At 42.2% G+C, this 122,388-nt stretch overlaps 1 protein-coding gene across 1 annotated transcript; it reads left to right on the forward strand.

Annotated features, from left to right (window-relative positions):
• Positions 1–2,833: 2,833 nt before the first annotated feature.
• LOC132821947 (erythroferrone-like) lies at positions 2,834–91,735 on the forward strand. The gene is made up of 8 exons (XM_060834962.1): positions 2,834–3,731; positions 38,173–38,283; positions 40,749–40,851; positions 44,428–44,630; positions 46,611–46,719; positions 51,731–51,821; positions 59,040–59,118; positions 90,375–91,735. Exons 1-8 carry the CDS (start codon positions 3,567–3,569, stop codon positions 90,471–90,473), a joined length of 960 nt encoding a protein of 319 aa, XP_060690945.1. The 5' UTR covers positions 2,834–3,566; the 3' UTR covers positions 90,474–91,735.
• Positions 91,736–122,388: the final 30,653 nt, after the last annotated feature.

Genomic DNA, 122,388 nt, shown 5'->3' on the forward strand with positions numbered 1-122,388 from the left:
TCCACCTAATCTGCAGTCCTTTGGACTGTGGGAGGAAACCCATGGGAGAACATGCAAACACCACACAGACAGTCCAAGACTGGAATTGAACCCAGGTCCCTGACGCTGTGAGGCAGCAATGCTAACTCCAACCCATTTATACAGAGGAGAAATAATAGAGTCAAGATAGGAAGAAATAAGCTGTGTGAGTTAGGAACAAGCTAAATATTGGGTCTACCAATATTTAGCTTGTTCCCTGGATGCTGCCTGAACTGCTGTGCTTTTCCAGCACCACTCTAATCTAGAATCTACCAAGACAGTTCTGTTTGTGGATTTTGATGAGGAGACAGAAGTGAGATGCTTGGGGTTGGAGGGATTATGAGGTGGGAAGATCTCCGGGTGGGGGGGGTGGAGAGGAAGTCAATGAATGTCTTGCAAACAGCAGCTTGAAGTTCTGTCCAATAAGAGGTAGTGGCTGAGAGTTGGTGCTCAGCCTCTGCAAGGTAGGGGTTGGTATACCAACAGATGCCAACAGAGCTGTCCTAATCAGGAGGTTTGATCACAAAGTCATGGTGCAGCCCAAGAGAACAGAGTGCAACAAGCTCAAAGGATGACAGGTCAGAGAGATTGAGGAAAGCAGATAAATGAAGCCAGAGGGAGGGAGTCAAGAAAAACTATGAGAGAGGAGGTCACCCCTCCAACATTGTGAACATGGAATTGGGAGGTAGTGGAAGAGGAGCTGAAAGCTGAGGTTGAGAATTATTGAGGTGGGGACATAAGGGGATGAAACATCAGGGAGGAGAGTGATTTAAATACATGGGAAGAGTTGGGGTCCGACGAACGGATGGGAGTCAGAGAGATGCAGCTTGGAAGAAAGATTGGCAGTAACCATGATTCTTTAACAACTGAGAGGAAGAGAAAATGAGTTTTGTCAATACATCAGAAAGAGAGAGAGAGAGATTTCAAACAAAACTGTTTGTTAAAATAACATTCATTCTCCCTCTGGCCAAATGCTTTGTTTCTTTGCAACAACCTTTCTCACTTTCCTCTCCTACTGTTCCACGACATCTTTGTCATTCAATCTTTCTTGTCTTGTACCTAACCCAGCCTTTAGCCTTTGGTTCTTCCTTTAACCCCCTTTGTCAACAACATCAAATCAATCACACTTCTATCTCCCTTCAAGTGCGGAGGAACAGTCATCTTCAACTCAAAATGTTGGCTCTATTTCTTTCTCCACAAAAGCTGCCAAGTCTGCTGAGTATTTCCAGTGCTTTATGATCATTCACTGGTATCTCCTTGATGGCATTCTTCAGTATTAACCCTTTCAGAACCATTGACAACAGTTATCACAATGGTTATGCTGCAGGTACTAGTGATTGAATAAGATTAAATGCCCATCCTGTCCAACATTCTGCCTTCCTCTCAGTAAGAAAATGAATGGCAGACAATCAATCCTTTCCCGGGACAGAAGGAGATCAAAGTTAGAAAGAAATTGGAGGGCAAGAGGAAGGGTGATGGATTCAGGGAGTGAGGAAAACGCCAATGGAAAATGGCTAATTGATAGGAGAAATTTTAGTATTTAGATGTTAAGATAAGTGTTAATCGTTAACCCAAACTGATTTAAATTAAGTTAATTTAATAAAATTTAATGATGTATTGTCACTTGTACTCTGGGCAACAGGGTGAAACACAGTGAAAAAATTTAACTGTGGCCGCAATCTGGTGTCATTCTTCAAGAATTAAAAGATATACCTGAAATAAAGTCCAACTTCCCTCCATCGCCTTCATTGTAAGTCCTGGGCCCTGAACTAGCTGACCTACAATACCTATGCCAGATCTACCAAAGTTGGAATCACCGATGTTCAGGCACCAATTCTTTGCCACTGGACCCACCTCGCCGACGGGCTGCTGATGCCACGTACTGAACTGGACCCCCACTCACTCTGCAACTAAGAGCCTCACCTCGCAGACAAACAGGAGACCCTACCACACAACCAAGAGCTGCCGCCACCACCTCGCCAATACCTGAAGTCCCTGTTCTGGGCCTGAGCGTAACCAGGAGTCCCTGACTTCGCGACCTGGCCAATACCTGGAGTCCCTGGTCCGGGCCTTAGCATAACCAGGAGTCCCTGACTTCGCCACCTGGCCAAGCCGCTGTCTCGCCAAGAGTCCCCTCCGGCTGCTCCCCTCCTCAATGTCACCCCCTCCATCTCTGCCGACAGGAAGAAGGCAAAGAGAAAGATGTAGGAAGAATACAAAAGGGTTAAGAAAAGAAGGGGGAAGCAGCTGCCTGGAGTGGATGGGTCCAGGAGCCCGAACATTACCTACCTTGCTGGACCCACCAGGATAGGATAAAGCACTTGGGGTTGGAGTGGGGCTAAGATGATAGTTAAGTTCCATTGTACTAATGAATGGAATATGCCATCAGTGATGATTGCTGATGTGAGACAGTTAGACCCAGACTGAGCTAGCAGAATGTTCTCTGCTACCTATTTATGTTAATACTTTAAATAGCTAATAAATGTTGCTGTTTTTCAGCTCAAAGACACACTCACCACTTTATCTCCAACCTCAACAGAATTCCACAACATACAAGTATAGGAGCTAACACTGACACACATTTTAAACTCTACAGTGTTTGTTAGACAGCATTGAATCATTCTTTTTAACTCAGTGACTGCAAATATTCTGGAACTGAACCCAAGATGCCTTCAGGACTGAATGAAAGCGAAGTGCTCCTTTATTCCTTGTGTGTGAAAAATGACAAGGAATGGTAATTGGTGAGTACTGCGGCTGCTACAGAGTTAAGTTCTGTAACTTGAAGTAGGTGTGGAAAGAGAAGCAGCCCTGTTGTTGTCTGGCAGAGCTGAGGCGGGAACCTGAGCATCAGCCTGACAGAAGGTCAGATATTTACACAGGGAAAAGCTACAAGAGGCAGAGAGAGAGAGAGAGAGAGAGAGAGAGGCAGAGAGAAACCTTTACATGTTCAGTGAAAGGAGATGCGAGTCAGAAAAGGCCAGAACAGCCCTGTCACCTGACGCTAAGAGATCAGGCAATTATCAGCGGGACTTGCCATCACCTAAGAAAGAAGGCTGATTCTCAAAGCAAGGTTTCATTGTTAGTATAATGATGAGGAAAGTGTTCACTTGCCTGGACTGAGTTTGCAACCAGAGTGTCTTTCTAAAGCTCTTCTTTCAGACAGTGGCCAATCAGGTGTCTCTGATATTTTATCTAAAACACAGCCAGACCAGGCCCATGGATAGTGAGTGAGGCACAACTGACCGTGCTTGCTCGGGATTAGGAACCTTCCAAGAAAGGTCCTTGGAAGATAATTGCATTCTTCCTTTCTCGAGTTCATTCAAGGATTATTAATAACAGCATGTAGAGAAAAACATCTGCATGGGAGGCTTCAATCGAAAGTGAATATTCTGTCTAAGAATCTGCAGAAGCCCAGAGCAAACCCAAACCAAACCCTCCAATTCAGAAGCGGTGAGACAAATCAAATCTGTACATTGGAAGCAAGAGAATATTGAAATTTGCGACATTTTATTGATGCTTATATTTGACAATAACATACACGGAGACAGATGGCAGCCTCACTCGCAGTACTCCTGACTGTGACATTGTGGGTCGATTTTGTGCTGTTTAAGCTGGTGCAGACTGACCGGAGTGTTGTGAAAACCATGGGGAGAAAAGCTTTACCAGTGGAAGAGGATTTGGACCGCATAATAAATGTGCCTGACAGTCAACAGGTAAGTGAACCGGCAGGTAAGCAAGTCAGTGGGTGCACCAGCACAAGTAGGGAGATGGTGCAAGTGAGTCAGTGCAAGGTGGGTGAGTGAGTGTGTGAGTGGGTGAGGGACAGAGAGTGTGTGCAAGTGAATCAATGCAAATTGGCAAGTGTGTAAGTAGTCAAGCATGCTACGTGTGTGTGTAAGGGAGTCATTGCAAGGTGTGATCAGGCAAACACTCTGTGGAAAAAGCATGCAAGTCCCGACGTTCTGAATCAGGAGCAGTTCTACCTTCCAGCCTTTTTAAGAGATTTGGATTTTCTTTTTGGAATCTTAATGGCTTAAGAGAATTGTATTCCCAAGGATTGAGTTACAGTCTACAGTGTAATTGAAGTATTCAGATTGTTTATAGGTGCAATAACAGACACCCAGGGAGTTAAGTTACAACTGGAAATGAACAAGGAGTGTGTATGGTTTATATATAGACTAATGGATATCGAGAATGAGGGACAGGGTGGAATCGAATTGAGGGCTTCAGATGGTTTACATATAAAATAACCAGAGAGTCTGGCAATGAGTTACAGGATGGAATTTAATCAAGGGGTTCCTATGGTTTATGTATAAAATAACAGACACCAAGGGAGTCAGTTTGAAGGAATCTAATCAAATGTTTCATATGGTTTGAATGCAGAATAATAGACACCCTTCAAATGAGTGGCAAGTTGGACTTAAATCAAGATGTTTGAATGCTTTGTATGTAGAATAATGGATAACCAGACCAAGGTTATATACAAGAGTTAAATCAATGGGTTCAGGTGGTTCATAAATGGAATAATAGATATCCAGAAATAATGTGCCCACCATTTTTATTCATTATATACTGTGCGGGAGTTTTTTGAAGTGCATGAGTCCTTTAAATTTATGCAGCTACACATAATGCGGCAATATAAAGAGGCCAAGTCGTGCAGGAGTTTGTGAGTTCCTGTGTAGTTGTGTAGGTTAGAAGGAGCATTGTTCAGGACTAAGTTGCAGGCTGGAATATGGTCAAGGAGTCTGAATGGTTTATATATAGAATAATGGATATCCAGAAGTGTGCTACAGCCTGCGTCTAATTGAGGAGTTTGGGTGGTTTATATACAAAATATTGGATACCCAGGGGTGAGTTACAGACTGGAATCTAATTCAGGACTCCAGATGGTTTATGCATAGAATAAGGAAAAATTGGGAATAAGTTCCAAACTGCGACCTAATCAAGGGGTTTGGATGGTATATAGTATATGGAATAATGGATATTCAGGAATGGGTTACAAATTGGATGCTTGTCCAAAGGTTCCTAAGCCATTAATACCTTTCTATTTTCCCTGCAGCCTTTGCGTTTCTTTGCCCCACTCTTTCATTTGTTCATGTTCTCATTTCACTTTCTTTAAATGTGGCTTTCTCCTTTTTCCACAGGCTGTGTTTTACCCTGTAATTGTTTGATTCCTCCTTGGGTTTTCTATCAGCTGCTTTCTTGCTGGCTTGCTTAGTTTGCCTTTTGCTCTGAGTGTCGGGACATGACATGGGGGTCATGACCGGGTGCTGGGGGGAAGCAGGAGGGATGGTGGATGTGGCACTTGGGCGGGAAATAGCATCATGGACGATGGGGAGAGAAGGGAATTTCAAAATCAAGACTGGAGGAAGGTACATCTTCTCAGGAGCTGCCGAAATGAAAATTACTTTGAAACAATGTGGCAGCAGATTGGAAGGGGCAAGGAGATGAGAAGTAACTTACTGCTGCAGTAGAATGTGTTTATTTTGGGTGGGGCACAACAAGAATGAGTGAAAATACAATTTGTGAGGGAGCCAGGTTATAACTAGGTGGAGCATGAAGTCTGTGACCAAAGCCATGGGATGTGTGAAGTCCCATATTGAGCCTGATCCTCTCTAGAGATACAAGACTACTTGCCAACTCTATATACAATATAATGTACACCCAACGGTGCATTACAGGGTCAGGATAAACAACTTGGATGACTTATGTGCTGTACAACTCTATGACTCTACTTAATTAACCATGAAGAGCTTTGAGATTGCCAATGGTTGTGAAAGGTGCTCTGTAAAATCTAGATTCACAATTTGTCTAGCAATGGCCACATTTTATATAGCACCTTGTACAGCCATTGGAAATCTCAAAGCTCTTTGTGGCTCTTTAGACTCACAGAGTTTACAACACAGAAGTCAGCCAATCCCATCATCTCGACTCTATAATGCACTTATGGGTTTACATTCCAATGTTTATTAGTTGACAAATAGTCATAAGAATAGGATACCTGGCAGTGAGTTACAGTCTGGGATCTAATCAGTGGGAAGCAAGAAAGAAACAATGAAGATGAGGAGTCTGAGACATAAAGTCACTGATGTTTGTAAAGTGGTGAGCTGTTTTGTCTAGTAACCTCACGGAAATCTGCGAAAGATCTTAGCCCACGCCTGTCAGAGATGGGATTGTCCAGCCCTGGGCGTTAGTGATAGCTTTGTGTGCCAAGAAAGCTGAGTGATGATGAGCATGATACCAAGCTTTGATTTGATATCACTTGATAGCCACAGCACGCGATACATTCCAGAATATTCAAATGGAAGCCACTGTCTATTTAAAGGGACAGTGCAAAGCTGTGGCACATGATGCATACCTGAAACATCAAAAGACACCACCGTTTATACCAATGGAAGTGCTTTAAGATAGAATGGAAGCTAAGAAGATAGAGGTTAATGAACAAATGAAAAAAGTACAGAAGGAGAGGAGCACTTTCAGGACCAGGCAAAATGTTTCTATTTGAGTGTGAACATATTAGTCTGGAAATCAAAAGCAGTAAAGGAAAATACTGGGAGTGAGGTTGGAGACTGAATGAAAATTTTGCTTCAGAACGCAAAAGCTGAAGGTGCTGGCAGTAAAACTTTCAGGAAAGGTAGAGACGGAATAAAAGGATTAGATTAGATTAGATTAGAGTAGATGCCTTACAGTGTGGAAACAGGCCCTTCGGCCCAACCAGTCCACACCGACCCTCCGAAGAGTAACCCACCCAGACCCATTTCTCTCTGATGAATGTACCTAACACTATGGGCAATTTAACATGGCCAAATCACCTGACCCGCACATCTTTGGACTGTGGGAGGAAACTGGACTTGAGTAATTTTACCAACTGAAAAGATGGATGCAGCTTAAGGAAGGGACGTTCTTATTGGTGCTGATGATCAAGCAGCATTTGACTTGTGTTGAGAAATAATTAGGGAGTTTTGTCTCCATTGGGAGTACTCCATGACACTGAATAGTTGGAAAGGAAATGAGGATAAGATTTGAAGGAAGTAAGATGCTCTTAACAATGACAGACATGTAATCATGGGGGATGTGAATTATCCTAAAGCAAAATATGATTATACAAATGTTGGCCAAATAGAGATGCATAGAATAAATTACTTAGAAATGTTTCCTTCATTATGCTGTAATCCAGTCAAGGAAGGAGATAGCATTGCAAATGCTCTGAGCAGAGGTAGAGCAATAGTTGACTGAAAAATGACTGAATATTGATTTTATGATGACAGAAACCTGATAAGTTTCATATTAAAAAGATACCAAAATGGAATTCAAGGCACTGTAACTGAGCTAACTTTAGTGAATCTAGATTTTATACAGCACCTTTCACAACTACTGGAGGCCTCAAAGCTCCTGAAGGCTAATGAAATAGAGCCATGGAATCACAGACTTGTACAACATGGAAACAGACCCTTCAGTTCAACTCGTCTATGCCGAACAGATATCCGAAACTGATCTAGTCTCATTTGCCAGCATTTGGCCCATATCTGTCTAAACCCTTCCTAGTCACATAACCATCCAGATGTTTTTAAACATTGTAATTGTACCAGCCTCCACCACTTCCTATGAAAGTTCATTCCATCCACACACCACTGCCTGTGTGAAAAAAATGCCCCCCAGGTTCTCTTTAAATCTTTCCCCTCTCACCATAAACCTACACCCTCTAGTTTTGGACGTCCCTAGCCTGGGAAAACGATGTTGGCTGTTCATCCTATCCATGTCGCGTATAATTTTATAATCCTCTGTACTTTTGAAGGACAGTCACGTTCTTAATAATGGAAAGGCGGCAGCCAATTTGCTTAAAACAAACTCCCACAAATGGCAAAGTGAAAAAGACCAGATACTTGTTTCTTTGTGATGTTGACTGAAAGTTATATAGGCCAGGGCACAAGAGATAATTGCCCTGGTGTTCTACACAGTTGTGTCGCAGGTCTTTTTTTTTAATCTCCTCCCACATAGGTGATGGAGCTTTAGTTTAATGTCCAATCTGAAAGATAGCACCTCTAACTTTGCAGAATACCCTCAATACAGTGCTTGAAGGTCAGACTGGACTTTTGTGCTGAAGCCCTGGTGTGGGATTTGAACCCATGACTCAGAAATGTGAGTGCTGCCAACTGATTAACAACAGACTAGCTATAAGAAATGTATAAGATGGGTAAGATGCTTTCTGACTGGAGAGTAAGTAGTTTCATAGGTCAGTTTAGGACTTGGAGAAAACTCATTTTTAGTTGGGTCTTAAAAATGAGCCATGTGATAAATATACTGGGAGAATCAAGAAATATAAAGTCATAGCAGAGAAACAAATGAGAGATCGTAAATATTAATTTAGGCTCATTAAATGTGTGAATTCTTAAATAGACTAAGGATTTTTGAAAGACAGACACTGACTGATAAATTGAATACCAGTTTTCAACAAAGTCACAGACCATGGAGTAAAAAAAGACACGGTGAAGGATGTAAACATGGATTTCCGTAAGTCGTATCATATACACCATGCAAAGAAGTTATTACAAAACTGATACCTGGCTGTGAATATAGTCACATGGATAGGGAGATGGTGAGAGGAGGTGTAGCTCCATTAACTTCTCTCAGTATGCAATAGAATGATCATCACTGAATCCCCCAGTGTTGACATCTTAACCCCACTGTTGACCGAAATGGAAGTGGACTATCCAAATCAACATATTGAATATAGAGGTAATGTACTTCCTGAGAAATGGTTTTATTGAAAGTATTCAACCAACAAGACTGAGACCTGGACTATGATGGAATTTTCAGCTCTTAACATATTGTCTCTACTGTGAAGAATGCATGTGATACAGATAGAGTCATAGAGATGTACAGCACGGAAACAGACCCTTCAGTCCAACTTGTCCATGCCGACCAGATATCCCAACCTAATCTAGTCTCATTTGGCAGCAGTTGACTCATATCCTTCTAAACCCTTCCTAGTCATATAACCATCCAGATGCCTTTTAAATGTTGTAATTTTACTAATATCCACTACTTCCTCTGGCAGCTCATTCCATACATGCACCACCCTCCATGTGAAAACCCCTTAGGTCCCTTTTAAATTTTTCCCCTCTCAACTTAAACATACGCCCTCTAGTTCTGGACCCTCTCACTTCAGGGAAAAGACCTTGCCTATTTCCCCTGTCCATGCGACTCATGATTTTATGAACCTCTATAGGGTCACCCCTCAGCCTCCGACACCCTAGCGAAAACAGTCCCAGCCTATCCAGCCTCTCCCTTATAGTTCAACTCCTCCAACTCTGGCAGTATCCTTGTAAATCTTTTCTGAAGGCCATTATGCCAAGTCAATTGGTGGAGTTCAGGTTTTGTTGAATGTGTGAAACCCACTGATCAGTATAAAATTGAGGTAAGGTGAAGGTAATTCAGCCTATCAAGCCTGTTCATTCCACAGGGCAAAATAGAACATGCTCTCTCATGAATGTTTAAATAATTTTGTGTAAAATTCGATGTACCAGAAGTTCCACTCTCAGGTCAAGTGCAAGACCAGTCTGTTTGAGAATAAAGGTTTCTCAGATGCTCTTCCAGATCAGATGCAACATGGGCTTTGGTGCCGAGTCAATCTCTCTGTACATTCTCCCCATCAAAAACTCCCTGTGTAGATACAGAGGAACATTTCTCTCCACACCACTACCATCGAGTACTCCCAGGACAAGTATAGTATGGGGTTAGAGGAGAGTAAAGCTTCCTCTGTACTCCTGCTAATAACGCTCTTGAGGAAGATATGGCAAGGTTAGATATAGAGCAAAGCTTTCTCTACATAGTCTGATCAAACTCTTAATGACAAGTTAGAGACGCAGTGTTGTTCCCCAAGACAGACTATTCCAGCATCTTCTGATTCAGCATCTACTCACATCTTAGAAAGTAACATAGCTGAAAAAGAAACAAATGCATCAGGCAGTTAGTGTAGGGATTTGAAATTTGTGATGTTGCTCTGATGAAATAAATATTTTTGAACATTCCGCTAATTGAATGTTATTTTTTTGCGAGTCTCCTTTTTGAGCTCTGCTCCCCTTGACACCCTAACTCATGAAGAAGCTGAGGCAGAAGAGCATGAGCCATTCTGCTAACTGCCAGTAGAGGGCACACTTCTTTCTATGCTAGATCATGGAGCAGAAGCTGAACCTCAGCAACCCTCCCTGGAACCCCTTGTGAAAGCTTCTGTTAAAAGCCACACGTACATTCTCTCAGTAATAACACATTCTGATTCATCCAGGCATGTCTGCTGACTCGCTCAACATCGGTATTCTGAACCTTAGCCCTTCACCATAATAACCTCCTATATGTCAATGTTCAGTCCTCCTGTACTCATTCCCATTTCACATGAGGTTTTTAATAAATGCTTTCAAAGGATGTGGACATTTGTGGATTGGCCAACATATCTTGACTATCCAAAAACACATTTGAAACTGGCATGCCGGGGTGGGACAGCCTCGTTTAACTGTTATGGTCAAGGCATAACAACAGAAGGCATTCCAGGTTTAACCTAGTAACAGTGGGGGGGGTAACACAAAAACTAATTTGAAACAGTGATCACTCGAGAATAGCAGTGTGTGCAGGGCTTGAGCTACCCTGATTGTTATGAGTGCTGGTGATAGTGGGGAGCTGTTCCTGTTGAAATTATGAAGTCAGTTTTGGTATACACAATCATCCCAATGAAACGCCAGAGGATTTCTTGATTTTTTTTCATTGCCAACTAAAGCTCCCAGTGACTGACAAGTTAGGTGCAACACCACAGAACAAGCTCTGAGATCAGGATCGATATAAACAAGAAGTCAGGTTTATCAGTAATGTAGAGGATTGTCAATGAGTTAAGATGAAGGAATTTCAAAGTGATTTTAAGGCTATGTTTTGGGATAGCAGCAGTTAATCTGACAGCTTCTACCTTAACCTAAACATTACGCATTAGAACTGAAAACTAATGAAAACTGAGGCTGTCCATTGGATCTAACTATTTTCTTCAAACAAACTCTAATCAGAAGCTCGTTCAATTGCTTCTTGAAATCATCTGTGACATTTCTTTCAATATATTTTATGTCTCACACCCTAGCTGAGAAGTAATTTGACTTGCTCCAAACTTGCAAACAATATTTCTTATGTTTCATACCTCTATTATTGCCAATTGTATCAATCTCAAACAGCTTTGAATACTGTGAAATTATTTTAGAGTGAACTTTATTCAAAATGTACATTTTAAAAGTATCTTAGTATTAAAGTCTGCTACGATTGCAGTCACAGTCCGCAGTACTGACAGAGCAGAACTTCTCACTTCTATTATATGATAGGACCATTTACGGCACTTCATACTTCAGGCTGAAATCTAATCCAGTGCTGCAGGATAATGGTTAACATTTTGTGCCAACAATTTAAACTAGTACTTAAAGTAAATCGGAGAGAATGCATCTCCTTCGAATCTGTCTACTTATCCAGTGAGTAGAATATGTGTCACAGGACTTGCAGTCCTTCTTACCTGATGTATATCACTTTGGGTATGCAGGAATAAACTATGTCAAGCTGTCACTTTCAAATTAAGCTCACCGAGGTTTGTTTAATCACAAAGAAGTGAAAAGAAGGTAATGAACAAAAGATAATAAAAATGCCATAAGACATTGAAACATCTTCAGAACAGATCCTGCTGTATGACAGAATTTAGGGAAAGAGCAATCTATTATCTTATTTATTTATTTATTCAATGTGAATATGACTGGCCAGGTTACCATTGTCCTTTGTCCAAAGCGTGACTTCAACCGGTTGAGAGATTCCTCCCAAATTTCCATTGACTTCAATTTTTTTTTGACGCTTGGTCCCTTGATGCCACACTTGGTCCAGATGTGGTCTTGTCGCTAAGGCCAGACTCTGTCACCTCACCCGCTCCATCACTGTAACATAATCAGTAGACTATTGGACTGGCAATTGGCTGGATCGGATTTGTCTTACTTTTTATGAACAGGACATACCTGGGCAATTTTCCACCTTCACAATGAAAACAAAAGTTGCTAGAAAAGCTCAGCAGGCCTGGCAGCATCTATGGAGAGAAATCAAGAGTTAACATTTCGGGTCAAGTGGCCATTTCACAGAACTTCTGTTCTGTTCAGGACTATTCTGAGGAAAGGTCACTCGACCCGAAACGTTAACTCCGATTTCTTTCCACAGATGCTGCCAGGTCTGTTGAGCTTTTCCAGCAACTTCTGTTTTTGTTTCTGATTTACAGCATCTGCAGTTATTTCTTTTTCTTTTCCAAATTGTTGGGTAGGTTCAAGGTTGTAACTGTACTAAAACCTCTTGGCTAGGGGCACCACTCATTCTGGAGGTCACAACTACCATGATGTAGTCAGCACCTAAAGATTTTGTTATTACCAATGTCTAAAGCCATTTCATAATTCCATACATTCATAGAACAGAATCCCTCCAGTGTGGGAACAGACCCTTCGACCCAACAAGTCCACACCGACACTCCGAAGAGTAACCCACCCAGACCCACTCCCCTACCCTCTATTTACCCCTGACTAATGCACCTAGCCAACGCATCCCTGAACACTGTGGATAATTTAGCATGGCCAGTTCACCTGACCTGCACATGTTTGGATTGTGGGAGGAAACCGGAGCACCCAGAGGAAACCCACGCTGACACGGGGAGCATGTGCAAATGCCTCACAGACAGTCACCCGAGGCCGGAATCGAACTCAGATCCTTGCTGCTGTGAGGCAGCAGTGCTAACCACTGAGCCATCATGTAGAGTGAATTGAATTGCCTGGAGATTGGTAACTGTGGAGTTGAAGGCCTTAAGAGGAGGCTGATCACCCATTCACCTCTTCCAGCTGAAAATACTTCACCATTGTCCTTGGCATTGACATGTTGGATTCACATCCTCATTGTGAATGGAGAGTGTTCTAGCCACGCATGTGTTTGGCAATGACCATTTCCAACAAGAGAAAATCTAACTATTGCCCCTTGTCGCTTAATAGCATTACCATTGCTGAATCACCCACTGTTAACATCCTGGAGATCACTGCTGATCAGAAACTGAGCTCAACTGGCCATATAAATAGAATGGTTTCAAAAACAAACCAGAAGTGAGGCATTCTCCAAAATGTAGCTCACCTGCTTTTCCAGGTAGATGTCATCTAACATCTGCAAGGTGCTTATCATGATGGTGATGGAACACTTCCCACTTTCCTGATGGGTTCAGCACCAGCTACAGTCATGAAGCTCAGCACCATCCAGGACAAAGCAACTTGCTTGGTTGTCACCATATCCACAGGCTTCAACATACATTTTCTCCAATGCAACACACTGTGGTTCCTCTTACAAAGCTGTGACCTCTCCTATCTAGAAAGATAAGGGCATCAGATGCAGAGGAACACAAGTTCCCCTCCAAGCCGTGTATCATCCTGACTTGAAAGTACATCACCAGTCCTTCGATGTTACTGGGTCAAAATCTGGGAAACCCTTCCTGGTGGCACTGTAGGTAGCTATATCCCAGAGACTGCAGCTGGTGAAGAACATAGCTCACTATCACCTTTTCTAGAGCATCCAGGAATGGACAATAAATGCTGGCCGAGCCAGCAATGCCTATATCCCACGAATGAATTCTTTTTTAAAATTGGCTTTGCCCATTTGAGTTTAGATAACTGAGAATTGATCTTATTGAAACATACAAGATTCTGAGGGGCGTTTGACAAGGTGGGTGTTGAATCCATGTTTCCTGTAATGGAGGAGTTGAGAACTATGGGATTCATATTAAGGATCGCCAATTTAAAATGGTGTTCAGGAGAAATCTTTCGCTCAGAAAGTTGTCAGTCTGTGGAATCTCTTCTCCAGAAAGCAGTGGAAGCAGGGTCATTGAATACATTTAAGGCTGAGTTCATTCAATGTTTGATTGACAAGGGAATCAAGGATAATGGCAGTGGGGAGCAGATAGGAAAATGGTTGAGTTGAGATCACAAACAGATCAGTCATGATCTTATTGAATGGCTGAATGAGTTTGAGAGAGCCAAAAGTCTACTCTTTTTCCAAAAGCACATGTTCTTTCCCAAATGCGGCTGGACTGCAGAAATTTGATCTCATCCACTTGCATCTTTATGAATCCATATTGCTGTGCCCATCTGATGCTGCTTCTACAGTTTAGCAAGTGTGTATGGTTTGTTGTTGCTTCACCAGGTTGATACCTCATTTTCAGGTATTCATGGTGCTCCGTCTGCATGCTCCCTTGCACTCCTCATTGAACCAGGATTGATCTCGTGCCTTGATAGCAATGCTGCAATATGTCAGGCCTCAAGATTACAGATTGTGTTAGAACACAAAGCTGCTGCTGCTGATGGCTCACTGTATCTAATGGATGCCAGGTATGGAGCTCACCAATGTGATTTAAACATAATCTTCTGTTCCCTGAACCAATTGTTGCATGACAGCTAAACTAGGAGAAAGTGAGGACTGCAGATGCTGGAGATCAGAGTTGAGAGTGTGGTGCTGGAAAAGCACAGCAGGTCAGGCAGCATCTGAGGAGCAGGAGAATCGACGTTTCGGGCCAAGAATGAAGGGCTCTGGCCCCAAACATCGATTCTCCTGCTCCTTGGATGCTGCCTGACCTGCTGTGCTTTTCCAGCAACATGCTCTCGACTCTGATCACCAAACCAAGCTAGGGTGGGCGCTATGAATGGCTCAGTGATGTTAAAGGAGTGGAGAACTCGGTCAAGTTTCCTAGTTAAACTGCTGCCGAGTAATTTCCGAAGGGAAAAGCCAAAAGCGGTCATTAGATTCAGGTTTTGTGGCAATTTTCCTCCAGCCTAAAATATTGACCAACATTCAATGTCAAAGGTCACTGGCATTAAAGGCCTTGGGCACCCAACAAACTGAGCCTCAGTATAATAGCACTATCAGAGGGGGGAGGAAGAAGCAGAAAAAAAAGGTGGAAAATAAAGAAAGGGGCGTAGTGAAGACGTGACTGGTAGATAGAGGAGTTTGCTGATTCTTGCACTGATTATGGCACTGGGCTTGACTTCAATAATGGCTGATGTTCTCCAACTGGCTCCTGCAATGACAGGTATTCGACCCCTGATTAATCTAATGACCCGTCTCTTGTATCTGATTCTTGCAAAAACTGATCTGTGCTGCCTGGCGCTATCCACATCCCTATGCTGAGTGACGTCCTGTAATTGCTACGCTGACTGACAGATTGAATTGCAGTCATTACCAAACCTCTTGTATCCAATTGCTGCAATGACTGATCAGCAGCACAGACATGCCAATTCAGATTCCTGTCAGGAGGCCCAGTCATCTCTCTACATCAGTGTAAGGAGAAGTCCTCTGTAACTGAAAAATGAATAGCTCAGTCCCCAGTATCTAGTCGTCCAATGTATCGGATCAACTAATGACCTGATTCCCTAAATGTAAATGATTAATGAATGGTTGTCCCCCAGTAGCTGACTGATTAATAAATAGGTTGGTTCCTCTAGCTGATTAATGAAAAGGATGATCCCATGTCACCACTTAATGAATGGCCTGAGACCCAGTAACAGATTAATGACCAGGTCTTGTCCCCTATTGATAAGTGAATGGTGTGGGTCCCAGTAACTGGATCATGAACAGACCTGATTAACCAGTGGGACGGATATTCTGCGCTTGTATCAAATGTGTGATATTTCAGTCTGAGAATGATTTCAGGGCTGTGTTGTAAGGCCACCTTGATAGTGTGATTATAGACTTCACTTAAACATGAACATTCCTTTGTTGGAAATAATTGTTAGGGTATATTCTGTTATGATTATGGCTGAAGGCTGTACTCTACATTTAAACTGGACACCTAAGAAATGAGACAATGGCTATGATTTTTTTGTCTTGTAAAAACAGTCAAGGGAAATTTCCAGACAGCAGTCCCATTATTTTTATTGCATGCTTATGGTGTACAAGATATCTTGCTCTGAGCAAAGGATCAGAAAATCTGTTCTTACATGCGGGTGAATACACTACGTGCAGTTCTGTGCACCCGCCCTTCAAATAGACACTGATAGATGAGAGAAGGTTCAGTAAAGAAAAATAAAAGAATTCTGGGGCCAGATTTGTCAACGAAGTGGGTTGGATGACAGATTGAAACTGGGGGGAAAAAAAAACGAGTGCTGACAGTCAACGTGATCCAGGACTTTGCAAAACTGAGGGACACAGAAGACGTAAGTGGATCATTGGAGAAAAAAAAACTACGGTCACAATACGACAAATTGTTCCTGAAGAGTTGGCTATTGTGCTGCAGATCTGCACAATTAAACGAGCCACTTCTGAAGCCAGCCTCCTGCAGTGTAGCTAGGGCAGTCAGAAGATTGTCCAGGGTCTGTCTTAGTCCAAAAATAAACAGATGAATATCACCTGGCCAATTGTCCTCCACGTACTCATTTGAAGAGAGCTGATTCCACTGATTCTAAACCTTTAGCAACCTTGAATCAGACCTGGACACCGAAAATGAATACCAGGAGCGAAGTGAGACCAGTTGCTTTCCATATTCCGCAATGAATTATAGCATCAAGTAGCAGAGCAAAACTGAGGTCATTTCATGGCAAAGAACAAGTCCTTTGGAGGCTTATTCCTGACACAATGTACTCGGGCTTAACAGAGATCAGCTTTCTGAGCTCTGGAACATCATTGGAGCAGTTTTCAAGTGAAACATTCTCAGCTCCACCACCTTCAACTGGTTTATCAATGACCTTCCCTCAGGTCAGGCTTGTGCCTGATAATTTCACATTGTTTGGCAGGACCCATCATATAGCAAACCAGCTGAGTCTAGGGTGGCATGCTGGCTCAGTGGTTAACACTGCTGCCTCACAGCATCAGGGTCCCAGGTTCGATTCCAACCTCGGCCGGCTGGTTAGTGTGGAGTTTGCACCTTCTCCCCATGTCTACATGTGCTTCCTCCGGGTGTTCCAGCTCCTCCCACAGTCCAAAGATGTACAGGTTAGGTGAATTGGCCATGCTAAGTTGCCCATAGTGTCCAGGGATATGTAGGTTAGGGACATTAGTCAACATAAATATGGGGTAGGGGAATGGGTCGGAGTGGGCTACTCTTTGGAGGGTTGACGTGGACTTGTTGGGCTGAATGGCCTGTTCCCATAATGTAGGGATTGTGAGACCTGCTGGCTTAGACTAACCATTGGCCCCAACTAGTACCAAATTCAAAACCATTAGCGTTTCAGGGGAGGCCACTGCTGATCAGATGATTTGCTGGGCCCACCATATCAACAGCAAGCTTATAAGACCACCACAGAGTTTGAACAAACTACAATGAGTGGCTCACCTCCAGCATCCAGCAAATCTATACTGATGTTTGTAGGTACATTAACACACAAAGTGCTTACATAGAATCCCCTACAGCGTGGAAGCTGACTATTCAGCCCATCATGTTCACACTGACCCTCCGAAGAGAAACCCATCCCGACCCACCCTCTCTACCCTATCCCTGTAACCCTGCATATTCCATGGCTAATCCACTTAGCCTGCATATTCCTGGACACTATGGAAATTTAGTATATGAGTTGAAAAGCGTGGCGATGGAAAAGTGCAGCATCTGAGGAGCAGGAGAGTCTATGTTTTGGGCATAAGCCCTTCATCAGAAATGTGGAAGGGGAGGGGGGAATGAGAGATAAATAAGGAGGTGGGGGAAGGTAGCTGGGAAGGCAATAGATGGGTGAGGGTGAGGGGTAATTGTGACAAGTCAATGGGGAGGGTGGAGTGGACAGGTGGGAAAGAAGGTGGACAGGTAGGACAGGTCAAGAGGGCAGTGCCAAGTTGGAGGGTTGGATCTGGGATGAAGTTGGGGAAGGGGAAATTTGGAAACTAGTGAAGTCAACGTTGATGCCATGTAGTTGAAGGGTGGAAGATGGGGCATTCTTCCTCCAGTTGTCGGGTGGCTTTAATTTGGCAGTGGAGGAGGCCCAAGACTTGCATGTCCTTTGGGGAGTGGGAGGGGGAGTTGAAGTGATGGCCAATCCACCTAACCTGCACATCTTTGAACTGTGGGAGGAAATCGGAGCACCCGGAGGAAACTCACACAGACGCGGGGAGAATTTGCAAACTCCACACAGACAGTCACCTGAGGCTGGAATCAAACCGGGGTCCCTGGTGCTGTGAGGCAGCAGTACTAACCACTGAGACACCATGCCACCATTATCCAGAGCACAGCCGTTCACTTATTTGTTTCCATGGCTGCTTGATTGCTATGCTCTACTACTGCAGACATTATATTATGACTACAATATATAAAAGCTACAGGATGTACCACAGCACATCATGAACATTACTTTGAAAGGTTCCCCTTCCCCTGTAACCTCTATCCCTAAGAAGGACAGAAGCAGCAAATCAACAAAGGTTACATTGCTTCATCATTGCTGGATCAAACTCTTGTGACTTCCTGCTTAACAGCATTATGGGAGCAGCCTCACCATAAGGCCAGCAGCACTTTAAGGGGATGGCCCAATTCTCTTTCCAACCAGAGATGAGCAATGGTTGCAGCCTTGCCTGCATTACCCTCATCGTCCTTGTGCAGCCTGCACTACACTTCAACTCATTCTTTCGTTTAAATGGCAGGCGGCAGAATGTCTCAGGTAATCCTACACCAGTATCTCCAATGAGGATCTCTTGCCTCTTGCCGAAACATTTGAGCTGTCAAGAGCGGGCAGATTAGTTTGTTTAAAAGCAGCTGGACAAATATCAAACTGAGAACAGGAATTGTTGCTGCCAAGGTTTGATTGACACAAAGGTGGTTGAGTATGTTGATGAACACTTGGGTTCGTGTCTCTCACTGGGAATGTTGGAGTGTCATGTGAAGAGTGTACCTGGCTCTTGGATTGAGTCAACCCTGCACCTGAAGAGCTGTAACCTCCTAGCTGTGCACCAGCTAGACGGGTTTAGAACAGCCGGCTAGTTTATTCAGCCAGTGTAGACCAGATGGAATGTGTGGGCTCTTCCTGTGCTATAACTTTTCTTGGGTTCTATGGAATCAGCCAGTTTGTGATGCTGGGACAAAACCTGTGAATTTCTGGCAATTCTCTGCATAACCAATGGCACAAACAACATTTCTGCCGTGGTATTGCAAATCGTCTAAGATGGTCAAAGGGTGCATGATCTCATGAGAGGGGTAAGATGGTTGGGCCTATGGTCAGTTCTCAGTACATACTGCAGCTGTCTCAAGATACATAGTTACATAAATATTGTTGCACTGATGCAGTAACCTGCTTATTACAGTATTAGTTACCAGAATTCCATCACATGTACCAGGAATAATTCCAGTAAATTTTCCAATTTAATTGTGGTTTAAAGATTCCTGAATCTTGGCATTCTCTGCCATTCAATCTTACTCGCCTGAGAATGTTACCAGTCAGTATAATATTAGTATCAATCCAAAAAAGGCATCCAGTTTATTTAGGATGATAAAGTGCTGATGAAGATAATAAAATGTTGGTGTTCCCAATTGCTGTAAATTCTCACAAAGAAATATCGAGACATATGCAACTGGGGAAGTGATAACAACACACACATGTATGAGGACACACTTTATTGGGACTGACATAGAGGCAAAGTCACCATTGTCCTACCAGACCATAGGGTTGTCCTTTTATTAGAGAAAGGTAATAGCGGTGGTTTAACCTGAGGGTTAGGCAAGGGAAGAGATTGAGAAGGAGTGTCCTTCATGGTAGCTACACATAATTATTGGGAATGTTTCATAGAGTCATATTGAGTCATAGAGATGTACAACATGAAAACAGACCCTTTGGTCCATCGAGGGAGTTTTATTCTGTATCAAAACCTGTGTTACACCTGGTCTGAGAGTATCTGATGGGAGATTGTAGCTAGAGATTTGAACTTGATCTAATCAAAACTGTAAATGGCCTGGAGAAGTTTGATGGGGAAATATTGGGTTATTCTATATCCTTGGGTAATTGAGGCTGAAGTGTTAGACAAAGCTTTACACCATTTCAATTAAGGACCTTTTCCTATCCTAACTTGTGAGTGCAGAATGGGACAGTATAGAAACAACTTGAAGACATCTTGTGGTGGTAATCCAGGAGGCTTGAGTTCAAGTCCCAACTGCTCCAAAGGTGTATAACAGAACCTCTGACTAGATTGATTAAAAATATTGGGAAACGGCTTCACTCTATTTCTAACCCATACTGGTACATGAGAAATGTTTGATTAGACAGTATAGGGAGGACATTACTCTGAATCTACCAAATAACCTACCTGAACCAGGAGTGTGTTTCTCATGGATTTCACAGTCAGTAGCTTCAACACTGAATTGGAGAATTGTTTTCATTGTGTTCAATATTTATCAAGAAGTGGGGATTAAATTGATGTGATGGCGCCCCTGCTTTCTCCCTTAGCCTCCACCCTATGTCCCAGGTAAACTGCAGATTGAAAACATGCTGTGGCAGATTGAGATCAAAGGAATTATTCTTCTGAACCAAAGCTACCTTGAAGACTCACTATCATACATAAGATTAGATGTTGTGATATGTACGGCGATCTTTGTTCCTCACTTCAGAAAGTGTGTGCGAATGCTGCACAACGCTATTTCAGGCAGATTGCAGACCACTTTCTAGAAACCTCATTCTATGCGAGTTCTCAGGCATTTATTCCATTTAATTTTAAACGGAATGCTGGAGGATCATCCACGTTTGTGGGAATCTCACATATAAATGTAGCATGAGAGAGGGCACATTTGGCTGATAAATGTTGGCAAGACCAATAATTTCAGAGGGCTTCATGGAAATGCAGTGGATAAAATGATAAAATGGATTACACTGTGGATTATTATAGAGTAACAGCAACAGGGGAACAGGATAAAGTCTTCAGCTGCTTAAACCTGATCTGGAACTCAGCTAGATCGCAGTTACATTCTACGTTAAATTAACAACCTCACTTTTGAAATGCTCAATTGACCAATAGCCTCAACAGCTTCTTATGGGAAAAAGTTACATATTTCCTCGACCGTTCAAATGAAAAAGTGTTTTCTGACATTACCCTAAATGCCCCATGTGGTCACGTTTCTTTCTTGGGGCTAGCTCCACCACAGGAAATAATTTATCCCCAGGAATACTGTTAAATCCTTTGATGGTGTTAAACTCTTCAATTAAATCACCTTTAGTCTTCTATACTTAAGGTCATACAAACTTAATGTGTGCAACCTGTCCTTGTAATTTAACAATTTTGGATCTTGTATCATTCTGATGAATCAGCTCCTCCAAGGCCAATATATGCTTCATGAGATACAGTTCCCAGATGAAATCCAACCGAAAGTTTAAACCAAATCAAAGTAACGTAACAAAAGTTCCATCCCTTCGCATGCCAATCAGCCTTTTAATTTTTTTTTGGTACATGTTCGCTAGTTTTTAAGGATTTCTGCATTTGGGCCAAAATCGTGTGGATTTGAGCCTTCCATCTTTCTTAGGTCTTCCTTAAGTAGGTTGGCATAATCTAACCTTATATCTGTATAACATTTTGCCCCAGCTGCATTATCTATATACCTCCAAATGTAACGTCATCAGCAAACATGGACAAATGACATTGTGTTTCCCTTGAGTAAGAGATGACATGAAAGATAAGCACTACGGTTGGACTTGCTGCCCATAAGGGCAACAGGGTGTTGTAGATGGATCAGCTGGTTACCTTGGTGGGACGCAAGATGTTCAGGTTCAAATAAGACTGACCACAAACGGAATGAGAGCAATAGCTTGTGGAATGAAATAGGAAGCAGGAGTGATTTGTTCCCTTTTTATCCAGTGGGTGCTGCAGGAGCTGGTCCTGAGACACACATTCGTGAATATCCCTGTACAGTGTATGACTAATTCCTTTTTATGTATATTTTATGCACTGGTAGTGGCCATAGAACAGCCTCCCCACTTTAACAGAATGTATGTGCACTGGCTTTCCTGCATCTATCCTCCTCACTTTGAGGGACTACCCTGTACATTTCACGTACAGAAGCTGACACTGCAACACGCCCAAACTATTCAGCACTGTAAAGGAGTAAATTGTTCCTTATTATCCAGCATCACCCACGTATGTTATTCATACAGGATTTGACATTGCTCAGTCTGCTACTGAAAAGTCAAACACAAAGCCAGCTTCATTAAATTAAAATTGCATCATTTTGGATATACATTGTGTATCATATTTATGGCATTCTGATACTTTTCACTTATTTCAACCTAAGGAACATGTACATTTATCTTTCTTAAGTTTGCTAGACTTTGGAAAATTTCATCCGAAATATACGTTAGCTCTTTCTGCTCTGCCTATAATAATTTTTGCCAGTGGTCTAATTTATTACATTTATAAAATGAAATGGAATATTTTACTTTCGACATTTCCATTGGAGGATTACATTGCTTTTATTGTATTCAGTGAATCGGTGCCCCTCGGCCATGGCGCCAGTCTGTTTACCTAACCGCATAGCTCGGATAGCACTGCAGGGGAAAATAAGATTACACTCGTCTGAAGCAAAATAAGTTATTCACACATCAGAAAATCAGCAGTTTCCATTAACCCCCTCTAAAGTTGGCAATGCTGGTTTCCAACAATACATACCCAGGATGGTATTGACTCAAATTGGCAATGCCAATCAAAGGTATGCTCCTGATCTCTTTTTAGGAGATTGTAAGGTCAGATCATCCAGAGACATGAAATACAAGATGTAGGGAGCACCTTTAGATTCTTTCTCCCTAAAGAAAATCTGAAGGATGACCTAGTGATGGAACCAATGCAGGTCCTTGTCCAAATGGTGTGGAGGTGCCTGTGTTGGACTGGGGTGGACAAAGTCACAAGTCACATGACACCAGGTTATAGTCCAACAGGTTTATTTAAATCACAAGCTTTCAGAGCACTGCTCCCTCATGAAGTGAAGTCTTCACCTAACGAAGGGTCAGTGCTCCGAAAGCTTGTGATTTTAAATGAGCCTGTTGGACTTTCACCTGGTGTTGCAAGACGATGACTTTTCTCAATGAGTCTCAGGACCTAAGCAGTTGGGTGAAATTAGTCAGTGAATCCTCCTGCATTAAAGCTGTAAACATTTGGTCTTTTGACAACATTTTTAATGATGAAACACAGCATTCACATTTTAGAAAGTTTGGTAACCTGCAGGTAGATGATCATAATCATCTAAGGGACATTGAGACCATGTTGCAAGAAGATTGAGTATAAACATAGAAAGATCTTGCTAAACATACAGGATATTGGTGAGACTGCACATAGAACCTTGCATTAGAAAGGGGAAGCTTTGTAAGTAGTTCAGAGAATACTCACTAAATTGATTCTTGGGATTAAGGATTATCTTTTGAGGAAGGTTGGACCAATACTCATGGGATTGGAAGAACAAGACCTGATTATTACTGAAACATAAATTTTTGAGGCAAGTTGAGAGGGTAGATATTGAGAGGATTTAACCTTCATTGGGGTTCCAGAACTGGTTGGGCACAGTTTCAGAAATAAAAAGGCTTACATTCAGATGATTCTAGGATTGGGAACATTTGATTGAGTTTTTTTGATGAAGTGACCAAGAGGACAGAACGGTGGATGTTGTCTATATGGACTTCAGTAAGGCGTTCAACAAGGTTCCACATGATAGACTGGTTAACAAGGGTAGATCATAGGGAATACAGCAATAACTAGTCATTTGGATGCAAAATTGGCTAGAAGGTAGAGACAGAGGGTGGTGGTGCAGGGTTGCTTTTCAAACTGGAGGTTTGTGACCAGCGGTGTGCCTCAGGGATACACTGGGTCCACTGTTTTTTGTCATCTATGTACATGATTTGGATTCTCGAGCATCAGAGGCTAAGGGATGATCTTTCAGAGGTTTATAAAATCATGATGGGTGTGGATAGAGTGAATTGCCAAGGTTTTTTCCCCAGGGTGGCGAAGTCCAAAACCCGAGGGCATATGGTTAATGTGAGCAGGTAAAATTTAAAAGGACCTAGGGGACAATTTATTTTACGTAGAGGGTGGTATGTGTATGGAATGAGCTGCCAGAGGAAGTGGTGGAGGCTGGTACAATTACAGCATTTAAAAGGCATTTGGATGGGTACATGAATAAGAAAGAGGAAGTGAGGACTTCAGATGGTGGAGGTCAGAGTTGAGAGCATGATGCTGGAAAAGCACAGCAGGTCAGGCAGCATCTGAGGAGCAGGAAAATAAATGTTTCAGGCATAGGCCTTCATCAGGAAATGAGCCCTTCCTGATGAAAGGCTTATGCCCGAAATGTCGATTATCTTACTCCTCGGATGCTGCCATATAAATAAGAAAGGTTTAGAGGGATTAGACCAAGTGCTGGTAAATGGGGTGAGATTAATTTAGGAATTGTGTTTGGCAAGGACTGAAGGGTCTGTTTCCATGCTGTACATCTCTATGACTCTATGACTCTATTTAACGTGGAGATAAAGAAGAATTTCTCCTCTTATAAAGGATTTGTAAACTTTAGCAAACTCTATCTCGGGGTCATTAGATATATTCAAGACTGAATTGGATCGACCTTTGATCTATAAAGGAATCGGGAGTTATGGGTGAACGGAGGAGGGAAAGTGGGAATGAAGCAGCAATCAGATCATTGATGATCTTATTGGACGGGTCAAGTGGACTGCTCCTGCTCTGATTTCTTATGTCCTGACATATCTCAAGTGTAGTAGTGTCTTATGGTCTGCAACCATATTACACACGTTACACATTTTTCAAAACAGTTTCAAAAGGTGTGGTACTGTTTTGGGATTTGTTGGAACATGAAAGTTTGGAAGAGTAGCTAAGGCAGCTACCATGGTATCTTTTAAGGTAAAATCAGAGCATTTGAAGTTGAAGATCTGACAGGGCTCCGGGAAGAAAGCAGGGCAGCGAGATTACATTTGGGTTACTCTAACAAATCATGATAATCATACCCCTTCTTTGTTTAAAGCTCCACATTCCTATCATTTTAGGATCTGTATTTCTGAATGCCTTGTTGTCTATAGTTTGATGTTTCTTTTGTTCCATACTGCATAGTTATATGCTTATGTTCCTAAATTGCATGTTTCTGTGATTCTATGTTAAAAAAAATCTAGGCTCCATGTTTCTTGCTTTTTTTTTCTGTGTCATTATAAAGCTTACATTAATGGAAACTATATTTTCTTGCAAATTTGATATTCAATATGTATCTGGTTTGTGTGACTCAGCACATTTACACAATGAGTCATTAGGGAAGCAACCAGTTCATTGTTCGACATCGTTATCACAATTGTGACTTTCTGGAGACAGAAAGGATTTTCTTTGGATTTTTGTCCCAAGGCAGTCTTCTGTGCTGGCACTTCTGTTATGGAGGGACAGAGACAGCAATTAAGGTCAAATCTCCTCCATTACTGCTCCAACCTGCAGCAGAATCAGGATAAAGGTTAAGAAAGGGCGGCACGGTGGCACAGTGGTTAGCACTGCTGCCTCACAGCGCCTGTAGACCTGGGTTCAATTCCCGACTCAGGCGACTGACTGTGTGGAGTTTGCACGTTCTCCCCGTGTCTGCGTGGGTTTCCTCCAGGTGCTCCGGTTTCCTCCCACAGTCACAAAGATGTGCGGGTCAGGTGAATTGGCCAAGCTAAATTGCCCGTAGTGTTAGGTAAGGGGTAAAAGGGGTGTATGGGTGGGTTGCGCTTTGGCGGGTCGGTGTGGACTTGTTGGGCCGAAGAGCCTGTTTCCACACTGTAAGTCTAATCTAATCTAAAAAAAAGGAATATTGCCTCTCACTATAGTGAAAGCATGACAACAATTGTTGTATTCCTCTCATCAGTCCTGGTGAGATTAACCAACTGGGCAATGACCGAACACAGAATCTGGGTTATCTCTTGTGAGTTTCTGCCTTCTGAGGCAGGTTTGAGGAAGGGTCACCAGACCTGAACTAAGAGCTCTGTGCCCCATCAGTTCAGACCTCTTGTGAATTCCAATATTTTTGTTCCATCATTGGTGGCCATGCCTTCAACTGTCTTATATCCAAATACTGGAATTCTCTCTCTCAAGGTCCCCACTTCACTCACTCTGTCTTCTCCTTTAAGTCAGACCTTAAAAACCATCTCTTTGGCCTAGTGTTTGGAAATCTCCCCTATTATCTGCTTCTGTGCCTTAGCACCGAATTTGTCTGATTGCTCCCATGAGATGCCTGGGGATGCAGTGTAATGTTAAATACAATTCATTTGGTGTTGAGAATTTGAAAGGATTTGATTCTATATCCATGGAGCCTTGACAGAAAGATTCTGAGTCATGCTAACATGTGTCAACATATCACACCAGGCTGGAATTTAAAGCGAAAAGTTTACTTTGATTTCTCTTGCAGCTCCACTGCCTGTACATTAATGAGCTCCCATTCTATGCTGGGTCATCAGCATGAGTTGCTATACACGGAACACATTCTTCTCCAGGCTAGTTTCTGGAGGTTACATCACATTACCACGTGCTTCTAACTGCTACTCCCAACTCTTCCCCTCCCTGCCATAATCCTATCTTGCTCTCTGTGTTCACCTTTGTTCTGCGCCATTGCTCCATTTGGAAATGGACAACTCCCACTGTAGCCAATCGTTTTCTTCTTTATTCATTCACAGGGTGAGGGTGTCGTTGGCTAGGCATCATTTATCATCCATCCCTAATTGCTCAGAGGGCAGTTAGAAGCCAACCACATTGCTGTGGGTCTGGAGTCACATGTAAAGACCGGCGGTTTCCTTCCCTAAAGCTCCTTAGTGAACTAGATAGGTTTTTCCAACAATCCACAATCATTTCATGGTTATCATTAGACTTTTAATCCCAGACTCCTTTTTATTGAATTTAAACTCCACGGTGAGATTCGAATCTGAATCCCTAGAATATTATCTGGGTCTCTGGATTAACAGTCCAGTGATAATACCTCTAGGCCATCACTTCGCCAAGGATAATCCTTGACTCTCAGTCAAACTGCCTTTCCTGATCATCAACAATAGTTCTATTAATGAAAACAAAAGATGTACTATGCTTAAAGGAAACACCGTCTCCAAGCTTATTCTCTATGGTTACTCACTACAATGTGCTGGGGATTAATCACTCATACATGGAGACACTTGGCTATTTCTAGACAGATGGCAATCCCATTGTGGCTTGAGAAATAGTCAGCAGTCTTGTTACCTGAAAAATGTTACGTAAAGAGATCAAGAAAGGGAAAACTGAATAAACAACCTGATTAAGATAATGTCTCAGAAACTGCTTAGGGTTGGACATTGCAGTGGCAAAAATAATCATTTCTTGTGGTAATATTTGTAGAGATAAGTCTTCAGATCTAGGGGGGAGCAATAGGATAGGAACATCAGGAGTACCATGTTCCTCACTCATCACCACTCAGCCCCAGTATTAAGAATATAGGGCTTATCTGATTATTGTTCACAGGCTTTCCACCTGATAGGCAGCCTGATAGATTGACGTGGCTAACAGGGAGGCTGTGACACAAGGCAGGGGTGGGTGGATTTGGTGAAGGTGTAGGAAGGTGAGCAATGGTGATGTTTAAAAGGAGTGATCATGACGAGAGTGAGAGGCTGGTGAAGATTGGCAATCAGAGATTGTGAAGGTGAAGGTTGGACAGATCGCGGCAAGGCAAGTGAATCATGCTGAGGGTGATCATTGAGATGGAGACAACGTTTCTCATGTCGGGCATAGTTAAAACACCTCTACTGACCTCAGCCCAAAAGCAGGGCCATAAATGCTTATGATCAACCTTTCTCACATTCCCTTTCCTATCAGGTTTCCTATGACTAAGGAAAGTCTACCTGACAGGAATTAAATAAAAAACTCATTAAAATGGAGATAAAATGCTTCCTGGGAGAGTTTCAATGATGCACCCATCTCCCTTCAGTGACTGGGTTAGCTTTTACTTGCCCCACCTCTGTTAAAGCTAGAATTAGGTAGATTCATGGTGGTTTGGGATCAGAATTGAAAGTATTCAATGTTAAGTCTCACTTAAACTAAACTACCCAAATTTGAGAGTTAAAAGTGTCCCCACTAGTGTTGATCATAGAGCAGCAGGGATGGAGTGTTGGGAAATCTGAAAGAATTAACCATCCCACCCAAACATACAATGAGGCTTGTTTGAAAGCAGAGGATTTGCTGCAGCAAGTTAATGAAGAGCAAACGTGCAGGGAAAAACAAAACAAAAATAGTTTCAACAGTTCAGCTAATGTATTGGGCAAGGCACCAAGTTGAAGAAATCCATAAACACTGCTGTAAACTCAACTGTGGTTACTGAGGATAGCCCAGAGATGACTCATGGGTAGAGGGGTGTCTGATGGACAAGATATCTCATACTGGTATGTTGCGGTAAATGAAATGTAAAGATGCTGTGAGTTTACAGTTGGATAAACACATGAAATACTTCTTTGAGCCAATAATATGACTAGCACATGGACTATGAGGTATTCATAAATGTATGTCAATTACACATCAGGTAGCTCTTCAGTCAATTTCCAAATACAGGCATTGATGTGTTTCCCGAACAAAAATGGCTGGAAATACTATATGCTGTATTTCGCAACCTTTCGGCACCCTAAAATACTTTACAGCCATTGAAGTGTGTTTTTTGGAAGAATATTCACTACTGTAATGTCTTTAAATTTGAGTTGTACATGGCAAGCTCACACAAACAACAATGGGACAAAGACTAGATAGGCTGCCGTATGATGCTGGTTGAGGGGTAACTGCTGGTCATGAGCACTGGGGAATGTCCATTCACTTCTTTAAACAGGTTTCTACACATCTGGAAGGGCAGGCTTAACATTAACATAATATTGGAAAAACCGCACATATAACAGTGACTCATCCCCATTGTGCAACACTGAAATGTCAGCTTAGATTATGTACTCAGGTCTCCAGAATAAGCCTTTGATTCAGAGGAAAAAATGTTACAAATAAATACAGAATTACCTGTGGCAAGACAACATATGGCTACAATCATTTGACAACATATTGTTGTGAAGTTGTCGAATACATCCATTTTAAAATGGTTCATGTGAGTTCTAATGCCTTGCATTTCCACAGCAGTTTACCCATTTCAAAGCACTTTACACCGAAAGGTTGCTTCTAAGAGTTGACTTGGAGACAAATATAGTATATTATGAACATTGGATTTTACAAATCAGTTATGCTTTAAAATTACTTAAGCATTATAACAATTAGATATTCCATTTCGGCAAATGAACACAACAGGAAAAGTAGCCCAACCACGGCTAACAAGATAAACTAAGGACAGAAATTCGATCATATAAAATTGCCTGAAAAAGGAGCAAGTCTGAGGACAAGGAGTAAAACAAGAACAAGAGATTGATTGAGGGGAATATTAGAGATGAGTGTAAACTTGCAAGGTCCATTAAAACAGATTATAAAAGCATTAATAACTATGTGTAAAGAAGAGGATTAGTGCAGAAAAATATAGGCCCCTTTACATCTGAAATAGAACAATTGATAATAGTGAACAAGGAAATGGCAGAACATTTAAACAGCTACTTTAGTTCAGTCTTTATATAAGAAGCCACAAATAACCAACTAGAAATGCCAAGGAAACAAGTACTTACTCCAATCAAGCATTTGCAGGAGATTGGTATAAATAAAAAAAAAGTGCTGAAAACGTTAAAGAAACTGAAAGTAGATAAAATTCCAGGGCTGATAATTTACATGCCAGGTGGTACGGAAATAGTGAATGTGTTGACTGTTACCTTCCAAAATTGTATAAGTTCAGGAACAGTTCCAGCAGATTGGAGGGTGGTAAATAAATCCCACAATTTAGGAAAGAAAGGAGGGAGAAATCTGAGAGTTATGGACCTAACATCAGTTATAGGAAAAAATGCTGAAATCTGTTATAAAAGCTTCATAATAGGAAATTTAAACAACATAAATGGCATTACGCAAATTCAATACGAATTTATGGAAGGAAGATTGTGTTTGTCAAACCTACTAGAGTCTTTTGAGGATGTAGCTACTAGAATAGATGAAAGCGGACCAATGGTTGTGGTATATTTGGATTTTCAGAAAGCTTTTTGCCAAAGGCCCATTATCAGAGCATACCGAATTGGTGGTAATGTAGAGGCATGTCTTGAGAATTGACAAGCAGACATAAAACAGCGTAGGAATAAATTCATTTCTGAAGTGAAACGTGGTGACAAATTGATACCATAAGAACTAGTGCTTGGGCCCCAGCTGTGCACTATATATATACATCAACAATTTGGATGACAGATTCAAATGTAATATTTTTAAATTTGCGGATGACAAAAGCAGTAGGTGGAATTATAAGTTGTGTGGAGGATGTGAAGAGGCTTTCAGGCAATTTAGGTAAGTTGGGTGAGTGGGCAAATATGTGTCAGATACAATATAACACGGATAAGTGTGAAGCTGCCCACTTTGGCAGGAAAATCAGGTTTGGCAGAATATTATGTAAACGGTGATAGATTGGGAAATATTGATGTAGAAAGGGACCTGAACCCTCGTGCCTAGTCATTGAAAGCAAGTGCACCAGTGCAGGAAGGCAAATGACATGTTGGCCTTTAGTGCAAGAGGGTTTGAGTACAGAAGCAAGGAAGTCTTGCTGCAGATGTATAGACCACACCAGAAGTATTACATACAGTTTTAGCCTCCTTATCTAAGAAAATGTGTGCTTCCCATAGAAAGAGGGCAGCAAAGCTCAACCACACTGATTCCTGGATGGCAGGTTTGTTGTATGAAGGGAGATTGTGTCAACTCCGTTTATATTCACTGGAGTTTAGAAGAATAAGAGGGAATCTCATTGAAACATATAGATTCTAACAGGACTGGAAAGACAGAATGCAGGGATGATGTTTCGCTAGGCCAGAGAGTTCAGAACAAGATCTCTGGATACATGGTAGACTGTGTTGGAGTGAGATGTTAACCTATTTCTTCACTCAGTGGATGGTATACCTGTGGCAGTCTGAACCGTAAAATGCAGTGGAAGACAAGTTACTGAATATAGTTAAAAAATAAATAAATGGGTTTCTAGAGGCCAAATGTATAAATGGGCATGCAGAGACTATGACATCGATATAGAGATTGAACCATGATCGTGATCAATATTGGAGCATGCTCATTGGGCTAAATGGCCTTCTCACATTCTGGGTTCTCTGGGATGAATCTTCTCAGGTCCTAAACGATGTGAATTTTGGCACGAAATTTGGGATAAGTGGGTGAGATATTGAGCAAAACACTTCTCAAGTCAAGAGGAAAATGTCATATTTTCCAACCAAGCCCTGGACATCAAGATGAGATTCAATGAATGGAGATAATTGCTAATGAACACTGTAATTACTGAGCCCACTTCACTAATATGAAGGCTCCCATTCTCCCACCCACCAATAATTGCTGATATGGAAGTCAGTGACAATACCTGGTGAGTCTGGCTCGCCACTTGTTCCTCCAAACTCCATCTTGCACAGCAGCACCAATATCTCAATGTAGTTCAATGGGCAGCATCTGAATACATTCGTGTCCACAGACATTGGCATCTGATATGTAATAACCTCACTATTTCATTACAGCACATTACCAATCCATTTATGGTACACTTTTGCATTTCGATGTTGCACTTTGGAGTGCACGGCATCTTTTATTGCATATCTTCTGCAAGAACACTGTGCAGGGCTAGGCTGAGCCAGGCTTCATCTAAGGGCTGCTTGCTCACTCTCAGTGTCCTTCCACTTAATACCCTCCTGGGTGGTCAGAGCACTTCTAGCTTCTCTTGCCTCCCCTTGCCTCCATGTGTTGGGCTCCTCAGCCGACCTTAAAGGCTAACAGTACTATTGGGCTCCCTTGTCTTTTAGCACAACACAAAGCCAGGCAGCTTGTTATTGAAACATAGCAATATAGAAACATAGAAGATAGGAGCAGGAGGAGGCCATTTGGCTCTTCGAACCTGTTCCGCCATTCACCACGATCATGGTTGATCGTTCAACTCAATAACCTAATCCTGCTTTCTCCCCATAACCTTCGATCCCATTTGCCCCAAATGCTTTATTTAGCTGCTTCTTGAAAACATTGAAAGTTTTGGCACTAATTACTTCCCATGATAATGAATTCCAAAGGCTCACCATTCTTTGGGTGAAGAAATGTTTCCTCATCTCCATCCTAAATGGTCCACCCCGAATCCTCAGACTGTGACCCCTGGTTCCGGAGGCACCAACCATGGGGAACATTCTCCCTGCATCTACCGTGTCTAGTCCTGTTAGAATTTTATAAATCTCTGAGATTCCCCCCTCACACATATGAACTCCAGAGAAAACAATCCTAACCTAGTCAATCTCTCCTCTTGTCCCTCCGTCCTTGGAATCAACCAGGTAAACCTTCACTGCACTCCCTTGAGAACAAGAACATCCTTCCACAGAAAAGGAGACCAAAATTGCATACAATATTCTAGGTATGGCCTCACCAAGGCCCTGTAGAATTGCAACAAAACATCCCTGCTCCTGTACTCAAAACTTCTCGCAATGAAGGCCAAAATACCATTTGCCTTCTTTATTGCCTGCTGCACCTGCATATCTATCTTCAGCGACTGGTACTCAAGCACACCCAGGTCCCACTGCATACTCCCTTTTCCCAACTTACAGCCATTCAGGAAGATGTCAGCACTTATCAGTGTAGCTGATGTTCCAGCACCCTACACAGTAAACATATGTGCATGTGCATCAACTAGTGGCTATGTTTCAAAGCCGAAAGTGAGTAATCGTCAGTTAACTCGGCGGTTGGGTGAGGCAAGGGTCCCTCTATCAGTCAGAGATCCTGATCCAGTCAGTCAAGGGTAGTGTCTGTTCAATGTCCAGGGCTTTGGGGGTAGTCAATTATCCACACGGGGCTGTCAGGGACAGGATCTCCATCTCTCTATAGTCCATGGGGTGGGTCCCGTTCTGTGTGAGAAATCTGGGGATTTGTAGATCATTAGTCAAGGATCTGGAGTGGTATCAAGCGACACGATTGGGGTAGGGAAGTGGGTTGGGTGGGGGGGCTGGAGTTTGCTGGGGAGTCAAATGCTAGGGATTAGAGGTAGCAATCTTGGGAAACTAAAGGGGCGAGGGTTGTGAAGATGGGAAAAGGTGACATCTGAGGGTGAGCTGGTAGTGTGTTGAGGGCATGGTAGGCTGTGACAGGGGAATGATGGGAACAGCTAAACTGATGCTTTCACCTTGATGCCAAATCCTCTGGATGAGCGAGACATAGTGTCCCCACAGGCAGAGGATGACCAGGGATATTGACACTGAACAATATCACCTGATGGAGTAGGACCCGTGACCTGAAGGGGGTGACTGGTCATCCTATCCCAGCAGTCATCAAGATGGCAACTGCATTGAACTTTTATGTGACTGATTACTGCCAAGGTATCACTGGAGTCCTGCCTGAAATTCTCAATTGACCATCCACAAATATATTAAGGCTGCTATTAATGCCATTTGTGCCCGATCATGCCAATTCACCTCAATTTGCTAAGATAAGGCCAGTGCTACAGCCTGACAGGAGGCTTAGTCAATGTGACTGGCATCCCCAAGGATCAGGGTGCTATAGAATGGGCACACATTGTCTTGAGAGGACCATACCATAATGAAGTTGGTTCATCAACAGAAAAGGTGTCCATTCTATCAATGTGTAATTCATCTGTGACCATCAGTACTGCATCTTAGAAGTCTGCACCTTGTTCCCTGGGAGCTACCAAAATGTCTATATTCTTAAGAACTCTCACATTCCTGTTGAGGACCCAGAAACCTGACAAGGATGGTTACTGGGAGAAAAGGTAGACAGGTAGATCTGAAACTTCAACTTCTCCACCTTCTGATATTGCCTGGCCTGCTGTGTTCTTCCAGCCTGCTGCCTGTCTATTTTGGATTCTAGCATCTGCAGTTTTTTTTATTCTACTGGGAGACAAGGGCTACCCTATGTGACCATGGCTGATGACTACATTGTGCCTCTCACTGACTAAGGCTAAGTGCAGATTCTTCAAATTCTTCGAATAAGGTCATCACAGAGTAGACAATAGACCTCCTGAAGGTGAGGTTCCAATGCTTCGATTGTTCTGGGGCCCTTGCAGTCCACCCCAGACAGATGGTGCCACCCAATCCTAGTCTGTCATTCTCTGCACAACTGGAGCAGGCAGAGAGGGAAAGTGACAGAAACTAAGGAACTGGGACAGCATGACCAGTCTTCTGAGGAGAATGAGGATGAGAACATTGAGCGGGAGGGATATCATTTTTAGAATGATCAAGCCAAGCAGTGTTGGACACTACAGCCATACTGATGTTAATTGACAGCCAGTTCAAGTAGATGAGAGCTGGGTATAGTAATGATTCATTGATTATAAAAAGTTGCTAGTACTTGGCACAGAAAAAGCTTGTTTCTGCTGTAAGTGGCAAAGGAGGCGTGTGTTTGATTTTTGTTTGCTTCTGTTGTTAAAAAATAAAAATGAATGTTTTGAATTGTTTAAAGTCTTTACTATATGTGATCTACAATGATAAGATGCTCAGCTACAGTAGGTATTAGGGAAAATAATAACAGTTACGTAAAGGGATATACGAAGTAATTTAGCTAAGGACAGATAAGCTGTGTGTATCAGAGTAGGACGGTGCACTTGGATGTGCAAGTAAGCATCATGGTTGGCAGAGATGTGGTAGGATGAAATGTTCTATGTTTTATTTGAAGACTTAAAGAAAAAGGAGTCAGCAAGATGGACCTTGTTGCGGTTTTCAGATCTGAGGACTCAGATCGACTTTTGCACAATATTGTAACCTTTGCCATAACAGAACAGGGAGAAGTGAGCTTGCTGGATGGACCTTCTCTGGTAATGCTAAGCATTTGCCTAAAGTGTGATACTTGGCAAAAGAAGTTCTGCCTCCATTGTCTACTATGGTTCTGAGGAAGGGTCTCTGACCCTGAAACACTAGCTCTGATATATCTCCACAGATGCTGCCAGACTGACTGAGCCTTTCAAGCAATTTCTGTTTTTGGTTTTGATTTCCAGCATCCACAGTTGTTTCGATTTTGTATCTCAATGGTATTAGTTAAGGCAAATGTACCATCTCTCTGCTTGAGTGCGTTAATTGCCTGTGAAGTAGTGTTTGATCTATGCTGATGTTAGTTCGTTTGTTACAGCAAATGTCTTAAAAATATGGAATCTGGTTCCTTGTTAATATATCTTTTTTGTCACTGGAAAATTTAACTTTTGGAATAGCTATTACTCACCACAAGGATCATAACAAGCGGCCAATTGTGCAAAGCAAAGTCCCATATAAAAGCACCTAACCTGTTTTATTTGAGATTTTCAGACAGAGAAGAATGTTGAAGCAAGATACCAGGAGAACTAACAGGATCCATGCACCTGATAGGTGACATGAGCTGACATTATTATTATTGTTAAGCAGAAGAGCTAAAGTATTATCATTCACTTAATATAGCCACAAAGAATTTGGACTTCGTGACCTCACTAATTATCTTGTCAAAATCAAGATTTTAAGCACTTTCTGAATAAATGCAGTCCTTTCAACAACAATAATCTCCATTTATACAGTATCTCGCACAACATATCTGAAAGATGGATTGACAGATACTGAGTTGGAGTATCAGGAAGATATTTGGGGTGGTGGGGGTGGGGAGGGACGCTGGTAGTAGAAGAGAGAAATTCCACAGTAGACACCTACTTAGAAGGGCGCCTGTTTGGGACAGAAGAATAACATATTCAGACTCTGGAGTGTAGATGATTTCATTTCATACATAACAGTGATCCTCAAGTTAAGAACTGAAAAAGAGTATTGTATGAAAGCTGCAGTGAAAGTGATATGTGAAAGAGTTAGTGTAAGCAAACATCCAAACGGTTCCAAAAGTGCATGCCAATTTACAAACCCACCCTCGATGCATCATGCCCATACTGTATTTGCAGTATTGAGCTCTTGGCCTTGCCCAGATAGACATATTCCAGCTGTTTCAGAATGAGTGGCAACTTTGCGGACGTTCCATTTTCCATAAAGTGTCAGCAATTCTTAATAAGTCTCCCTGTGCTTTTCTCGCGCTCTTTCGAAAATGATTTATTATTTTTCAGAGATGGCTGAAATATTAGCAGAAAATAAGGACAAATATAAACATAACGCTTATTCATTCATAGGGCAAATAAAGTCAGTGCTGTGATGGGCAAAGAACAATGTTGCAATGTGTAGGGTGAAGCTAACACCTTTCACTGTCCAGTCACCTCCTCCCTTATTGAAACTTCCCACCTGTGCTCAATAAAATTCATCCACAATTATACGATGAGTTCCAGGAAAGGTAGAATTTAACAACTATTTGTGGCTCAAGCAGGCGTGGTGGATCAGGGATAAAAACAGCTTCTCTCGATGGTAACCTTAAAATTGTCAATCTTTAAAATCTGAGGAGAGGGACCTGCTGGATCAGACACTGTCCTTTCGTACTCTGGGACTGACTGAGACAGTGGGTCAGACACTGTCCTTCCACACTCTGGGACTGACTGGGACAGTGGGCCAGGCACTGTCCTTCCACACTCTGGGACTGACTGGGACGGTGGGCCAGACACTGTCCTTTCACATTCTGGGACTGACTGGGACAGAGAGTCAGACATTGTCCTTTTACACTCTGGAACTGACTGGGACAGTGGGTCAGACATTGGCCCTTCACACTCTGGGACTGACTGGGACAATGGGTGAGACACTGTCCTTTCACACTCTGGGACTGGCTGGGACAGTGGGTCAGACACTGTCCTTTCACACTCTGGGACTGACTGGGACAGTGGGTCAGACACTGTCCTTTCACACTCTAGTATTGACTGGGACAGTGGGCCAGACACTGTCCTTTCACACTCTGGGACTGACTGGAAAAGTGGGTCAGACACTGTCCTTTTACACTCTGTTATTGAGTGGGCCAGTGGGCCAGACACTGTCCTTTCACACTCTGGGACTGGCTGGAACAATGGTCAGACACTATCCCTTCATACCCTGGGACTGACTGGGACTGTGGAAAGGTAGAATTTAACAATTATTTGTGGCTCAAGCAGACATGGTGGATAAGGGATAAAAACAGCTTCTCTCGATGGTAACCTTATTATTGTCAACCTTTAAAATCTAAGGAGAGGGACCTGCTGGATCAGACACTGTCCTTTCACACTCTGGGACTGGCTGGGACAGTGGGTCAGACACTGTCCTTTCACACTCTGGGACTGACTGGGACAGTGGGTCAGACACTGTCCTTTCACACTCTAGTATTGACTGGGACAGTGGGTCAGACACTGTCCTTTCACACTCTGGGACTGGCTGGGACAGTGGGTCAGACACTGTCCTTTCACACTCTGGGACTGACTGGACAGTGGGCCAGACACTGTCCTTTCACACTCTGGGACTGACTGGGACAGTGGGTCAGACACTATCCTTTCACACTCTGGGACTGACTGGGACAGTGGGTCAGACACTATCCTTTCACACTCTGGGAGTGGGTACAACAGTGGGTAGCCTGCCAGTGTTTTATCTGGAATTACATAGCATAGTGGGTCAGATGTAGTCTTTTACGAGACAGTTTAATGTCAGTTCTATCCTGGATTTAGGGAGCAAAAGCCTACAATATTTGCTGCAGTTACATATGAGCCATTCTAGTTATCTAGATCCAAATTTTCAGTCTTTGCAAGTACTTGGCATTGATTATAGACATACAGTATTCTGTGGATCAAGGACAGAATTTTCTGCATCCAAGTTATATCAAGCCTTACAAGTCCCTTGATGGACTTCACTCATTAACTAACTTGCCAGATGATAAGGGTGAGATCCCTCTAACTCTGTGTTTTACTCGTATTGTACCTAGCCTGGGTATGCTTGATTGTGACATTGAATGTGAGTAGTTAATATTGATCCAGTTTCTCGAGTTAATGTCTTATAGGAATAAAACTCAAGTTCTACTGGGAACACTGCCCAATGTTACCTGAATTAGATCATTCTCAGCTCATTTAAAGCTTTTGCCATCCAATGCCAAATGATGACAATGTTCCATAACTCAGTTCCTTTCTCAGGATTTGGATGCCTGCCTTATTTTTCACCTTTTCTCTGGCAGCTACCAGATACGCCAGTGGACCCACATGACAGCTGGCTCTTGTTTGTAGAACACTCTGAGAAGGGGGTCAACGACAGGAAGAAGAACAAAGGAAGAGGTCGAAAATCACAGGTAATTGTTGGGTGCTGATGGATGAGGTGGGGAAATGACTTTGTGCTAGGCACACTTTTCTTCCAGAAATTAGTGTGAGAACAACTTGTTTGAAATTTTAAAAAAAGTTAACAGTTCCGTTGACAATTTAATATGAACTGAACCCAGAACATTAACAGAAGATGGATTGGGTACCACAATCAGAGTGGGTGGATTGGCTGATGTACGTGGGAAGGAGACCTCACTGCTGGTCAAGGAAAGGTTTGCTTGCTTTTGAAGGATAACATCAAAGTAAACATATGAGAGGATGCTTTAAATGGCACAAATTTAGCATAGTCAAACAAAGAAATCTGGTACATCAAGCAGCTCAGGCAGACTGCCTAACCTGAGTAATTTTCACCACAATATCTGTATATCTACACCCAGTGAACTGATGTATCTGCACTCCTTGACCTATGTATCTATACCTCTGTATCTATGTACCTCCTTTCCTCAACTTGTGTGTCTGATAACTTGCACTAATAAAGCTCTTTGACTATAAAAGTAATGTATTGAGGTGCTGAAATGTCATTAACAAATCAGGAGTACCAGACAGTGTGATGTTGAGATTCTTACAGCTCCTTACTCAACCCAGCATTAGATTCTATTGGATAACACTCCAGTAACACACTATGTGATGCTTTCCAATGTTAAAAGGTACACATTCTTGGCATTGTTACAATGGTAGACAGCATTGAAACAGCTATGGAAGTCTGTCAATATGTTACCAGAATAACTAGAGATTGCCATAAGAAGATGTCTGATGTGAAGTATAAATGTAAGTAAACTGTATAAATGTGAAACGACATATGCGAACATGTAATCAAGCAACAGGAGTAGAATACTGCTCTATTATTCACACATTCTTAGAAAGTATATGTTGCCACAGCAACTCAGACTTCTTGGGGGTTCTAGTTGACTGGACGGTTGGTGTGAATCAAACTGGTGCCATAAGGAGCCAAGAGTTTAATCCATGCTCCCACTGGAGTGGATTTGGAATCTGCCTCCATACTCTAATCATCATGGAGATTGTGGCACAGTGGAATGGATCTGCCTTTGGACAGAGATTAGAAGAATTAATGAAGAAGATAGAGAGCAATATATCTAAGTTTGCCAACAATACAAAGCTAGATGGGAATGTAAGTTGTGAGGAGGACGCAAAGAGGCTGCAACATGTTATAGACAGCTTCAGTGTGTGGCAGATGAAGTATAATGTGGGCATGTGTGAGGTTATTCACTTTAGTAACAATAATAGAAAAACATATTTTTTTAAAAAGGCATGAATTTCTAAATGTTGATGTTCAGAGACCTTAGACGTTCTCATACCAGGAAGACAGAAACATTCGCTGATAGGTACAAGCTTTATGGCATGTTAAGCTTTCTTACAGAGAGATTGAGGTGCTAAAATAAGGAAGTCTTACTCCTATGTTATAGGGCTTTGGTAGGGCCACAATGAAGTATTGTATCCACATCTGCTTGCCTGCCCGGCAATGCATCAAAGGTTTCCAGAGAATTTCTTGAAATAAAAGGCTGGCCTGTGATGAGAGGCTCAGTAAATTGGGTCGATACTCTCTGGTGGTTAGAATAATGAGGAGGTCTCATTGAAATATAGAAAATTTCGAAGGGACTTGACAGGGTAGATACAGGGAGATTAATTCCCTTGCCTGTAGAATCTAGAACAACACGGGATGATCAATTAGAACTGAAATGAGGAGGCATTTCTTCAAATGTTAGGCTCTGGATCATTGGACTTGTCAACCCCAGAGGTTTGTAGATGCTCCATTGTTGAGGATACTCAGTGTTGCAATAGGCCATTGGTGTCTCAGGGATGTGGAAAATGAGTGAAGAAATAGAGTTATGGCAAAAGATCAGCCACAAACTTAATGAATGGTGGAGTAGAAGTGCAAATCTGTACATCCATTTTCTGCTCCTGTTCCTGCCTTTTTTCATGTTCTTATGTCCTGCATAAGCCATCCATGTAAGAGCTGAGCTGGTGGAGAAGGTCATAGAATCATAGAACCCTGACAGTGTGGAAAAGGGCCATTAGGCCCAACAAGTCCACACCAACCCTCTGAAGAGTATCCTATCCACATCCATTCTCCTACCCTATGACTTTACACTTACCCCTGACTAATGCACCTAACCGACACATCCATGAACACCATGGGCAATTTAGCATGGCCAATCCACCTAACCTGCACACCTTTGAATTTGGGAGGAAACCGGAGCACCTGGAGGGAAACCCTGATAGACACAGGGAGAATGTGCAAAGTTCACACAATCGCCCGAGGCTGGAATCGAACCCAGGTTCCTGGCACTGTGAGGCAGCAGTGCTATCCACTGAGCCACCGTGCAGCTGCAAGATGCTGCACAGTGACTGAAGAGCCAATGTTTCAATCCATACAGCATGGACTGAGGACCAATTGTTTTTCCTTTTTGTTCTGCAGCATGGTCTTCCCGGGCCACCAGGCCCGCCTGGACCCCAAGGCCCTCCTGGAGCTGTTGTCACACAGGAAGTGCTACTGAAAGAGTTCAAAGAAATGCTGAAAGGTAAAGTCATGTGATGGTTCAATAATTACAATCAGAATAAACAATCATATCTCACACAAGTGAGACTGTTGTATGTTCCCACACATTCTCCATCAACAAACAGTGAGGATTTCCAATTCCAGTGTGATAGGAATGTTTATAAGATATTTAGACAGACATGAACAGATAGAGAAGGGATGGGGGTGGTGGATATGGACTATGAACATGTAGATGAGATTCTATTAGAATGATATCATGTCTAGCACAGACCAGGTGGACCAAAGGATCTGTTCCTGCGCTGCACTTTTCTATCTTCTATTTATCCATTACTCCTTTACCTCAGCTTATCTACTTCTAAAATCTCATTCATGCCTTGTTGCAGCTAGACATGACAATTCTAGTGCATTTGTGACCAGCCTAGAACACTCTTAAAACCTAGGCTCACCAAAACTCCACGGGCAATGGCCGAACATAAATCATCCCGTTCATTCATTGCTCCTGCATCCATTGACCTACATTGGCTCCTGTTCCAACAACACCTCAACTTCAAGATTGTGTTTTGAAATCTTTCATTGTTCTCAATCCTTGAAAGATCTGAAATCTCGGCCAGTACTACTACCCTTCAAGATTTCTCCAATTCTGGACATCAACAATTTTCATTGCTCCACCAGTTGTAGCTTTTAGCTGCCCTGACCCTAAACTCGTGACCCGTGGGGCGGCACGGTGGCACAGTGGTTAGCACTGCTGCCTCACAGCACCAGAGACCCGGGTTCAATTCCCGACTCAGGCGACTGACTGTGTGGAGTTTGCACGTTCTCCCCGTGTCTGCGTGGGTTTCCTCCGGGTGCTCCGGTTTCCTCCCACAGTCCAAAGATGTGCGGGTCAGGTGAATTGGCCATGCTAAATTGCCCGTAGTGTTAGGTAAGGGGTAAATGTAGGGGTATGGGTGGGTGGCGGGTCGGTGTGGACTTGTTGGGCCGAAGGGCCTGTTTCCACACTGTAAGTAATCTAATCTAATCTAAACTCCGGAATTCTTTCCTGAAACCTCTCCAGAATTCTATCTCTCCCTCCCTTCCTTAAAGCCTACCTCAAAATTTTAGTCACCAATCCTCCTATTTCCTTAGATGTCTCAGCATCAAATTTTGTTGATAAATCTGCGAAGCAACTTGGAATGTTTAATTGTTCAAAATCACAATGTAAATGCAAATTGGTTTGTTATAATTGACAATGGGGAGTTAACAATGAACATAAATGGGATGATAAAAAATCACATTGAGACATAACACCTGAAATATAAAAGGATTTCCACAGACTTCATATATAAAATAATAGGAGCTACATTAGCCATTGAAGACAATCATTAACATTAATGGGACTGTCATAGAAATTGTAAGAGGTACTGACAGAATATTTAAAGTTTATCAGATTTGCATACTGTTGAGAGAGGTAACTAAGAATTGAAAGGAGATTGAAACATATATTAAAATTAATGGGATGGCAATGGAGACTGAGTGCAATAATACAGAAGAAGCTGTATTAAAAATTGAAGCAAGTACAATGAATGGAGCTGTACATAATCATCAGCACTGTCTTAATTTTTAATTCACTATCCATGTATATTAAACCCAAATCTTCTTTGCCATTTCAAAGCCTTTATTTACCTACTTTTAAAAATGTATACCCCTGAAATAATGTTTTGATACCTCAGTTTCTGTGAGTATTAAAGATCAATATCCCCTTACCGTGTGTTTACCACTGGTTTTTGTTTTTCATTCGGTACTGTGATTTTTAAAATTCATGTAGGGGATGTGGACATGATTGGCTAAGCCAGCAGTAATTACCTGTATCTAGTTCCCCTTGAGAAGGTGATGGTGAGCTGCCATCTTGAACCACTGCAGTCTATGTGCTGAGGGTAGACCCATAATGTCGTTAGGGAGGGAGTCCCAGGATTTTAATTCTTCTGAGTATTTACAACTCTTGATCTGTGTCTCTAAACCTCTAGAGCTGTGCATCTTCATTTCTAGATGTGCATTCCCCATCTTCTTGTTCTGTAGAATGTACCTTTCATCTCTGTATCATTGCATATTGTCAGTCTTAGATCTCTATTCCTGTGCCCCTTATTCCAAGTGTTCTGCTTGATCAATATATCTATGCTCTAGATATTACTCACAACACTGTATACATTTTCATTTCTATCCTCTATTGCAAATGGGCTTCATGTTAATCACTTCCAATCAGAAATGTTAAGTTGTCCTACAATCTCCATTAACACTGTCTGATCTGCTGAATGCTATCAGAACTTACTAAAATAGTAATCCTAAGGGCAAGGCTAATCTCTCGTGATATGGGTTGCAAAGTAGCAGTAAAGTCCAAATCATAAAATCTGGAATAATAAAAATCCATCCAGTTTACTAATTACTTTTCAGGAAGGAAATGCGCCATCCTTGCCCAGTCTGGTCTCCATGTGACTGAGATCCACGCAATGTGTTTGATTCTGAAATGGTCAACAGGCCAATCAGTTCATGGGAGATTAGGGATGAGAAATAAATCCTTGCCTTCTAATGATGCCAGCATCTAAGAAAATAATCATTTTTAAAAAGCAACTGTTGACATCATAAACCTATCTATTTTCTGCAACTTTTTTGCCTTTGTCCTCAATACCTGATACTTTCCAGTTTGGCCTCACCAGTTTATTTTAATGTTCTGTCCTGTATGTCCATGGCCAAATTATGTGGCTATGTGGAACAGTTATAATCCAGATCTCCTACCCACTGTTCTTGCTAGGCAAGCTGCTTATCATAGAACATAGAACAGTACAGCACAGAAACAGGATGTTTAGCCCACTGACCATGGTGCCATTCAAAACTAATCTCACCTGCCTGCATATAGCTTGTATACTTCTGCTCTCTGCCTGTCCATGTGTCTGTCCAAACGGCCCTTAAATACATTTCCACTCTCAGCCTAGAGTATCTCCACTGTGTTCCCTTAGCAGCCAGAACAGCCTTCCTCAGATATGGAAAACAAAACTGCACGCATTATTCCAGATTGCATCTTACCAAGGTCCTGACTAGCTGCAGCAAGTCTTCTTTGCCCCTGCACTAAAGTCATCTTGCAATGAAGGACAACTTACCATGCAGCTTCCTGACTATTTGCAGCACCTGATTCTAATGATTGGTACATTAGGACATCCAGGTCCCTTCCCAAGCTATCACCAGTTTTTAAGGCAAGACTCTTCCATTCTATTCTTTCAGCCCAAGTGGATAACTTCATAATAAACTGCCACACATTTGCCCTCTCACATACCTTCTCAAAATCACCCTGAACCTTCTTTTCTGCTCCTCACTGCTCTCCATTTCTCCTAGTTTCTGTCGTCATCAATTTTGAAATAATGCATTAAATGCCCACATCTAAATCATCGCCATATTCTGTGAACAGCTAGCATCGAAGCACTGATCCTTGTGGTACACCACTGGTCAAAGAACACTAATAGCTCAACTTAAACATTACAAGAAAATTCTCAACGTTATTCAGATTAATCTTGAATGAACAGATACATTGACCTCCTGTGTTCAACTGAAGTTGATTTTTCTTCTGCAGAAGTGGTTGAAGAAAGAAATAGGATCACATTGCAGGAAAAGTGCCAGGAATGTCCAGGAATCCAGGGTGGTCTGGCGTTTCCCCCGCTGTTACCCAGGGAGATGAGCCCGTATCATAGGCTGGAGGCAGCCTTTTACTGCAAACTAAAGGATGACCTTGTGATGAACAGAAAGAGTTTGAGGGAGCTGAAGAATTTTCATATTGTGAGTGGTTTTTCAACCTGCATGACCACATAGCTTAACTCCTACACTAATATTATTGAGCAGTAAGAATGTACATACATAAATAGAAATAATGTATTGCATTAATATATGAGGCAATCATTTATGAGGGAGAATCGGATGGTTCCATAACCTCTTAATTTAACACTAGGCCATAGCAAAAGGAAATGCACCAATCTTTCTCACCCAGTCTCATCCAGGTCCATTATTCTAGGTTAGAGGTCACACATGAGAGGCTGACACTCATGAGAGATAGATTCTCATTCTATGCATCTTGGAAATTCTTGCTTTGTTGCAGTGGACCTGCTTTGCAACAGCATACAAGGAGCTCTAAATCCAATTCCGTGGATGTAGATCACCAAAGAAGAACATGGCTAAGCTTTCTGTAGGCCTTAGTGAAGCTGAGAACCACATTGTAGGTATTTGATGTCGAAGTAGAGAGAAAGGAGGCCCACAGTACTGCCATTCCCCATTTATGTCAACAACTTGAACTGGGAAATTAGAAGTATAGTTTCAAATTTGTGGATGATACCAAGACAGGGATTATAATCAATTCTGAGCAAGACAGTGTAAAAAAAATACATAAAGGTGACAACCAACCCGCAGAATGAGCATGTTCTTGGTGAATGAAGTTCAACAAGAAGTGTAAGGTAGTTCATTGAGATTGGAAAATTAAGGAGGATACATGCCCCGTGGAAAGAAGAACTTAAATAGTGTAAAGATGCAAAGGGATCTAAAATTACAGATTCATAAATCATTTAAAGTAGCAGCATTGTTTAATAAATGTATAAACATGGAGCAATATCCACAAGTCCATTCCGGAAAAGAATTCAATAAGAGATGTAGCTTGGAGTCTAGTCAAGTACGGTGGGGTTGTGTGAACTGTAACATATGAGGTTTTATAAGAGAAGGGCACAGAGAACTGAAGAAGGTGCAAAAGGGATTTACACTTGTGATACCAGACCTTAGAGAATATAACTATCAAGGAATTGCTAAATGGGTTGGCATATTTCTCTTTAATAAAGTGAAGACTTAGAGGCAATCTAATAGGCATCTTTAAAATTATAAAGGGCTGCAACAGAGTAGACATAACAACCTATTTTCACTTGTAGGAGAGACTAAAACCAGGGTCCATAAATATAGGATGTCCCTAATAAATCCATTTGGCAAATAAAGAGAAACCTATTTACTCAGAGAGAAGATAGAATGTGGAACTCATTATCTACAAGTAATAGTTGCAGCAAATAGCATAGATGTATTCATGAGGAACTAAGTACATGCAGGAGGGAGAGAGGAATAGAAAGTTATGCTGAGAGAGTTAGATGAAGAAGGAAGCTCATGTAGAGCATTAACAGCAGGATGGCCTCATTGGGCCGAATGGCCTGATTCTGTAAATAGTGTAATAGAATTCTTTGATATTTTCCATCCCAGTTGGAAGATTGCCTGGCTATCCCCTTGGAATTACTAGCATACGATATCAGGCAAGAATCGGAGGGACAATATTCTCAGCTCCTCACTGATGTGTGGGGAATGGAGTTCGGTGGTCCTGCTGGATGGAAAGAGTGAAGCTATGATGGAAACGTTGTGACTGACTTCACCACCTGATTCCTTTCCAGTTTTTCCTGATGACCCAACTCACTTGACCTGCACGTGCGAGGGTCTAATCTCAGTCCAATCCAGATAGATGGATCAGAGGTCCCTTTCGAATTGCTGTAAGAATATAACGTGAGGCCGGCCAGATTGCATTTGATCCACAATCTCCATTCATGATATAATAGGTACTTAACACCTCAGCCTATATTCCATGGATTAACATCAGTTTGCCCCATTGTTTTGAAGCAGTCTAATGCCTTTGTAAAAAATGCATGCAGTTAGAGGACTCTGCTGGTTCTTAAGATCTTAATGTTTAATGTTTGCTGAGTTGGATGCACCTTGTTATTTAATGTGTCTGCTTCCTTTCAGCCTGAGCAGGATGGTGTGTTCCTGCGAGGGATCGGCCTGAATCTGACTACTGGCCAATACGTAGCCCCAATGGCAGGATTCTACCAGTTCTCAGCCAATCTACATATTGGTAAGAAGATCAGGAAAGCAATTAATTGTGTGAGAGTGAATAGACAACTGGATGCCTGTCTGTAAGGGATGTTTATTCAAGAAATATTGCTTTGCTTACGCGTCTTATTCAAAGCTCACACAGCTCTGATAAGAACAGTCAAAATGTCTCCAGCTGCGATAGATAAGATTTTACCTTCTCTTTGAAATTACTCATTTCTGCGGAAACGAATATGGAGCTGGTTTGCTGCCATAGTAGAATTTGTGCTTCTTTTCAAACCATGTTATATCTTCAACTCACAGCAAACAAATGGCATTCATGTTCAGGATCGCCAAAGGAAAGGCAACTCACCCTCTAAAGTAATGGGAAAACACACAAAACAAATGATGTTCTCTGGATTCTATGAAAGAATAGAAAATAAGAGTTGCTTTCCAGGCAGTAATTCTATGTCAGTTTGATGCCTGATGCTGAAATTCTCTTGAGGCTTGGTGTATGTGTAGTGAAATATCTTTGTCCTGTCAGTGTTTTGGGTTTGATGGTTTTGATTATGCATCGCTTGGATGGTGCATGATTGAACTATTTTAGATAACAATTTGACACACATTGGTTTGGGGCGTGTCTTGTGCATTGTCCTCTCCTTTGTTTATTTTCCATGTTCCTCCTTATTTCCTATTTACCGTGTGGAATCTTATTGCAATGATGAGTATCGACCAGTCTTATTCTGAACTTTAAGCTCATTTTAATTTTGAAAATTGGACATTAAGAGGCTGTAAAAGAAGGCTGCCTGCAGATAGCATGACTTATTTTATGGACTATACTAAGCGTGTCGTTTAAAGTTCATCTGATGTAGCAATCAGTCTCTTCACTAAAGAATGAAAAGAAAGCTGACAACTTGTGGTCACCCTTCACTTTACCAGATCCTCACTTCAATTTCAAATTGTTGAATTTATTCAAATACCACAGTCCATCCATGTGGGAGACTGGAGATCACAAATCAGACACTGAGTTAATATAGTGTGTGTGTGTGTGTGTGTGTGTGTGTGTGTGTGTGTGTGTGTGTGTGTGTGTGTGTGTGTGTGTGTGTGTGTGTGTGTGTGTGTGTGTGTGTGTGAGTTAGAGAGAGAGAGAGAGAGAGAGCAAGAATTGAGAGTATGTGGTGTGCTTAATCAGTGCAGGTGTGTGAGAAACATCTAAATTAAACCAAAAACTGGAATTATTTGATTGGAATACACATTTCTAGGGGTAAGAAACACCCTGTTCTTATCATTAAAAATATCCCGATCACAGTCAGTATCAGAACACCTACATTCTCACCTTGACAAGCTAAAGCAGTGACCAGGGGGGCAATAGTTTACAAAAAGCAGGAGAGAAGAAGGGCTTCTTCATTCTTGAAGAAGGGCTCATGCCCGAAATGTCGATTCTCCTGCTCTTTGGATGCTGCCTGACCTGCTGCGCTTTTCCAGCAACACATTTTCGGCAATAGTTTACAAAAGGACTGGAATGTGACTAGTATAAGACAATGTGAGAAGTTATATTTCAATTGCTAAACAGGTGAAAAGATAGCAAGTAACCCGAATGGTATCAATTCTACTACATTGGACTCCAACCAATTACACATCTTGCCCCACCCCAACCACCTTTGGCTGTAACTTACCCTCTGGGCTGATGAGAAGAGCATTTTGGACTGTGTAGAGTAGTTTGAATCATGCAGCTACTATCACAGTGTTGGAAATGCTATCCACTGATCCAAAGGATCTATTCTCTTTAGATGAAGTACCTCCACTTAAAAGGGAACAGAAAGGTTCATTAAGTGACAATGAAAGTGTTGAAAACACACAGCAGGTGAGGCAGTTTGATGGAGAAGGGAAGTAAGTTAAGATTTTCAAGTCAATGATCTTTCATCAGAACTGGGGAAGGAGAAGAATGTGAGTGTTTTGCACCTGTAGAAGGGAGGAGGGACATGATATGTAATGGTGGCATTGCTGTCCACAGCACCAGGGATCTATGTTCAACTCCAGCCTTGGCCACTGTGTGTGGAGTTTGCACATTCACGCCATGTCAGCGTGGGTTTCCTCAGGGTGCTATGGTTTCCACCCACAGTCCAAAGGTGTGCAGTTTAGGTGGATTGGCCTTGCTAAATTGTCCTGCAGTGTCCACAGATGTGCGGGTTAGCTGGGTTAGCCTTGGGAAATGCAGGGTTAAAGGGATAGGGTGGCCAGTGGCTCTGGGTGGGATGCTCTTCGGAGGGTTGGTGCAGACTCGATGGGCCAAACTGACTTCTTTCTACATCGCAGGATTTCTATAGTTTTTTGATGGATGGCTCAGGAGTCGAAATGACAACAGGTTTCATGATATGATAGCCAAGAATCAGTGGAACTGAATATCATAAAGACATTAAAGCTGTATCCAGATGGAGTGTGAATGGCTGTACAACAGCTGTCCAAATGTAACATTAAGGGATAAAGAACCATGACAAATCCAAACCAGCAACAATAAGACATGGAACAAGATGGAGGCAAATACTTTGATCTAAGATTGTTGGCTCAGTTTTGAGCCCAGTGATCTGTAGGTGCTGTGCAAAAAGATAAGACGCTGTGACTCAGTGTTGTGTTGAGTGCCCAGGGAACACTGTATAAGGTCAAAGACAAAAATGTCAAAGTGGGAGGAAGGTGGGGAATTAAAATGACAAGTAACTAAAAGCTTGGGGTTATCCTTGTAGACCAAATGCCATTCTGCAAATGATAAATGTATTTAAACTGAATTCAACCCACACTTTTATGTGAGATTTTTATTTCAATCAGCCACATTCCATAAAACTCATTCGCCACTGATTACAAGCTCCCATATTTATACAGCCAATTTACACTCCAATCAACTCTTCCTTAATATGTCCGTCATGTACTCCTTCATTCCATTATGTCTCAGGCATTTCTGAGATCATACTGGATGGCAACACTGAGTGCATGTGTTTCACAAAGTCTAACTAGTCTACCTTCAGATTCCCCAATACAAAGGAGACTTGTGGTGAATACATAAGGCTTGATTGTAAGAGGAACATGTCAACGCTTGTTTCTCCTGGAAGGAGTGTTTGGGGTCTTGGTCAGTGAGGAGGGAGGAGGTAAACGAACAAGCAATGCATCTCCTTTGCTTGTCTGCAGAGGAAGCCATAGAAAAGTAAGGGGTGATTGAGGCATGGACCAGTGTGACCAGTTCCTATCGAATGCTGAGAGGAAAGGTCAAGGGAAGATGTGCATGATGTCTCGCTGGAGATGGGAGAAATGGCAGAAGATGATCCGTCACGTTGAGTAACATCTGTTTTTACAGTACAGAGTTTCTAGGCAGTCATAAAAACCAAAATGTAGTGACTCTGTCAGCTTCTCTCTGCAGAGGAAGTGGTAGTTGCAGGTACAGTTACAACATTTAAAAGGCATTTGGACAGATAAAAAAAAGAGGGATATGGGCCAAACACAAACAATGGGACCAGTTGGGAAACCTAGTCAGGATGGAGGAGTTGGACCAAAGGGTCTGTTTCCATGCTGTATGGCGCTATGACTCTATCCAGAAATCAGAAAAGAAGCCTTTCGAAGGTCAACCTGACAGTTACTAAGCAGAGTTTTTCCTACATGAAGTGAAAAAAAGACTTCCAGGTTCAGCTTCTGAAAGAAATTTGGGTGTAATTACAGCTCGATGCAATAGCCTGGATATTTTCTGAAAATCTTGAAGAAGCCTCTTGAGGAGGAGCAACTTCCATATTCCAGGCAATATTTTTGTCTATCACCTCCCTCACCACTACCCACAAAAGCAATGGCTAGCTTTCCAAGCAGCAGCTGTGGTTTATACTCTGACATTCCTAAGATATGAGCCAATTACACTTCAGATTAAATAATCTTGTGTCAACAGTTTTCTGATTACTGCTAAGTTACTATTAGTGAATACAGTCCAAGACTAAGCACACGCATTCAGTTGTCTTTCTGTCATCACATACGAAGGTAAAGTCACCGTAGCCCTACTCTCTCATTAGAGACAGATGACTGGTGGGTGTCTTACTGTGAGGGTCACCAAATATCAGCCAAGGAGAAAGATTGAGAAAGTGAGTCTTTCATGGTAACCTCAGCTGGTATAGGAATTAAACCCATGCTGTTGCCAACACTCTGCATCACAAACCAGCCATCCAGCCAACTGAACTAACTAACTGACCAATCCCTGTGTAGGACATAATGGGCTGAGACATCATTCTCTTTCTGATTTCGGAAGTCATTACCATGCGTAGACCTTGAGGCTCACACAGCCAGATAAAGCAAAATTGTGCAAACACTAACTAATGATTCAGCAGAGGATCAACATTTATCATTTACCATGTCATTTGTCTTATTCATATGTGTCTTATTTCAAATCAATGAACAGGAGTTGGTCATTCAGCCCATCAAGCCTATTCTATTCGATCATGGCTGGTCATTTACCTCAACGTCACCTTCCAAAGCTATTCCCTTATTCCTCAAGGCCATCAACAAACTCCTAATGTCACTGCGCTGACAGATTATAAGGCCTCCTGCTAATTCCAGGCAGCACAGTTAGTACCTGTCAAGGCAAGGTGAGTTTGATTGATTGATTTTGAAGTACATAACCAGTGAAGCAGTGCACTCTTTGTTGTGAACAATTCTGTACCAAAACGGCATAAAGAGTAGGCGAGTAGAAGAACCTAGTGGGAAGTGATATTCGGGATGAATCCACATCAACACGAGTGCCCAAGCCTCACTTGGAAGGAGTGGATGGCAGACACAGAAATGCACACACTGTTTTGCTGATTTTCAGCCAGACTCCTTTAAGGCAGAGCATTCAGGAAGTTAATTTCCCACATTGTGTACGGCCATGGTGGCATTGGCAGCTGAGCAAGAGATGGAAAGGGCCAATCCAATTCTAGCTCAGACCCTACAGCTCTGCTGTGGGCGGGCACTTCACTGGAACTCCCTCATTGGAACTGAAAATCTTTTTGTTTTCGCTGATATCAATGTGTTTTCTCTTTGTTTTTCAGAGCACAGAGAGCACCAGAGAAGAAGGCACAGTAGACCACATGATAACATCCGAATCCTCATCTGCATTGAATCTCTCTGTCAGCATAATGCGTAAGTGATGATAATCCACTGTTGCCAAGGGACCATCAAACACAATTCTGCAGCGGAACAATAAGCAAATCCAATGAGATCTAGATCTCAGATTTAACACAAAGCGACCAGCAAAATTGTGAAGTGAATTAACAAAACATTCCTGATCACATTGGTAAATAGGCAAGGGACAGAAATAGTATTGTAGGATATGAAGAGAGGAGTAATTGATCCCTAGATTAAAAAGGGTCCTGTTAGCTTCATTTGTTTTTTTTCTCTTATACAATCTTAGATTGTGTTTGGTTCTGACTTTCTTGTCCAGAGTTCCCAGAGAGTTGGATTTGAGAGGGGATGAGGATGGTGATGGTGACAGTGCTTGACAATGCCATCTCAGTGATTGATAGCACAAGCAGCCATATAACCGAGCCCAATGTTTTGTTCTGTTGGCATGATTGGAAAAGAGCATTGGACTGCTGTAAAATATGGAACTGATTTGCTATCTCCCAGTTTTGCATTGTCATCCACAATCTTTTTCACCTCCAAGATATCATCTGGTGCAGGGCAACTCCATCTCAATGCAGAGTTGATGCATTTTGGTAAGAAGACTACTCAAAGGCAATACAAAATAAGCAGTGAAATAACTCTTCAGAGGCTGGCATTTTATTATCAATAGACTTTGACAATAGCACTGTATCACACTGAATCAGGCATGCTGGATCTCAACATCCCTGATATTTATCATTTTAGTCAGCTCACATACTCACACAGACCCTCTCTCATAGCCACATACACTCTCTCACACACACACACTTGCACTCTCTCACAGGCATATACTATCGCACACTCACACACACTCTCTCTCAAGCACAACACACTCTCTCCTGCTCTCACCCTCCCTCCCCACCCCCACCCTCTCACAGGTACATTCTATTTTGTTCAAAAAGCACATAATCTGGAGACAGTCAGTCAATGTAGCATCTAAGTTCTTGCTTTGGAAATAAAACCAGTCTGGCTCCAATATGAGATACAAACTGACTTGAAACAGGGCCTCACACCTAAAATGCATTGTCTGATCTAAAGTGTCACCTTCATTCTGATGTGGAGGAGCCGATGTTGGACTGGGTGGATACAGTTAAAATTCACACAACACCAGATTATAGTCCAGCAGGTTTATTTGGAAGCACTCGCTTTCAGAAGTTTTGGACTATGATCTGGTGTTGTGTGGTTTTTACCATAATTCCTATAAAATTTGAAGTTATCCTGGTGCAGAGATTTACATATTAATCAGGCAAAAGTTGCACCTCCATTCTGACTGACTAAAGACCTAATAGCCATCTAGGTTTGTTTAGTACATTCACATAAGTTGTATGACCCTTTGATCTTTTGCTATAAATTCTGTGCCAGATGTATTCTTTCTCACTAGTGGCCTGAAGAAGGAGTGGGGCTCTGAAAGCTTATGGTTTCAAGTAAACTTGTTAGACTATAACCTGGTGTTATGTGATTTTTGACTTTGCTGTCCCCAGTCTAACACTGGCTCCTTCGCATCATGACTGGATAAGATTAACAGCCCCAATCAGGGAACTCACATTCTATGAGGATCAAGCTAGTTGACTTTGTTGCAACCATCACAGGGGATACAATTCTAAATAGGGAGCAGGCATACAGGAACCTGAGTGTATACATGCACAGATTGTTGAAGGTGGCAGGACAAATGAAGAGAACAATAAGTAAAGCACATGGTTCACTCAGCTTTATTGATAATAGAAGGGAGTACAAGAGTGGAGAGATGATGATGAACATGTATACAACACTTGTTAGTTCTTAGCTGGAGTGTTGCGTACTATTGTGGGTGCCACACCATATGAAAGATGTGAACGCATTGGAGAGAGTCCAGTAATGATTTACAAGCATACTTCCAGGACTGAGAAACTTCAGTAATGAGGATGAATTGAAGAAATTGAGACTGTCCTCCTTGGAGTGAAGAGAAGAGATTTAATAAAGGTTTTCAAATTCACAAGTGGGATGGACAGAGTAGATGGGGAGAAGCTGTTCCTCCTTGATAAAGGAACAAGAACAAGAGGGCATGGCATTAAAGTGATGTGCAGAAGAAGCAAGGGTGAAGTGAGAAATAACTTTTTCACACCATGAGTAGTTAGGGTCTGGAATGCTCTACCTGCAAGTGTGATGGAGGCAGCTTCAACTGAGGCATTCAAGGGAGCATTGGGTGGTTATTTGGATAGAAATAGTGTACAGGGATATGGGGAAAGGGAAGGAGATTGACACTCAGTAATGAAGAGCCAGAGCAAGCACAATGGATTGAATGGCCTCTTTCTGCACAATAGCAATTCTGTGCTACTGCGATTCCTCATTTATCTCAGTCACACATTCCATAAATTAGTAAATACTAAATATAAAGTGGAGTTTAGTGGCAGAACATCAGCAATGCATCAATCTTAAATTGTATTGCACTGACAGGCTGTCCAATTAGGATATATATCACGAGTTGGGCACTTGCAGTTGACATTAACATTGATTCCAGCCAACAGCTAACCAAACACTTCAAACCTGTCTTGTTCAATTCATAGACAGAATTAAGCCAAATACATGCTTGAAACAGAACTCTCTTAACATATTATTAACAGAGTCTGAAGATAGAAAAGGCACAGAATGATTGCAGTATTGTACTGAACCTACTATTTCTTGATTAGTTTTAGTTTCTACTTGGTCAGCATAGACAAGATTGTAAAAAAGGAATCATTTTCAAGACCCGTGAGAATTCTGCGTTTTTCCCTTTTCCCCATCCAAACACTTTCCTGTCCCAGCCCTCTCTCCAAATGGTGGAGTTCTGATCAGCTTACTCACTCTAACCAAACCCTAAGTGCTGCCCAATGTCTAACAAGTCTACTCTTATTACTCCAGCTCTGCGCTCACCCTTACTATATTTTTATATTTAAACTCTTTTCTACTGCTGTCCAATATTAAGACCCATGTTTCTCTTCAGGGCTCTGGGAGGGGAGGGGGAAGATTGATTCCTGAAAATAGAAAGATCTTCCAACTTTTCTCTTTTGTCTACTGTTCTTGATATCATAGGCTGTGTTCAGTTCTGGCCCCATTATGCATATTTCAGGAGTGTTGGATTTAAGGATGTTTGGATGGGATGAGGGTCTGGAGGAGATGAAATTGACCTGAAATCCCAACTGAATTGTCAAAAAGTAGCAGTATTTTTGATGCAGTTGTGGACAACTCTTCCACTGGACAGTTCAAGCAAATCCAAGAGATGGGTGCATTGTGAATGGTGGAGAGATTCTACACTTTTACGGAGGCTCAGCTTGATTCAGAATGAGCTGGGGAACAGACGTGCAATCTGGAGGTGGGAATGGGACATGGAACTCGGGTGAGGGAAGGAATGGAGCTGCAATTATAAGAGTTGCCCTCATGGGGGCAACACACCCAATGTTGGAACACCAAAAGGTGAGGCAAAACTGAGAAGATAATTTAGAATGTGAGGTCTCACTTGAGTGAAGAAGCAGCCTAGGAAAGATATGGACAAAGTAGTTAAAATGTCAAAAGTGTGAGTAAGTGAAGAGGCAATTTGGAAATCTTAACCAGTTAAAGAAGCATGGGAGATCCTTTCTTTCAGTGACCTAATAGTTAATGTAGTGAATAGTAATTGTATCAAGAGACATTTAAGATTCTTAGGGGACTTGAGAGAACAAATGCAGATGGTTAATTTCTCCTTGTGGGAGAGTCTTGAACCAGAAGGCATATTTTAACAATTAGAAGTTGTACATTTAAGACAGAGATGTGGAGGAATTTCATCTCTTAGGGGGTAGTGAATTTGTAGAACTTTTTAACCCCAGTCGGCTGTACAGGCTGGGTCATTAGGGCTGAGAGAGACAGACTTTAATCAGGGAGGGAATCAAGCGTAATGGGGAAAGGCAGGAAAGTGGAGTTGAGGATTAGCAGATCACACCAAGTGGAGCAGACTCAACAGGGTGAATTGCCTATATCTGCTCCCTACATCTTGTAATCTTATAGTTTCATAGTATTAATGATCAAAACCATTCCCAAATACAATATTACCACTGTGTATCATTTATACATAATGGAATACTCAACAGAGATAATGCTTCATGTCTAATAGGACTCTTGTTTAGAATGTTATTGGATACCTACTGAAGGTTCATTATTGACATTAGCAATATTCTTACATTCAACTAGTTTGATACTGTAGTGACAATTTTATTTTGTATCTAACTGAAAATACTGTTAGAATATTGTGTGCAGTTCTGGTCTCCTTCCTATTGGAAAGATGTTGTGAAATTTGAAAGGGTTCAGACAAGATTTACAAGGATGTTGCCAGGGTTGGAGGACTTGAGCTATAGGGAGAGGTTGAATAGGCTAGGGCTGTTTTCCCTGGAGCATCGGAGGCTGACGGGTGACCTTAGAGAGGTTTATAAAATCATGATGGTCATGGATAGGATAAATAGACAAAATCTTTTCCCTGGGGTGGGTGAGTGCAGAACTAGAGGGCATAGGTTTAGGGTGAGAGGGAAAGATAGAAAAGAGACCTAAGAGGCAACCTTTTCACTCAGAGGGTGGTATGTGGATGGAAAGAGTTACCAGAGGAAGTGGTGGAGGCTAGTACAATTGCAACATTTAAAAGGCATCTGGATGGGTATTTGAATAGGAAGGGTTTGGAGGGATATGGGCCAGGTGCTGGCAGGAGGGACTAGATTGGGTTGGCATGGAAGAGTTGAACCAAAGGGTCTGTTTCTGTGCTGTACATCTCTATGACTGTATGACTCTATTTAATGGGATAGTGTAGAGATACCCTTACTTAGCAATAGTGCGTTTGCTTTGCCTTCAGAGCTTTAGTCTGTATCCAATCTGTCTTGTGTTTTACTCTGAATCGAGTTGATGCTGCTGTTGATGTGATAGTGCTGGAAAAGACAGTGTGAACGTATATTTGTCCTAGCGCTGCTTAATCTGTGTTGTGCTCGATTTGAGAGGGATTAATGCACAAACTGGATGAGATGAAACAGAAAGAATTTCAGCCCCGCCAGCCCTGATTTTGCTTACCTGACTGCACATGGTATTTACAGAAAGAGTGAGAAATGTTCTGTCTTACAGCAGCTTTTCTGAAGCTGGCAGGAAGAGCAACCCACATTCCCTGCGCCTGTGCTTAAATTATTTGAATGAGATCTATTTACAGGATCTGCAGTTACTGTGGACAGATTATAATCTCTGTATCTTCCTCTCATCCGTTCACTGTCTGCAACAAAGATTCAAACAAAGCTCTGTCCTGTCTGAGTGTAAAAACAGAGCCTCTTTCACTGGTAGCGATTGGTCCTGCAGTCTTTTGCAGCTCTTGTCCCTGATGCACACCATCGATGTTGTTCTGTCTGGACAAGCAGCAACAACCAAAAGGGAAAGAATGAGTTGTGAAACAGACTCTTGCCTAATGCTAATTAAAACATATTTCTTTGTATATACAGCACACCCTCTGATATCCAGGTTATGGCTGACAATACAGTCTGGGTCTGTACAGCTTGCAAATATCACCTCTCACCTCACTGTGACTTGAGCACACCATTTGAGTTGTGAGTTCAAGACCACAACCAGAACGCTGCAACAGTAGCTTGTATTTCAAAAATCCATTTAATCAGACCTAACAGGGGTTAAATAACATTTGATACCAAGCCATATAAGGAAACAACACAATAACTTTTGAAAAAAAGGTTTGGTCAGAAAGATTGTTTTTACGGATGTTAAAGGAGGAGAAAAGGTAGAGTTTTAGCGGGGAATTACAACCATACAACATTGTTATAATACAGACAATGTTACTGTTATACAACCCTGCCACTATTGTGACATTGCAGATGTTTCTGTACAGCATTCAGTATTGCAACCATTCATAGGTAGTCATGATTTGGAGATGCCGGTGTTGGACTGGGGTGTACAAAGTAACAAATCTCACAACACCAGGTTAAGGTCCAACGGGTTTAATTGGAAGCACTAGTTTTCGGAGCGCTGCTCCTTCATCAGGTGGTTGTGGGGTGCACAATTGTAAGACACAGAATTTATAGTCTGGCTATATTTCAAGAATACAATGGTGCTATATTATAACCACATTGTTATATTAAAATTATACACCATATTAGGGCCATCAAATATTATTTTGTTGTAGTTATAATTTGCTTTTCTACTATGAAACAAATTCATTACATTATTGTAAACATTAAAGATAAATATAGTATTACCACATAGAGATTGTGTCTCACAACTGTAAACCGTACAGTGCAAATGGAGTAAATGGACAGGATTCACTACTGTCTGTTATTGTATAAGTTGTGTGCATTTTAGTACTAGCTCCTGTACAGACTGCATAAGGCATAATGTTCTCCCATTGCAAACAGAAAGTGAGGAAGTTTATAGTTCCAGAAAGAAACAAAGAGAATGTTTGATAGATTTTACTCTGAGGTTTATAAAGATGGAGCAGGAAGAATTGGAAAGAATGCAGGGAAAAGGATTAGAGCTAAAGGGCTGGTGTTGGCATATCTGCAATGGGAAAATGCTCTCCTTCTGGAATGTGAGTTATAGTTATAGGTTGCTGTTAAACAGTCAGTCACTACAAGGAATTTTGCCAGTTGCGGTGCAGAAGGCAGGACTGGGGTACATGGAGCAGTGGAACATATACAATAGCACTCACCCTAATTGCTCAGTCGCCTATCTCACAGGAGGGCAAATTGGAGGAAGTCGATTTGACTCAAATTGATTCCCTGCAGTATGGATCAGGCCCTTCAGCCCAACCAGTCCATACCAACTCTCCGAAGAGTAACCTGCCCAGACTCGTTTCCCTCTGACTAACACACCTAACAGTACGGGCAACTTAGCCAGGCCAATTCACCTGACCTGCACACCTTTGGACTGTGGGAGGAAACCCATGCAGACACGATGGGGAATGTGCAAACTCCACACAGACAGTCACCCGAGGCTGGAATCAAACCTGGGACCCTGGTGCTGTGAGGCAGCAGTGCTAACCACTGAGCCGCCCCAAACAAAGGAGGGAGGACTCAAGCAATCCTGCTTTTTGCCAAAGCCCAGGATCGAACTGGGGACCTTTCGTCTAATGCTCTTTTGACTGAGCTATTTCTGAACAGGATGAGGAATAGGCTGAACTAACTGTTTAAAACTAATCATGATAAATAACTAGAACACTTTCTTCATTCCCCACAGCTCACTGGAAACAGTTTATGGTCTGGATAGCAACAGTCATCTATTTACCATGTTTGTCAGTGGTGCCCTCTATCTGCAGGTAAGAGTGTTTTGTTCCTCATGTAATGAAAAACATTCTCCCAGTTTGTGTCACACATTCTACACACTGGACAATTATTCCTGATGGGTATATGTAGTTTGTATCTATGTCCTAACATCAACTCCCACATCAGCACAATTCACTGACGGTAAAAGGGAACTATTGAATCCTGTTTGGTATTTGAAGGCAATTATGCATCTTGCTTTCAGTTCCTGCATTGTAACAGCATATACAAGGTAAACAGCGAAGAATTCAGACTCAGTTTCTGCCTTAGAAATTTAACTGGCATAAACAATGTGTGGAAGGCCCAGTGTGGCGTGTGGTGTATATGCATTACTTTATCCCAGGAATGGGCAAACTGTCATTATTCCACGCCTTCCAATCGAAATGAGTATAAGAATGCATATCTCAGGCCCCTTCCTAAAATGATGTTGTGCCTAAGTGCAGAATGGTTTCTGTTGGAGACAGCTTTCAGGCACAAAGCTGACAAAATAAAGATCCTTAAAGGAACTGAAAGTGGCTGCAAGGAAAAAAACAAAATGCTCTTATTTGACTATGAAGAAGTAGGAGTGTTCTAACCACCTCTCCTAATCTGCATTTCACCAGTCTCCATCCTCCCAATCTTCCCATTCAAAATCTTGACCTCCCTAATTGCCCCATTCCTAATCTCACTTCTCCAACTCTCCACTTCCCCGATCTCCACCTCCCCAGTTTCCACCCAATCTCCCCCTCTCCGATACCCTATCCTACTTTCACACCTTCTGTTCTCCTCTGCCTCTCTCAATAACCTTTCCCTGATCTCCCAGAACTCTCTCCAATATTGTCCCACTCTGATCTCACCCCACTCCAATCACTTCTCCATTCTGATTATCTCTTCAATCCAAACTAATCTTCATTTTGATGTCCTCACTCCGATTCAATCTGATCCTCTCCCTGATCCTCTCTGCTCTATTGTACCAAGTAATAGGTGACTGCAGATTTACCTCGAACCTTCACCTTGCTTTCAATCTCAACCTGTCTTGTCTTTCCCTCTTTTATTGTTGGCCCAATATTTCTTGTCACTCCTCCTCTATTGTTCCTCCAAACTGGCTTCTTGCAGGTGTAATCAAGCCTCACTGCACTGTCCCACTCTAAAGTATTGCTTCCCTGAACCACAGAAATATCCATTGCCCTCATATCTCTTAATTTTCCAGTATATGGATCTATAAAACCTTCTCACTGCCTTCTGATTTACTTCAACGCTGGTCCTGCCCATTTACTCTTGGCTGTGCTCTCATTTATTCTCAGAAGAATCCATGTGCATGTTATTATATGTAGATAGACAAAAATTTAAGTACATTCCTATATACACATATGTATATAAGAACATACATTCAAACAAGCACCATACATGAACAGGTGTAACAACCAGAAAGAGAAAGCAAAGGCCGCAGGAGGAGATGGGTGGTGTTAAGAGGAGATGGGTGATGTTAAAGGCAGCTGCTCAGACAGTGTTATTCTATAGGAATTTGTGCTGGGACCATTGCTATTCATCACTGTTATAAATGGCCTTGACTTGGGAACGAGACGTAGATCAATTGTTTTACCCAACGTCCGATAGTGAGCACATTTGAATTAGAGGACTTTGATAAGATATAAAAAATGTTAACAAACCTGAGGTATAGGCCCATCAATGACAGCTGAATATAGATAGGATGGTGACATTATGTATTGGTGAGAGGAAAAGGAAGGCCATTTATATTTCCTACAAATTATGACATGTCGTGGAGCAAATGAAACAAGATTCACAAATCATCAAGAGTTTCAGCACATGTTAGCAAGCACCACCAAAAAAATAAACACAACATTGGGTTAATTTCTAAAGAAGTGAAAATGAAAAGTAGAGGAGTTATGTTAAAGTTAAATCAAATTTGTTTAGACTACCCTTCAAGTACAGTACTGAGTTTTGGGCTGCATGTTATTAAAAGGAATACAGAGGTGCAAAAAAAACTTTACAAAGTGATTGGAGAGCTTAAATTTATTTAATGAAGTTGAACGGACTGGGCTTTTTTGTTTAGGAAATAGAAGTTTGGAGATGACCGAATAGAGGTCTTTAGAATTGTGAAAGGACTTGATAACGTAGATGTAGAAAAGATACTTCCACTGCGGAAAACTAAAACTAAGAGCGATAAATATAGGGTTAATCACTAATAAATCCAACCAGCACTTCAGGAGAAAACTATTTACTCAGTAGTGGCTAGGATGTGATATTTGTGAGATCATTGAGGAGAATATTAGTGGCAGGAGAGGCTATTTGGGCCTTCGAGCCTGGTGTGCCATTCAATAAGATTGTGGCTGATTCATATCTCAGTACCATATTCCCACTTGCTCCCCATACCCCTTTACTGTCCTCAAAATCTAAAAAGTTATCTTTCTATTTCCTGGTCTTCACCACTTCCTGAATTCTACAGGCTCATAACCATTTAAGTGAAGAAATGTTTTCTCATATCAGCCTTACCCAATATCCTAAGGTTTTGTCTCCTGGTTCTAGACTCCCCAACCAGGAAAAAGATCCTTCCTGAAGCAAGTGTGTCTAAACATTTTAAAATTTTGTATGTTTCAATTAGATTGCCTCAGGGTCCTTATGAACTCCAGTGAATACAGGCCCACCCTAACCATCCTCTCCTCATTGGACAGTCCTGTCATCTCTGGTATCAGCCTAGTGAACATCCACTGCACTCCCTCTGTGGCAAGTGCATCCTTTCTTAGATAGGGAGACCACATCTGCCCATGATACTCCAGGTGGTGTCTCATCAAGATTCTGTAAAGCTACAGTAAGACATCTCCACCTCTGAACTCAAATCCTCTTGCAATGAAGGCCAATATGCTTTCCTAATTGCTTGCTGCATCTGTCTGTCTATTTAAATTGATGGGTGTACAAACACATCCAAATCCTTTTGTATATTCAGACTTCCCAACATATCATCACTTAAACAACACTCTGCCTTTCTAGTTTTCACAAAGTGTATAAAAGTGTATTTACATTGTGCTATCTTTGCCACATGTAGGCTCACCCTCCCAACTTGTCGAAATCACCTTGAATTCTTTGTCCATTCTCCTCACAACTCCCAATCTCACTTTTGTGTTGTCAGTGGGTATGGATATCATTAGAATTATTAGGATTACGTATTTATTGTTACGTGTTCTCAAGTACAGGGATACAGGAGTACAGTGAAAAGTTTACAATGTCGCCATTCATGGCGTCGTCTCAGGTACAAGGCACCTAGGTACAAATCTTAGGTGAAATGTCGAAAAATAAAGAAATAAGTTAAAAGGTCAACAACACAAATTATTGCATTCAAACGGAAGCTAGATGAAAGCATAAGGGAGAAAAGATTAGAAAAACATGATGAGATGAGGTAATGTGGGAGGTGAATTATGCAAAGTTTAAACTCAATCATTGACTAGTTCAGTTGAAGAGCTTTTTTGGTGCTAGAATATTTTACTCAATATGTTGATGTACATGTGTACACTTATACGTATCCATAACGCACAACTAAACAGATACACAATTACATGCACATGCACCTGTATAAATACTAACATGGTCAGCACATATATTTATGCTCTGGAATTATAAGTGGAGATGTGAAGATTCTTTGTTTCATTTCTTATCTCTGCAGCCAGCTCCTGGCAGCTATGCTCGATGTCATGCTGAAAACTTAATCCTCTTTCTGATGCAATTTTAAAAGGCAAAGGAAACGCTGTTAGAACTAGTTGTGTTTGTTGTGGTTACCATCTGTGTTGCTAGGTAGCCTGGCCTTACACCCTGGCTATTTGTATCCAAAATACAAGGCCTCTGAATCTCTCAAACATTTTCAATGTTATTTGACTTGATTCCTGATGCTCTCATAACCTCTTGATGACCTTATAATTCTCTCTGTGTTCTCTTCACAACTCCCAATTTCACATTTGTGTCATCAGCTAGTATAGATATTATTAGAATTAGATTTTATTGTCATGTCTACTCAAGCACAAGGATACAGGAGTACAGGGAAAAGTTTTGATGTATAAAGAATGCCATCCATAATGGTACGGAGATTGTCTGCTGTACAATTGAAACTTTGTTTCATTATCTGGCATTGCCCACACACCTCCAGACCCTGCCAGCATTCAAAACCCATGGAATAAACTTTTAATTGCCACTGAGCACTGTAATAGACAAAATGTATGACTTTTCTTGCTGCTCATGATCAGAACGTTTTGTATGGAAAATGTATGCCTTTTCTGTGTGTGTACTCCCGTTAATCTATTTATCAGCGAGCTTTTGTGAGTTTAGAAATCAAGGAAGTTCATTCCTCTCAGACACCCCTAAGTAAATGTAATGGCATACAATCTCAGTCTCACTCACACACCCATGCACATAAAGATGGATTGCAGACAAAAAATAATGTATTTCTACAGATTACGGTTATCATAGTCTCTGATTAACAACCTCCAGTCTCCCACAAAGCAGGCCTATGTTCTTTTGAATTCACTGAGTTGACGTTGATGTGAGGATCTTGTAAAGTGAAGAGCTTATAGCAAGTTGTGAGGTTTATTGTCGTTGAATAGCTAGGAAGTTTGTGCTCAGGTGAACTTTAAACTGGAACAGGAGACAAACCCTGCCTGTTTGATGACTTTTGCTTTTGTCTGTGTCTGATCCATAGATTGGCTGAAGAAGTGGTTCTGAAGTCTTTAGTGGAACTCACCTGGAAAGAGCAGATAGCTGTTCATTTTAAACAGACAAAGAAAGCATTACTAGCTCCATGTGATACAAGGTCAAGGCCTCTTCCTGAGTAATGAATGGTATTCATGTTGATTCCAAATCCTGTGTTGCGGGTTAAAATGCTGAGGTCCACTCATTCTAGGTAGTGTATGACACACATATGGATTTAAAAGTTTAACCCTGCATATCTTTCCAACTGCTTGGTCACCACACTGATTGTCATGCTCTTGCTCTGTATTTTCACAACCTAGGTGATCTCTGTTGAGTTTCTGTAGAATTTCTCTTCGCATTGACTATGGTAAAAAAAAACTTTCAATAATGTTGTGCTTTTCTACTTTTGACATCTTTACAGCACTTGATCTATTGGATTATATTTCAACCACCCTTACAGACAGAGATAAGACCATAAGACATAGGAGCAGAAATTAAGCCATTAGCCCATCGAATCTGCTCCATCTTTCAATCATGGCTGATAAGTTTCTCAATCCCATCCTCTTGCTTCCTCCCTGTACCTTTGATACTCAAGAACATATTTATCTCAGTCTTAAATGTTCTCAATGACCTGGCCTCCACAGCCTTCTGTGGCAATGAATTCCATAGATCCGCTATTCTCTGGCTGAAGACGTCTCTCTAGTGTCTGATGTTTGTACACTCCTTTGTCAGATTTTGGAACTGCTTAGAATTGTCTGACTTTGTTGTCTTTTGCTGGTAAAGTTTTGAATATTGCTGTATAATAAAACCATACTTCAATTACAAGAATTAGGTCCACACCATCTGCTCAATTCACTGCTGCTGTGGTACTTCTGCCTTTCCTGGAACATATACTATTCCAACATACATGTCATCATCCTAAACTTGAATCTTTGTATAATTAAAGACATCTTTGAGATTCTTTCAATACCAATAATTTCACCAAAGGCTCATAGCCTAACTTGATCTGCAAATACAGTTCCTATGAAATAGCCTGCAAAGCTTTCATATCCCCATGGTAATTGCTGATATTTCCTTCTCTGTAGTGTGTACCTCTGTTCAGTCTCCAACAAACTTCCCAAAATAAAATAGCTGAAAATGTGTTGCTGGAAAAGCGCAGCAGGTCAGGCAGCATCCAAGGAGCAGGAGAGTCGACATTTCGGGCATGAGCCCTGGATGCTGCCTGACCTGCTGTGCTTTTCCAGCAACATTTTCAGCTCTGATCTCCAGCATCTGCAGTCCTCACTTTCTCCTCGAAGATTTTAACCTGCTACGAATCCTCTTGAAAGGATGCCTTGCTTGAAGAAGCTCTCTTCCTCCCTCTACAAGGATTTCAGTGAGTCGTTCTCTCACTGCACACCCCAGGTCATCTCCTCTGCCAGAAGCTCTTCAGCCACGTTCTCAAACAGACTCGCTACCACAGCCACACCTCCTTCCTCAGCACCTGTCTACGGAACCGACTAATCCTGCAGGGACTCTGGACTACGTTCAGACCAACAAAATTTGGACCCAACCAGAACAACTAGTACCTACAACAAATCCGAAGCCTCCAGCAATAGACCTCCCTCCGGATCCTCTGCTCCACGCTTGCAGCCATGCGCTGCTACCTACATTCCCGGCGATTAGACCTACCCCAGCTCAGAACAACACTCTCACAGACTTGCAAAGGACCTCTACTGTTCTTCATTCACAGCAGAATCCATACACTAAACAAATAGTTCTTCCTAGCCATATCAGAAATTAAAGACAGTAAGTACCAAAAGCTTTCCTGGATGCTGCCTGACCTGCTGCGCTTTTCCAGCAACACATTTTCAGCTCTGATCTCCAGCATCTGCAGTCCTCACTTTCTCCTTCTCAATAAAATAGACTGGTTTTTGTATTTCATCAGTTTGCACTTGAAAGAAGGACTGACCCTATTCCTGTGAACAACTACCTGCAGATACTTTCGTGAATAAGCCTCAACTGTAACATACTGAAACATCAATAGACAGCAACTTCTGTTTAGTCAATTCAAAATCTGTTGACAGTTCCTGACTCCAATATTATTGTTGTGTAATAATGTGTAATAATGTTGGTGCCACCTCTTGCTTAGGTTCTTCCAAAATCTGTGAATTCAATCCACCTGGACCAGGGGCTTTAAGAATATCAGAAATAGGAGTCAGAAGTAAGTCATGTACCCCCTCAAGCCTACCCTGCCATTAAACACAATCCTGGCTAATCTTCTCCAGGTCTCAACTCCTCTGTTATACCAATTCAATTCCCCAATATTTCAAAATCTACCTAGCTTGTCTTTAAACAGTATCAATGGTTTAGTTTCCATTACTCTGAGTTATTTCACATATTCACTTCCCTCTGATAGAGGGCATTCCTTTGCATTTCAGTTTTAAATGTATGTCCCATTATTCTGTAACTATGTCCCCAGTTCAAGATTCTACTACATGTGTAAATACCTTCTTCATGTTGAACCTGTTAAGTATACACAGAACCTTGTATACTTCAAAACAATTACCCCTCATTCTTGTAAACTGTAATGAATAAAGTTCTAATCATTAGCTTTTCTCACTAAGCCAACTTTTTTTATCCCAGGATCAGTCTACTAAATCTCTTTTCATCTTCCTGTAATGATAATATATCCTTTCCTATCTATGGGACCAAAACTGTGTGTAGTACTCCAGGTGCAGCCTCACCAACACTCTGTATAGTTGTAACAGTGCATGTCTATTTTTGAACTTCAACCCCCTCTTAATAAAGTCCAAAATTCCATTTGTCTTCTTAATTACTTGCTGCACCAGCATGCTAACATTTTGTGTTTCATGCTCAAGAATATCCAAATCCTTCTGCACTGCATGGTTGTGGACTCACTCTCCACTTAAATAATAGTTTGAATTTTGATTCTTCCACACACTTTTCTATACCAAACTCCATCCGCCAAGTCTTTGCCCATTCTATCTACATCCCCTGCAGTTTCCTTATGTGCGCATCACACAAGCTTTCCTATTTATTTTATTTCATCAACAAGTTTAGATATATTGCCCTTTGTCACCACCTCCAAATCATTAATATAGGTAGTAAGCAATTGAGGCCCTTCAACTGATCTTGGGGCACTTCCACCAATTATGTCTTGCCAACCTGAAAAACACACACTAATCGCTGGGTTCAGTGAGTGAATTGACACAAATGCATTACCCATAATACCATGAGTTCCTGCTTTGTGCAATAACATTTTATGTGGCACCTTATTAAATGCCTTCTGGAATGCCAAATGTGCTACATCTACTGATTGTCCTTAATCATTCTACTTGTTACATCCTCAAGGAGCTCCAGCAAATTTGTCAAAGATGATTTCCTTTTCATTTTGACTCTGTTTGACTGAGTTAAGCTTTTCTGTATGTCCTGCTATTTCTTCCTTAATAATGGAACCTAGCATTTTCCCAGTTACAGATATTAGGCTAACTGGCCCATAATTTCCTGCTCTCCCTTCTTGAGAAGAGTCACCACATCAGTGGTTTTCTATCCACTGGAACCCATTGAGAATCCAACACATTCAAAAATTTCTCAAACAATACCTTCACCATCTCTGCAACCAATTTCTTTTAAACCCTTCGATGGAGGCTATCAGGTCTTAGTTAATTGTTTGCCTTCAGTTCCATTAATTTGTCTAATTCCTCACAACAGGAACTGTTACAAGATCTTTCCTCTGACTAATACCTTGCTTACCTGATATCTTTGGAATGTTGAGTGTCCTCCATCGTGAAAACTGATGCAAAATATTGATTTAAGTTATCTGCCATTTCCCTGCTCCCTACTTTTAATTCCCCAGTTGCATTCTCCAAAGATTCCACACACATTTTTGCTATTCCCTTTTTATGTGCTCTTGCTATTTGTTCTTGCATTTCTTGCCAATTTACTTTCATTGCTGCAAATGTGTTGCTGGTCAAAGCACAGCAGGTTAGGCAGCATCTCAGGAATAGAGAATTCGACGTTTCGAGCATAAGCCCTTCATCAGGAATATGAAGGGCTTATGCTCGAAACGTCGAATTCTCTATTCCTGAGATGCTGCCTAACCTGCTGTGCTTTGACCAGCAACACATTTGCAGCTGTGATCTCCAGCATCTGCAGACCTCATTTTTTACATTTTTTACTAATTTACTTTCATTGTCAATTTTGTCCCTCTTTGCTAGCTTTTTAGTCATCCATGACTAGTTCCTAAAACAAATCACAATCTTCTGGTTTGCAATTGTGTGCTGCTGTCTAAGTAGTAGTTTTAGATTGGATACTCATCTTGATTGTCTTTCTTAACCATGGATGGTTCATCCTTCTCATTAACTCCTTTTTGATGAGTAAACTTTTCTGAGCATTATGAAATGTTTGCTTAAATGCCTGCCATCGTATCTCCATTGACCTTCCCCTCTCTCTATTTTCCCAACCTGCTCAGACAATCCCTTCTTCATTCCTCAGTAATTGCCTTTACATAAGTTGAAGACAATGACTTGAGACCCAAGTGGCTCTCCTCAAGCTCAACTGGATCTTCTATTTTGTTGCGATCACTATCCAGTAGAGGATCCTAAACTATGAGATGTCTTATTAATCCTATCTCTTTCCACAATACTAAATCTAAAATACCCTGTTTCCAGATAAGTTCAGCAATGTATTACTCCAAGAGACAATCTCTGGTGCACCCTACAAATTTGTTTTCCATGATACCACTGCCCATCTGATTTTTGCAGCCAATATGCAGATTAAAATCACTCACAATAATTGTAGTGCTCTTTATAAGGTGACACAATGGCTCAGTGGTTAGCACTGTTGCCTTACAGCAACACGGACCATGGCTGAACGTTAGCTTCGGCCAATTATCTGTCTGGAGTTTGCACATTCTCTCCAAGTCTGCATGAGTTTCCTCCAGGTGCTCAGGTTTCCTCCCACAATCCAAAGATGTGCAGGTTGGGTGGATTGACAATGCTAAATTGCTCAAAGTGTTCAGGGATATGCAGGCTAGGTGGATTAGCCATGGGAAATGTGGGGTAGTTCTGAGTGGGATGCTTTTCAGTGGTCAGTGTGGACTCAATGAGCCAAATGGCCTGGTTCCACACTGTAGAGATTCCATGATTTTACATGACTCCATTACTTTCCAGTTTGTACAATGTTATGGTCACCTGTAACCATGTGAAAGTGAGGACTGCAGATGCTGGAGGTCAGAGTCAAAGAGTGTGGTGCTGGAAAAGCACAGCCGGTCAGGCAGCATCCGAGGAGCAGAAGAGTCGATGTTTCCAGCATAAGCTCTTCATCAGAAATGAGAGGCTGGCCCAAGGGGGCTGAGAGATAAACAGGAGGGAGGCGGGACTGGGGGAAGGTAGCTGGGAATACGATAAGTAGATGGGGGTGGAGGTGGGTGAAGGTGATACATCAGAAAGGAGGGTGGAGTGGATCGGTGGAAAGGAAGATGGACAGGTAGGACAGTTCAATAAGGCAGTGCCAAGTTGGAGGGTTGGATCTAGGATAAAGTGGGGGGAGGGGAAATAAGGAAACTGGTGAAATCTACATTGATCTCGTGTGGTTGGAGGGTCCCAAGGCGGAAGATAAGGCTTTCTTCTTACAGGCATCAGGTGGCTAGAGTTTAGCGGTTGAGGAGGCCCAGAACTTGTATGTCCTTGGCAGAGTGGGAGGGGGAGTTAACTTTAACTCTTAATAATTGTAGTGCCCTTCATAAGGTGACACGATGGTTAGCACTGCTGCCTTACAACAACAGGGACCCTGGCTCACACTATACCTCCCTCTCCCACTCTATCAAATCATGATAATTTATTTCTATTGACGCCATAAACTCATCTATCTTGTTATAGCCAAATAAAGAGCTTTAAGCTTTGGCTTTTCACCAATACTTACTCCGATTCTAATTTCTGCTGCACTCTTCTGTATATATTCCTATCCCTTAGTGTTTGATTATTATTCACCTCTTCACCACACTGCTCTATTGTTTCTGTTTTATTTATCAAACTTCCCTTCAATTTAATGTAAGCCTCTATCCTAACCCCCAATTGTTCCACAATGCATTTATTCACCTAAGGATTGTGATTTATTTGTTCTTTCCTTTTGCTGCACTCTGATGAATGTTGCTTTAAATGTTTCTCATTGTTGTTCTAGATCATTGTTTACCAACATTGTTGCTCATTTTACTTTTCAAAGTTGCATTCTCAGCCATTCAAAATAATTTATCCTTTATTCTTTGGATTTTGCCAAGTAATATTTTTCTTGATCATTATTTTAAAGCATATTATGTTATAGTTCTTACTGAAAATATGTTGCTGGAAAAGCGCAGCAGGTCAGGCAGCATCCAAGGAGCAGGAGAATCGACGTTTCGGGCATGAGCCCTTCTTCAGGAATGAGGAAAGTGTGTCCAGCAGGCTAAGATAAAAGGTAGGGAGGAGGGACTTGGGGAGGGGTGTTGGAAATGTGATAGACGGAAGGAGGTTAAGGTGAGGGTGATAGGCTGGAATGGGGGTGAGGGCGGAGAGGTCAGGAAGAAGATTGCAGGTTAGGAAGGCGGTGCAGAGTCCGAGGGATTTGACTGAGACAAGGTGGGGGGGGGGGGGGAGGGGAATGAGGAAAGTGGAGAAATCTGAGTTTGTCCCTTGTGGTTGGATGGTTCCTAGGCGGAAGATGAGATGCTCTTCCTCCAGCCGTCATGTTGCTATGGTCTGGCGATGGAGGAGTCCAAGGACCTGCATGTCCTTGGTGGAGTGGGAGGGGGAGTTGAAGTGTTTACTGCCTAGATGTTTCTCTACCTTTTCTTTTTTGTCTGCTGTAGTTCTTTCCCCATTACTTGATTTAATACTGAATATACATTTATTGTTTTTTGTTCACCCATTGGGTTAGGAAAGAGTCCAATACATATAATAGGAATGCATTAACTTATCCCCTTTAAATGCCCAGTTAATACCAGGGCAGTTGAAACCCATGACAGGACTACCTGAATGGACAAGGGCAGAAGATACATTGGCAGATACAACTACCTGCAAGGATCCTTCTAAACCACTTACCATCCTGACGTGCAACAATATAGGCGTTTCTTCACTGTCACTGGGTCAAAATGTTGTAACTCACTTCCTAACAGCAATGTGGGTTCACCCACAGAACACGGACTGCAACAGTTCAAGGAAGCAGCTCAACATCAACTTCTCAACGGAGACATGATGCTGGCTCAGCCAGTGACAGTCACATTTCACCAATGAATATGTAAAAAAAAACACACTTGATTATTATTCCTTTTACTAAATTCTCCAGCGTGTCTGCATAATTCTTCCACAACCTTCCTTCCACTATTACGTGCTTTGTAATCTTCACCTAATAGCGTGATTGTTCTGTCCCTATCTTTTATCTTTTTCTACATGAATACTATTTGCGACTTACTGCATTACCATTTTCAATTGCCATGAGTTTTCCTGAATAAATACTTTAGCTTCACGTTTGCTATCTCTATCTTTTCTAAATATATCACACTCTGCACTGTTTAATTCCCAGCTCTGAATTTTCATTGGGCATATCCCAATAATCAGTACGATGTCCAGTTCCTCCCAATGCATGATTACCTCCAGATTTCCTGTTTCATTGTAGTCACTATGTCTGTTGCTATGTAGACATTTTAACTCACTTTTAATAGAATTGCCTTCCAATTTATTTCAAACCATCTTTTCAAGCAGTTCATTCTAAATTCTAATTATTCCCTTGTCATTAATGTAGATTATATTAGATTAGATTAGGTTAGATTAGATTAGATTCCCTACAGTGTGGAAGCAGCCAACAAGTCCACACAGACCCTCCAAAGAGTAACCCACCCACACCCATTTCCCTCTGACTAATGCACCTAACACTATGGGCAATTTCTCATGGCCAATTCACCTAACCTGCACATCTTTGGTCTGTGGGAGGAAACCGGAGCACCCGGAGGAAACCCACGCAGACACAGAGAGAATGTGCAAATTCCGTCTTCCCTCATTACTTGCTTTCTATGCTGTCCTGCTGCTCTGTTCTGATTGTGTTTTAGCTGCTTACATTTCTCAGTAGTTATGCTTTCTTGGTCTGAATTTAAAATATTGTTGCAGTTTAGAGGGGAAAAGATTCTTAAAACTCATTACAAACCATCTACCTATCTCTTCCTTTTGGACCACAGCTCTCAGGATTCCCACTCTAGCTCAGACTCCTTGTTCTGTAAAAAAAAAGCTAAATGGAACTCCTCACTGTGCTGAATTCCCTCTCTCGCGAAATTCTGTGTTAGGTAAGTACTTAGATAAAGCTGTTTTCCATTGAACTGCATTTGGCCGACTTACTCCATAAAGCCCAAGGAATGGCAGAAACTGAGGACCCAGCGAAAGGGAACAATGAGATTGAGGAGAAAGGGAAAAGAGAATGTGGATGTAAGCTAATGAAGAAAGTAAAGAAGGGCTATAAGGTTTACTTTCTAAACGCTTCTAAGCTTCCAAAAAAATACCATTTCTTTAAGGTTGCCACAAACTCTATTTTCTTACTCCAGTTTACCCAGCATGCTTTAGATTTGACAGTACCATCCTATTTCAATATGGGCACATATCTACACTGTGCCCATAGAGTCCCATATTTGAATGCTTCCCAGTGATTTGCCATTGACCTTCCTTCCAGTAGCTTTAATCAGTCTACTTTTGCCAGGTCATCTCTCAGCATTATAAACTGTATTTTCCCCCAACGTACGACTTTTACTCCTGTTTTACTTTTGTCCCTTTTCACACTGATTCTAAGTCTAAACGTATTATGATCACTAGCTCCAAAAATAATCGCCCATCACAACTTCATCCACCTGTCCAGCTTTGAATCCTAAGATTAATATTAGAATCGCTCTTGGGCATGTTATGTGCTGGTTAAAAAAAATTCTCTTGAAAGCAGTTCAAGAATTTTTTGCCCTCTGGGCCTTACACACTGCATTTCAGTTAATCCTGGTTAGTTGAAATTCTCAACTATTAATGTTCTATTGTCTTTGTACTCAGAAATTAATCTAAATATTTGCTCCATTAATAACCTGCCACTATTTGTGGATCTATACAACATGCCTAGCAACATGGCTGCCCCTATTCTTTGTTTCAGAGCACAACCCATCAGGCCTCATTTGATGTTTCATTCAGTATCACCTCGCCTCACAACTATAAGTGATTCTTTAACCAAAAATGCTATTTGCTTTAATCTCTTTCTCTATCCTGTTTGAAAATTCTATATCTAGGAATGTTGAGCTGCCATTCTTTGTTCCACTTTTAGTCAAGTTTCCATTATAGCAACAATCTCAGGTAATTAGGTCAAGATTAGAGTGGTGTTAGAAAAGCATAGCAGGTCAGGCAACATCCGAGGAGCAGGAAAATCGACGCTTCGGGAAATAGTCCTGCATCATTCCTGTCAATGTGACTCGAGGTCAGATTTATTGATTCTAATCTTGTCTTTAACCTCTAGCATCTGCAGTACCCACTTGTGCCTCAGGAAATTATGTGTCTATCTGGGCCCTCAGCTTATCAGCTTTATTTACTTATATTCCTTTCATTTAATGCTGCCAAATTCCTGTGCTGTTCACTTTTAACCGCTGCTTCTTCAATTTTTTAGAACTACTCGCTAAATTTCTGCCTCCCATTCCCTGCTCGGGATGTTCTCCAGGTTCCCATCACCCTACCAATGTAACCCTCCCCAACAGCACTAGCAAATTTCCCTGCAGTGAAATTTATCCTGATGCTGTTCAGGTGTACACGTCCCATCATTCCCAGAACTGCTCACATGCCTGAGAAATCAGATGCCCCAGCCATATGTTCCATTGCCCAATTCTCCTGTTTCTATGCACACTAGCACCGATGACTGGGAGTAATCCTGCTTTAGAGGTCCTGCCTTCCAATCACCTACTTACCTCGCTGAAATCTGCTTTCAGGATCTTACCCTCATTTCTATCCCTGTTATTGGCACCAAAATAGGTCACAACCTCTGACTGACTGTCCTGCAGCCATTTGGGAAAGCAATATACTGTCCTGGAGTCACATTGAGAGCCACGAAAACCCCCACTCTGATGTTCTACCTATTCCTCTTCCATTTTTTGCATATGTGCTTAAAGAACATTGATAGAAGAATACAGCACAGGAACAGGCCCATGATGTTGTGCCAAACATGACACCAAATTAAACTAATCCATTGGTCTTGGTCCATACCCTCCATTCCTTGCATATTCATGTGCTTATCTAAAAGACTCTTAAACACCCCTATCGTATCTGTCTCCACCATCACCACTGGCAGTGTGTTCCACACTCCTACTACTCTCTGTGTAAAAAACTTGTCCCTCACATCTCCTTTGAACTTTGTCCCTCTCATCTTGAATGCAAAGTTAAAAATCACACAATAGGTTTAATTGGAAGCACACTAGCTTTCGGAGCGACGCTCCTTCATCAGATGATAGTGGAGGGCTCGATCGTAACACCTCGATGGTGTTACGATCGAGCCCTCCACTATCACCTGATGAAGGAGCATCGCTCCGAAAGGTAGTGTGCTTCCAATTAAACCTGTTGGACTATAACTTGCTGTTGTGTGATTTTTAACTTTGTACACCCCAGTCCAATACCGGCATCTCCAAATCTTGAATGCATGTTGTCTAGTATTAGACATTTCAATTCTGAAGGATTCTGACCATCGACCCTTTCTATGCATCTCATAATTTCATGGGCTTCTATCAAGTCTCCCCTCAGCTTCCAGAAAAAAGAACAACCTGAATTTTGAAAGCCTCTCCTTATAGCTCATACCCTCTAATCTAGGCAGCATCCTGGTAAACCTATTCTGCACCCTGTCCAAAGCTGCCACCTTCTTTGTGTAATGTGGAGACCAGAATTGATGTAATATTCTAAGCATAGCCTGACCAAAATCTTGTACAGCTGTAACATGACATGCTTGACTGGAACGGCGGCACAGTGGTTAGCACTGCTGCGTCATAGCGCCTGAGACCCGGGTTCAATTCCCGATTCAGGCGACTGACTGTGTGGAGTTTGCACATTCTCCCCGTGTCTGCGTGGGTTTCCTCTCACAGTCACAAAGATGTGCGGGTCAGGTGAATTGGTCATGCTAAATTGCCCGTAGTGTTAGGTAAGGGGTAAATGTAGGGGTATGGGTGGGTTGCGCTTCGGCGGGTCAGTGTGGACTTGTTGGGCCGAAGGGCCTGTTTCCACACTGTAGGTAATCTAATCTAAACAAATGCTCTGTCCATGATTTCGTGGGCACCTTGGTCAATGGGCTGAGGAGTGGCAGGTGGAGTTTAATTTGGATAAATGTGAGGTATTACATTTTGGTAAAACAAAGAGGCAGAACATAAACAGTTAATGGCAGGGTCCTGCGTCTGTGTTTTTGATCAGAGAGACCTAGAGGTTCAGGTACATAGTTCTTTGAAATTTATATCACAGATAGACAGGGTGGTTAAGAAGGTATTTAGTAAGCCCAGACCTTTGAGTACGGGAGTACGTAGAATCTCTACAGTGAGAACAGCCATTCGACCCAACAAGTTCACACTGACTCTCCACAGAGCATCCCATCCAGATCCACCACATACGGCTAACCCTGCAATTTTCATGGCTAATCCACCTAACCTGCACATCTCTGCACACTATGGGCAATTTAGCGCAGCCAACCCACTTAACTTGCTCATCTTTGGACTGTTTGAGGAAACTGGATCACGCGGAGGAAACCCATGCAGACATAGGGAGAATGTGCAAACTCCAGACGGACAGTCACCTGAGGCTGGTATTGAACCCGGCTCCCAGGCGCTGTGACGTAGCGTTGCTAACCACTGAACTACTGTGCCCTCTCTATTTGGGGCATCATGTTGAGGTTCTCCAGGATGTTAATGAGGCCACTTTTGGAGTTCTGATCACCCTGTTATAGGAATGATATTATTAAATTGGAGAGGGTTCAGAATAGATTTATCAGGATGTTGCTGGGACTGGAGAGTTTGAGTTATGAGGATAGACTGGATAGGCTGAGACTTTTTTAATGAAGTGTAAGAGGTTGAGCGGTGACCTTATAGATGTTTATGAAATCATGAGGGACATAGATAAGGTGAATAGCAAAAGTCCTTACCCAAGGGTGGGGGAGTTCAAAACTAGGGGACATAATTTAAGGTGAAAGATGAAAGATTTAAAAGGGAGTGAGGAGCAACTTTTTCTCACAGAGGGTGGTTTGTGTGTGGAATGAACTGCCAGAAGAAGTAATAGATGCACGGTACAGTTACAACAGTTAACAGACATTTGGACAGGTACACTAATAGGAAAGCTTTAGAGGGATATGGCAACTCAGGCAAGTGGGACAAGTTTAGTTTGGGAAACTTGGTTGGCATGGATGGGTTGGACTGAAGCTCTTTGGTGTTTCCGTGCTGTATGACTCTATGACTCTATATACCACAGAATACATTTCCACTTCCCCATGCTGACCTACCATCCCATAACTTTGAAAACTACTTTTTACAATTTGAATTGTAGAATACCAGGACTCACCAATCAGCTTCTTCCTCTAAATGCAGAAGGATATACATTTTAGATCCACAAGGAGGTTAGTAAATAAAATTGGGACCTGTGAGATTAAGGAGAATATAACTAATATTGATTGAAAATTGATTAACAGACAGATCATTGAAATAAATAGATCATTCTCAAGATGGCAGGCTGTTACCTCTGGGTACCACAAGGATCAGAATTTTGGCAACAGATTTACATAAATGGCTTGCATGTGGGGACCATTTGTAATATTTCCAAATTTAGTGATGACACCAAACCAGATGGAAACAAAATTATGAGGAGGATGCAGGAGGACTTGAACGGGCTATGTAATGTGAATAAATGTGAAGTTATTTACTTTGATGGAAAAGCAAATTCAAAAGCAGAATTTTTTTTAGTGGTGAGAGATTTTGAAGTGTGAATGTCCAAAGAGATGAGGGTGTCTTTGTTCATAAATCACTAAAAGTGGGGGCAGCAAATAGTTAGGGAGGCAAATGGTATGCTGGCATTCATTACAAGGGGAGTTGATTATGGGAGCTGAGAATGTGTTGCTGGAAAAACACAGCAGGTCAGGCAGCATCCAAAGAGCAGGAGAATTGATGTTTTGGGCATGACCCCTTCTTCAGGAATCTTTGGATGCTGCCTGACCTGCTGTGCTTTTCCAGCAACACATTTTCAGCTCTGATCTCCAGCATCTGCAGTCCTCACTTTCTCCTCCGAGTTGATTATGGGAGTAAAGATAGCTCACTGCAATTTTATACAGCCTCAGTGAGACCTCCTCTGGAGTACTGTGTACAGTTTTGGTATCATTATCTAAGGAGAGATATACTTGCCACACAGGAAGTGCATTAGGGATTCACCAGATTAATCCCTGGAACAATGGTGTTGTTTATGAGGAGAGATAGAGGAAACGGGATCTATATTCCCTCATTTCAGTGAATGAAGAGTGATCTGATTGAAGCTTTTAAAATGCTCACAAGGTATGACAGGCTGAATGTAGATCAGATGTTTCCCCTGGTTTGTGACTCTAGGACCAGGAAACTTAAAGCCAGGATAAGGAGTGAGGCATTTGGGAACTGGAATAAGCAGGGATTCCCTCACTCATAGGACAATGAATCTTTGGAATTCTCTAGGGCTGTGGAATCTCAATGACAGACTCAAGACAGAAACCTACTTTGCAGTAGTCAGCTCAGAATCAGCAGCACAGGTTCTGACACAGTATGGTCAGGGCTGCGCTCACACAGTTATCCAACATTCTCGAGTGAACTTCGAACTCCGAGCCCAATAGAGATGGAGAACCAACCGATTTCAAACAAGATGGTGACCCATAAGATCCATGCACCAAGACCAGTTGGATGTTTACGTACATCACCCAATGAATATCTGATCAGAGGCTCAGTTGAGAAAAACACCTTAATGATTGGTAGCCAGAAAGTGGGAAAAAACAAATTATTCAAAATTAAAATAGGACCTGCATTTCTTTGTTGCCTTAAATGAACTCCTCATAACATCCCAGAATTCCTTACTGAATGACATTCTTTTGAAGTGTAAGTGACCTCTATAATTGGGAATGTAGCAGCCAAACCAGACATAGCAAATACCCACAGACAGCAATATGATAATGATAAAACATTTTATTTTGGTGCTATTGATTATGGATGAATATTGGCCAAGAAACTTCAGATAAATGACTTGCTATACTTTGAAATAACGGCATATTTTTCATTCACTTGAGAAGACAATAAGATGTAGGCCATTTGGCCCATTGAGTATGCTCTGCCATTTAAATGTGGCTAATCTCAACCTCATTTTCCTGCTTTCTCCCCATAACCCTTGATCCCCTTACCAATCAAGAACCTATCTCTGTCTCAAATACTAACAATGACTTAGTCTCCAGGGCCTTCTATGGTATTGAGTTCCACAGATTAACCACAGCTGAAGAAATTCCTCCTCATCTCAATTCTAAAGGATTGTCCCTTCACTCTGAGGGACTGTGCCTCAGGTCATTGTCTCTTCTCCTAGTGGAAGCTCCTCTCTAATTCCAGCACGTTCTTTCTTAGATACGGAAGCGTAAAGCTACTCACAATACAGGGCAATTTCAATTATCCGAAAGACACGGGCGGGGAGTATTTTGTTCAGATAATCAAATGTTTGGATAATATAGTTTAACCAAGCACTGGGACCTTGAGATCTTGTTTGGATAATCCGAAATTCGGATAATTGACGTTCAGATAATTGAGGTTGCCCTGCATTCCAAATGTAACCTGACCACAGCCTTATAGAGCCTCAGCAGTACATCTCTGCTCTTGTATTCTAGCCCTCTGGAAATAAATGCGAACATTGCATTTGCCTTCCTAACTGCCAGCTGAACCCACATGTTAACTTTAAGAAAATCCTGCACTAGGACTGCCAAGTCCCTTTCTGCTTTAGTTTCCCTGTTTAAAAAAAAATTGATGCTTCAATTCATCCTGCCAAAGTGAATAACCTCACATTTTCCCATGTTATATTCTACTCGCCACTACTTTGCCCACTCTTCCAGCCTGTCCAAGTCCTTCTGCAGCCTTCCTCAACACACCTGTACTCCAATGCCCTCAGTTCCTTCATTCAGATTGTTAACAATATGTGAATAATTGTGGTCCCAACACTGACCCCAGTAGAACTTCACTAGTCACTGGCTGCCCATCCTGAAAAAGATTCCTTTATACCCACTCTCTGCCTTCTGCCAGTCAGCCAATCCTCTACCTATGACATCATATCTTTGTCCCTAACATCATAGGCTATTATCTTTTTTAGCAGCCTCCTGTCCAGCAACATGACAAAAACCTTCTGGAAATCCAAACAGATCATGTCCATTGGTTCTCCTTTGTCTAATTTATTTGTTACCTCCTCAAAGAATTCTAACAGATTTGTCAGGCATGACCTTTCCTTGATGAAGCCATGCTGAGTCAATCCTATTTTACCCTGCACTTGCAAGTACTCCACAATCTCATCCTTAAGAATGGACTCTAAAATCTTACCAACAACCGAGGGCAGGTTAACTAGCCTATAGTTTCCTGTCTTCTGCTTCCCTCCCTTCTTAAACAGGGGTGTTACTTTAACTATTTTCCTGGGACCCTCCCTTTTCCAGCAATTTCTGAAAGATCACCAATGCCTTCACAAACTCTTCAGCTATCTCCTTCAGAACTCTAGAGAATAATCCATCTGGTTTATGTGATTTATCTAACTTCAGATCTTTCAGCCTCCCCTGGATTTCTCTACCTGCCTCATTTATAGTGACACCCTTCTGACGCTGCTCACTGACTGAATTCGAAGTAGTTAATTTAAGGGGTGTGACTGCCTCTTGAAGCACTGCATCCAGATGACTCTGCCCCTCCCTGATGTGTCACAGTCGTCAAAGCTCAGACTCCAGCTCAGCAACTCTGTGGCAGAGTTCCTTAAGCAACAAACACTTTACCAACATGTGGTCACTATGAGCCACAGTAAGTTCCATAGCTCCCCCGTCTTGCAGGTACAACGTATTGACTTTTAAATATTTTCAGTCTTTTAGTTTGTGACTTGTAAATATTTCCGCTATTTACTTTTAATTGGAAAATAAACTATAATACGTCGTCAAATTAGAGAATTAGAGAAAATAGACAAGTCTCAGTTTTATGTTCAACTTAAAAGACAACATCTCAGTACTGCATTGAAACATCAAGTCTGTATTTAACACTGACTTAGAGGTGCCTGGGGTGGACAAAGTTAAACATCACGCAACACCAGGTTATAGTCCAACAGGTTTATTTGGAAGCACTAGCTTTCGGAGCGACGCTCCTTCATCAGGTGGTTGTGGAACAGAGTCATATGAGATGGACTTAATAGCAGCAGGATTGCAGTGTCATGGAGTGAAGTGGGAGTTGAAAGCACAGTGTTCTAATTCAGAGGTGACAACTCTGCTAACTGAGCCGCAGGTTACACATAATCGCTGTTGTTTAAAGATGTGTATTCTTACAAACTAATATCATATGTTCATTACCCTGGATATATAATGTACAGTCTTTTTGTAAATGACAGCAATCATATACACCCAGGTTATGCTTTATTCTTTGCTGAGGCTGCTTGTTGCCAGTATATCTGTAATGATGTGTGACAGAAAGAGTAGAATGTATTTAAGTGAGATTTCAATCAGCGCAGTATTTTGGTCTGTGATTTGATCAGACTGTGATGCCTTTCTGCATTCCATCACTATTAGATAGGACTGTCTTTAGATAGCACAAGATAACTTGCCTTGTAACTGAGCAGCATTGTACAAAACATGAAGACATGATGGGAATGCAACCTTTTCAATGTTGAACTTCCCTCATTTGAGTTTAGGAGTGCTTTGTAGTTCCAACTCTGCCTAAATACCAATTTCACTGACATTGCCACTCCTGCAGTATGAAGTAGGTAAGGGTCACCTCGAGTGTAACTGCTGACTTCATCTGTGGGAAGTGCACCCAACTCCAGCTCCTCAAGAACCATGTTAGGGAACTGGAGCTGGAACTGGATCACTCAGGAGGCGGAGAGGGTTTTTGAGAGGAGTTGCAGGGAGGTAGTTACTTCACAGCCACGTGAAGAAGATTGATGGATTACAGTCAGGAGTAGGAAAGGGAACAAGCAGGCAGTGCAGGGATCTCCTGTTTGTAGGGGTTCCCCTCAACAACAGGTATACCATTTTGGATACTATTGGGTGGGGGGGGGGGAGATTTGCTAACACTCTTTGGTGGTGTGGGGTGCGTTTAAACTAATACAGCAGGGAGATGGGAACCTGAATTGTAGTTCCAATGTAAAGGAGGTTGAGGGTAACGAGGTCAGGGATAGGGTTGCAGGGTCGTGAGAGGACACCAGCAATTAGGATATTGGTTTAAAATGTATGTACTTCATTGCCAGTAGCATCCAGAATAAGGTGGGTCAACCTGCAGCATGGGTTGGTACCTGGAATTTCAATGTTGTGGCCATTTCAAAGACATGGCTAGAGGAGGGACAAGAATGGTTATTGCAGATTCTGGTATCTAGATGTTTCAGTAAGAACAGAGATAATGGTAAAAGGTGCGCTGGGGTTGGGGGGTGTGGGGGGAACGGGGTGGGGTGGAGGTGTGGTGATGTTAATCAAGGGTAGTATTACAGTGGCTGAGAGAACCTTTGAGGACTCATCCACTGAGGTAGTTTTGGCTGAGGTTAGAAGCAGGAGAGAAGAGGTCACCCTGTTGAGAGTTTTCCATAGACCTCTGAATTGTTCCAGGGATGTAGAGGAAAGGATAGCAAAGATGATTCTCGATAGGAGTGAGAGTAACAGGGTAGTTGTTATGGGGGACTTTAACTTCCCTAATAGTGACTGGGAATATTATAGTTCAACAAGTTTAGATGGGTTAGTTTTTATTCAATGTGTGCAGAAGGGTTTTCTGACACAGTATGTAGACAGGCCAACAATGGGAGATGCCATATTGGATTTGGTTTTGGGAATGAACCCGGCCAGGTGTTAGATTTGGAGGTAGGTGAGCACTTTGGCTATAGTGACCGTATAAAGTCTGGTTGAAGATTTGTAGCTCGGGTGTCCGTTGTTGTGGTTCTGTTCGCCAAGCTGGAAGTTTTTGCTGCAAACGTTTCGTTCCCTGGCTAGGGAACATCATCAGTGCTATTGGACCCTCCTGTGAAGCGCTGCTTTGATGTTTCTTCCGGTATTTATAGTGGTTTGTTCTTGCCGCTTCTGGGTGTCAGTTTCAGCTGTAGTAGTTTGTATGTGGGGTCCAGGTCGATGTGTCTGTTGATGGATGTTCTTGCCGTTTCCGGGTGTCAGTTTCAGCTGTAGTGGTTTGTATATACCCCATATACAATAGCAATGGGCAGGGATGGGTATATAACACAGGGAAAGAGGTATAACTGGGGTAAAGACCATTATTATGCAATTAGGCAAGATTTAGGGTGCATCAAATGGGGAAGGAAACTGCAGGCGATGGACACACTTGAAATGTGGAGCTTACTCAAGAAACAGCTACTGTAGGTCCTTGATAATTATATACCTGCCAGGCAGGGAGGTAGTTGTCAAGAGAGGGAGCCATGGTTTACTAAAGAAGTTGAAGCTCTTGTCGATAGGAAGAGGAAGACTTATGTGAGGGTGAAGTGTGAAGGCTCAGCTAGGGGGCTTGAGAGATGTAAGTTAGCCAGAAAAGATCTAAAGAGAGGGCTAAGAAGAGTCAGGAGGGGATATGAGAAGTTTTTGACGGATACGATCAAGGAAAAGATAGGATCAAGGAAAGGCCTTGTAGAGATATATCAGGAATAAAAGAATGACTAGAGTAAGATTAGGGTCAATCAAAGATAGTAGTGGAAAGTTGTGTGTGGAATCTGAGGTCATAGGGGAAGCGCTTAATGAATACTTTTTGTCCGTATTCACATTGAAAAAGAGAAATATTAGTGAAAATATGGAGATGCAGGCTACTAGATTAGATGGTATCGAGGTTGACAAAGAGGAGGTTTAGCAATTTTGGAAGATCTGAAATTAGATAAGACCCCAGTGCCAGATGGGATTTATTCTCGGATTCTCTGGGAAGCCAGGGAGGAAATTGAAGAGCCTTTAGCTTCAATCTCTATGTCATCATTGTCGACAGGAGTAATGCCAGAGGATAGCAAATGTTGCTCCCTTTAAGTCGGGATAACCCTAGGCCAGTGAACCTTACTTCGGTTGTGGGTAAGGATTTGGAAAAGATTATAAGAGATAGGATTTATAGTCACCTGGATAGGAATGATCTGATTAGAGATAGTCAACATGGTTTTGTGAAGGGGAGGTCGTGCATCACTAACCTTATTGAGTTCTTTGAGAAGGTGGCAAAACAAGTGGATGAAGGTAAGGCGGTTGATGTGGTGTATATGGACTTCAGTAAGGCGTTTGATAAGGTTCCACATGGTAGGTTATTGCACAAAATAAGGAGTTTCAGGATTGAAGGTGATTTAGCAGTTTGGATCAGAAATTGGCGAGCTGAAAGAAGACAGAGGGTGGTGGTTGATGGAAAATGTTCATCCTGGAGCTCAGTTACCAGTGGTGTGCCACAAGAATCTGTTTTGGGACCACTGCTGTTTGTCATTTTTATAAATGATCTGGATGTGGGTAGAAGGATGGGTTAGTAAATTTGCAGATGACGCTAAGGTAGGAAGAGTTGTAGACAGTGCTGAAGGATGTTGTGGGTTACAGAGGGACATATATAAGATGCAGAACTGCGTTGAAAAGTAGCAAACTGAGTTTAATGCAGAAAAGTGTGAGGTAGTTCACTTTGGAAGAGGTAACAGGAATGCAGAGTACTGGGCTAATGGTAAAATTCTTGGCAGTGTAGATGATCAGAGACATCTCGGTATCCAGGTGCATAAATCCACCCAGTTTGAAAGGATTGTTAAAAAGGCATATGGTGTGTCGGTGTTTCTTGGTAGGGGGATTTAGTTTCAGAGCTATGAGGTCATACATCAGCTGTACAAGACACTGGTAAGGCTGCACCTGGAGTATTGCGTGCAGTTCTGGTCACCACATTATAGGAAGGATGTGGAAGCTTTGGAAGGGATTCAGAGGAAATTTACTATGATGTTACGGGTATGGAAGGAAGATCTTATGAGGAAAGGCTGAAGGAACTAAAGCTGTTTCATTGGAGAGAAGTTTGAGCAGTAACTTAATTGAGGCATATAAGATAATCAGAGTGTTAGACAGGGTGGACAGTGAGAGCCTTTTTCCTCGGATGGAGAAGGTTAACACGAGGAGACATAGCTTTAAATTGAGGGGTGATAGATTTAGGACAGATAGATTTAGGGTAGTTTCTTCACTCAGAAATTAGTAGGGGGTGGGGAACAGCCTGCCTAAAACAGTAGTAGACTCACCAACATTGAGGACATTTAAATGGACATTGGATAGACATATGGATAATAATGGAACGGTGTAGGTTAGACAGGCATCAGATTATTTTTACAGGTCGGCGCAACATCGAGGGCTGATGGGCCTGTACTGCGCTGTAACGTTCTATGTTCTATGTTTTTGAGGGCGGTCTGTCTACAAAGGTTATAGCAGAAGATCAGGAAAACCTCTGCCAACTTCATAGGCCATAAATTGTTGAAGTAACAGTTTTGTATCTCACTCAGACAGGAAATGGTTGTGTATCCATTATATACCCAATCTGCTTTTATTTTTCAATGAAATCTATGGAATACTGCGTTTAATTCCGGTCTCCCTGCTATAGGAAAGATGTTAAACTTGCAGGAGCTGAGAAAAGATTCACAAGGATTTTGCCAAGGTTTGAACTATAGGGAGAGGCTGAATAGGGTGGGGCTGTTTTCCCTGGAGCATTGGAGGCTGAGTGGTGACCTTACAGAGGTTTATAAAATCAAGAGGGGCATGAATAGGGTAAATAGACAAGGTGTTTATCCTAGGTAGGGGAGTCCAAAACTAAAGGGCACAGGTTTAAGATGAAAGGGAAAAGACTTCAGGGGCAACTTTTTCATGCAGTCGGTGGTGAATGTATGAAATGTACTGCCAGAAGAAGTGGTGGAGATGGGTACAATTACAACATTTAAAAGGCATCTACATGGGTTCATGAATAGGAAGTGTTTGGAATGCTATGGGCCAAATGCTGGCAAATGGAAGTAGATTAATTTAGGATATCTGGTCGACATGGACAGGTTGGACTGAAGAGTCTGTTTCCATGCTGTGCATCTGAATGACTCTATGAAGAATAAAGTCTGTTGGATGTAAAACAGGCATGATTCCAACGTGATTGTGCCCTATTCCGCCAAGTTAGGTTAAGTTTGTGGCCGCAATACTTAACACCCATTGAATCTGTCTTCACCGCTTCCTCCTTTAACATACAAATATTTTGGGACCTGTACTTGCACAGTAATGGATACAGTCTGTTCCGTTACCATGTGAACCCACCTTATAAGAAAGTTGCGTTATAGCAGCACCATTTAAACCAATGGGACCAGAATAGTGTTATAGCCAAGACAGATAAGGAAAGTTTGCATGCTGCAACTAATAGCCTAAATCCTCCAATCGCATTATAGCCAATTCGCATTGAGGAAATGCACGTTATAGCAGAACTGACTGTACTGAAACACAGAGTCGAAAAGTGTGGCGTTGGCAAAGCACAGCACGTCAGGCAGCATCCGAGGAGCAGGAGCGGGAGAATCAATGTTTCGGGCATAAGCCCTTTATCAGGAATGTGCAAAATGTCAACAGCTTTTGACTCTGATCTCCAGTATCTGCAGTCTTCAATTTCTCAAACACAGTTCATCATACCATAACAGAGAGCAAATTGCTCCCATTTAGTACCATCAGTGGAGTTCACCCTGTAACATGTCTGAGTTGCAGCATATGAGACAATAGTGTATTTCTGTTTACAAGGAGTGGAATCTTATAAGGCTGGAGTGATATGGGTTATGTCAGGAATTTTGGCAGAATCACACAACAAGTCACAGTGGCTCAGTGGTTAGCACTGCTGCGTCATAGCACCAGGTTTGATTCCAGCCTCTGGTGACTGTCTGTCTGGAGTTTGCACATTCTCCCCATGCCTGAGTAGGTTTCCTCTGGGTGCTCCGGTTTCCTCCCACAATCCAAAGATGTGCAAATTAGATGAACTGGCCATGCTAAATTGTCCCATAGTGTTCAGTGATATGTAGGCTAGGACCATTAGTCGGGGGTAAATGTAGAGTAGAGGGGTTAGGGGAATGGGTCTGGGTAGGTTACTCTTCGAAGGGTCAGTGTGGACTTGTTGGGCCTAATGGCCTGTTTCCACACAGTGGGGATTCTCCAAGTCCTGTGAGATCTGTCTCACCTTCTGGAGCAACTTGCTGCAGCAATTGGGCATTTGCCGAATAGTATGCTGAGTTTCTCGCTGGGCAGCGACAAGTTGTTCATCAAAGGAGAAAACTGCTTGATTCCACAACTCACCCCATGGACATTGAGCTTGCTATCTTACTAAGTGTGATGAGAAAGATAGATGACAAGAATTCTTGACATGGCGGTCAGACCAGGAAACTGGTGATCTCAGATCACCACTGGCTCTTTGTAGCTTGCCATCTCAGGGCACGATTGACAGGCACAACCACGCACATCCTTCATCTTTGGATACTGCCATCTGACCAGTCCGCGAACCCCTTACAATCTTCAAGACACCTCTCTGATCCAGTTGCAGGACACTTAGGAAGCACAGTCCTGCACTGCAGATCACAACAACTGGCACTGAAAGGCTGCAGCAAGGACACAGAGCAGAGACAGCCGCAGACTGCACCAGGGCTGCCTGCTTCCTGTCTTAGCGCTTGTTCACTTAGCGCCTACTTGCTTACTCACAGCTTCCATGCTTTGGCTTGCAATGCTATTGTGGTTAGTATGTTGGCAGTTCAGGCAGAGCTATAGGCTTCCAGAACTGCCGTGCTGACAAACTCTTTGGTACAGACACAGACTGCTTGCACACATCCCCCCAACCCCCGGGATCTCTCCGGGTTGAGGTGTTCTCTTCACGAGAGGGACATCAAAATGTCAATCTAATGCTGCAGCATGTGGCAGCTGATGTACACAATGTACGTTTAGAATCATAAAACTATAGAATCAGAATCCTTACAGTGCGAAAGCAGGCCATCTGGCCCAATGAGTCGACACCGACCATCCAAAGAGAATCCCATCCAGACCGTCCTCCCCACCCCATCCCTGTAACCCTGCATTTCCCATGGCTAACCCACCCTGCCTGCACATCTTTAGACAGTGGGAGGAAACCGGAGCACCCAGAGCAGACGCAGGAGAATGAGCAACCTCTACACCGACAGTAACGGGAGGGTGGAATTGAACCCAGGTCCCTGGAGCTGTGAGGCAGCAGTGCTAACCACCATGCCACCCTGTTTACTCAACTAAATGACCATATTGCAAACTGGATGGGAGCTCATCCTCACTCCAATTGCGGGGAGCCACTGTCTTTCAGGAGGTACAGTCAGTCATGGGCACAGTCTACACAAAGCCCTGGGGCTTAGTCACAGTCAGTTATCAGCTGAACAAAGAGACCTTGGGGTGCAGGTTCATAGTTCCTTGAAAGTAGAGTCACAGGTAGGTAGGATAGTGAAGAAGGCATTTGGTATGCTTTCCTTTATTGGTCAGAGCATTAAGTTTGGAGTTGGGGGTGACCTTAGAGAGGTTTATAAAATCATGAGGGCATGGATGGGGTAACTAGACAAGGTCTTTTCCCTGGTGTCAGGGAGTCCAGAACTAGAAGGCATAGGTTTAGGGTGAGATGGGAAAGATATAAAAGGTACTTAAGTGGCAACTTTTTCACACAGAGGGTGGTGCGTGGATTTAATGAAATGAGAAGAAGTGGTGGAGGTTGGGTACAATGACAACATTTAAAAGGCATCTGGATGGGCATATGAATAGGAAGGGCTAGAGGGATATGGGCCAAGTTTTGGCAAATGGGACGAGACTGGGTTGGGATACCTGGTAGCATGGACGAGTTGGAGCAAAGGGTCTGTTTCTATGCTGTGACTCTATGACAAGCCCAGGAGCAGAAGCAGTCACTGTGAAGGCCAAGCAGCACCAGGTTCAGGGAAAGGTCACTGCAGCAGACCCCCTCAGGACCCAGAGGAAGACCACAGGGTTTCACTCCTATATTTCCTGAGTATGAGCGAGACGCAATGCCAACAACGGCTTCACATGTACCAGGGCACAGTGACAGAGCTGGAGTGGGCCCTAAGAGCTTCAGGAGTAGGAGGCCACCCTCTCCCAGTGACTGCCACTTTGAACTTCAACTGGCCCCTTTCAGAGAGCAGTGGGAGATCTGTGTTGCATCTCTCAGTTGTGCACACACAAATGCATCAGGATGGTGACAAATGCCATCTGTGAAAGTTCTGATCACTATTATCACTTCCTGGAAGTGTGTGCCTGCTACCCTGGCATCTGCCATGACTCCTACAACCGAGAACAATTTTATACCCCCACTGAGCCTGAGAGTCCTGACAAGGCTGGTTACTGGGGGACAAGGGCCATGGCTATGACCATGGCTCATGACATCTTTGCTCAAGCCTCCTGACTAATGTGGAGCACAGATACAATGCTTTCAGCAGGGCCGTGGTGGAGCAGACGACAGGGCTGCTGAAGATTTGGTTCCAGTGCTTAGACCATCCGAGAAGAGGGGAGAGGTTTATGTCGGCTTTAATCCTAATAGAGTGTGCTGCATTACCTTGACGTAGTGTGCTCTGCAACTGGCAACAATGGGGATATAATGGAAGCTGAGGAACGGCTAGAGGCGAGAATGGGAGTCATCTTCTGAGGAGGAAGCTAAGGACAGTGAGGAACACAGCAACTTCAAGATCCACAAGCCAGATTGATATCCACTTCCAATCGACGGGAATGAGGAATAGCAGACCATCGTGGAATGTTAAATTGTACCAGTAATGATACCAGTCTTTGATTTGCATTATGGGAGGGAAATGTTCAGAATTGTCCAGTTACTCTCCTTTGTGACAATGACAGGCTGTAGATGTTGGGGAGGAAAGAGCGACTTAGAGAGGGTGTTTAGACCAGATGAAGTGAAGGACAGGTAAACTGTATGACCTGATGGTTAAACAGTAGCTGGGATAAGAGATGGGGTTGTATGTGCAAGGGAGTGCCAAATGTACCGTGAACTTCTGGTTTTGTGCTGCTGTGCCATTACATTGACAGAGCGGGACAACATCCATTGCTAATACTTGTCCGAATGCACAGTGGCCTTTCAAAGTGGTACAGGCAAGGGATGCCAATCTTGCAGCAAATGTCTCCTGAGTGATGAGGTGTTCTCAGAACAGCATGTGGTAAGATGGGGAATGAATCAGTCATGAGAGACACCACAGCTGCAGAATAGGTAGTTAATAAGGCAAGTTTGGGAAGATACAGTGAGAAATATTCCTTAGCCTCATGGCAAAATCCCTCCGAAAAACTTGATGTAACTGGCCAAACTAGACAAAAAAAAATCTAAGATCCAGGCTAAGGTAAGTGCATGGAGTTAGGCCACAGATCAGCCATTGAATGGCAAGACAGGCTTGAGGGGCAGAATGGCCCATTCCTGTCCCTGAATTCCTACGATGTCCACTATAGATCCTCTGTTGTATGACAGAATGGCTTCAACGATTTCTGGCTCATTACCCACAGGGATACGTACTCTCCTTCAACCTTACAAATTAATCCTACTCCCCTTGCTCTTTGCTGCAATATTTTCCTTTTCAAGCGTAAAGTCAAATCATATTTTGAAGGCTACTACTGAAACTGCTTCCACACAGGGCATCTTTTTTTTGGCCTTACATCCCCTCTTATTCTTTCGACAATTGCCTTAACTCTGCGTCGTATAAGTACTGACCCTCATTCCAATGCAAACACCTTTTTTTGCTTACTTTGTCAAAATCATTCATAACTTTCAGTTCTTCTATTAAATCTCCCTTTAACTTCTTCTGCTGTGAGGGATACAGACTCAGTTTCACCAGTCTCTCATCCTCATCACTATTTGGGTAAATCCCCTCCACATGTCTCCCGTTATATCCTATGTCTCAATCAATAGAGCCAAGAATTATGTATGCGCATAATACCAGGTTTGTCAAACACCATCAAAGTTATCTGTCACTATGTTCCTAACTCCCTTTGGAATTGGACCATTTGATTGAAATTGCCTCCCCTTCATTGTCATTCAAATATGCATTACTTCAGATTTCTCCGTTTTTAATTTCAGCTCCATTTCTTTTCCAACTTACTGATGTATTTTTGCTGTTCAAGAGCAAAACAAAATGGCAGAGTGTTCTGTGTTCGTAATGGGGGCTGAACCCGTTCTGTGCATGCTTGTTGTATTATGTTCAATTAGCATTGAGCTGTACCTATTACTTGTTAACAGCATCAGCCTGACTGGAAATGCAGTAAAAGGGGATGAGGTGTTGCACATATAGTTTCAGTGGGAAGCAGAAGTTGACTGAATTGGGGTTCACTGGTCTTGACAATTCTGTTCTCTCCACAGACCATGCAGTATATCTCTGTCTTCGTTGACAACAGATCTGGTTTTGCTGTCACCATCCGAAGTGGCTCGGATTTCACAGGGATCTTCCTGGGCACGTAGAGGCAGCCAGTGGAATGGATCCTTGGACCTGCTCGACTCCCTTCTCTCCTCCTTCTCTCCCACGTTAAGACTCCCTTTGCCAATCCGTCCCCTGCAATATCGCATCGCCCATGAATTTACTCCTGCAGTGGGGAGGGCAGATAGCAAAGAGCACTCGGGGGCAATAGAGACATTAACCAGAATTTTTTTGTGTGTGCGTGTCATGGACCTCTGGGGATATTCTGGAGAAATCTTTTTTTCGTGTATTTGTTTTAAATGACAATATTTTCCCTGAGTGACTGTCTACTGTTGGGAATATAATATCATTGTATTTCAAAGCTCTTGATGATGTCAGAAGATGACTTGAAATTTGCTTGCAACCCTGGATGTATCTTTAAAATAAGGAGTTGCATTTTCGCAAACTCGGCCATTCAATGCCCATTTCACAAGCGTGAGGACTGTTTAAAAAGTAGGACATTCTCCCACTCTCCCTGAAAAGCTGCAAATCCCAAAACTTATCCATTCCCTATATTTTAAAACAATTCAATGCATACTGCCTCAGAATTTGCCTCACCTTTTCCAAATGTGTTGTTTTTGTCTCTGGCTCTTACAGAAGAATGTAGAAGGGGAAAGAATCTGAAGCCTGCATGTCGGCAATGAATCTTAAACTGGCTTCCTCCCCAGTGAAAGAGAATGGTGTTAGGATATAGATCCCAGCCCATATTCTACTGCCTGTGTGGCCCAACTCTACAACCATTCCCACACTAAGTGGGCAAGATGGTCAGTGTTAGATCTGGCAAAGTGGTGGGGGAGGGGGGGATGTCAGGAGCTTAGAAATAATTCATTATAAATCATAAATTTGTTGAGTTTTGCATCGTATTGCTCAGTGTCTGAGCTTTGGCTTTCAATTGGGTTTGGTTGAAACAAAGAAGAGTAGCGGGGGCTCCCGAATAGATCATGGAGATGACAGTCTTGGGAGTTGGGAGTGGGATTTTGGTGGGTGAAGGGTTGGGATTTCCAACGGGATGTGTGGTGTGAAACCGAACCAAACTGGGGAAAGGGAAGCCCGTTGTTTGGTCTGTCAGCTGATAGACAAGAGCTTTGAAGTGGCTGACATGGTGACAAGTTGATTTTTCAATCCTCCCTTGCCTGCCCCCGATGGCAAGGTTGATACAAACACCAGTGGTGCAGTGATCTGACTGACCCGATGCTCACATCCTGGTATAAGCTGCTTTGTTCTGTAGAGTTGATAAAACATTAATAAACATCATTCTGAAAAGACAGGCCGGTGTGAGATGCACAGACTAACTCAGCAATAGTCAGCACCTCATCAGCTGATTTTTTCAAACTGAAGAATAAACTTTGTTTTAAGGACTTAAAGGCTAGGGAGGCTAATTACATCAGAACCTCGCAAACTGTTATTCACACCTAGATAACCAGTAACCTACCCATAAATCATCTGAATTCCTCATTTGGATTCCAGCCAGGAATTCACTCCTGGCTATCCATTATTCTCAGGTAAAGTGGCAGGATGTTACTGGGGGTATCCCATTGACATCTATGGATAACTAGTGAAGTCTATGTCAGGGTAGAAAGGGACATATTCAAGTTTGCTGATGAAACATGGGTAGGAGACATTGCTAAATGGTACACATGGAAGCAAAACATTTGCAGAGATATTGAAGCCACACTGTGACAGATGCATTCCAAAATAGGCAAATCCACCTTGGACATAAAAAGGATTGATCCGAACACTTTTGAAATGTTGAGAAGCTAGAAACAGTGACGGTCCAAAGGTACTGAGGAATTCATGCACATACAATTATTAAAGTGATATGGAATTATACAAAAGATAATAAGAAAGGCTATTGGAATACCAATCTTTATATCTATAGGATTAGAATGGAAGGAGATAGAAGTTTTGCGACAGCTGTAGTCGCGACTCACTGGGGTAATGCGTTGGAAGTAAAGTCAAACTATTCCCGGAGTCAATATTTAGCCATGCTATCCCCAATGTACACGACCGACAAGCTCAGGTTCAAAGAAACCATTGGTTTTTGTGCTTCATAAGAAAATAACTGTTTATTATGAAAAAAATTGTTTGTAACCCATGGCAATTAGAAAATAAGAATTGCTAACTTACAACTCTCCAAGTTAAACGCTATCCCTTCTTAAATTGCCCCTTTTACAAACAGACAGACACACAAAGACAGACAAGATTTGGAGATGCCGGTGTTGAACTGGAGTGGACAAAGTTAAAAATCACACAACACCAAGTTATAGAACAGGTTTATTTGGAAGCACTGGCTGTCGGAGTCCATCTCCTTTAATATACTCCACAGCCACCTGATGAAGGAGCAGCACTCCGAAAGCTAGTGCTTCCATATAAAGACAGACAACGCATTTTAAAAGTGGAAACGCAAAATAATCAAGGTAATACAGTTTGGTAGCACCAGCCTGGACCATTGTTGTATGTATTGTTTCTTTCAGTTTCTTCTGATTTCTTTTAGTTCTTTGCTGTTAACAGAAGGTTGCTTCCACAATAATGCTCTCTTTCATTCACTAGTCCTTTCACTGTCTTTAAAGATATTTTATTTCTCCTTCAACAGAGACTTGCAGAGAAAGGTAAGTGGAAACAGTTATCACTGTTTACATTCTAGTACCTCCATAGAGAAGAGTGAGAGACTGCAAAACTTTTTTGATGCTTTTAGTTCATAGGCTGCATTGGCTTCACATAAGCCATAGTCACCTAGTCAGGAACCAATCAGAACAAATTGTTAAGCAATTCTCCCTTAATTCAGAACTGATTGACTCAGTGATGTTTGCTTTTGCTCTCATTGCTCTCGGGAGAAGCATCATGTACACAATTCACAATGTGCTTCATTAAATTTGATTTTTAAAACCAAAGCCACCACAGCTTTAAGCAGTATCTTGCTTTTTAATCTTCAGTCCAAAAAAAAGTGTGGTCTTTACACAGTGGAAAGCCTGCCCTGTGGCTGAACGCTTTAACTCCCCCTCCCAATCCCGCCAAGTACATCCAGGTCCTCGGCATCCTCCATCACCAAACCCAAAACACCCGACATCTGGAGGAAGAACGCCTCATCTTCCATCTTGGGACTCTCCAACCACACAGGATCCATGTAGATTTCACCAGTTTCCCCATTTCCCCTGACCCCACCTTATCCAAGTCCCAAACTTCCAACTAGGCATTGCTCCCTTCAACCGTCCTATCTGTCCATCTTCCTTCCCATCCATCTGCACCACTCTCCTCTCCGACCTATCTCCTTTATCCCACCTTTCATCTACCTATCACATTTCCAGCTACCTTTCCCCCAATCCCCTCCCCCCATCCTATATATCACTCAGACCCCTTGGCTCACAAGCCTTATTCCTGATGAAGGGCTTATGCCTGAAACGTGGATACTCCGGCTCCTTGGATGTTGCCTGACTGGCTGTGCTTTTCCAGCACCATACTCTTTGACCCTGTTTAGAACATACCTGGAAAGCTATGTTCAGCCCTGCGCACCTCACTTTCAGGCTGATGTGTCAGCGTTGGGAGGGAGAGAGCTTGGGTTCAGCACAAAATCAGAAACAAAAATAAAAATTGCTGGAAAAGCTCAGTAGGTCAGGCAGCATCTGTGGAGAGAATCAGAGTTAATATTTTGGGTGAGTTTGACCCAGTTCTGAGGAAGGGTCACGCAACCTGACACATTGCTCTCCTCAGATAGTGCCAGACCAACTGAACTTTTCCAACAATTTCTATTTTTGTCTTAGTAGGGTCATACTTGGACTAAAAATGTTCAATTATGAACAGAGATTGCACAAATCTGGGTTAAGTTGCCTGGAATTTATAAGCTTGAGGCTAATTCCATATAATTTTTCAATATATTAAACAGAATTGAGAGGACAGGTGGAAATTATTAGCAATGTTTAGGGAAGGTGGGACACTGATACATTCCTGACGAAGGGCTTTTGCCCACAATGTCGATTCTTCTGCTCCTTGGATGCTGCCTGACCTGCTGTGCTTTTCCAGCACCACACTCTTAACTCACTATCATTGTACCACGAGAACCCCCAGTTGTTTTATATATAAGCTTTCATGAATTAGATTCCAACTTGTGGCTCACTAAGGATGTATTTCATTTATAAACTGACTAAACTATTCTACCAGGACACTGATTTCAGGTAGAATGGAGAGGAGAATAATAAAAAGGGTGTAATGATATTGGTTTAACAACCAAAGCTTTGAGGAGAGGTGATGTAGTAGAAAGGCTATCAATTGTCCATGCCAGCTGAATTGAGCCAGGTAAAGGGGGCAGTTGCACCACTGGAGTTATATCTAGCTCCCAAACAGAATGAAGGAGACAGGGCAAAAGTGAGGACTGCAGATGCTGGAAATCAGAGTCTAGGTTAGAGTGGTGCTGGAAAAGCACAGCAGGTCAGGTAGCATCCAAGGTGCAGGAAAATCGACGTTTTGGGCATAGGCTTTCATCAGGAATGGTATGAGGGAGACAGAAGAGTGAGTGGCATGGTGGCACAGTGGTTAGCACTGCTGCCTCACAGCACCAGAGACCCTCGGGCGACTGCCTGTGTGGAGTTTGCACATTCTCCCCGTGTCTGCGGGGGTTTCCTCTGGGTGCTCCAGTTTCCTCCCACAGCCCAAAAATGTGCACGTTAGGTGAATTGGCTATGCTAAATTGCCTGTAGTGTTAGGGGGGTGGGTTGCTGTTCGGAGGGTTGGTGTGGACTTGTTAGGCTGAAGGGCCTGTTTCCACACTGTAAGTAATCTAAGAGCTTTGTGGTGGTCAGGAAGGAGATATCACATCTAGAGTGAGGCACAGGTCAAGTGAAAATATACTTAAGAGATTTCAGAGTAGAGTGGGAATAGAACTGGTAAATCTTTCTCCATTTTAAAAGTTTAAAATCCAGGGGTCTTGTCAAAGGCTTAATAAAGCAGCTGACTGAGGGACAGTTATCAGTCAATCACCTGACGCCTGAACAGGGCATCAATAGGGGTTAATTCCTGTTGATGCTTAACATGTGTGAATCATCTCAGCACATTTGAAGAAAGGATTTATTGAAAGTACACAAGTCAATAAGCTTTGTAAGGTCAAGAAGGAGAGATTGCACTAGAGTGAGTATATATTTTGTGGATTTTTCAGCAGTATGGGAATTTTGGCATTGAGGGGAAGAGGTGCTTTTTGTTAACTTTTTTTTAATTCATGTTAGCAAGACTCTTTTATGGGATATAATGGGTGACATGGTGGCTCAGTGGTTAGCATTGCTGCCTCAGAGTGCCAGGGACCCAGGTTCAATTCCAGCCCTGGGTGACTGTGTGGAGTTCGCATATTCTCCCTGTGTCTGTATGGGTTTCCTCTGGGTACTCCAGTTTCTTCCCACAATCCAAAAAGGCGTGCAGGCTAGGTGAATTGGCCATGTTAAATTGCCCCATAGTGTAGTTGTTAGTCAGGGGTAAATATGGGGTAAGGAAATGGGTCTGAATGGGTCCCTCTTTGGAGGGTAGATGTAGACTTTGTTGGGCCAAAGGGCCTGTTTGCACACTATAGGAATTCTAATTCTAAAAAAAATTCTAAAATTGAAGCCCAGCACAAAGAGTGATGTTGTGGGAAAGCTGTTAAGTCCATTGGTTGATGATAGCTGTTAATTTGGCTATCTATTAGATCTTATTTACAGTTTCTTACTATAAAGTAAATAGGAGAAATATTTACAGACTGAAGAATCAATAGGAATTTGTGAAGATAACAAACTAAGAACCAAGTTTAAAAAATGAGATGCAGGGCCCGGTGAAATGTGATAGCTGATGGACCCAATTGTGATTCATAGTGATCAAGTTGACCACAATAGTTGGTTACTTGAGGAGGGCAGTTACCTAGATGCTGTGTTTCATTGAGGTGGTCACACCCATTAAATTAGCTACCATGAATTGGGTCGGAGATAAGGGATAGGAGGGTGGGGACTACAAGTGAGGCAGGGATCTGGGAGGTAGTGCTGAAGGAGCCTCAGCCCATTAACTTGTCAAACTGGTTTGAGATTCTGGATGAGAATAGTATACTGACCCCCAAACACTGGCCATTCAACAAAGAGTAAGGTCATTGAAAAAGAATATAGCAATAATTATGTTGCCTTTAATCTTTGGGTACATCAAATTGGAAAAAGTAGCTATGACAACAAATTCAGAGCGCATCAGAGAGCTTCCTTGGGTGACATGTCAGAGAGCAGGCTATCTCTGATCTGGTCGTGGCTATGAGGTAGGTTTAATAGATGACCTCAGAAAAAGATCCCTTGGAATGTAGTGATGATAACATGATAGAATGTAATATTTAGTTTCAGAATGAGAACTCTGGTTGGAAACAACTGTGCTTTACTTAAAGGGAATTGCAACAAAATGAGGATAGAATTGGCTAAAGTGAATTGGCTGGATAGATGAGCAGCAAGGACAGGCATATACAGAGTAAACTTAAGATTCTCAAGAGCCGTTTCTATTTTGGTCTGGTTGACTAACCCATCTCCCCAACTTTTCAGGAGTTTAACTCCCCTGAACTGCACCCTAGTACTTACTCATTCAACAACCGTAAGCTTTAACCTTGCTCTGTTAAATCAAACAAATTCCACTCATGTGATTTTTAGAAAGTGTGGACTGCAGATGCTGGAGATCAGTTGAAGAGTGTGGTGCTGGAAAAGCACAGCTGGTTGGGTAGCATCCGAGGAGCAGGAGAATCCATGTTCTGGACATAAGCCCTTCATCAGGAACGAAGTACTTAGACTTGAAGCATAACTATAAGAATGGTTTGTTTGTTTGTTCACAACTATTTTCTCTCTTTCACCAATGCCTCACCTACCCCTTGCTACCTATTGCCCTAAGTGTAACAGAACCTGCAGAAACCACAATGGTCTATGCAGCCACCTGTGGACCCATCCTGAATGGAGTCATCCTTGTCGGCGAGGGACCGCTAATTTCTTTTCTCCATCAGAGGCTTGTTTGGATTCAAGTACCATGGTGTCTAGGAAGCTAATGCTTTTCTGGTAAATTGTGGCTTCAAGTTTACAGGAGAATTGATAATTATTGAAAATATTAATGAATTATTCAGATTCTGTCTGTATGAGATCCCAACCTCCCACATGTATACACACATACAGGGGGCATTATTACTAGGTGGCAGCAGCATCTCACAAGTTTGTTTAGAATGCAGAAGTATCCCTGCTGAACATCTCGAGAGGAGTCGTCAGAAGAAATTATTTTGCCCCTGGTCTGGAAAATTAATTTCCTTCAAGTAAATAATTTGCTTTATAGTTCTATCAATTCTTGTATATTTGATTCATTCATTTTCAAATAAAAGAACATTAGCAGTCCCCCTTTTCACCCCTGTCAGTATGATAGACTTACTAATGACCAGGAGTGCTTCTGTCAATCACACAATGGCTCCTTTTTAAATCCAGGAAGTGTGGAATCTCCTTGATGTGATGTCCATGTTACCTATCTTCACTTTTGTTTTACTCCCATAAAACCATGGTGCAAGGTCATAGTACAAACATCAGGAAGCTCAGCAACAAGATTGGGTCTCATAGTACCAAGCAACCAACCTTGATCCCATTGGTTGATGTTCATCTAACACAATCTGAGGGTTTGCTGAAAAGCTGCAGTACACTGGGACCTTTATTTCTACTGAGAATGCAACTCAATCTTTACAATGAGTTGATCCCAGACAGCCCACTGTTACTTCCTGATGTTAATCCAGCTCCCCTGCATTGTCATTCAGTTAACCTATCCTCACAGCTTCCTGTGTTACTGACTGTACCTCTACTGATATTAGCACTCTGCATTACTGACTGTATCATTAATCTGGCTCCTTCACACTAAAAAATATTTTTTTCTGCACACTTTCTGGTGACACTGACTACCTCCACTGCTATTAATCCAACTCCCTCACACTGTGTAACTCAGTAATCCCTCTCCCCTGCTCTGGTTTGACTGTATCTCAACTGATGTTAATTTAGCTTTCTAACACTGTCAGCCTCTAATGCCTCCTAATGTGCTTTGTGCCACTGGACATCTCTACTGATGTTGCTCCATATATGTGACCATGAGTCACTCCTAAAACAGGGGAACCTGCAAGGCAATGTGCAGAATGATGTCACTCTTCCATATCTGATACTAGCAAGTTCCCTGAAAGCAATCCAGATGAACCTCAATTGTCCGAGTGACACGTGCAGGGAGTATTTTGTTCAGATAATCAAATGTTGGATTATGCAGTTTAGAATAGAGTGTGTGATGCTAGAAAAGCATAGCAGGTCAGGCAGCATCCGAGGAGCAGGAGAATCGACGTTTCAGGCAAGAGCCCTTCATCAGAAATGAGGCTTATGAGCTGAGGGGGTGGAGAGATAAATGGGAGGGGGGGGAATAGGGTGAGGTTGGGGGGTAAGGTAGCTGAGAGTGCGATAGGTGGAGGGTAATGGTGGTAAATTGAAGGGGAGGGTGGAGCGGCCAAGCAGCAGGACCTTACAATCTTATTCAGATAATCCGAAATTTGGATAATCGAGGTTCCTCTGTACCTTGTTTGTTTTTTTTTAAAAAAAGCCCCCCTTCTCCCTGTTTAAAATCCGTGAGGCAATACAAATCCTGACAGATTATGCACGCTACTGAGGAGCTGCAAATCAGCCACTGGTGAGCTCAGTGTTTACAAAGACTGTCGGCTGGCTGGGGGAGGGGGCAGCAAGCTGGCAATCAGATGGGAGATTCCACTCAGCAGCTCTGTGATACCACAGATGAGATCAGCACAAAAGATAGCCTCAGTATGGCGCCTGAAACTCTTGTTAGACAGAACATACTGTATCACTGTGGTCCTGGCAAACACACCACTGCCTGAAATACCAATTGATAGATCAGTGCATCCCTAGCTCAGGGCTCCTTAACTCTGTCGCGGCCAAATAGCTCAAGTACAAGAGAGAGCCTGTCAGTTCCTTGAAGGTAGGAGAGGAAAGGGAGTCAATACTGTGGTAAATTAAGGGACAATAATCACATCGTAACCCAGGAGACCTTTGTGGCTCTGTTAACCCAGAGCCTACTACTCACGGGTCTCTTACCCCACGCCTCCCCAAGTGGAGCAGTCAGTCAGTAGGTTGACCACTGGGAGTTCATTAATTCACAATGGACACAGTCCTGTTCCCCATGAATGGAAAATGTGCAATTTTTGACAATGATCAGTGATTGAGTGTTTTAACAAACTGAGATTTGAATGAGACTTTGAACATTCTCATTCCGTCTATCAATCCTCTAATCCATCGAAACAGATAAAATTGAATCCAGTTTCCTTTGTACTTATAATAGTTTGAATTGGAGGAAAACCTGCAGCTTTCAACCACCAAGGGAAATGTCCTGGACTTGCTTTGGAGCAAACTAGCTCAGGAAAATTCCAGATCCTTTTACCGATATTTGAGCACAAAATACGTATTTGGCAGAGATGAAGACCAAATGTTTGGGCTCTTCAGAGGGCCTTCTATCCTTCCAATCACCAATCCTAATGTCCCCTAACAGCTCTTGATGCTCTGTCCCCTCTGGTGAGCTACTCTAGTTTTATGTGAAGAAAGACAATGCAAATCTGTTCTGAATCCTCCCCCTCGCAGTCAGATTCCATCACCTCCTGACATCCTGCCTCACTACAACTAAACATTTGGGCACATCTCAGATTACAGTTAAAACATTTTAAAAGACATTTTGGATAAGTTCACGAATGAGAAAGGTCCGGAAGGCCAAATGCAGGCAAGTGGGGCCAGTTGAGTTGGGAATATGGTCGGCATGGGCTGGTTGGACCAAAGGATCCGTTTCCATGCTCTATGACTCTATTCGATGATGCATTTGTCTCAAATCAGCAGATCATTTCTATGCTGGATAAAACTGCTCAGGAGTTTTCCAGCACCACTGTAATCTAGACCCCCATAATGTCATTCCCTGTCAAGCCTGGTTCGATTCTCCGTTAGAGACATTTATTGGCACATAGGCGGACTGTTCCAATATCCAAGGAGCTGTGAATGTACTGAACTTGTCCTCTGATGATTGCACATCCCCACTGGGAACACACTTCAAGTTATGGTGCCTTGGATCTTTTTTGCAAATTTAGTTTTAAACTCACTTTTATAATAAAAAAAAGAACTGGAATGCAGATGTAGAAAACAAAAGGAATTTCACTCATTCATTCACAAATAAATAAAGTCAGAATCCCAACTGGAAGACCAGATTGTGATAGTGCCCTATAAGATGCAGTTGGCTGTAATCATTTATCCAATGTACCTCCAATAGTTTCCTTCCTGAGGCTGAACAGCTTTGACTCGCAATGTTATTTCACAGGCTCTTTTCCATCAAGACTGGAGCTCCGTTTCATTGCCATTCTCTGCACTGCTGAATGGGGCTGCAGTCTCCACGACCAGCACAAATTTCACCCCTCGTGCAAAAAATATAGTCTGCAAAGGTTAGAAGCAGTTGGAGAAAAGCTATCAGAGCTAGCTTAGAGACAAGTTGCAGCCTGTAGTTTTAATTTTGGCAGCTGCTGAAGGATAGCATTGTGACTGGGAGTTGGGCATACAGGGAAACAGCTGTTCCTGAATTAAAGCCAATGAGGAATGCTAGTCACAAAATTTCGTGCAAACCAATCATCCTTTTATTGATGCTCTTTGAGAAGAAATTCTTGAGCTACAAGGAAGCATTGGCCCAGTGAAGGAATAATTGGAAGTATGTAATTAGTAGCATGTGGGATTCAAGCAAAGGAATACTGATCCTTCACTTCAACCCATACTGGCACACTGTTTTGGGTGAAATGTATAACTAGAGTGGTACAGAGGGCTTGAGTAAAATAGTGGGGGCAAAGTCAAGTGAGTGAAGATATGATGAAGGGAAAGTGCAAGTCAAAAAAAAAAGCAAGGTCACAAGTAGGATAATGATAATTCGAGCGCAAGAGGAAGGATCTGAGCACTCAAACATAAAAGCACTCCAGAAAATAAAGTGATAAGTAGCAAAACTTGGAAAAAGACAGAAGTAAAAGCTCTGTATCTGAATATGTTTAGCAATCATAATAATCATGAATTGTCAACTCAACCCAGCAATAAAGATGTATGATCAGGTAGACATTACAGAGACATAGCTGCAAAGTGACCACGACTGGCAGCTGACCATTCAAGGTCCCTTGACATTCCGGAAGGAGCAGGAAGCTGGGAGAAGGCGGTGGTGTTTTTGTTAACAAGGGCATTAACACAATAGGGATAGATGATCCTAAAGACAAGATGTAGGAATCCGTGTGGATAGACTACAAAATAACAAAGGCAAGGGGTCACTTGTGCAAACAGCTTATGGATCCTCTAGCAGCAGCAATGCTGTAGGATTGAGTAAACTGGAAAAAATAATGGGAGCTTGTGAGAAAGTTACATCAATAATCATGCTGATTCTAATCTACATACAAATCTGATGAATCCGATTGGCAAAAAGAGTCTGCAAACTGAGTTCATAGATGGTCTTGGGGTAGTTTCTTAGAACAGCGCATCCTATAACCAACCAGAGAGTAATCTATTGTAGATCTGGTTATACAATAAAATATGATTAGTTAGTAACTTCATAGTTCCAGTTAGGTAGCAGTGATCATAATATGATTGAGTTTCAGATTCAATTTTGGGAAGGTAGAAGGGTGAGTCTAAGCCTAATGACCTGAATGTAAACAAAGGCAGTCATAATCTAATTCTAATAAGGGATTGAGGGTGGAGCTGGTTAAAGTGAATTGGGAATTTACATAAATGTGTAACTCAGAAATGCAGAAGAATATATTCAAGGAGAATTAAGAGACATTTCATCAGAATTAGTTGTCTTCCAATGAGAAACATGTTTTTCCTAAAATCATGCTATCATTCATGGCTAACTAAAGAAGTTAAAGGCAGTATCAAATTGAAAGAAAAATGTATATGCTACCACATACATTTTGGTAGGTCTGAAGATTGCACAAACTATAAGCAACAAGAAAGATTGACAAATAATAGGTGTAGACATTGCAGTATGAGAGAAAGCTAGCAAGAAATATAAAAACATAAGAGCTTCAACAGGTACTTTTTTTAAAAAAAAGGGTATCTAAAGTGAGCATTGGTCTTCTGGAAAGTGCATCTGGGGAATTAATACTGGTAAATAAAGAAATAGTAGATATATTGAGTCTGTCTTAATTAAGGAAGATGGAAATAACATTCTTGTCATAACTGAAAATTAAGACGTGAAAGAAAAGGTCAGTGTTTACTGTGGAGAAGGACATGGAAGATATAGAATGTGGGGAAATAGATGGTGGTGTCTTGAAAAATGTCCATATTATAGAGGAGGAGATGCTAGATGTCTTAAAATGCATAAAGGTCGATAAATCCCCAGGACCTGATCAGGTGTACCCTTTGGGCCCCTTGCTGAGATGTTTGGATCATCAATAGTCATAACTGAGATGCTGGAAGACTGGAGGTTGGCCAACGTGCCACTATTTAAGAAAGGTGGTCAGGAAAGGCTAGGAAAGACTGGTGAGCCTGACATTGGTGGTGGGCAAGTTGTAGGAGGGAATCCTGTGGGACAGGATTTGCATGTATTTGGAAAGGCAAGGACTGATGAAGGATAGTCAACATGGCTTTGTGTGTGGGAAATCAAGTCTCACTAATTTGATTTTGAGTTGTTTCTTGAAGTAGTAACGTGGACAATTGATGATAGCAGGGGGTGGATGTGATCTACATGGACTTCAGTTAAGTGTTTGACAAGATTCCTCACGGTGGACTGGTTAGCAAGGTTAGATCTCATGGAATATAGGAAGAACTCAACATTTGGATTTGGAATTGGCTCGAAGGCAGAAGACAGGATGGTGGCGGAGTGTTGCTTTTCAGACTGGAGACCTGTGGCCAGTGGTGTGTCACAAGGATTGGTGCTGGGTCTACTACTTTTTGTCATTTATATAAATGATTTGGATGTGAACATAGGAGGTATATTTAGTAAGTTTTCAGATTACACCAAAATTGGAGGTGTAGTGGGCAGCGTAAAAGAAGGTTACCTCAGGATACGACAGGATCTTAATCAGACAGACCAATGGGTCAAGAAGTGGCAGACAGAGTTTAATTTTGATAAAAGTGAGGTGCTGGACTTTGGAAAGGCAAATCAGGGCAGGACATATACACTTAATGGTAAGGTCCTGGGGAGTGTTGCTGAACAAGAAGTCCTTGGAATGCAGGTTCATATTCCTTGAAAGTGGAGTCACAGATAGATAAGAGGCTGAAGAAGGTGTTTGATATGCTTTCCTTTATTGGTCAGAGCATCGAGTACAGGAGTTGGGAGGTCCATCTGTGGCTGTACAGGACATTGGCTAGGTCACTGTTGGAATATTGTGTACAATTCTGGTCTCCCACCTATTGGAAGGTTGTTGTGAAACTTGAAAGAATTCAGAAAAGATTTACAAGGATGTTGCCAAGGTTTGGGGGTTTGAACTCTCCAGAGAGGCTGAATAGGCTGGGGTTGTTTTCCCTGGAGCGTTGGAGGCTGAGGGGTGACCTTATAGCGGTTTATAAAATTATGAGGGGCATGGATAGGATAAATAGACAAAGCCTTTCCTCTGGGGTGGGGGAATTCTGAATTAGAGGGCATAGTTTCAGGGTGAGAGGGGAAAGATATAAAAGGGACGTAAAGGGCAACTTTATCACACAGAAGGTGGTGTGTGTGTGGAATGAGCTGCCAGAGGAATTGGTAGTGGCTGGTACAATTGCAACACTTGAAAGGCATCTGGATGGGTATATGAATAGGAAGGGTTTAGAGAGATATGGGCCAAATGCTGGCAAATGGGGACTAGATTAGGTTCGGATATCTGGTTGGCATGAAAGAGTTGGACCAAAAGTTCTGTTTCCATACTGTACATCTCTATGACTCTTTGACAGAATCACCAGGGATTTCAGAAATATGTTAAACTAAAGGCTGAAAATCTCCCAGGTCCTGGCAGGCTTCACCTTCAGGCATCAAAAGAATTAGTTACTCCAATAGTTTTAATTTTCCAAAATTCCTTAGATTCTGATAAGATTCCACCATTTTGGAAAATAACAAAAATAACCTGTCTCTTCAAGAAAGGTGGGAGCCAGAAAGCAAGAAATACCAGACCAATTAGCATAATATCCATCATTGGAAAAACATTGCAATTTATAATTAAGGAGATTACAGCAGAGAACTTATTACTCATTTAAAGGTTTATATAATCAGTCAGATTCAACATGGTTTTGTGAAAGATAGAGTGTTTGACTAATCTATTAGATCTTTACCGAAATAACAAGCCATGTGGATAAAGGTGAGCCTGCAGATGTGTATACTTAGATTTCCGAAGGCATTTGACAAGGTGCCAAATCAAAGGTTACTATAAAATACAGAGCTCCTGGCATAGGGGATAATGTATTGACATGGATGAAGGGCTAACGGGAAGCAGAAAGCAGGTTTAATTGGGCCATTTTTAGTTTGGCAATATGCAACCATTGTATTGTACTGCTAACTATAAACTATTTCTCATCTAGTGGATGAGAAATGCACAATTGTACCATTGGTAAATTTCCTAGTGACTCCAAGATTGACTGGAGATTGCTTATGCCCTCTTCTAAGGAGTATAGACGGGTTAAGTGAGTAGGCAAAATATTGGCAGATGGAATAGAATGTGGGAAAACTAAACTGTGCTCAGAGAGGTAGGGGAAGCAGATTATATTGATTCACTCAAATGTAACTATCTTGGGATAGGGTACAACAATAATTTCAGATGGGTGTAATGCACCTTGGACGTCAGTTTGCAAAGTTGTTTACCAGTGAGGTTTTCTTCACTTCGTGTCTGTCTGTGTCTGTGGTTGGCTAATTGATGGCAATCAGTTGCTATGATTATTGATGTATAACTGTGGTGGAAGATAGCTGGATGGAGCTTGGTTGTATATCGCTGATGAATTTCTATGGCCAGTTATCAATGTTGCTGCTAATGAACCATATGTTGAAGTAACTGGAAAACTTGTTAACACACAGTCTGAGTCCTTCAAATTCAATATCCACAACTCAAATTATTTTGGTTATTAAGACGTCAACGCCTGATAAGCTGCTTGTTTACAATTCACCCTTACTGAACCAGTAAATCTCTAAGTTCTCTTATTTGATGTCCAAGGTCGACTGGATGTCGCGTATGTAGGGACACTTGGAAAATGCATGATTAAACAGCCCAAACCAAAAGTGCAAGGCTGCTCAACAATGCAAGTCAGTGTTTGTAGGAACCTGATTTGAGCTGTTCAAAAGCAAATGGACAGAGCTAGTGTCATGTAGGCATACTAAATATTGTTAGCTGCAAGCTTCTAAATTTTAATTTGTGGGCTCATGAATGCTCTTCCTGAAGAACGTCAGGCCCTCTTTAAGATCACCCTTTGCTTGCTAAATCTGAGCTGCCTTGTTGGTACAAAGTAACAGCCTGTCAACACTCTGTCCTCGCTCAATTGCCAGGCTCCAGCAGGGCAGCTGTATGGCAGCTGCAGCTTGCTGGTGGTGTTTAAGTGCAATCTGATTCCAAACAACCTGATTGGCCAACTTGGCACTTGTTCTGACCTTGGAACTGACGGCCAAGGAGTTAAGGGTTAGCACTGGTACAATAGAGCAAATGGCCTCCTTCCTGGCTGTGAGAAAGATAATTCCAGGGCATTGATTTACCTGCAATAAAGAAGATTAAGAGGTGACCAAATTGAGGTGTTCAAAATTATGAACCATTTTGGCGGGTACAAGAAAGGCATATTGTCTCCATTACTTGGTGTGTCAGTGAGATGGGGGTCACCAATTCAAGCTTGTCAGCAAGAGAGCTAGGAGTGAGATGAGAGAAAATTTCTTTAATCAGATGTTAGGATTTGGAACACACTAACTGGTAAAAACAAGGGCGGCAGATACTAGAAACCAGATTCTAGACTAGCGTGGTGCTGGAAAAGCACAGCAGTTCAGGCAGCATCCGAGGAGCAGGAAAATCGACGTTTCGGGCAAAAACCCTTCATCAGGAGTAGAGGCAGAGTGCCAGCAGGTTGGAGAGAGAAATGACTGGGACACACTAACTGGGAGACTGATGGTGGCAGATTCTATGCGAGGTTTGGAAAACAAAAACAGCTGGATGTATATATTAAGTAACAAAGATGTAGAGAATGACACTAGCTGGATAGTACTCTCAGGGTTCAGTCCAGACACAATGGGTTGAATGAGCTCTCTATACTATAAAAAATTGTACAATTCTAAAAGTGAGATGAATTCAGGTCTCCACAGAGGTTTCCATTGAAAACAAAGTGAAAATTGCCATAGTCAGTTTCCAGTTAGAGAGAGATGATTAGCAGTGAATGTACCCTTAGGGTTATCACGTCTCGGGTAAGAGCTTGGGTTCGGACGGTGGTCTCCACTATAACCTCAGCTGGTGCAGGAATTGAAACCACACTGTTGGTGTCATGCTACATTGCAAACCGGCTGGCCAGACTAATGAAAACACTCTTCTGGTTAGTGTTACTTAAGGTGTGCTCATCAAAAATAAGATATAGGAGAAAATTAGGCCATTCAGTCCATCATGTCTGCTGTTCCATTTGAATGTGGCTGATAGTTCTCCTCCACTCCATATTCCTGTCTTCTCCCTGTAACCCTTGACCCCTTTATTAATCAAGAACCTATCTCTGTCACTTAAATACACTCAATAACTTGGTCTCTACAGTCCTCCATGGCAATAAGTTCCACAGATTAACCATCCACTAGCTGAAGAAATTCCTCATCTCAGTTTTAAAGAGTTGTCCCTTCACTCTGAGGCTATGCACTCTGGTTCAAGTCTCTCCTACTAGTGGAAACATCTTCTCCACATACACCTTTTTTAAAATTCACTCACGGGACGTGAGCATTGCTGACTGGCCAGCATTTACTGCACGTATTTGGGAAGACGGTGGTGAGCTGCCATCTTGAATGGCTACAATCCACATGCTGCAAGTTGACTCAAAATGTCCTTGGAGAGAATAGCAGGATTTTGACCCAGTGACAAAGACGATTTATTTCCATGTCAGGATGATGAGTGACTTGGAGGGGGACCTTGCAGGTTCACATCTATCTTCTGCTATAGATGCAAATGGTCATGGGTATTGAAGGTGCTGACTAAGGACCTTTGAATTTCTGGTGTGCATTTTCTAGGTGGTACACGCTGCTGCCACTGTCAGTGGTGGAGGGAGTGAACGCTTGTACACGTGGTGACAACCAAGTGGCCTGCTTTATCCTGCATAGTGTTAAGCTGCTTGAGTGTTGTTGGAGCAAACCTATCCAGGCAAATGGGGAGGATTCCATCACAACTGAGCTGAAAATGTGTTGCTGGAAAAGCGCAGCAGGTCAGGCAGCATCCAAGGAGCAGGAGAATCGACGTTTCGGGCATAAGCCCTTCTTCAGCAAAAGTCCTTCTTCATGATTCCTGAAGAAGGGCTTATGCCCGAAACGTCGATTCTCCTGCTCCTTGGATGCTGCCTGACCTGCTGCGCTTTTCCAGCAACACATTTTCAGCTCTGATCTCCAGCATCTGCAGTCCTCACTTTCTCCTTGAGGATTCCATCACAATCCTGACATGTGCCTTGTAGGTGATAGACATACTTTTGGCAGTCAGCAGGTGAGTTACTCCACACAGTATTTCTAGCCTCTGACCTGCTCTTGTAGCCACTGTATGTAGCAAGTTCAGTTGAGTTTCTAGTCAATGGTAACCTCCAGGATGCTGACAGATTCAGTGATGCTAACACTATTGACTATCAAAGATGGTGGTTAGATTGTCTCTTACTGGAGATGGTCAACCCAAGCCTGGACATTGTCCAGGCCTAGCTGCATTTGATCATCGACTGCCTCAATATCTGAGGAGTCATGCATGGTGCTGAACATTGTGCAATCATCGGCAAACGACCCCACTTCTGACCTTATGATGGAGAGAAGGTCATTGAAGCAGCCGAAGATGGAGACATAGATTTCACAGGGGCACAATGGTTGCTGGATGTTCCAGGGTTTTGATCTTTCATTTAAAAAGGACAGGAAAGGGGTTAATAGAGGTGGGGAATAGCATTGTTAATTAGAGAGTGTGTCTCAGCTGCAGAAAAGGAAGTGTTGAGGAGGGTTTGTCTACTGAGACAGTATGGGTGGAAGTCAGTAACAGGAAAGGAGCAGTCACTTTATTGGATGTTGTCTATAGACCCCACCCCCAAACCCCCCAAAAAAGCAGGAAAGAGATGGAAGAACAGATCAGACAGATCTTCGAAAGATGCAGATGTAACAGAATTGTTGTTATGAGTGACTTCAACTTCCTCAATTTTTGTCAGGTGTGCCCAGGAAGGATTCCTGACTCTATGCAGAAAGGCCAACTAGTGGGGAGGCCATATTGGATTTGGTGTTTGGCAACAAGCTCGGCCAGGTGTCAGATCCCTTGGTGGGAGAGCAGTTTGGGGACAGTGACCACAACTGCCTCACATTTACCATAGCCATGAAGAGGGATAGGAACAAACAGTATGGGAATGTATTTAATTAGGGGAGGGGAAATTATGCTGCTATTAGACAGGGACTGTGGAGTATAAATTGGGAATAATTGTTCTACAGGAAATGCACAACAAATGTGGAGGCTGTTTAAGGAGCACTTGTTGAGAGTGTGGGATAACTTTTTCCCAATGAGACAGGCAAGGAATGGTAAGGAGCGTTGTGTGACAAGAGAAGAGGAGCTTCTCATCATGAGAAAGAAGGAAGCTTGCTTAAGGTTGAGGAAGCAAGGATTTGGCACAGCTTTAGAGGATTACATGATAGCTAGGAAAAATACTCAAATGAAATGAGGAGAACTAGGAGGGGGCATAAAAAAGCATTGGCAGGAAGGATTAGGGAAAACCCGAAGGCGTTCTACACTTATGTGAGAAATAAAAAAGTGATCAGAGATAGTGGAGGGAACTTGTGCCTGGAGTCTGAAGAGGGAGGGGAGGCCCTAAATGGGTTTTCTGCTTCAGTATTCACTAGATAGAGGGACCTTGTCGATAGTGAGAACACCAGGGACCAGGTTAATAGGCTTGAACAGATTGATATTAAGAAAGTGGATGTGCTGCAAATTCTGGGAAACATCAAGATAGATAAGTCCCCAGCGCCGGATCAGATATATCCAAGGTTAATATGGGAAGTGAAGAATGAGATTGCTGCACCTCTGATGACGATCTTTGCATCCTCACTCTCCACGGGAGTAGGACCGGATGATTGGAGGAAGGCAAATGTTGTTCTTCTATTCAAGAAAGGGAAATCCCTGGGAATTACAGAGTCTTGTGTCTATGGTAAGCAAGGTACTGGAAAGGATTCTGAGAGATAGGAGTTATAACTATTTGGAAAAGCATAGTTTTATAAAAGATAGCATGGCTTTGTGAGAGGAAGGTCATGCCTCAGAAGCCTTATTGAGTTCTTCGAGGATATGATGAGACAAGTTGACGAAGGTCAAGCAGCGGATGTGGTGTATTTGGATTTGATAAGTTCCCCACAGTAGGCTCATTCAGAAAGTTGGGAGCTATGGGATACAGGGAAATTTGGCTGTCTGGATACAGAATTGGCTAGCTTATTGAAGACAGTGAGTGGTAGTGGATGGACAGTATTCCACCCGGATGTCGATGACCAGTGGTGTCCCACAGGGATCTGTTCTTGGACCTCTGCTCTTTTGTAGTTTTGTAAATGACTTGGATGAAGAAGTGGAAGGGTGGGTTAGTAAGTTTGCCGATGACATAAAGGTTGGTGGTGTTATAGATAGTGTTGGGGGCTGTTGCAGGCTACAACAAGACATTGACAGGATGTAGAGTTGGACTGAGAAGTGGCAGATGGAGCAAACTGGATATATGCGAAGTGATTCATTTTGGAAGTTCGAAGTTGAATGCTGAATACAGAGTTAATAGGATTCTTGGCAGTGTGATCCTGGGGTCCACATACATAGATCCCTCAAAGTTGCCCCAAGTTAATAGGTTATTAAGAAGGCATATGGTGTTTTGGTTTTAATTAACAGGGGGATTGAGTACAAGAGCTGCAAGATTTTGCTGCAGCTCTATAAAACCCTGATTAGATCACACTTGAAATATTGTGTCCAGTTCTGGTTGTGTCATTATAGGAAAGATGTAGGTGCTTTAGAGACGGTGCAGAGGAGATTTACCAGGGTGCTGCTTGGATTGGAGGGTTTGTCTTATGAAGAGAGGTTGAGGAAGGTAGGACTTTTCACACTGGAGAGAAGAATAAGAGGGGTGACTTGGTAGAGGTGCACAAGGTAATTAGTGGCATGGATGGAGTAGACAGCCAGAGACTTTTCCCCAGGGGAGAAATGGCTGTCAAAGGGTGTAGGTTAGAGGGGGGAGGACACAATTTTACAGTGATTTGAGGGAGGTTTAGGGGAGATATCAGAGGTTGGTTCTTTATGCAGAGAGTGGTGGATATGTGGAGTGTGCTGCCAGTGGTGGTAATAGAGCCAGAGACATTAGGGACATTAAAGCAACTGCTGGACAAGCACATGGACAGCAGTAAATTGAGGGGTGTGTCGGTTAGCTTGATCATAGATTAAGATAAATGTCTGGCACAACAGGGTGGGCTGAAGGGCCTGTACTGTGCTGCACTGTTCTATGTTTGGGCCTTGGACACTATCCTGAGGAATTCCTGCATAGATGTCCTGGAGCTGAGATGGTTAATCTCCAACAACCTCAACCATCTGCCTACATGTCAGGTATGATTCCTTACACTGGAGAGTTTGCCCCAATTCCCATTGATACCAGTTTTACTCTGGCTCCTTGATGCCACACTCTGAATGCAGCTTTGATATCAAGTGTTATCACTCTCAACTCACCCCTGGATTTCAGCTGTTTTGTACATGTTTGAACCAAGGCTGAACTAAGGTCAAGAGCTGAGTGGCCCTGGTGGAATTCAAGCTGGACATTTTTGAGCAGGTTATTGTTGAACAAGCGCTGCTTGTTAGCATTGTTGATAATACCTTCCATCACTTTGCTGATGGGGGGGGGGTAATTGGCCAGATGGATTTGTCCTGCTTTTTTTGCACATTGTCAAGTATCTGCCAGTGTTGCAGTTATACTGGAATAGTTTGGCTAGGAGGGGGGTTGTTCCACTTTGGATAGACAGTAACCCACTCATCTCCTTCCCTCCCACAGATTATTTTTGCATATTTCCTTGTTAGAATCTGTTAAACCATTACAGGCAGGCTTGTTCCCAATCTATCATTAAATTTTCTGAGTTGTCAATTAGGCCAGCATGATGGCTCAGTGGTTAGCCCTGCTGCCTCACAGTGCTAGGGACCCGGGTTCGATTCCCATCTCGGGCGACTGTCTGTGTGGAGTTTGCACATTCTCCCTGTATCTGCGTGGGTTTCCTCCCACAGTCCAAGGATGTGCACATCAGGTGAATTGGCCATTCTATACTGTCCATAGTGTTAGGTCCACTAATCAGGGGTAAATGTAAGGTAGGGGAATGGGTCTGGATGAATTACTCTTCGGAGGGTCGGTGTGGACTTGTTGGGCCGAAGGCCCTGTTTCCACACTGTAGGGAATCTAATCTAAAAAAGATACAATATTGAAACTGTTTGCCTTCAATTCACCCCAAGGTAGACAAGCAGGAGGCTGGAAGAACATGGCAAGCCAGGCAGCATCAGGAGGTGGATTGGGCATGACTAATTTGCAAGATCCGAAGTAGAGGGAAAGCAACATTTATTTTGTATGAGAGGAGACTGCTGATTGGTTGGCAAGAGAACTTAGGTAGAGACATGACCCTGGAGAATGCACCAGTTAATGGTGCCTAACCATCAACTATCAAACATTGTTTAAATTTTAAGCCAGACAGGTTGACTGTGGTCAAAGCATTGCCAGGGAACCAGAGAATGCTTATTACCTGTTTGGTTAAGTTGAAATGGGTGTAGTACATGTACATGTTCTTCCTGCCTGCAAAGATCAGGTCCCTATGCATTAAGTTTATGTAGCTTCCAGAACATGCAAGTGTGACACACTGTGCGCCCAACTGACAATCCTAAATTAGTTAGCATAATTCTTTACACAGTCTCCTCTCAGTGGAATATAGGAACAGGAGTAGGCTATTCAGCGCCTTGAGCCTGTTTGCTCTTCAATGAACCCAGGGCCTAACTCTGTACACCTGCCTTTGACCCATATGCCTTAACATCTTTTGCTGAACAAAAAGTTACATATCTCAGAATTAAAATTAACAGCTGACTAGCATCCACTGCTGTTTGTGGAAGAAAGCTCCAAACATCTACCACTTTTTTTTTCTGTGTGTAGAAGTGCATTCTAACATCTCTCCTGAATAGTCTGTCCCTAATTCTCAAACTATTGTTCTAGACTCCCCATCCAGTGGAAATAATTTATCTTTAGCTCTCCTGTCTTTTCCTGGTAATGACTTGAAGATTTTGATCCCAGCAACCCTTAACCTTCCAAATTCTGGAGAGAAGAGGCCTAAATTATATAATGTTTCCTCATAACTTCACATCTGATGTCCAGGTATCATTTTGTAAGTTTGCGTTGTACTTACTCCAAAGGCCAAAATCCTTCCTAAAGTGTGGTGTCCAGATCTGCTCTCTATACTCCAAGTGGGGCTGAGACAGGGATTTGTGTGATGAGGAAAGAGTACAAATGTTGTTCTCCCTTTACACTGGCATTTCTTGTGAATTGTGCTGATGAGTGCAATATCTTTCTTCAGCAATGCTCAAGTTCTGTATTAGCAAATGCCTAATTTGTTTTTTTTTAAAAAAATCACTGATTCACGTCTCTGACAAGTGATTGTTTAATACTTCGCTATACACTCGACTCTAATTCTTTGCTATGTCATTGCTGCTGTTGTAACTGAAGGCATAATTATTTTAATGCCCATATTAAAGCAATGTATAAAGAAATGCCAGATGATGCAACAAATATTTTTGAGCTGTTGTCGTGCACACTATTAGCTTAAAAACTAATCCGAATGCCTCCTTCGAATACCCCCAGGAAGCTACCCTTCACTGCTGAGAGGATGCTTTTCTATTTTTCTTTTTATTTTTGCAAATCAACAGAAAGACATCTGCCAGGACTTGATGAATTCTCTGAAAGAATCTGAAAAATGATAGATTAAAACAATTAAACAACTTGGCAGAGCCCCTACTACAGCTTCAATGTAGGCCAAGGCCTCTCAGATTACTTTGCAGAGATCGTTCTTGGTGACCCCAGTGGCCTCTTGGATGACAGCCTCCTTCGTGCTTCAGGCAGCTTTTTTATTCTGTTGCTGACTTCTCATCATTGAGTCTAATAGACTTTAATACAGAAAATAGGCTTGGACGTACGTGTCCATCAGTCTGCAATTAGTCTCAGAGTCTCTGCAGCTGGAGCCAACTGATGAGTCGCGGTAAACAGTCAGGAGACGGTAAACAGATCACCGGAGCCTGGAAGCTTTATTTGGTGCTGTGAGAGTCTGGGACAGAGAGATGACTGCTGTTTGCTGGACTCTGCAAACCAGTCCTGCTGACTCCCGACTGACATATAAAACAGCATCTTATTATTACACTGACTTATCCAATCTCAGGTCAGTTGTCCCAGAAATCCCTTTGACCCCTATCAAGAGTATTATTCTTCTTTATCATTTTACGTCTTGACAGGTTTTCCTTTTGTACAGCACTTTTTCTTCCCAGGGATGAGGGCCACAAGTGATTGAGTATGGAATCCAACCCTAACTACCAGCACTTGGAAGATCCACTAATTCCAAATAATAGTGAACTTCAGGAGGAGGTGGACTAGGCAGGTGACATTTAACACAGCATAGTCAAAAGTGGACCACCTTAGTGGAAAAACTGAGGAAAGATACAATGTAATAAAGGATAAAGTAAAAATCATCGGGGGCTCTTGTGGTGCAGTGTAGTGTTCCGATCTCTGAATTAGGAGGTCTGGTTTCATGCCCTACTTGCTTCAGAGGTGTGCCTTAGTATATTTGAACAGGTTGAACCAACAGTGGATGCAGGCACAGTGAGAGCTGGGGTACATGAGCACAAATCATTGAAGATGACAAGGTAGATTGGTTAAAGACACATATGTGACTCTTGAAATGGTGGCTTTGAATATAAAAGTAAAGAATTTGTGTTCAAACTTTATGAAACCAGTGCTTGATCTCCATTAAAGTATTATGTCCAATTCTAGGTACCACACTTTAGGAAGGCTGGGAACAATTTACAGCGGGTGCAGAAAAGATTTATAATGGTTACAGCGATGAGGGACTTCAATAATGTGGACGAACAGCAGAAACCGGAGCTGTTCTCCTTGAGAGGAGAAAAGGGTGAGAGGTGAGCTCAAACTGCCAGCCACCTGTTCTGAGTTCCACCTTGAGAGTGTTCAACATCTCGCTTGTTCAACACAATGAGTGAGATAGAAACTAAATGAGACGTGTTGTGCCACTGATAAGTCATTTAACAATCAGTATTCACTGTTTGAAATTATAACAGATGAAGCGAGTTGCTCCTGATGTCAAGATAGGGCTCACTGGACTCATCATGCAATTCTACCACAAATCTTGCCTTAGCCAATGTCGCTCAGGTCTGTATGAAACTCCACCCGGTGGTTCTATTAATGTTACATTATGCACCAATTAAAAACTGAAGTCACCACAACTCGGTGACTTTTACTTTAGTGATGGAGAGGGATAATCGTGTGCCGCAGGGCAAGAGCTATAGCTGGGGGCAGGGAAATTATGATGCAGTGAGGCATGACTTAGGATGTGTGGATTGGAAAAACAGGCTTCAAGAGAAGAACACTAATGAGATGTGGGGATTGTTCAAGGAGCAGCTACTGCGTGTCCTCGATAGGTATGTACCAGTCAGGCATGGTGTAAAGGGCCTTGTGAGGCAGCCGTGGTTTAGTAAGGAATTGGAGTCCCTTGTGAAAGGGAAGAAGGCGGCATATGTAAAGATGAGGCGTGAAGGTTCAGTTGGGGCGATTGAGAGTTATAAGGTAGCCAGGAAGGAGCTAAAGAGGGAGCTAAGAGAAGCGAGAAGGGGACATGAAAAGTCTTTAGCTGGTAGGATTAGGGAAAACCCAAAGGCTTTCTATAGGTATGTCAAGAATAAAAGGATGACTAGGGTAGGTATCGGTCCAGTCAAGGATAGTAGTGGGAAGTTGTGTGTGGAGGCGGAGGAGATTGGAGAGACATTAAATCAGTACTTTTCATCAGTATTCACTCAGGAACAGGACACTGTTGCTGATGTGAATATGGAATCACAAAAAATTAGAATGGATGCCCTGGAAATATGCAGGGAGGAGGTTTTGGGAATATTGGAAAGGATGAATATAGATAAGTCTCCTGGGCCTGATGGCATTTACCCCAGGATCCTATGGGAAGCTAGGGAGGAGATAGCAGAGCCATTGGCCTGGATTTTTATGTCGTCATTGTCTACGGGAATAGTACCAGAGGACTGGATTATGTACAGTGTGCCTCAACCTGAATCATTAGAACCCATATTGATCACCAAAGTGGCACAATTAATAAGTCATGACAGATGCAACTGTGAGCAGGAGCAGTACAAAAAGAATGGAGAAATGTAACATTTACAGTAACTTATTAGATTTATAATCCTCAACTGATTTGAAGGCTGCCGCCTGAAATTTCTGGAGACAGGTCAAGTTGGGAAGCTGACGTGACCCACAGGAACAGTTGGAATAACTGATCAGGCATGCTTCCCCTCAATCTCCCCCCACCAATGAGATGGCTTCATTATGAATGCTTGGCTGAGCTCCAAGAATGGTAATGCATTTGACTTTCAGGAGGCATTTTGAGACAGCTTGCAAGTGAGTGTTGTTTTATTAACCAACTCTCTCTCTTTAGAGAGATGTTCTTTGCCAAGGCCTGGGAGAAAGTGAAGACTGCAGATGCTGGAGATTAGAGGTGACAGCGTGGTGCTAGAAAAGTGAAGCCAGTCAGGCAACATCCAAGAAGTAGGAGAATGTACATTTTGGGCGTGATTAATTATTGCAAAACCTGCACCCACACCTCTCCTCCACCCACCCAACCTCCATCCAAGGCCCATCAGGCTCCTTCCACATCTGTCAGAGATTTACCTGCACTTCCACACGTCATTTACTGGATCCATACTCCTAATGTGGTCTCCTCTACACTGGAGAGACCGGGCACCTACTTACAGAATGCTTCGGAGAACATCTCCAAAACACACGCATGAAGCAACCCTATCGCCCCATGGCCGAACATTTTAACTCCCCCCACCCCCACCCCCACTTGTTTTTAGATTAGATGAGATTCCCTACAGTGTGGAAACAGGCTATTCGGTCCAACAAATCCACACCTCTCCAAGGACATGCAGGTCCTGGGCCACCTTCATTGCCAAACCCCTACCATCCACCGCCTGGAGGAAGAACGCCTCCTCTTCCACCTTGATGCCGTGTGGTTGTAGGGTCCCAATATGGATTTCACTAGTTTCCTCATTTCCCCTCACCCTATCTTATCCCAGATCTAACCTTCCAACTCAGCACCGCCCTCTTGACCTGTCCATCTTCCTTCCTACCTATCCACTCCACCCGCCTCTCTGACCTATCACTTTCATTTATCTATCACACTCTCAGCTACCTTAGTCCAGCCCCAGGCCCAACCTCCCTCCCATTTGACTTTCACCCCCTTTGGCCAACAAATCTCATTCCTGATGAAGGGCTTATGCCTGAACCATGCTCTGATCCAATGCCTGTATATACAATAGTAAGAGTTATGAGAAGAAAACTTTTTGTCAGCAATATTCTGAATAGTTGTGGTTGACATTTCTTTGAAGGTATAAGATGTGAAGTATCTTTCTTCATGTTAGATTTTCAAAGCATTTCCTCTTATTGTGTAAATCCAGCCAAACGTCCCAATGGTTCATTGGTTCTGTACATGGCAGATATTGGGACAGAGGGTAGGCAGTATACGTGAAGAAGTTGGAAGGGGGAAAAAATATGAAGGGATAAGTGGTGCATGGGGTAGGAAGGCTGGTGGTAGGACTAGGGGATCATTGGCTACGACATGAGGACATTGCAACTGCTCTAGAACCAACATCCTAGAAAAAGGAGGCAGATCCTCCAGCCTCTCTCTCATCATCTTGGGTCTGGTGTCAGAGGAACTAGACCTGATTCTATTCTACCTCTACCTCCCCAGAACCAAAGTATGATGGAATGGGGCCTCCTTGATGAAGATAGATTTGTTAAGGCGGGAACATTCTCGAATCATATGTTCCATCTCCTTCAAGAAAATTCGGCCCAGTTAGTTGAAAATGCCACGAGGGCAATTAGCAAATTTGGATTTAGTTATAGAAATAATTGGAAATAAAGAAGTGATATTAGTAAATGTGACTTTGTAGCTATTGGATTGTTCTTAAACAAAGAAATCACTGGTTCACAACAGTCCTGTAGGGAAGGAGACTAAACTTGTGACTCCAGTCCTATGTCAGTTTGTTCGACACTTCACTGCCTTCTGAAATGGCCTTTTGAGCTGCTCTTTTGTTTGTCAGGCTGGTGGAGTGTGATCAGTGGTGTTCCACAAGAATCAGAACTGGGTCCACTTTTTGTTTTGTTATTTTTGTGAAGAGGAGGAATGGTAAGTGTTACAATGTAGTGCTGAACCCTTCTGCCAATTAAGCCCAAACCCCCAGAAAAGCTCACCTCGCCTTGTAATCTTTGAAAGTGAGTGGGCAGAACTCCCACATTCCACTAAAGAAAAAATATCAGTTTATTCTGTAGCTCTAGAAGTGAACATTAAACAACAACTATTTACAACTCTCAGCCTCTTTCTCTTAAATGCTTGTTATCTGCTTCCCACTCTGTAACAATATACTGTTCCCATAAAACCCCATATTAAAATTACATCAACTTAATTTTCAAAACCAGACAGCAGCTGTCATCTCAAGTGTTCTCCATCCTTTGGTTGTAGTTCCCCTGGGTCACCTTTGGTCCTTTGCTGCAAAGATTTCTCATACGATAAAGGTACCTTCTGATAGAGTATTTTGCTGGCAGTTGCTCTGACGATGGCAGTTGGTCACCCTCTCTGGCTAACTTTTTAAATACAGCTTCTTTATACCAAACATCAGATCATCTCATTAATTTGATGTCAAAACAATAGAATTCAAATTCAATTGGGTTTTAGTATCCTGGGGCATAATTTAAAATGGTTAAATTCCAACTGTTGTGAACAAAGCTGCCAAATGTTACATATTTTCAATTTTCCAGTACACGGAGACTGCTAGTCAGTCACATGACAAGTGCCTATAAGCTGAGTGCAAAACAGCTTTCTCTCTCAAAGGTACAGTGTGCACTTTCAACTTCATAACATAAGCTTGCAGATGACACAATTGGTAGTATAGTGGACAGTGAAGAAAGTTATCTAAGAATACAAAGATATCTTGATCAATTGGGTCAATAATCTGAGGAGCAGCTGATGGAGTTTAATTTGGACAAATGTGAGACACTGTGTTTTGCTAAACAAACAAGGACTCATTGTTAATGAAAGGGCCCTGGGTAGCATTGTAGAGAAAGAGACCTAGGACTTCAGCTAGGTAAATCTGTGTCACAGGGTGGTTAAGAAAGCATTTTAACAGGCTTGCCTTTGTTGCTCTGACCTTGGAATGTAGAAGTTGCGGTGTCATGTCGAGGTTGTACAGGATGTTAGTGAGGCCTCTTCTGGAGTACCTTATGCAGTTCTGGTTGCTTTGTTATAGAAAGGATATTATTAAACTGGAGAGGGTTCAGAAATGACTTACCAGGAAGTTGCTGGGAATGGACAGTTTGGGATATTAAAATAAACTAAGAAGACTGGGACATTCTTTCACTGGAGCATAGAGGGTTGAGGGGTGATCTTATTGAGGTCTATAAAATCATGAGAAGGTGAATAATGAGGGTCTTTCCCATCAGGTGGGGGAATTCAAAACTAGGGCGCATATTTTTAAGATGAGAGGAGAAAGTGTTTGTGTGTGGAATGTACTACCAGAGGAAGTGGTGGAATTGGTTACAGTTAGAACGTTTTAAAATAAGTTTGATACGTTCACGAATAGGAAGGGTTCGGAGGGATACGGGCCAAACACAGGCAGGTGGAACTAGTTTAGTTTGGGAATATGGTTGGTGTGGACTGGTTGGACTGTACGGTCTGTATCCATGCTGTATGAATCTATACAATTCACACCAATGAATATGGACAGTAAGCAAGGTAGAAACCAAGATATATGGTCAGGAAGAGTTAACTTGTATTAAGTCATAGTCTGGACATACAAAGATATATCAGCCTCAGCAATGAGGTGTTGGCTGATGTGAGAATGGAATGTTAATTACTGGAAGAATGCCAATATGTCTGGGGAACACCAGGGGAGTGTGAAAGGAGAATAAATCTCTCTGTAAGAAACATCTAAAGGAGATAAAGAAGTGAACATTTTGAAGGACATCTACAGTCATTCATGTGTGTGGAATGTCCGGAGAACAATAAACAGCTAGTGATATAAATGGGCAAACATGGTAGCACCAAGTGGTTATGTGACTACTGAGATGCTTATGTATTAACCCTTATGTATATGTACACTAATTGCATGGTGTCATATATAATTAACTATTACACATCACATCAGTGTATTATTAGAATTCCACCTGGACTTGTATTGGAGTTACCATGAGTAGGCAGAACATCCTGCTGGATAATCTACAATGAGTTCTTTGTGAGGACAGAGATACCAGTTTCATGAACTCTATAAGTGATATAATTTTTTATTCATAAGTTATTCAAACATCCATCTTGAGTCCATATGCCAGTATTAAAAATGAAAGATTAATGATAATGCATAATTCAAGAGAATGAAGGTGACGTATTTACCACTCCTGACTTAATCAAGACATTGAATCTCTTGCTGTGCTATCCAAGTCCTCAGTATGATGGCTTGTACAATTGTTGTTTGCTCCAACTAATCTCTCTTTGGGTTCGATTTTTCTCTTGTACTTCATAGAAATTGTTCTTCCCTTCTGGCACTCACTGCTTTAATAACACCTCTGAAAACCTGGGAAAATTTTACTCCTTTAGCAAATGTTTTCTATAAGCAGACAAAACGTGAGAAGTCAAGAAAAACTGATAGTATTGTGTAAATGTAAGCTTCATTTAAGAGGTAGATTCATCACTTAAATAATGACCCAAGATTTTCAAGAGAAATTGTGAGACAAAAATGGATAGTTCTAATTGGTCTTTGGAGGAGCCCAGTCCCTTCTCAATATACTAATGCCAGCCAGACTTAAAATCAGATTAAATACTATATATTCTGGCAATTCGTTACTGAAGTCATGTGCTTCAAATCAAATTGATCACTTTTTGAGAGAGACACGACAATTTGATTTATTGGATCCACTGGAGGTCAAAACTGAAGGTTTTTAAAACATTCAACGTGCATTGAATATGAACAACTAAAACAAAACCAAAATATTGAGGGTGCTGGATATCTGAAACGGTCTGTGTTGGAGAAACTCAGCAGGTATGCAAACACCTATGGCGTTTTGAAGGTAAGCCACGTTAGGTTCACACTGTTGACCATTATTCTCTCTGCATATGCTACTAGACCTGCTAAGATTCATCAACACTTCCTATTTTAATACTTTTTAACTACAGCCAATTGGCTATGAACATGGATTGTATAGACTCAATGAAATCAGAGGGCAAAGGTTTTAGGTAAAAGGGGAAAGATTTAAAAAGGACTTGAAGGGTAACGTTTTCCACACAGAGGGTGGTGCACGTATGGAATAAGCAGCCAAGGAAAGTGGTGAAGGTGGGTACAATTGTAACATTTAAAATGCATCTGGATGGGGAAATGAATAGGAAGGGTTTAGACAGATATGGCTCAAATGCTGGCAAATGGGTCTAGGTCAGAGTGGGATGTCTGATCGGTGTCGACAAGTTGGACTGATGGATCTATTACTTTGTGACTAAGATAGAAAATTTAAAATACGTTGTTTCAGAAAAATGCAATTAAATTTATTCCACGTAACAACTGGATTGTTTAAAAGCAGTTTTAAGAACTTTTCTTTTTCCTTAAAATAAATATTTAGGATATACCTGTTTGTTGCTTGGTGTTTTGAGTTAAAAGGGACATTTTCATCTATTTCATCTCATATCCCACTAATGTATTTACAGAAATTGGAAAAGTTATTTTACGAGGGTGGCACGGTGGCTCAGTGGTTAACACAGCTGTCTCACAGCACCAGGGACCCTGGTTCGATTCCTGCCTCGGGCGACTGTGTGTGGAGTTTGCACATTCTCCCAATGTCCGTGTAGGTAACCTCCCACGGGCCAATGATGTGAATTGGCTATGCTAAATTGCCCATAGTGTTGGGTGCCTTAGTAGGGGAATGGGTCTGTGTGGGTTACTCTTCAGAGGGTTGGCGTGGACTTGTTGGGCTGAAGGGCCTGTTTCCATACTGTAAGGAATGAAATCTAATCTACATTATTTCAGAAGTTACACAAATTTACTTGTAAGCGTTTAAACGATGTTAGGTTGATACAGATCATTGATGGGGAAACACCACCATCACCTGCAACATTCCCCCTCAAACCACACACCAGACTGACTTGACAGGTTCCTTCAATGTTCGTGGGTAATAATCCCAAAACTCCCTCCCTGTACCACGGTGACGGCAATTGTTCAAGGCTCATTACCACCTTCTCAAGGGCAATTAGGGATGACTAATTAATGCTGGCTAACCAATAATGTGCAAGTGAATTTTCAAAGAATGCTTTTTTGTGCATTGCAATTTCTAGTTAAATTCTATGACTTTGTAAATTCTTCTCCGTTTATGTAATTGTGAAGTCTCTTTACTCTGGTCTGGATATCAGAGGAGTCCCATTCTCAAGGCTAAC

The sequence above is a fragment of the Hemiscyllium ocellatum genome, chromosome 13 (assembly GCF_020745735.1).
Source record: "Hemiscyllium ocellatum isolate sHemOce1 chromosome 13, sHemOce1.pat.X.cur, whole genome shotgun sequence".
Classification (NCBI taxonomy): domain Eukaryota; kingdom Metazoa; phylum Chordata; class Chondrichthyes; order Orectolobiformes; family Hemiscylliidae; genus Hemiscyllium; species Hemiscyllium ocellatum.

Coding starts and splice junctions, on each gene's coding strand:
- LOC132821947 (XM_060834962.1), top strand. CDS start 3,567: ATGGCAGCCTCACTCGCAGTACTCCTGACTGTGACATTGTGGGTCGAT. Junction 38,284..40,748: donor GAAGAGGTCGAAAATCACAG/GTAATTGTTGGG, acceptor TTTGTTCTGCAG/CATGGTCTTCCCGGGCCACC. Junction 51,822..59,039: donor TCTCTCTGTCAGCATAATGC/GTAAGTGATGAT, acceptor CATTCCCCACAG/CTCACTGGAAACAGTTTATG.